The 143,794-nt window shown below is 47.3% G+C and overlaps 1 protein-coding gene across 1 annotated transcript; it reads left to right on the forward strand.

Moving 5' to 3' along the window:
* Positions 1-10,704: 10,704 nt before the first annotated feature.
* CST3 (cystatin C) lies at positions 10,705-13,187 on the forward strand. Its single transcript, XM_059832964.1, has 3 exons — positions 10,705-10,980; positions 11,533-11,646; positions 12,776-13,187. Exons 1-3 carry the CDS (start codon positions 10,705-10,707, stop codon positions 12,851-12,853), a joined length of 468 nt encoding a protein of 155 aa, XP_059688947.1. The 3' UTR covers positions 12,854-13,187.
* The last annotated feature ends 130,607 nt before the right edge of the window (positions 13,188-143,794 follow it).

A 143,794-nucleotide genomic window follows, 5' to 3' on the forward strand; every position in this document is an offset into this window, starting at 1 on the left:
CTTGGAATATTGGACGCTTTTACAGCTAAAATCCTTTGGGGTGGGGGAAGAAAGGCTGCATTCCTGACATTATTAAAGTGGACATTGTTAATTATGTGTGAGGATGGATTACTGCATGGTGTGCAATGAGTCATTAGTGTTAATCAATCAGAAGTACAAGGAGCATGCCTTTTTCTTTATTAACAATGACCTCCTGGAGGAACTTTCCCCTATGGTTGAAAGGAAATATGCTGAGAGAAGAAAGAAAGAAATAATAATGCAATTAAATGAGAGGTATTAAGGCATGTTTTCAGTCTCCCCCTCCTGATCCTGGGCCTTGATTCAAATCTCATTCAATGTATTCAGCTATGTTGTGTGTTCTTGAGCAATAACCTTGCTTGTGCTGGTTTTGCAACTAGAAGTTCAATTAATAGCCATATTGACAGCTCCCCGCATTCAGAGTTTACTTCTCCAGGAAAGATCTGATCTTCGAGAAAGATGCAGAAAGATCATACAGGACAGGTCTTCACCCAGTGCAAGCTGACTTCAGTCCGGTGAACTCCAAATGATTTGTGGTATTGTGGCATTTAAGCACTGAACTCCTTGCTTCTGCCTGCAGATGCAGGACCAGCGCAGGAGAAGGAAGCAGCTCTTACCACTCAGAGCTTCAAATTAGCGAGGGACATGAACAGCGAGATCTAGGCAGAGGGACACAGTGGCAAGCAGCAGAAAGACAGGGCTTTAACGCACTACCTTCCTGTCCACTGTTGTATTTTTTTTTTCTCATCAAAGCAAAGATTCATCCTGGAATTTGAAGGAAAAAGAGAAGGTGGCCTTGGGAGTAGTTTAGATTAATACTTTTGGAGGAGAATCGAATTTTTCCTTGGGAAGCCAACAAAGGGTTCAGGAGACATGAACTCATCTTTGCAAGTTAGAGATAGCCAAGGCGTTAGTCCTGCTTCTGCTGTTGGCATGAAGAAAGCATTACCCCACCTGGCAGAGTGACATTATTTGGTTGCCTGTGTGTTTTCAAGCCCAGAATTGGAGAGCTGGACTGTAAACCCTCCAGGCTTCTTGCTTTGTACGGACTCAGTGCAGTGGGACTGTGCTTGCTTTGTTCAGCACAGTGGGACTTCCAGGTAGATAATGCTTGATGCTGAAGTGGCCGTGGCATACTTGTACTGACTGCTGCATGCTCAGTTGCTCTCTATTTTCGTAGTGAAGTGCAGCCATGGTCAGTAAGGCCTTTTTGTTGTTGAGTGATTTCCTGCTAGGTAAAAACCTGTTCAGCTGGAGTCCTGAAGTTTAACGGCCAGCATCTAAGTGCCCGGTGGAATACTCTGAGCTGACATGAAATGATTCAGAATAACTGGAAAGAAAATATGAAGTGTCAGTGTGGTTAATTAATTCCGCATCCAGCTGCCTAACTTCTCTTTATTCTGTCCCCACTGATTTTAGAGGTCCCTGGCATTTGAAAAGAGGAAGGGTTGAATGCATAATGTCAGTGCATTCTCCAGACAAGACTGCTTGCCTGATCGGGTAGTACTGTTCAAACATCTGAGTGGCAATTTAGATTTTCAAAACAGTGATCCCTCAAGAATATAGGCTCATGCATCATTTTTATTTCCCTTGCTGCTCTCAGTTATTCAGGTAGCTATTTTTTTTATTGGATCAGTGTCTCTGTGTGTGTGTTTGTATGTGCGTGGTTTTATTGGTTTATTCTCAGTCTTGTAAGAGACATCTTTTGCCTAATAAATACCTCTGAGCACTATGTGTTGCTGCTGGGCTAGTGCAATGATGTCTCATCACAGTCTTGCTAACCCTTATGGATTTGGTTTCCTCTCAGAGATCTCACAATAATTTGCATATTTTTTTTTTCAAGTTCCAGGCCCTGGACTCACCTGAACATATGCGAACCCTGTTATTCATTGTACTGCATTTGGTTCTGGCTGCCAGTTTGACAGAGGAAAACTGGGAAATCTAACCCTGATTTATGATTGATGTATTTAAAAAAGGAATCAAAAAGCAGATAAAAAACACCTTCAGATTGTATTGGGTTTGAGATATTTCAGAGGTAATCTCCTACCTTTAGGAAGCATAATGACTCACTTTTCTACATCTGAGGTTTGCTATCTTGTTGCTTAGTGACGGCAAAAACTGTTGTCCCTCTTGTGGGTCCTGGTTTCTGTCCTGAGTGCCGTCCAGAGATTAGAGCTGTTTGCAGGCTGGCTTTCCAGCCCTGCAGGAACCAGCGCGGGGCTGTGCTAAATGTAATTATCTTCAGACAAATGCAGATAGCAGGCCTGGAGTGGAGGTACTTAGATAATGTGCAAGGGACTGCAATAACGGTGATTTTTCTGGGAAGTGCCGCCAAACTCTGAAACTCTGTGCCCAGAGAATAGCTCTACGTACATGTTAGGTATTGCCAAAGCTGAGAGCAGGTGACAAAATCTCCCACACTTAAATATATTATTTTCCAAAAGAACACATGCCCCCATGTGTATTTTCATACTAGGGAAGCAAACCTGGGAACGTGGCCCATGGCAGCACTACTTGTTGATGTGTGCCCTCATACTTTCACCTGCCATTTCTGTTGTCCATGTCTTTATGAGCTTGATCTTATGAATCTTACAGTGGAATTAAACTGGGGATTTTATCTTTCAGTCCCACTGAGATGGAGCTGCCCATAGAACTATCTAACTGGAAAATGGTCTGGCTGACTGTACTTCGCAGGATTCTCTATGCCTGTACAGATGGCAAGAGGCTTGGCTAAGGACATTTATTTGAAGGACTTTCTGCAAATATGAACATATTCTAACAGCTAGACTTGTAAAAGCAAAGCTTTCATGTTTGAGAAATGTATTTTTTGAGTGGTAGAGAATGAAGCAAATGTTATCTAATTTATTACTGAATGCTTGTGAAAGACTTAATACTCATAAACCCAGCAGCATGCCAGAGACAATGGAGGGGATCCTGCAGCGGGTCTCTGCACGTTTCCTTGCAAAGCTATGCCAAAGCTCCTTAATCTTGATCTTAATTATTTCAGTGGAAGGCATTTGCTGAACAAAGAACTGTGACTGTGTCAAGTCTGTGCATGAGGTTTGTGAGGAGGCCAGAATATCCAGCCAGGGTGGAACTGGGGTCCACCAACACCACAGCATTGTGGCTGAGCTCTGAAGATTTTAAGTGAAAGGCCTGCTCCACGCAGCTCTTCCTACAGGAGCCGGGCACTTGACCCCCCCAATACATTACAATGAAACTAAAGCTTCCTTGTCCTTGTCCTGCTGTCGTGTTCATAAAAGCCTAATTATTATCCAGCTGGCAATCTGAGAAGGGTATGTTCACACAATTTAATTCCTCCTGCTCAAATCAATCCTTGTAAGCCAGCCAGCCCATGCGTTCGGTCCCTTTTTTACAGAATTATGTTATGCAGATTGCTGGGAAAACATTGTGCAAGTTTTTATTTGTGAACAGCTTCACGCATAGGTGTTGGCCTCCTAGGTGCTGAGACTCGTATTTGCTATTCGCGGCACCTTTCTAAGGTTCCTCTTTAAGGTCTGCGCTGGTGGCGTTTTACAGCCCCCTGTCATCAGCTGCATTGTGTGCTGTGCTCCCGCTTTTTGTCTCCCTGCTTGGATGACTGAAACTTTTGAACTGGAGCGAACCGACTGCTAGCCACTGGATATGAAGCAGCTTTGCTCGCTCACAAATAACCATATTCTTGTTTGAGTAGAAGTACTGCTCTGAAAGTGAGTCTTTGCTTGTGCGCTTGAGCTTACTGAAACCCAAAGGATGGCTCGCTATAAATGTGGGATGCAGCATGGCCTAAGGATTAACTGCGGGAATTTTCTATGTATTAGTTTATTAATGATAATAGATGCAGTACTCTTATTTATGTGTAACAATATGTACTTTTCGGAAAGGCCCTTTGATGTTTTGGAGTGGGCGGGTCTTTTCCTTGAATGTACATGTGCAGGGCAGTGTGTGAACAGCTGGTTGGGTGAATTTTGGGGTTCTTCACAATTTCACTTTCCTCTTGAGGAAAAATCCTCAGTGGCCAAGTATCCCAGTTTGTCTGGTATGGGTGACTGGTTTTGCTTGCAAGCTACCTTGACTTCCTAAGGATTTCTCTCTTGCAATTGTTAAACGTAATAAACATCCCTGCCCCTTCCCAATGCTTCAAATCTAACAAGCACAATGTAGAAAAGAGCTTAAGTCCTTTCTAATGAGAAGCAGCCAGGAATCATGCTGGCAAGTCAACCCCTTGAGAACAGGCTGTTCCCTGCACTCATATTGTTTCATACACCAGAGTTTTGCTTCTCCATCCCACTCAGATGTTTCATAGACCAGAGTTTTGCTTCCCCATCCCAAAAAAAGCCTCAACCAGGCAGACTGCTGCTCTGAAATGCTGAGCAGACAGAAACCGTAACCACTTCAAAACCTAGCACAGAGGTTGTACATACATGGGGATTGTGAATACATCCAGGCTGTGCACCATTGGTTTGTCTTCCAACAAGAAATCAGTGCAATTACTTGACAACACAACAGTTGTCTCTTAAAAAAAACAACAACCAAGACCCAAAAAAACGGTTGTGACTGTTGTGCTTGTCTGCGCAGTGCCATGCAACCCAAAGCAGTCTGGCGTCTGGCTGCCAGCTGGCTTGCCTCTGCTGAGAACATAGCGGGGGAGCTCACTTCAAGCAACAAAAACTTGAGGTTCTGGATGGCCCTTTAATTGTGGCTTCTTGCAAGCCTTAGGGATTTGTAGTCTTGCTCCCCACAAAGGGCCTTCATCGTAAATATGTGTATGTATAGTTAAGGGGTGATATCATGCTTAGTGAACACCCAAATTTGTGCTGTATCCTAAAGCCCTTGGTCTTAGCAGTAGTGAAGTTATGGCTATGAGCTGTTGTCAAGGGAGGACAGGAGTGATTGGATTTCTAGAGAGGACAAAAGTGGTGTGGAGAGTGAGCCACTTTCCCCTGGGGAGCTTGGGGGAGCTCTGCACAGACGCCATGCTACTGTGGAGGAAATTCTTTCCCCTCTGGGCTTCCTGGGACCAGTGAAGCCTCAGAGCATGAGCTCTAGTCCTTGCAGGCTTCTCCGCCACACTTTGTTTTTCTGCTGTATGCAGGCTGTGACCCAAACTTGAAGAGATACTCTTTCTTTATGGCCTGGCTCATCTTCAGCAAACTTCTGTTGAAACACCTGACCATTTTTACTCCAACTTTAGAGCTTGCTGCTGGAAGAGACAGGAAGGGACAGTACCCCAGCAGGCTGCTGGAGGGCCAGTTTCAGCACAGCGCACATACGCTTAATTTTAGGCTTATTTTTAGCCGTGTGAAGTCACTGGTATTCTTCAGAAGCTAAGTATAAACATGCGCTTTGTGCTTCTGATTGGATTGGAGACCGAGGACAGAACTCATTTTCTTGTCAGCTCTGAACCAAACAATTCTTGGGGGAGAAAAAAACATCTAGTAAGAACTAACGAATACAAATCTTAAGCAGTAAAGCTATTTCTCCTGCAGGCTAAGTGGAACAAATACATAAGAAGAAGAATACAGAAGAAAAGGGAATGGCCAAATTATTCTTTGTAAATACAAGCTAATGCAGCAGTCAAAGGCACCAGATTGCATAAAATCTCTGGCGATAATTTTGAATATATGCTATCGCTGCGCCAGCATTTCTGTTTCTCAGAGTAAAAAAGGATGCTGGTGTAGGGTTTGTTTTTGCTAACATCCCAAGTGCACCAGTATTTAACTTAAATCAGCATTCACTATCAATACCGTGGCTTCATTGCTTCAGTTGCACAATCTGACCATAACTGATTGCTTGCAGTTATTTGAAATGCAGCTTTTCTGCTGGCAATTGCTTTATTTACTGCTTGCCTGTAAAACAATAACGCCTTCCCTTGTGGGCACGAAGGCAGATTAACATCAGTAATTACTAAAGCAGATGTTCGTACGCGAATGCCCATTTCTTAGGGGCAGATTATCTTCTGCATCGGAGTAAGGGAAAGGGATTCAAGGCAGGCAATGCTGTCATCGCACAAGTGATGTGAGCAGCATGGGACTCAGCGAGAGAGCTGCGTAGCTCCCCCCACCTCACCTCCATCTCATAGGAATCGCTCTCTGCAGGGTGATAATCGTTGACCTTACTGAGATTAGTCCTGCGAGTTGTCAGTGTTTAATTCCTAAAAGCGACTGCCAGTGACTGAACAGGGCTCAGTGCTACTTGCACTTGCTTCCTGTTGGTTTGTGGTTTTTTTTTCCTCAAGAAATCTAGGGCTGTTCTTTCAAGAGAGCTCAACACCTAGATTGAGGGCCTATGTTTCCTAATAGCTCTGTTCCCACTGAATTGCCTGAAAGGTGCATTCAGCACTAAGTGCTAAGCTTATTTAAAGTAGGCCGTCATTAGTTCCTTCCAGGCTACTGTGAACAGCAAAGGAAGCATGGTTGTGTCTCAGAGGGACTGGAGGGAGGGTCTTTACTAAGCCGGTTGTACTGCCAGGACTCAAGTATGTTCAGAGCAGCCCTTTGGTGCTCTTGAAGCCAGTCCTGGCCCATAGTGTTTTTCAGCTGAAGAATCACCTTGCAGTCTATCCAGAAAAGCCACCCCTGGCTGCGTGTGGTGAGAGCTTGCCAGCATGTGAAGGTGTGTGACCATGCAGAAAAGATGTGGTTGTGGTCCTGGTTCCCTGGGGACTTCCAAATCAGCTGCCTAGATTTCAGAGAACCCCTTTTGAAGCTGAGAGCGAAGATAGGGCCCTGATTTTCCTAGTGCGGATAAGTCATGGCATTGCCTCCATTCCTCTCCTGAAAAAAAATGCCTCTGCGTGCCAGCGCAGGGAGTGGACAGAGGTGGGCATGGGTCTCAAAGGAAGGCAGAGGCTCCCTACTTCTCCCACCATCACTGAATATAAGCTGGTACGGGATGGGTTCATTTCCATAAGCAGAGGGCACTCTTCAACAGAAGTGAAACAGCTTTGCCTTTGTTATTGAATCACTCTCAGCCTCGTCTCATAAACCGCTGACTGCCTTGCTCAAGAGGCTTTCAGCCTTCGAAAGCAATCCTTTTACGAAACGCCTCCCCTCCGTCACCTTGTATTAGTCACACAGCATGGTGGGAGGAGAAGGGGGAACCGTGTCAGCACCCCACCCTTCGCTGCTCTAGATTCCTGTAGCGGGATGCAAAGCACTGAGCCCAGCATAGATTTGGCCTGCTGTCCCTCGGCTAAGAGAAATTGAAACCAGATGTTTAGTGTTCGATCATGCTTTTCCCATTGTTCCTGCCTCTATCACAGTAATTACTCTCTTTTGAGGGTCATTCCGAGTTCAACTTGGTGGAGAAACTCTTATTCTTGATCAAAGCACTAGGTGCTTTTTCAAACATCCTTGTCTAATTGTACTTTGAAAGACATAGCACAGTATTCCAGAGCTTTTCAGTTAGCTACCAAGTAGAGACATCTATAATTGTTCCTTTGGACGTTAAAAGAGAGATGAGGGGTATCAACAGCAAGGGCAAGGAATGTCGCAGTTATCTGGAGAAACGAGTATGCCTGGTAGCATAAAAAGCTCACCAGTCCTGAGTGAAATTGAAACAGAGACAAAAAGGTAGGTGAAAATATACTGGATATTGCACAAATGCTGTTGAACCAACCACATAAGAAGATCCTAAAACTCTATTTTTCTGGCTATACTGATAGCACACAGTGTTACAAACTTTTGCAATGTTATCATCAGTCTCCTGCTGCTTGCTATGTTCCTTAAATTACCGGCTCCTTTGGTCATCTGGTTATTTGAGAATTTCTGGTTTATTTCTGTTAAAAAAAAGTGCCTCTGATAGAGAAAAATGGTTGCGCCCTTCAGAAACAAAAGGACAAAATGCAGTTTTATTTCATGAACCAGGTTCCCTTTATTCATTGATTGTAGAGCATCATTTTTTTTCCAAGCCTTCTTTTTCTCAAAATTGCTTTGGTTCGAGTCCTGATTTTGTGAAGTTTGGACTGGCAATAGTCAACAAATGCAGCTTGCTTCTCTTTTCATTGTGGGTCTGCAGGGACCGTCTGGCACTGCCCAAGCTAGAAAACCAGGAACTCCGAAGGGCAAGTTTTCCTTTGCAGCCATTCTGCACAGCAGAGTGAGGCATGGTCTATGTTGAAGAGGGACTCTGTCAGCCACCCTTCGCAGAATAAAAGTTCGTGCATCTGTTAGGAAAGACAAAGAGAAATCCTGGCACCAGAGAAACTCCATGGTCTGACACTGCTCAGCATAGTCCAGCTCTGCTCTCTGCAGTTATACGTGTTCAACTGAGTGGAGTGTTGATGACCAAGGAAGAGGACAACATGACATTGACCAACGTGCAACTCCTTTCAGATATTTAAAAAAGCTGTCAGGCATCCATCAGGTCTCAGATATGTCCCTGTTTTCTTTGGGAGGGAGCAGGAATGCAGAAGGATCAGGGGAGAGAATAGAGAATTTTCATATTCATGCTTGAGAACTTGCACTCCCAGGAGGCACTTCCCAGGAAGAGAAGAAACTCAGGCTGAAAGCTCTGCACATAAAACTCAAGACAGAAACTTCTCCACATCTGTGCCCAGGCTGTCACCTCTCTGGGGCAAGATGGTCCCTGTTTTGGAGAGGGTGGTCCCTCTCTGTGTTGAACCTCTTCCATACTGTGTGAATGATTATCTGCCTAAGGAGGGGGATGAACCTTTTCCTCCCAAAGGGTGTCACCACCCCTCACATTACTGAAGCAAGTCTCTTATGCTACCTCAGTCTTTTCTGCTGGAGTGGCTTTGTGGCATCATTTATTTATTAGGCCAGTGACAGACTGGCATGTGAGAAGAAACCAAAACCCTGGGTTTCTGAGCCAGAACAGGGCTGGCTGAATGGGCATGCTGTGGCGTCGAAGCAGAGGTGAGAGGGAACGCAGCTGTGTTGTCCTGTACCTCGCACGAAGTCCACTTGCAGAAATAACCGTGAGATCACCAGGACTGTAATGAGAACTGACTCACTGCCTGCCGATGTGAGTTTAAGCCACACTGGGTACCTTAACTCCAATGAGGCGACCCAAGCAGAGCTAAGGCTTTGCTTGCTTGTTTGCCTGCAAGGTCAAATCTCCCTGAATCCCAAAGGCACTGGTTTTCCCTCTCACGGTGCTTCCCTTGTGCGGTAGTGTGAGGCACAGATCCCTGCATGTGCCGCGTGAGGCTGGTGAGCATCTCCAGTGGCTGGGAGCCGGGGCACTGGTCGATGGAGGCCTGAGCTGGCAGGGTCAGCGCAGGGCGGTGGGAAGAGACCTGGCAGGTACGTTGGACATAGAGTGACTGATTTAGTTCAGAGCCGCCTGTTCCTGCTGGCAGCAGTGCAAAAGAGAGCCTTCGCCCTTAAAGACACTAGGCGAACTCTAACCTTGAGTTTTAAACTGATCCAGTCTGGATGTAAGGCCAATTAGGGAAAAGATAAATGGAGACAGACTTCTGCAGCCGCTAGCAGCTCTGGCTCACGTCCCAGTACCCATGTCCCGGTCCCCTCTCTGGTGCTTTCGGTGGTGTTCATGCCTTCCTCTAGCTGTAGAAACTACCCCAACACCCTGTCATTGTTGAATTAGTCGCACAGCTTGTTGCCAAACGCGGGGATTTTTCCAGTGGTAACTCTAATGCTGGATATTGCTAGCATGCAGGCAGCCTTTCCAGTCAGCGCACGAGCCCTTTCCTTTTCATTACAAGGCGTGCTGCAGATATTCAGGGGCAAAGCATGGCCCTCTCTTAGCCTAGCAGCTCGAGGCCTTAAATCTCACTGGAGCTAGCTCCCTCCTGCTATATTAAGTAAGTCCTGTCTTTCCAAATTTAGAATTCCTGATGGGATGGGGGAGAAAGTCTGGTGGTTATGAGAGGAGACTGGAAGCTAAGCGATCTGTCTGGGAAGCCAGCCCTGCCGCAGATGCCCCTCTGACCTTCAGCGGAGCAATTAGTGTAGATGAGATAACACCAATGCTGTAGAGGCAGATATAGGAAATGACACATGGTGTTTTGTGCTGGGAGCCACATTTGTAGCTTAAAATGCTCTGTGGTTTTTATTTTCCCCCCGCAGTAGAGGGAAATAAGTGCTAGAATAACCCGCGAGGAGGCAGAGCCTGGAAAAAGCCTTCAACTTCCCAGACCCGTGCGGGAAAACATCCTCCTCCACCCGTACCCCTGCGGAGGGCCGTGGGCAGCGTAACGCGGGTGCCACGTCCTCGTCCGCCTCCCGTCCCCTCCCCGAGGGACACCGGCTGTGCTTCCACAAGCAAGATGGCTTTAAGGCAGCGGCCTTTCCCCAGCGCGGGGAGATTTCGGGGGTTACTGAAACCCTCTCCTCCTCACAGCGTGGCCTTTCTGAGAAGAGAGCAGCACCGAGCGGGGCTGCGGAGGGGACCTTCTGCTCAGGCACCTCGCCTGACTGCGAGGCCTGTCCCGGGCGCCCCACGTCCCCTCACAGGGAGGCCTTGCCTCAGGCAGACCAGCCCCGCGCTCGGGCTGCTCCTCAGACAGCCTGAGGGGGCCCGCCTCGGCCCGCGGCCTGAAGGCCGCCGCTGCCCGCCCTCACGGCACGCTCCGGCCGGGGCGGGGGGGCCGCCACAGCGCTGCCGCCCCGGGCGGGCTCCGCGGCGGAGGGAGGGGGCGGGCCGCGGCGGTGCGCTGTGGGCAGAGGCCGCGGCCCGCCCCGCCCCGTCGGCCTTAAAATGGCGGCGGCGGCGGCGGGCGGAGCGGCAGAGCGCGCAGCCATGGCGGGAGCGAGGGGGTTGCTGGCGCTGCTGGCCGCCGCCCTGATGTTCGCCGGCGCCGTGCTGGGCGCCGAGGACCGCCCGCGGCTCGTGGGGGCCCCGATCGATGTCGACGACGCCGACAACGACGAGGGCCTGCAGCGGGCCCTGCAGTTCGCCGTGGCGGAGTACAACAAGGCCAGCAACGACATGTACTCCAGCCGGGTGGTGCGGGTCATCAGCGCCAAGAGGCAGGTGGGTGCCGGGGCGGCCCGGCCCCTCCCCGGGACGGGTCTGGGAATAGCGGCGGGCGGGTGGGCCCGGGGCCGGGGAGGGGGTCTTAGGGTCGGCCCTGGCCCCCTCCGGGGAGCAGCTGAAAATGAGGCCTGTGGGGTTTCTTTGGGGAAAGAGCAGGCCTCGCGCCTGAGGGGTTGTTCAGACTGTTTTTATTTTTCACAGAAGGTGAATAAAAGCCTTTTATAGCTTGGGTCTTGTCAATCTGAATGCTCTTGAGTGCTATTGAAGAAGTTAGTAACTTCCTTACGCTGCTGCTGAGTTAACACATGTCTCTGTTTACTAAGGAAGCTGCACTGTGAGACTTGTTTACTTGGATTTTGTTTCCTGTTTTTGAAAGGATGCCAAGTGCCTCTTCTGTGGAGGTTGCCACACACAATCCCCTCTGCTTCTGGAGTCTGGTTTCCATCATGTAGCCCGAAAACTGTCTGCCTTTCTGCTAGGCTTCTCTTACCAGAGAGCCCTTCATGTATGTGCTGCAAATAAAGCTGCTTCTGCCCACTTGTCTTGCAGATTGTGTCTGGAATCAAGTACATAATGAAAGTTGAGATTGCCCGGACAACTTGCCCGAAGCCAGCAACTGATCTCCAGAGCTGCGCTTTCCATGACGCGCCGCAGATGGCTAAGGTAGGCTCCAGAGCACAGCGTGCTGGCCCCTGGGTTTCCAACCCCTTCCCTCTGGCTGGCTTAGCACAGAGAGGTATGGGCTGAGTCCACTGTCTGCCCCAGCCAGGATCAGAGCCCTCATGCCTTTACGCTTAACAACATACTGCCCTTGCAGAACTTGTCTTGCCGGATGATGGTGACAGAAGGCAGGGCTTTTTAGTGTGTTTTCTAAGTGGGGATCTGAGGCTGTAGTGCATGGCGGACTGTGTGTGCCTCAGTCCTCTTAAAAAGTGCTGTGGTCTGGATCACAAGGATATGTGGAGGAAACTCTGCCAAGCCTGCAGGTCTCCTGGCTCTCAGTCCAGTGTTCTGAGACCCCATACTGTTCTCAGTTCCTCTTGCCCCATGCTGATGTAAACATGCTTGACTTGGCATGCGTTCCTGGGGCACTTGGATTGCTGTGAACAGAGCTTTGGGCTAAGCACCGATCACGAGAGGCAGATCAGCCCTGTTCTCTGTGCCCACCAGGCTGTTACGTGGGAGTTTTGTCTAATAGCAATGCTCTTTAAGGAGTACTTCAGCTTTTCAGATGAGAGCACCAGATACATCTGCCTTGATCTGGCCTGAATCTAGTTCTTCTGCAGTACTTCATTACTTCTGTTAATCACAGTGATAGGCTTAGCATCCCTGTGAACATGCCCTTTCTGTGTGCATGTATGAGAAGTGTAACTGCACACAAGTGATCCATTAAGCTTGTGTGTACCTTACAACAGCTGTAATTGTTTGACACATGCCCATACAGATTAGCTGTGCAGGTGTGCTTACCTGTGCCTGAGAGCTTATGTTGAGAGTATAACCTGTGCTGAAACCTTCCCTGTATGTGAATGGGTAAAGGATGTAACTTGACCTTCAGAAGTGCTGACTCCTTGGCTTCTCTGTAGTGTTTATTTGAGAGAAATGATTTGTCCTGAGCAGGTACTAACAAGAGTAGTGTTCCAAAATACTTGTCAGGAGAGTGCAAGTCTAGGGAGCCACGGAAGTGGCATACATCCTAGATCATGTCAAGTAGTAAATCAGCGTGGAACAATGGTTGACAACACTGTTTTATGCTCTTAATCTGATAACTGCTTTTTTTTCTTTCTCTCCTTAGCACACCATTTGCAACTTCGTAGTGTACACTATTCCTTGGCTAAACCAAATTAAACTACTGGACAGTAGCTGCCAATAAGCCTACCTTGGTTCCAGCAGAGACCAGTAACCAGTTGCTCAGATTTAAAAGGAAAAAAGCAATAACACAATTTGAGATAGGCTTTATCAATGCCTGTTAACTCAACTACTTATGTATGCTTGTGCTATGCAAGTTAAACTATGTAACTTTCCTCTTAAGCACAGTATGATCTCAACTTTGTTTTTCTTCTTTGTAATTACATTTTAGGACAGCTGTTTTGGTCTTCCTACAGCTTTCCCAATAAAGTAAATCCAACATCAGAATTCTGATTAAAAAAAATCCCTTTGTATCCCTGTTAAGTGACTACTGTAAACATAAAAACTTGATTAACCAAGTTTTTGTGATGTGTGGTTTTCTTTGAGCTTGTGCTGTCTTGGAGGGAGGGTTTGCTTTTATTTGTGACCTAGCCTATCATGCCCAAAGAAGGGGGTGAGGAGGAGTGTGGGGTCCTGATCACGGGGAGATAAACCCTGCTTCCTTGTCCCTTAACCTGGCCTCTGGTCTTGAGTAAGAGATGGAAGCCCTTAGCTGTTTGCACTGAAGAAGCACTCTGCTTTTGAAAACACAGCAGTGTGCCCCACTTGATCTTGGGAAAATGAGCCAAAGCTTGTGCTAAGGCTGCAATTGCTTCAGGTCCTGGCTGCTACACTGTTCTGTTGCAAGGCTGCATGTATTTATGCAGCTCTGTAAGAATTAACTGCCCTTGTATCTCCCTGTGCTGCCTTTGATGTGTTTTGGAACCCTTGCTTCCAAAACAAGGTTGGGGGGGGGGTGTGGGGGGAGAGGAGGCTGAGCCATACTCTGGCTGGGTGTTAACCAAGGGGAATTTGAATGGATGTCTGATCTGGATGAGTACCTTTAAATTGGCAGGCACAGAGGATCAGCAGGGAACTGGCTGAGGTGTTTCCTATTAAACTGTGAGGAATTTGTATTGCAGGCAAATGGGGTATACCCTGATACCCACAACCTATTTAGCCTGAGGACAGCCTAGTCCAAAAACAACTGGAAAGCTAGTAATTGGTGTTAAGTGAATAACTGATAAGAAAGAAATGGTGTTATTAGCTAGTGCAGTTTTATAGCAAACGGGTATTGTCCACAAAACCTGGCTTTGTTCTGCGTGCGTGAATTTTCCCCAGAAGAAACCCTCTAAATCCAGGTGCACGTACAAGCCTGGTGGGGTCTTTCGCTCAATCAAGTGCATGGCTGCTCGTTTCAGGAACGATGGCACCATGTTCGGGGTTGGTGTGGGCATCACAGGGAAAGACGGCTCCAGATCTAGGAAAAACAATGCAGCTTTTCAGTCTCTTGTGATGTGATGTCCCAGAACCCAAGCAAAAGAGACAAGGAAGCTTCCCTGAGCAGAAGGGAAGTGAGACTGGAGCTTGGGATCATGTGTAGGAGGGGTCTTTTGGTTTTTACTCCTGGGGGAAGACTGGAAGGAAGGAGCAGGATCCCCTTGGAAGAAATTTCATCTTCAGGTAATAGGGGAAGGTGCCAGGCCAAGAGGAGGAGTCTTGGGAGGGGGTGAAGGTGCTGAGGTGAACGACGGGGATGCTTCTTGTTTTGCATAGTCCTAATAGTGCATTTCTTACTTTATCTTGTGTCTTTGCTTTTCTGTGTTTTGAAGTTAACATGTTCCTTTTGGTGTAAATCTCAACCAGGGATAAAGTGAGTCCCGTGTTCTGCCATGCCCTACGTTAATGCTCAAGGCCAGGAGTCCTGTGTCCAGGTTTGGTGGTCCTGTGTTGAAAGGAAGGTGGGAGGTGTGCAGAGAAGAGCTGCAGAAGTGATTGTGATGGCTGGAGAAAGCAGCTTGAGGTGAGAAGTGTAAGGATGCTGCTATTCTTTGCCTAAAAAATGATGACGAGAGCTAACGCAACCACATCTTTGGGTATGGGGGGCTCGGATCGAAGGAAGGAGAGCAAAACAAGAGAGTAACCAGAAAACTAGCTTCTAGCAGGAAATACAGCTCCCTAGGAGTGCATCTTCTGTGGGTTGCTCCTTCTCCCAAGGGAAATGCTACTTCCCGTCATTGCTGGGGTTTGATGAGCTTGCAGTGAGCACAAGGCCAGATCTTGATTCACGTTGTCAGGGGGATGAGCTCGTTGCCCGACACTAAGGATCTCCCTCCAGGGTGTGCTCAGATCCAATAGGAATTATTCCCCCTGCTTCCCCACCGTCATTGCCCCATTCCCTCCGAGTGTCGTGCACGAAGACAGCCCGTTTCTCTTGCCAGCCAGGTCAGTGACTGTGCAGGGTCCCTCTGCCGCGTCGTTGGGTCGGTGACCGTGCTGACCGAGGAAATCCTGGTGCCAAGCCGCTCAGGTGCCCTCACTTGTCATTTTTCTAACTACTCCCTTCATTCGTACATGCCTATTCCCCGTTTTCCAGTCTACCCACACAAGCACTAGGTGGTGGTGAAGGGGCTCCATCATGCTTTTGGTGGGTTTGCCTGTGTTTCCCTTTTGTCATCTTGGCTTGAGGCCTGGATGGGTAATTGCGCTGGTCTCCTTGGTAAGGAGAATAGGCAAGAAACGAGGATGGAGATGGACGTAACCAGACATTACCACCACTTTAGCTGTATTTACTAGCCAGCAGCTCTGAACAGCATGCGGGAAAAAGAGTGGCCATGCCAGAGAAAATGAGAGTTTGAGTGCTATGAGCTCCTGAATTCAAGGGTATTGCATTTTCATGTTGAAGTGCCAGTGACTAAAGGCACAAATGAATGGCACAGATTATCCCATCCTCACAAGCTGCTGAGTGTCAGCCTTGGTGACTCTCCCTACGTGCTCTCCGCTTGGAGCAAATGCCAAAAAAGCCTGACCTAATTTAAGCACCTTCCACTGCGGGCTGTGTTACTTTGCATTTGCAACAGGCTAAGAGCATTAGTGGAAGTTCCCCTGCCAAGAGCATTTTGCTTGGCAGGTCTTTCTGCTTGGGCGGTAGCTCGGTCAGCTGAACACCGAGCCCTGCGTTCACTGCCTGACTTTTTCAAACGTAGGTGACAGACGTGAATGAGTGATGAGGGAAGTGCTTATTTCATGTTGTCTCTTGTTACACTTTGCTTGCATCTGACGGATCAATTCTGGGGTCAGGCTTCCTTAAACTTAGGGGGGTCAGAGCTTTGCTGCTGCTCCAGCTCATGAACCCAAAGCTTTTTCCTGGTTCTGGGACTCAGGGAGAGATTTAGGGCCAACCAGCTGAGAAGTGTAGCCCTCCTTAGCGGTGCCTGCACCTGCAGACCCGTACTCACATGGACTTGGAACTGCCAGCTCTGCACAGCACAGCTGAGACAACAAAGCTGTGAAAGTCATGATGTTTTTGGAGCCTGTGGGCATTACCGGTGCGCCACAGCTACGGCATGCTCAGTTGAAGACAACGGGGCTATATCCTCATTAGTGTGAACAAGCAGAAGTATTGACCCCACCTGAGCAGGCTGGCAGCATTCAGCACAGCTGGCTTTTTTGAAGGGCATCTTATATGTGGGAGAGCCTGTGGTAAAAAGCAGCTTTACCATGAGAATTGGAGAGCCCAGACAGTGCTGAGAAATGTGGTACGGGTTGCCTTTGGCTTTTTTACCTTATCTGGGACCCTCACCCACACACCTCCTCTGCCCATGGCCCAAGACCTCATTTAAGCTTAAGCCTGGGTCCCCTGTCCCTGTCTGAGCTGCTTTAGAGATGTCCTTATCTTCAGCCCTTGCTGCTGCGCTGACCTTGGACCTGCCTTGTAGCTTTGTCTCCAGCCGCTTCTCCTGCTCCAGATTGGGCTCCCCCGAGGGACCCTGGTCCTGGTTCATCCCCTCGCTGTGTCTGGGGCTGTTGATGGACCCTGTCCCACCCCTGGCTCTGCCGGCCACGCTGAGACCCCGCGGGACTGTGCCCTGTTGGGGAGGGCACGGCCAGCGCTGGAGTCCCCCCCAGCTCCTGGCTCATCCCCTGCTTGTCCTGCTCCCTGGGACATGGCCCTGCAGGGTCTTTCTGAGATCCTCAAAGCTGTATCAGCACTCCTGCCAGGTACGGACGCTTCCCTCTGCGCACAGCCCAAATTGCAGTTTCCTGCAATTATGAAAGCAAATGACCACGTGAGGATCCAGGTCACCCCGCAGCCCTAGGGCTGGGCCGTCCAGTGCTGTTGCCAATGTGCATTTGCTTGCGATGTACAACATATTCTCCCTTGTAACTAGAGATAGAACAAGAGGAAATGGCCTCAAGTTGCCGCAGGGGAGGTTCAGGCTGGATATTAGGAAAAATGTCTTTACTGAGAGGGCGGTGAAGCATTGGAAGAGGCTGCCCAGGGAGGTGGTGGAGTCACCATCCCTGGAGGTGTTCAAGGAACATGTGGACGTGGCACTGCAGGACATGGTTTAGTGGGCATGGTGGGGTTGGGTTGGTGGTTGGACTTGATGATCTTACAGGTCTTTTCCAGCCTTAATGATTCTGTGATTCTGTGATATCGCTTAGCTTGAGGCATGGAGACCTCTCAGTGAGTGTTTGAACATGCCAGGTTGTTTCTATTCATCATTAGCATGAGATGCCTTAGAATCACTGTAGTGTGGATCCTTCAGGAGATCAAATTTACTGATCAAACCCACATCTTGTTATGAATCTTGGTGCTTTTTCTCTGGAGGATGACACTGGAGAGGTAAGACTTCAGATCCCTTTCCTTGCGGGATGCAACGGTGATCTGGAGATCACTTCTGCAGGGTTGAGAAGGAAAGTGTCCTAAGTTAGGTCACTGCTGACGATGCTGGGCCCCTCCATGACTCTTGTCACCCAGCTTTAGTGGTGGCCCGCTGGTGAGAAGGTGGGAGGGCAGGTGGCTGGTTCTCCTCTCCAGGCAGCATGGTCCCAGGCTTGGCAAGGAGGGGTGAGGAGGACTCTTGGTACCCACCTGGCTCCAGTGAGAAGGGCAGCCAACCTGTAGGCTCCACAGTGCAAATCTCTCATGAGCATCTCCTTGCTGTCCCCCTCTGACACGGGGCATGGCTCAGTGTGGCAGGGGACCCTGGGGCAGGACAGGGGGCTCGAGGTGACACTTGCTAAACCCTGTCTTCTGTGTCGTCACTCACTTGCGTGGCATTGCTCAACCTCTATGAGCTGGTAGGCTCCTACTGTAGGATTTTGCAACAGGAAAGGCAAGGAGAAGCTCAGCTGCTCATCTCCATGATAAGCCGGTGCACGAGTGGTGTTGGGGTGTGTGGTGGGTGTTACTTCTGACCTTGCCAGAGACGGGTGTGGGTATGTGTGTGCGTAGGACTGACGATGGGGAAACCTTTCTCTACTTCCAGTTGGAGAAAATCCACCGCTGACTCACGATGCCCTCGTTGTTCCGTGCCTTGCTGGGAGGCACTGTCCCCTCTTCCCCACCAGCTGAGAAACGTCATACCTCGTGTCATGCCATCTCCACCCCTTTTCTTTTAAGCACCCCGGGGTGATCTGGCTGTAGCTGGGGTGAGGCCATCATCAGCAAGCGAAGGCATCTCCTCCCTGTACTTACCTCCTGGCCCATGTCCGCAGGCGGGTAGCGCTGGAGGTGGGTAGTGCTGGAGGTGGCTCTTGCCACTCGCCCTGCGAACAGGCGTCCTGACTTTGCAGCAACAGTCTGTAGGAGACACTGTGTGGCAACGTCACTGCATCCTCTCCCCCGAACCTGGAGAATGACGGGGGGGAAAAAACCAAAAGAAGCTTAAAATAAAATCTAGGTGTGTAAACATTATATCAATTAAAAAAAATTAACGTCGGCAGGTGATAGGAACCAATGTGAGTGCTAAAAAGTGAAACTCTCTCCCTAAGGGACTCTTCTGAAGGAAGCGTGTGCACGTACTCAGCTGCAAGACGATCCCGTAGGCAAGCCAAACCCAGCAGGACCCTCTCTGTCCTCCCATGGAGTACAGGTACCACCAAGGGTGCTCCCCCCAGCTGCAGAAGAAACTGGGACTCAGGCCTGGCCAGGGAATTGGTTTTGTATCCTGAATATAAAAGTTAGCAAGAAAAGAGTGGTTTCAGGTGAAGCAGTGATGTTTACACTAAGCGTACCCCTCTCCCTTGACCTAGGTTAGGTCCCCCCCTCTGTACAGGTGAGCAGTGATTTCCTTCCCTCCTTACGGGGCCAAGGAGGGAAGCCCTGACATCCCTGGAGAAAAGTTACCGTCTCCAAGTGCCAGAAGTGGCTAAGAACAGCTTAAAACCTGTGGCATTAACATCAGTGAAGCCTGAATCCTCCTCCTTCCCAGTAATGTTGCCCACCCTTGACTGTGGGGTGGGAGGTGAGGTTACTGCTGTCACCCTCAAGGCCTCCCGTGCAGAGACATCCTGCCCTCACTAGTGATGAGGGGAGCGTGGACCACTTCTCTCTGAACATCTGCAACCCTCTGTCGTCTCCTGATTGAAATCCTGCAGTGACAAGTTCTGCCAGGCTGCGAATTGCTACGTGACAGAGAGGAAAATGAAATGCCACCCTCCATCACACGGCAGCCGCGACGGCTGCGGGGCTGGTGACTGTCTCGCTTCACCCGCTGTTTGCTCCATCACTGTTGCAGTGGGTTGACCAAGACGAGCTGTGCCAGGACCCGTCCTAAGCTGCTGCACGGGGAAGTTCCTACCTCTGGGTACCAAAGGCCAAAAGCACAGTGATTTTCCCCCCCACAGGAGCGCCAGGAGACTTCTGTGGTGAGCGAGCCCGGCGTTAGCTTGTTGGTGGCCAACCAAGCTGGATGAAGCCAACCGTGCTGATGAGGAAGAGGCCAGAGAAAAGTTTGGCTGGGCTTTTTGGGTGACTTTGGTTTGCAAACGCAGCCATGCTAGTCTTCTAACCAGCACGTCTTCTCCGGAGGAGAGCGAGCACCAGAGCCATTCGAGAAGACGCTCTTTGCACACCGTGTTGCAGCTTGTCCGGGTGAAGCCGGATGGACCAAGCTCCGGTTGTGCAGAGGTGCGATTTGGTGAACTTGGGGGTCACAGGGCTGGTCCCAGAAGGGATGTCTGGGAACTGTTCGGGAACAGGCTGCCCTCAAGAAGAGCAGTAGCCTATAAAATGAAATTAGCTTTGGACCTCTGAGTGTGGCTTGGCTGGGCAGGTTGGCTAATTACACTGACCTTCCCTTGTTAAAACTCATGGGACTTGTTAAGATGACTACAGATTTTTGATTATCTATTTTTCCTGCCCAAATATTAGGTTTTTTCACAGCTATATTAGCCAGATAACATAGTTAGAGATGTTTTTCCTATTCAATCCAACACTTTGTCTCCTGCACACCCCAGGTGACCCAGTGAAAATTATTTCTTCTGCAAAATGTTGGGAGAAAAACGAAACGTAATGTTTCCACAGCTCTGACATGCTTTTTGCCCAGCTGGCTTGCTCAGAGGCTTTCGAACAAAACTGGCTCTGGGATGTCAGTTTGATAGGAAGTTGGAGAACTGGCAAGAGACTTTTTTGCTCTGTGCCGTTTGAAACTGCTCTCTCCCAAGTATAGCAAATGCTTCTTGCAGATGCTCGTGCCGGGAAAGCAAGAAACGGCGGAGTTCAGATATTAGAGGAAAAGGAGCACAGATACGCTTTCAGCAATCCAGCACAAATCAAGAGCTCTCAGAAAAATCTCATTTTGACCCCTTGATTGCCACCTCTAATGGGAATAAAGAAAGCCCAAAGCCTGCACTCGCTGGGGGAAGCAGCTGCCGTAGAGAAACACAGTCTGCAGCACAGGAGGGTAGAGCTAGATATTTAATCCCCCAAGCAGATGTCACTGGGGTCCGCTGTGCCTGGAGCTGCACGGGGCGGGGGGGCCAGCGTGGTTTGTGCACACTGTGGGACAGGCTGATGCGCGGGCAGGACTCACAGGGAAAAGGACTGACCTGTGCTTGGGTCTGGTGGGGGCGGATTTGCCAGGGAAGAGCCCTGGCTGCTGTAAACCAATTTTTTTCCACCTCGTCACAAAGATTGTCAGCTCCGTACTAACCACAGAGCTTCTTGGCTGATAGCGGGGGGGAAGGGGAGGGAGAAAAATGCCTGACAGGTTTTCAGACCCTCCGCTGAGTTTGCGGTGCTGGCAATCAGAAAAACCTCAGCATCCTCTGGCCATCAACAGAGCCAATTCGATTGGGAAGTAGTGAGAGTGAGTCGTGAGTAGTGAGTGAGAAATTAAACATTGGCCCCAGACTGACGTGTTTTGGTCACATTTCAGTTACCTACCACATTTTATACCAAGTGGACTGAAATTAGCCTGTTTGTCCTCAGAAGGGGAAAAGCGCTCAGAGCTTCACTGCGTCTGGGGCTAGGTGGGGAGAAAGGAAGACGACGAGGTTGCCGCCCCATATGTTGGTGATCTGGAGAGCTCCCACTCAGGACCGATGCTCGCTGCGCTGCGCAGGGACAGGACGGGGACCGCCGGGCTGGTGCAAAGCCGTGGCTCAGGGATGCGGTCCCCAGCATCCTTGCCCATCCTGGGGGCGATGCTCATGGCAGAGCCTGGCATGGAAGATGATTTTTGATCCAAAGCAATACTGTGCACTGAAGTGACTTGCTTGGAAGAGAGCCTGCCTCTGGGCCTGCGCTATAAGCTGCACGCCAGCCTTAATTTTTTTCTTCTTATTTTTTAAAGAGAAATCTTTAGCATTTCAATTGTCCTTCAAGCACTTTAAAGGGGAAGTGCTGCCTGGGTGCTGCTGCGGTCGTGGGGCTGGCGTCTGCTCCTTCACCCTGACGCTGCCCAAAGCACACGCAGCCAACACAAGAGCTGTGGCAGGACGCCTTGCTGTCTATGGGGGCTTCCAGTGCCTGGGACCATCAGTGCAGAAGCAAAGGGTCTCGCGCCGCGATGGGCTCCCAAATCCCCCTGAAGTCACAGAGAGTTTCTTGGCCTTTCATTGAATCTTGTGTTTGGTATCCACCACTGGGCCAGGCGATGCCCCGTACAAGGGGCTGTATGTCGCCTGATGTGATGCCTCTAAGCACTTTGGTTGCTCAAGCACCTTTGAAACTTTCACGTGGTGCCAAAGAACCTCCTGCGAGGGGAGCAGGGCTCTGCAAAAACCCTGCTTTAGCCAACAGAGAGGTACAGACTGGACCTTGGTCTGGAATACTGACACAGGCAAGCAGAGTTTATATATTTTTTTTTACTTTTTTAAATTTTATTTTTATTTTATAGGGAGTGTTGAGGGACTGTCTACCCTTGGGGAAGGTGCTGTGTGATGGGGTCTGAAATGAGCCCATAAGCTGCAGATGTGACCAGAACGTCCCTCTGCTGACATTTGGGCTGCTCCTTCCTGGGCTTGATCATCACCATCTGCATTTTTCTGGGGCATCTGCATTGTCTTGTAGAAGATGCCTTCTCACAAGCCCTCCTGAAAGACAGATGATGTCTGACCATCGCACTTGTGTCTCCCAAGACTGGAAGAGAAAAAAAGGCGCCGCTGCTGCACAAAGGCTGGAGGAAACCCCACTCGCTCCTTTTTGTGGTCCAGCCTGGGCTCTGCTCTGCACCGGGGCTGCAGGGCCCTCTGTGCTTCCTCCTGTTTTGGGGTGGAATCCTGCCTGTGAGCAGTCCCCTGTGCAGGCGCAGCATGGCAAGATCTCTCTTGCAGAGTTGTTTACCCTGAAGAGGCTCCCTTTGCTCATATCCTTTGGGAAACAACCCCAGTCTTTGTTTTCGGAGAGCGGGACCAGGATGGAGAGCTGCTCTTGGCTGCAAGCCCCTGGCTTGGGTGGTACGTGACTTTCCCCGTTGGTGATTGCTCGGATGTGCTTGACATCGGGGTGCTGAGGTTGCCAAATGCTGGGCGCACGGAGCCTGGGATGGGACTTGTTTGGTGGCTCTTGCCTCTGTATGGGGCAGGCGGTGAGCGGAAGGTGATGCTGTGGTCCTTTCCCACTCTTGTGCCTCTACTGATCTTCAGCAAGGTGACATGGCATGGTTAGCAAGGAGCAGCAGGGCAGGTGAAAGTAACAGATGAATTTCCAGCAGGGAAAAGTGGTCCCAGATACCTGGGGCTGAGTAAAGCCTTCCTTTCCCCAGTGCTGAGCGAACGCTCTCACCTCTTACAGCCTCGTACGTGTAACCTAAAAGCATTCCACAGGGGGTCACCATCTCACAGGGGATGCAGGACCGGGCTGGGGATGCAAGGCAGGCTGGTTTCTTATCCAGAGCACAAGCAAGGCAGAGCCAGGCATCTGCCACAGCCCTGGCCCTTATCCCACCAGGTACATGGCCACCTCCTTCCAGGAGGAAGGTCTGATACAACCTGCCTGGAGCCCCATTTTGCTTTGATCACCCAGGCAGAAGGACTGATGGTGCCTTAGTCAGGCCCTTAAAATCCTGGGTGTCCCAAACAGATCACAGAATCAGAGAATGACAGGGTTGGAAGGGACGTCTGGAGACCACCTAGTCCAACCCCCCCACCAGAGCAGGGTCACCTGGAGCAGGTTGCACAGGAACGCGTCCAGGCGTTTTTTGAATATCCCCAGAGAAGGAGACTCCACAACCTCTCTGGGCAGCTCGTTCCAGCGCTCTGCCACCCGCAAAGTAAAGAAGTTCCTCCTCATGTTTAGGTGGAACTTCCTACGACCAAGTTTGTGCCCGTTACCTCTCGTCCTGTCACTGGGCATCGCTGAAAAAAGACTGGCCCCATCCTCCTGGCACCCACCCCTGAAGTATTTACAAGCATTGATAAGATCCCCGCTCATTCTTCCCTTCTCCAGAGTAAAAAGACCCAAGTCCCTCAGCCTTTCCTCATAAAAAAGATGTTCCAGTCCCGAGTCATCTTCGTAGCCCTTTGCTGTACCCTCTCCAGCAGTTCCAAGATGCTCTCCTGCGGGATCAGCACTCATTTTTGCAGCTCATTGCCTGGATATTTCCATTGCCAACAGACACCTCTCAGCATCTTGTGTCCAGGTGGTCCATAAACGTAAGGAAATTATTCTAATTTCACCCCATCTTCTTGGCCTGCTTCTGAGGAAGCTGTTTGTGTAAATGCAAAGAGCAAAACCAAATGTATCTGCCCCTAGGTGGGGAAGAGCGTTTATTGTGTTCCTTGAGATCAAGATAAGGTAATTCCTCAGTCTTCAGTGCTTCTGAGTTTTCTCCCCGTCTTTTAAGGAACGCTGAACGTGCTTGTCCTCCACAGCTGATGCTATGTACACCCCAAAACATGTTATAATCTGGGGCTTAGCACCCAGCAGCCCTCAAAAACGCATGTTGTGTTGTAAGCACGTTCTTGTTCATCCACTCAGTCCGGAGCAAGGAGGAGACATCTCCCCACCTACGTTCCAGGCAGGCGCAATCAGCCACGCTTGCTGGTTCAGAGGCATGGTTTATCTGAGGGACATCAAATGCCAATGCAGCCAGCAAACTCCTCCTCTGGCGTGCATTAAGACTGCAGAAGCAGCCCAGGAGCAAACACAGGGCTTCCCTGTTCTGCTGAACATCCTCCAGCAGCTTCAGTGCCACCTACGGCTGTGACAGTGGCCCGAGCCCGCACTGGGCAAAGGTCTGCGTGCCATGAACCGCTGTTGTTATGCTTATGCTGTGGCTGGATCAGAGAGGTGGGACACGGAGCGGAGAAATGCCTTGTCCTGCACCGCCCCGCTGCTCAGTGGCAGAGGGGCTTGTGCACTCGTTTTCGGTGCTGGGTTGTTGAGTGATTGTATGTGGATTTGGTTATTTATTATTTATTTTACTTTGTGATTTCCGTTCGTTTTGCAATAGAAAATGTGTGTTTCTAGGGTGCCCAGGTGTGACGAAAATAGTTGCGGAGCTTCAGTTGTGCCTCTGCAATCACAGGTCCTGAGGCTGTGTAAGCAAGCGTGAGAACTGGGGTACTCAAATATGTGCATCCTCGACCACAGATCCTTCGCTGCCCTCGTACCTGGCAGGTGCTCAGAGAAGCAATCAAACACAAAGAGTGACAAATTGCGTTTGCGGCCGTTACAAATTTTATGCAGGTACCAACATAAATGTTTGTGGGGAAGGGCTATGGACTTCCCTGAGTTCTGCTGAAAACGCTACACTGGGGATAGCTCGTTGTCATTAGCTCCCCAGGAAAACCAGGCTCTGCATAAGAAAATTCCCTTCTGTCGTGAAATAATTGGCTGTTTTTCAATACGTTGCCATAAGAAAAGAGGCAAAAAACTAGTTGTTTCTCCAGCACGATCAATAAACTGCAGGAGTTATAATGTAGTAATGACAAATTAAACTAATTTAGTGATTCTTCAGATCTCTGGCCTAAATGAAATGCAGTCTATTATGCTTTTGTAGAACGTCGCATCGCTTTCCCAAGAACAGCCGCTGACACATGCCACCGCACTGCTTGTGCATATTGGAGCTGCTGAATACCAGCTTCTTGTACCGGCGGACCCTGCAACGGGGTGGGGGGGAGTAAACCACTGACTCTGCAGACACTGAAACCACCTTTTTTTGATACTGGTGGCATTTAATCCTGGCAAATAAGTGCCAGGTGGGAAACTGTCTTTATGCTGTCCCAAATATGTTTCAGGGCCACATGCAAAACCAGCAATAATTGTATGCACACTTCTGAAATTAGTGGTAAATGTCCCCCCCCGCCAGGAAATTACTGCCTGGAAATTAGATGAGATCTGCAGGATTCAATTTATGTAAATACCTGGGATTGTCCCATGGATTATTAAAACAGAACGACAAGAGCCTTACCCTAGTTGGCTCCTGGACCCCTTGGGCTATTAACTTGCATAAATCTTGTTTGCTTCAGAATTGAAATTAGCTCTCTTAACTGCATCAGCATAAAGCCTCTCGTTTTCTACAAGCCTTTTTTTAAAGGTAGGCTGAGATTAAATGGCTTGCAATTCAAGCAGATATAAGAGGCTGCGCTGTGGCAATGCAAATGATTTGATATATGGTATAATTGGGATCATTGTGCAGAAGAAATGGAAATCAGGATCATTTTTTGTTTGCTTGCTGCTTGCTTTCTTGCTCCTGGGATATTGTGCCATCAATTAAGAGCTTATTTCTTCCCTGTGAGGGCGACAGACCCCTGTTTGAGGCGAGACTCGGAAAACTCAATTGCCTTGTATCAAATGGGAGAGGTTGCGAAGGTACAAAAATTAATTGGGAGTGCTCGGCTCAGAGTCCTGGGGATGGTCCTGGCTGTGCCCAGGTCAGGCCTGGCTAAATTCCTTGTTTTCTGCTAACAGCCATCCAGAGTTTAACGAGGCGGTAGGTGAGCGAACGCAAGACATTGAGTAGGGGACAAGGGGGTCTTGGTAGCATGACACAGCGCCGGCTGTGCTGCTATGAGGGCAGTGTCTTGGAGAGCCAGGACGTGCCCTCCGAAACCTCCCGTGGTCATATGGGAAAAGTATTTGTGTTTTTGGCATCCCCAGAGAGTGCTGCCGCAAGGTCCTGCCCTCCTCAATACCTGCTTGGGGTGGTGGAAGGCCACATCACTCGCTTCCCTGGAAGCAAAATATCTACTAAACAGCTACTCAAAGTTTATAATGAGGGTTGTCTTGTCATCAGCTGCATCTCAACCCTAAGTTACTGGGTTTGGAAAGAAAGCTTCAGTAAGAGTAGACAGACCCATATTATTTTATCTACTCTTCAATTTAAGGAGAAAAACAATACAGTGAGATTGAAGGAAACCTTTTGGTTTCCGTGCTTACTAACTGAGTTCATTTTGTGCCTGACGTGAGCGACTTCTCTTGCTTAAGACCCACATGGCTCGACACTTGGTCAAAGCTAACGCTGCACTCTGAGGCCATCACCAGAGCAGAGGGAAAACACCTTTAGTGGGCATGGTGCTGTTGGGTTGATGGTTGGACTTGATGATCGTACAGGTGTTTTCCAACCTTAATGTTTCTGTGATTCTGTGTGTGTGATTTTTGCACCCACCTGGAGACCAAGACCGGAGCAGCAAACAGAGTCTTTTTGTCCCCTTTCGGATTTGATTACCTGCTGCCATTTTTTGGGGGGATTTGGAGATCTGGGACAACACTTAATTTACTAATTTGCGTTCATCTCAGAGTAACTTGACTTGAATTGTCTGTTTTGCTCTTCATGAGTTTAATGTTATCATAGGTCAGTCTTGCTGATACCTTCTATTTTTACTCTTATAAAGTACCATAAAAAGTGGGTAAGACCTCCAGACTGCACCAAAAAGAAATCATTCTGAGAATGAAGGATGTCTAAGGATGCTTTCTGGTTACTTGGTTCTCCTAAGCTCTTGACTTACCTTGCACAGCACAGCCCGACACAGGTACCAGTGGTTTCCAAGGCAGAAGCCCTCTGTGTATTAAAATAACACGTTATCTGGAGGGGGATCTCAGAGGGTACCTTACGTGAGGATTTGTTCTTGCAAACTGGGATGCTCCCAGCCGCCATGGATGACTAAAGCTCAGACCCTGCTGCCGATGCTGTGAGGGATGGAAAAGGAGGCAGCGGGGTTTTGGGGAGGTTTACACAAGTTTGGCAGAAGTTAGAACTGGGGTGGCAGTGCCACTTTTTCTCTCTGACCGCTTGCCGCCACTCCGGTAAGGCTGCAGAAGTCAGCGTTGCCTGAACTGTGCTTATTTGTAGTCCTTCATAAAACCCTAATAACCCAAATACTACAAAAAGTTGTTGTTGTTGTTGTTGTTGTTGTTGTTGTTGTTGTTGTTGTTGTTGTTGTTGTTGTTATTATTATTATTAATGCACTTCCACTTGTATTAATGGGCTTTGCCCTAACTCAATCAGAAAAGCCTCATCAATGAAATGGTTAATGTTGTATGCAAAAGCTTCCCAGGATCTATCCCTTTTCGTGGGTGTCACATTCACCCTTCCACCTCTGGGTCCTTGGATTGGGACTTCAGTCTGAGTCATGGGGAGAAACTGGGTGTTCACAGTGACTTCTCCCGAGATCTTGGCGTGGAGGAGTCTGCGAGTAATGGTGCGTTTACTTTTATATATTTTTCTTAACATTGCCTGCTTACGTGCTCTTACATGCTCAGTCCAGCAGTGACCACTCTTTGACCACTGTGTTTGTGGACTGGGACCTCAGGCATCACCCTTGCATGCAGTTGGCCTCCCATCTAGAGTGGCACCTGAAAGAAGTCAAAATTAGTTTGAGCCAAGGCATGCCCTGAGATCTTGCACTGTCAGGGCAGTAGAAAGCTCGTGGCCTTTTACTAACAATGGCACAAATCACATTTACTGGGCTGTGCTGGAGCTGGAGTGAAACCTCTTGAAACTCCCAGCCCTGCAGGCTTGAACAAAGTCTTTTGGCAGGAGGTGGGGGCTTCCAAGGGAAGATGAATGGCTGATCCTAGAGGGAAACTCCTTCCACATTAATCTGGCTGTTGCAGAGTAACTGGGACGCTGGGGCAGTGGATGAATCAGGAGAAAATGGATTGCACGCAGGGTAATGTTCATGGAGCAGGACGGATCCTGGCCTGCCCCTTTTGCACAGGGGAGGATTTTCGTCTTCTGGACATTTCTGTGGTGCTATGATATGGCCCCAGGTCACGCATACCGGTGAGGTGGTTAGGCTGGAGCACTTTCCCTGTGAGGTTCAGCCTGGGGAAGGGATGGTACAGGGGGACCTAAGAGCAGATCCCCAGTACTTCAAAGAGGTCATCTAGAAGATGGGGCTGGGCTCTTCACAGCAGTGCATGTCGGGAAGATGAGAGAGCGCGGGCATAGACTGAAACAAGAGAGGATCAGACTGGATTTCCTCATGAGGTCGGCCAAGCACTCCGCAGCCAACCAGAGCAACAGAGAGGCTGTGGGGTCTCTGTCCTTGGAGATGTTCAAAACCTGACCAGGCAGCTCCATGAGCAACCTGCTCGAGCTGGCCCCGCTTTGAGCATTGCATGGGACCAGAGATCTCCAGATGTCTCTGCCAGCCCGCATTAATCTGTGACTCCAGCTCTGAACGGCATGTTTCCAAGGATATGATCACAGAATCACAGACTGACTAAGGTTGGAAAAGACCTGTAAGATCATCAAGTCCAACCATCACCCCAACCCCACCATGCCCACTAAACCATGTCCCGCAGTGCCACGTCCACACATTCCTTGAACACCTCCAGGGATGGTGACTCCACCACCTCCCTGGGCAGCCTCTTCCAGTGCTTCACCACTAATCACTTGATCTTCAGTGCTGTGTTTTTTTCTGGCCTTCTTGCCGGGCAAGGGCTACGTTTTGTCCTATTTGTGAATGGTAGCAATACGTCCATACACCGTAAGTGTTGCATGGCTTCAGGCTGTTGTGTGACTGCCGTGCTCTTCTGCTCCCCCAGAGTCTTAGCGGGTGGAGGAAGCTCCGTTCGGAGTTTGTGACCTTCAGAATGATATTCTGGTCACTAATGTCCGACTTCTCCCCTATTTGCCTGAAAGTCAAGCATACAGGTCCATGTATCTCCATCTGCTGCAGGGAACAGGCAGGTCCACCGCAGTTTTTACGAGGTCGGTCACTGGTGCTGAGGTCTGCACGTTGTCCAGGTTGGCCGGTGGGTGGTTCTCAGCTTGGCAGAGAGCCTTGGTGGAGGTGACAGGGAGTCAAATTGCTTCCCAGGGGACTGTGTGTCCCAGAACCCAGGACTGGATCTTACGAGACTCAGTTTCACTTTCTGGCTCTGCTGCTGGCTTTTTGGGTGACCTTGGGCAAGTTGCTTCATCTTTCCGTGCCTCAGTTTCCCCAGTCTGTAAAATGGTGATAAGAGTGAGGTGCTTCCCCCGCCCCCCCAAAAAAAAAGGTCCAAACCCATTTGAGTAGATATAAGCATTCACTGCTGTGGTTACATAGGAGCTGAACTCTTATTTGTTGTGTCAATTTTTCTCAATATGGGGCAATTTTCTCAATATGTAATTTTTAATTTGTTCTGGCACCCACAGCATAAACAGCCTCCTAATAATACAAGCAATTTTCAGTTTTTGCAGAGGAACATTTTCTAACTCTCTCAATCTGACCCTCATGACACATGGGTCAGTTTACTACTTCGAGAAATGAATTGTGCTGTACAGCATCAGCGCCTTTCTGCTTATGCACTTTCATGCCAGTGTACAAAATGCTATGATTATGTATGAAGTTCTGGAAAGAAACATTGAAATATAATGATACTAAGTTTCCCTGAAGCGCACCCACCTGTAGAGTTGAAATTTTAGGATTATTTTCGTTAGATAGTGCTGCTGATGCCTGGACAATTTTCAATGAATATTTGACTATAAATTGCTGAGCTGCTTGCCTCATTTTCCTGTTCAAGCTTTCCCAACTCTCAGTGAATTAAAAAATGATTAGAAGATAGGCTTTATTAATTCTCCTTAAAGGAAAAGAATAGTTTCAGTCAGGGCAGGATCTTCATTTTCCATAAGCTGATGCAAGAATGTAAAATTGTTTTTTTGTATTGCAGTTTTGTTTTGTTTCAAAGTTTTGTGCTCAACAAGTTACCAACGTCTGCTGCGCACATGAAACCATGCAATTCATTACCCAAAGTAGGTCTGTGCTTCTGAAAACCTGCTCCAAATAGGTTTGAATAGTGAGGAAGCAATAAGAGCTAGCGAGGATTCACCTTCCTCCTGATCCTGACTAGGATGCCAGTACAATTTTGTGGGGGTCCCTCCGGTCAGGAGATGCTGTTGGAGGGGCTATAGGGATGGCCAAGCAAGGCTTGGCCGTACTGACTTTGCTCCGCACGCAGATGTTTTGGATCACGTATGCTTGGCGGCACCATCAAGGGGTGTTGGGTACACCCAGATCTCTGATAGACTGGCCAGAGCGGCCAGGGCACAGACGTGTCTTGAGAAGGGCAGACATACAGAAAATGTATGCAAAATACATACGTGCAAGTGTTTGGAGGCAGAGCAATGCGCGAGCCTCCGTGACACCGGGATGGATGTGGCTCAGGTGTTGCAAGAGCTGGGCTTGGATGTAGGTCTGCTCTCTGCTGCGCAGCGGAAGCTCAGCCAGGGGCTGGGAGCTGGGGGTTCGGGGTTTAAGGCTGCAGCCTAGCAAAGGGACCAGCGACGGTGGCAGCAAAGCCCACGAGCCTGGCTGCATCGGGGCTGGAAGAGCAGGAGCAAAGAACAGGGAAAGCCAAGAGCTGTGGTCTCCGGCCATATTCCCCACTGCTCGGTGGGGCTGGCTATCCCCTTACAGCAAAGTGAGTATCACTCTACCCCCATTTTTTTGGAGCCCCATGCAGGTAGGTAGAGAGGACAGGCTGCTGCCAGCACATCGCTTCCTCCCCAGCCGACTATCCTTTTCTGCCTCTCTTTTCAAAGAACGCATTATTAATTCCTTCTGTTGCCACCAAATGTTGGCAACCAAGGCAGGCTGGGAGCGACACCTCCCCGACAGCCTGCGGAAGCGTCGGGTGTTTAATTGGCTGCTTCACCCCAGGATAAATAAACCATCAGAGCCTCAGCCTCGAGTGTTTAATCAGAGAAGTTAAATGTTTAGGGGATTGGATCGCTTGATCTCTTTGCTTAGAAGTTTCCCTGCTTCTCCTTGACAAGCCAGACATGCTGACAGTTGGCAGAAATCTTAAAGATGCTCGCGCAGAGGCGAGCCGTAGTCAAAATGTTTTTTTTCTGGTTGATACTGGTGACTATCCAATGAAGAAGTTGTTGAAAAATGGCAGTGTGGTTCACCACTCTCTGACATTGGCTTTTCCCCCCGAACGTCTCCTTCTCGGCACAATGGCTGTGCTTCCTGCTTATGGGGAGACATGACCTTCCCATCAGGACTCCTGGAAAACACAGCGTGGCCATGCTCCTGCATCCTTGCAGGGTGGTGAACGGAGGCAGGAACTCGCGACCTGCCCACCTCTTGCTTTTCCCTCTCTGCTCCTTGTTTGGCTCCGTATCACTCCCGTTCAGGAGAGCAGCTCCAGCAGGAGAGATGCGATCATGGATCACTGGCTTGGGGAAAACCTAGCTGTTCCTCCTGTGTTGTTCAAGAAGGAAATTAGGCAACGCCATACCTGGGGAGACCCTGAGTCACCCGCATCCCAGAGGAGGGAGCTGTGGCAGAGGGCGGGTTGGTGCAAGCCCAGGAGCATCAGCAGTGCAGCGAAGGGAAAGTTCACTGCTCCTATGTATTTCCTTGTATCTCTCGGCGGGAAGGTTTTCTCTGTAGCTGCTGTTAGAAATGCCCCAGTACAGTTGAGCACAGGCGTGATTGAGGAGTGACCCCCAGCCAGCTGTAGGTTGGATCTGGCAGAAGTCTTCTCGGAGGCAGAATTTTGATGGTACGGTATTACAGAATCACAGAATCGCTAAGTTTGGAAAAGATCTGTAAGATCATCAAGTCCAACCGTCTACCCAACCCCACCATGCCCACTAAACCATGTCCTGCAATGTCACATCCACATGTTCCTTGAACACCTCCAGTGATGGTGACTCCACCACCTCCCTGGGTAGCCTGTTCCAGTGCTTCACCACTCTCTCAAGAAAGACATTTTTCCTAATATCCAGCCTGAACCTCCCCTGGCACAACTTGAGGCCATTCCCTCTTGTCCTGTCACTTGGGAGAAGAGACCAACACCCACCTCACCACAACCCCCTTTCAGGTAGCTGTAGAGAGCGATGAGGTCTCCCCTCAGCCTCCTCTTCTCCAGACTGAACAACCCCAGCTCTCTCAATTGCTCCTCATCAGACTTGTGCTCCAGACCCCTCACCAGCTTCGTCGCCCTTCTCTGGACACGCTCCAGCACCTCAATGTCCTTCTTGTAGTGATTTCATGTTATTTAATTTTCATCTTAATAAAAGTGATAGGCCTTTGGATTATGGTGTTCTTAAGTGTCTCCAATGCAGAGGGTAGTCAGGGTGTCAGCTGAGATGGGTTTGAAAGCATTGCTCCTTTCAGGCCTCGGGGAGTTATTTCCACAGTTTGCGAGTGGAAGGCAGATGGTTTGCAATTGCTTTCTGTTCTGAACTGAAGTGAGCCACAGAAATGAAAAATATCTTCAACATTTTAATTGCAAAAACATTATTTGCAATGATAAGTGTTTCCTCTTTAATTAGATTTTAAAATGAAATTGTGTTGTCCTTCAAAATACTGATTTCAGATGATCACAAACCTAAGGTACCACCTTTGTTACAAACTGATATCCCATAATTCATAAAGTTTTTTGCTTTGGGAAGGGGAGAAAGAAGCAGGAAGGAGTAAAACCACTTTTGGCCAGTTCTGTTTAATTAAGACAGAGAAAGCAATAACCTCTGCTGCTAATGGTTTCAGAGAACAGCTGCTGTAATTGTTCACTTCTGTTATTGTCACGGGCTGTAACTTTTCAGCCTTTATATTTGTATTTGCTGAGTATAGTGGAGGGGAAAAACTCCTTTGAAAACATGTCTAAGGAGGAGAGGGGAGGGAAAAGTGCCTCTGCTGAAAGGCTCAAAGTTATTCCATTCAAAAAGAAGAGCCCCATACAGAAGGCCAGGATTGCTCTCACTAGGTAGTACCCCCAGGAGCATGGACGTGAGGTGCAGTAGATGCTCAGTTTAATGCCATGCACTGCTTTGGGGAGGGCACGTGCGTGTGTGTGTGTGTGTGTGTGATTGCCAATTTGCAATTCAAATCCAGAGGATACGGAAGTACCGTATGGCTAATACACTCCTGGACAAATAATTGGCTTCGGTTAGGATATTTGGGAGCAAACTCAAAGGCACCTCAGTTTCAGCCCTCTCTGACTATAAATTATGCTCACAAAATAGGAGAACATTTTGCCAAAGCTGGTTTTGGACTTTCACACCTGAGTGCTGGGCTACAGGAAGGATATGAGGCTGGATACAACACAGCACTCCGCTCCCCGCGATGCCTTGGCTTTGCTGTCCTTCCCACTTTCTTTAATTATGACCTGAACCAGTGTTAGCTCATCAAAAATAGTCCTGTACCGATGAACAGGGAATGCGATTTTGCCCTGCCTCTGGCAGTCGTGCAACATTCATCCTTCCAGAGGACTTTTTGCTCTGTCTCTGCAAGCTTCGTGCATCAGTGCTTATGTTTTCTCATCACAAACCAGGAACTTTTTTGCAGCGCAGAGGCTATGTTCCATGTTGCTGTGGGGAACCTGGTGTGCTGGGGTCACTGCTGGGATTAAATAGGTGCTTTATGTTTTGAGCAACAATTTTGGCTTTTTGCGTCCCCCTGTGAAAACTCTGCCATCCTAAATGATGGTTTTCTGTTCATACTGCAGCATTTCAAGAGGACTTAACCACCTGAGGTCCTTCCTTTCTGGTGGAAAACACAATTTTCATCAGCTTTGCAGCCATGGTAGCTGTTCCATGAGGGCATGCAGTGTAGAAGAGACCATAGACCCATTTCCCTCAGCAGTGCTCTTATTCAGGCTCGTTATTTTTTTTCTCTTGTTAATAACAAGCTTTTGTCATTTGTAGGCATGCTGCTAACTTGACTCAGTTTGGTCCACAGAGTCCTGTAGAAGTCAGCTAAGGGTATCCTTGGCCAAACGATATCTGGGCTTGAAAGAGTGCCCATGTTCACAGATAAAATTAACAGCCGTAAGGAAAGAAAATCCTGCTCTTCTCTCTTTGCAACACCTGGCTTTTGATAGAATAGTTCATATAACTCTCAGGTTATTTAACTCTTTCTATTATTCCTTTAAAATACGGAAAGGAAATAAAAGTCTCCTTTCAAAAAGAAGAATGGAAGCATATGCATAAAGAAAAGGTGAAATGAAACATCTCAACTACTCTGAGTTACCCATTTCTATTGAACAAATTTAATGCAATTTGTGATTCATGTCAGCACCTTCAACACTGCATTATTTCCAGCAAATTTATTATGTGTCCTTTTCTCTTCCTACTTTTAATGAATTACATTCTCACTGCAAATTGTATCATCCAGCCTCCCACTAAGCAGGCCACGGATGTGTGTGTGCACAGGGACTTTCCACAGCTAAATGAAGGCATGAGTTGTTCTGCTCTTGCAACTCTCCATACAGCCCTGAGCTTCCTCCGACTCCCACAGCCAAGTGACTGCACCATGACTTTGCACACTCCCTTGCCCCTCTCCCGTTGCTTGCTAATGTCTCTCCCCTCGTGTCCCCCCCTCCAGCCCTGCCGTTTCCATCCCCCTGCAACGCTGCAGCTGGACGCTGCTTTGGCTTTTTGCGCCCCTCGCTTCCATGGGTACCTCCAGGGTGCATCCCTCCCGCAGCACTGGCAAATGGGGTGTGATGTGGCTTCTCTTGAGTTTGCCGTAAGGGAAAGTCCAAAAGTCAAGCCAGAAATGTCCATTTCCAGCTCTTCCCTGGGGGGAAATAAGGCAGGGACAATGACACTCATAACTGAGCTTTTCCTCCTGGAGAGCTCATCAGGAAAGCCCCAAGGCTGGAGAAGGAGGGGAAGGATGGACACAGATAGAAAAGCCGTGAGTAATGCAAGTCCTCTCCCGTGGGCATACAGCTTATCTCCCTCTTTCAGCCCCAGACTCAGTCTTGCAGCAGCCCCCTTGCTGTGCAGCCATCCTCTGTGAGGATAAAAACCCCTTTTTCCTTACTTGTTATTAACTTATTTCCTCAAGTTGTGCCAGGGGAGGTTCAGGCTGGATATTAGGAAAAATTACTTTCCTGAGAGAGCAGTGAAGCATTGGAAGAGGCTGCCCAGGGAGGTGGTGGAGTCACCATCCCTGGTGGTGTTCAAGGAATGTGTGGACGTGGCACTGCGGGACATGGTTTAGTGGGCACGGTGGGGTTGGGGTGATGGTTGGACCTGATGATCTTACAGGTCTTTTCCAACCTTAATGATGCTGTGATTCTGATAGCTGTGATTTTGGAGAGGACCCACAGAGCACGCCTAAAAAGGCGTTTAAGATTAGATACGGACCTTCACGTTAAAAAAAATGAACTCTGGGTATTATATAGCCTCAGCTATCTACGGCCTTTGAATCATAAACCCACCTCTCACATATGACTGTGCAACGTGCTCCTGACGTGTTCCTAATTTCATACACACGGCGTTACCCATCTTCACGCTGTCTAACGTGTGTTTGTAGCTCCGAAACCAGGAGCTGTAACTGGAATCAATATGCTACTTCCCATGGAGGTTAAAATCTTTCAGTAGCCACCAGCTTTGCATGGCAAAGGGTTGGGATTTGGTTGATTTTCCCCATCAGCAGGTGATGGGAAAAGTCTTGTTCCCCGTGGAAGGGTGAGTATTGCTGATCTCTGCTGTTATGGTCATTCCCATAGCTGCAGTTATGCAGAGCCACTTAGTCCTACCCCTGATGTTCTTTAATCACCAGGTCCCTTCCACACTGGACTGCAGGGACTGGATTCAGGTGTGCTGGAGTGCTCCCGAGTGACTCGGCCTCCTCCGCTTTCTTCCTGCAAATGTTCAAAGTGCAAAAGCTGAATTTCATTTGAACGCATCAGCAATCATTGTTTGCTCGCTTCCTGCAAAAGCCGCCAGCACGCTGGGCTGAATACTCACAAAAAGCCAATTTAAGCATGACTAATTCGCAGAAAGCCTGTTGCGAGTGATCTGTTTGATTGCAAGATTCACGGCGTACGCTGGGCTGGGAAATGGCACGTCACTGATCAGAGAGCGCAATCCGCTCTCGGAGCTGCACACAAGGAGGATGTTTACAGCAGACCATGCTGAAGCAGCCGGCTGCTGACGCGTGCGTCGCTAAAGATGCTCGCAGATAATTTGGGATGGAGACGCCTTCCCAGTGCTATTTCACTCTTGCTGCAAAGAGAGATGACTTTTATCAAGGGAAGTGTTCCCAGCAAGTGACTTTATTATGTTCCCTGTGACATTGCCAGCCCCAGGAAGCTTCTCCCGTGCCCTGCCTGCCTGTGAGGTGTGATGAGCACTGAGAAGCGTGGCTCTGGGGCTGCATCTCACTGCTGTCGGTGGCAGCAGGACCTCCATGCTGTGGTGGGGCGGTGCTTGGTGTGGGCTGTGGGGAGCCAGGTGAGAGCAGAGCTTTTTCTGCGGTGCCCAGGTGCCCTCCGAGGTCAACTTCTCCCCTCCTAGGTATGTCCTGGTCCCTGCAGAGCTCGGCTGAGCAGTCCCCCTGGGCACGCTACCTGCGACTGAGAGTGGCAAAGTCCCCTCACCTCAAAATACATGGGCATGTCTTTAACTTGGCACCTTCAGCCAAACCCACCCTGAACCTCTCTGGGACCATCCCCTCCTGGCAGACTATCATTAAGAGACCCCTTTTCCTACGTCTCCTCTTTGGTTTTATCCCAGTAGAATGCGCATTATTTTCCCTCTTTTCCAGTTACCTGGCTTCATGCAAGTCAAGCACTTTGGCCGAGCAGTGGTATACAGCTGCAAGTCATACCACTCTGGATGATGTGTAGGATGATGAGATGCCTGTGATGCACCTACTTAGTAAAAGCTGTCTCAATTTTATGAGCAGAATTCATCAAGTCATCAATCACAATTACTTTATTAGGGGGAAATAGGCAGTTACTGCTATGACTTTCGGGAGTGTTCCTATCTGGATTTACACCATAGTCCAACACAAATTCCCCCAACACTTTAAAATCAGTATTTTCTCTGTTTTACTTTGGAGTGGCGTCTTTTAAAATGATGAAACTTTTAAACAGCACTGTGCCCCCTAGCAGCAGGTAGCCGGAGGATTTGAATCCTGATGGTGCAAACCCGTTTGACAGCAACTTGCTCACCAGCTCGTAAGTTTATTTATCTGGTGCAGAATCCCCACTTCTTAAATTAGCAGAGAGATGAAGCATGTTCTCATGATTTCAGCTACAGCAACAATAAGCAAATATTTCTTCTTTCTGCACAGAGCGGTCAGCCCAGGTCTTGGCCTGTAATGTTGACCCTCTAGGAGCCAGACTATGGGCAGAGAGAAGAGCACAGACACAAACAAAGATGGGAAAAACCTTTCTATCCAGGAGACCAGTGAGGTTAGCATATTGCACAAGGTCAGAGGATCATTCAGACTGGCAGGGACCTCTGGAGGTCTGTAGTCCAGGCCAGGTCAACACTGAATTCAGACCAGGGTGCTTTGGGCTTTGTCCTGTTGGGTCTTGAAATTCTTCATGGATGGAGACTCAGTCACCACTCTGGGCTTAATTACAGTGCTTGACTATCCTTATAGTAAAGTCTTTTTTCCTTAAATCCAGCTGGAACCTATCATTTCAAATCATTCCTCTTGCCTCCATGGACCAGCATGAAGTTGGGTTCTGGCTCCTCAACAGCCTCCTTGTAGGTACTGGGGGCATGCTGCTAGGTACCCTTCAGCCAACTCTTCACCAGGTTGAACGAACCCAGCTCCTTCAGTGTCTCCTCATAGGTCAAGTTCTCCAGTCCCAGACAATCTTGATGGCTGGAGGAAAATACAGCCAAAACTAACTCCCTGCTGCAAATTCACTGCAGGCTTGGTTGGGGTTGAACTCCTTGATGCAGGTTTGCTTTGGCATACTCTCTTGCTGCTCTACTAGGTTTCCCTACTTCTTCCTTTCTAGGTCACTTATCTCTGACCTGTTTGGTGTCTCTGTGTCCTTTCTGTCTCGATGATGCCAGCAAGATTTTTTGTGGCACAGGATGAGCATTGATGGGAAGGCATGGAAAGCAGCAAACCGTTCCTTTTCGCCTGGTCCAGCTGCTGAATTATTGCATGGTTTTCGACAACTGGACACAGAGTTGGCAAGTAATCTACCATCCCTTCATTTCCCTCTCTAATATTATAATAGAGTGGACTATGCAACCAGATGCAGCCCCAGTGGGATGAGCCTGGATTCTGGATTTTTTTAAATTGTTTCGGGAAGAAATTAGATTTCATATGAATCACAGAATCATTAAAGCTGGAAAAGACCTGTAAGATCATCAAGTTCAACCATCAATCCAACACCACCATGCCGACTAAACCATGTCCCGCAGTGCCACGTCCACAAGTTTTTTGGACACCTCCAGTGATGGTGACTCCACCACTTCCCTGGGCAGCCTCTTCCAATGTTTGACCAATAATGACTCCCATATGGTGGGGGAGTTGAGGCAAAAACGTCTAAATTAAAGGTGGTGGCAAAACTTATTCAGTATAGCTCAACTTCAGATGGCTCAGTGATAAAGGAGGAAAAGACATCTCAACATAAGAAAGAAATTTTTTACAGTAAGAACAATCATTCCCTGGAACGACCTCCCCAGGGACGTGGTAGAGTCCCCATTGCTGGAGGTTTTCAAGATGCGATTGGACAGGGTGCTAGGTAATCTCATCTAGGCTGCTTTTCCCACAAGAGGTTGGACCTTCCAACCTGGACTGTTCTATGGTTCTATGATTTGTTTGGTGCTTTTTAGATAATACAAGATTTTCTAAGGGGAAGAAATATGAGGAAATGCTATGTCAATCAATAATTCATTTATTCCTGCTTTCCCTAAGGATTAGGCAAGAAGAGATTTTTTTTTTGCTAATTCTTAAACTCTATCGGAAGTGGATAAATTTCTTAAACTCCATTTAATTTAATCCTTCTGAAAAATATTTAATTTTCTGCAGTTCCCTTCTGAGCTTATTCCCTGGTAAATCCAGCCAGATTTTTCTCACCTCCATAGGTCAATAACAATGGCGTGCCAGCTGTTCATGAAAGATTTAAGAGCTGATTTGGGGGGAAAAAAACACCCGCCAACATGATTTACTTGTGCATGTGAGGACATTATGGCTGAAAGTCATTATGCAACATGGCTGATTTGTGACAAGTACGAATAAATGCATTTTGAAAAGGGCAGTATGGCGTGTCATTGCACACATGTGCATTGCAACCATGCTGTGTGTGGGTACTACCAGTATCCATACCAGTGGATTGGTAGGGCTTCTCTTCCTCCCGAGAGCTGGCACTAAATACATAAACAGAAACAGAGTCAGACAGAACTGGTGTTAGCATACGCTGAGGATTTTAAACATACAAATTGCCCTGTTTTCCTATTTCTCAGAAGTACTAGAAAATAGGAAAGGAAGCTGGCTGTCTTACATTTCTTTTTCAACTTTGCCCTAGGGAGAATGGCAATTTTTGGGTTTTTTCCCCCCCATGGTATTGGAGGCAAAGTCTTCCTTTTCAGCATGATAAATTCCCCAGGTGGTTGTGCACTGGCACCCAGAATGCTGATTGCACTCTCCAGAAAAATTGCTTAGTTTCAAAGCCAACAGATAAAGTAGGGCTACAAGCAACCTTGGCTTTCAGCACGATGCCCGCTCTGGGACGCCGCGCTGTCTGCATGATGGTTATTACACAGGAGTTACCTGCTGAGTCTCTCCTGCCTTTCTCCTGCACCCAAGTCAGGGGACTGATGAAGGCAGAATGGTGGACTTCCTAGTGCTTAGTTCTGGTGCAACTGAAAGCCCCCGTACCCCATCTCAGCTATTCCTAAACATTTCTTTTCCCCGTATTTTTTTTCTTTATAAACTCACATTAGTAATTTACAGACTAATTTCTGGACTCTGCACCTTCATCAGTCATCAGGCACAGTACACACAGCGCAGAGCTGGGCTCCGAAATATCTATTCAGTTATCACAGATATGGTGGCTTTTGGTGACCTTTCTTTTCACGACGCCTTTTTTGCTCTGGATGTGTTGGCTTGAGTGAAATTCAAGAATTTCATGCTTCAACACAGAAGCATGTATAAATGCATTTGTAAATTGTAAAAAGTAACAAAATCCAAGCAAAACTGTGAGCTACTAGGCTTATGAAGACCAATTTCCCATGGATTTTACACGTATTGTCTCTCTCCCTGGCAGTATCCCTAATGTTTGATGATAGGCAGAAGCTTCTCTGTTGGTGGGTGCAGTAATTCAGGTTTCTGTCTCCTCACCTCTGCCACCTCTCTCTATTCAATGTTTAGGAGTTCAGCATCGTGAGGACTGCTACTCCTCTGCTGACGTGAGCTCAAAGAGGTCAACAGGCAAGAAACACCCAAAAGACCTCTGAGATCCAGAGACAGAATTACTAACACAGCCCATTTCTTAAAGAATTGGGGCCAAACTTGACTGCGAATTGTCTACAGGTGACAAGGGAAACTGGGAAAAGGAGCTTGGAGGAAAGCGGGACGGAGAGCTGGAGGCTGGAGGAACAAGACCTATGGCGAGTGTTTGGCCTCTTTGCACCGACTTGTCGGAGTCAGTGGGAGTCTTTTAGCAACAAAAGCAAAGGCCACATGGGGTTTTCACCTCAACACTTAACAGCTCCCTCAGCTGGCACAGGCTTGGAAGTCAGTGTCTTGGTGGGTCGAGGATCTGCTCCTGAATGTCTTCAGCTTTCTCTCCTAGTACAGCTGCCTCTTTCTTCATGTTTTGCCACCCAGTTTGTAATTCAGAGTTGTTCCTCTAGAGTCTTAGTTTCCTCATTTACACCCCTAACTTACCTTATGTCAGAGGGAGACCGTAAGAAACAAAAAGGCATCATGGAACATGTGGACGAGGCATTGTGGGACATGGTTTAATGGGCATGGTGGTGTTGGGCTGATGGTTGGACTTGATGATCTTACAGGTCTTTTCCAGCCTTAGTGATTCTGTGATTCTGTGATGTTTTAAGAGAGGGCTTGGGAGGAGGTGCAACATTTCCAAGGCACAGGAGGACCACAGGATGGGACATCCGCTCCAGCCCTCTGCCGTGCAAGCAGCAATGGAAGACCATCCTTTTCGTGAGTATAAGCAAGCTGACCAAAGCTTGGCACGAGCCTCTGGACATGCTCCTCTCACACCCTCTGCCAGTACACACCGAAGAGGAGCCCAGACTCTTGCTCAGTGTTTGTTTCTTGGCAGCAACGACGTCTAATTTTAGAGACGAATGCCAAACATCCAAAATATTTTAAAAGTGATATTTAAGTGTGGCTGAGGGTGACCTCAGGAAGCCGATATCAGCTGCTGCTGCATGAGTGAGGTCCCCATGGCTTCTCCTCACAAGTGGTGCTGGTGTGGGACGCATCTCCAGCTGGAGTAAACCCTCAGTGAAATGGTACGCTCATCTCAGTATCTCCATGGTTGTCTTGAGGGCTGGGGCATGTTGGGCATCATAGTCTTGACCAAGACAGCTTGTGGGCTCAGGAGAAAGGTAATAGGATGAGGTGCCTCAGCCTGTGTTGTTCAGGGGATTGGACCGTGGTGACAGTCTAACTCTGCTCTGGCCTTAAATAGTACAAACGCAGGGTTTTTCTACTGCTCTTTCAGTCTCAAGGGCCCTTCTGCTGCTTTTCTCAATATGACTACCCTGAAAAGCAGAATTACCAGCAAACTTTGTCACCTCGCTGCCTATGTCCTTTCCAGGCCATTTCTGAATACGCTGACGAGCCCTCTTCTCAGCATACCTCTAGTCTGTCCTCACTCAGCTGTGATTGCCTTTTCTCCTCCATGTTGCTGAAAAAATAGTGCCCTAGCATCTCACCGTGCCACAATGGTTAGTGTTTTCCCACAGCTTCCCATGAGAAGCTTCTGTATGCCAGAGCACTCCTACCCACCCATCATCCTCTGGATGGGAGGGAGGAGGGCTGCTCAAGAGCTACCCAGAGGTTCTGCAACTCTCATTTACGGATTGGAAGGGTTATCCATCACCCTGGATGGGGAGGCTGTCTGGCCTGGTGCTACGGGGCAGGAAAGGAGGTCATCTACAGCGCTTGGGGACGTGTTCCTCCCCGCCTTTTGCTACGGTGTGTTTCCAGATGGGCTGAAGAGCTGCTCTGTGGAGAGGCAGGCTTAGATGTATGCTGGGAAAAGCTGCCTGTCTCCACACTGAGAGGGAAAAGAGCGAATATACTCTTTGAAGTGAAAGTGTGAATTGTAAGAATTATCCCCAGACTACCAATTTCACCCTCCTGCTCTGGACAACTGTAATTAATCTGACCCCAATGAGGCAGGGTTCATATTTTCCTCCTTAAATTGTCCAGAGGCTTTGCTGGGCTTTGCTGAGTTTTCCAACATCATTAAAGACCCAAGGAGCTGTTTCTGATAATTGAATCTGACCTGCCGCATCATGAGTCCCAACGACACCCAAGCCGTGATCATGGCAAGTAGGAGTTTGTCTCTGGGCCAGGGTCAGTATTCTGCCACTGACTTTTGGTGTGCTCCTGGTCACATCACTTCATCTTCCTCTATCTTCCTCTATCTCTAAATAATGATGTCACTTCATACAATATTCCTGGTTCAATGCCTTGTTTGCCTGTAAGGTCTTCAGAGCAGGAGACATCTGTCATAGCTTCACAACAACTAGCCACTCCAGGCTCTGAAGTAACACATGCAGTTGCTAACCGTGTCACTAAATTTTTAGCTGTGCTTCATTTGAAGAAAATCCCCAGCAACAGAGTTCATTTCAAGATTGTTATATATATACACACATACTGTTCTTTTACAATATATATGTATTGTTCTTTCTAATAGATCGTTGTTACCTTTCAAACCTTTGTGGTTACTGGGGACTGCATTCACCCAGAGAGATATAATTTCTTCTTTTGACTTAAACAGTAGGAAGGTGGCGACTTCCTACCTGGAGATCCGTGGAGCCGACAATAACTCCTGCCTGTCACAGGAGGGTTTCGCATGACTTTCTTGCATGTCAGCTGTGTTGCTCAGGGACTGCTCAAAAATTTCTTGTTTACCCTATCCACATAAAGTGATGAATTTTTTTTGTTTTAATGGAAACTGTCATAATGAAAATTGTCCAGAAATGGAAAATGTTGATAAAATTAAAATTTGTATTTTATTTTTGTGGTAGGATATGGAAATATAAATATTTGGTGAAACTGGCAGTGTATCACATGGGAGCTGTCTTTTGGAGAATACATCTCATTTCACACATAAGTCAGACTCCCTTGTCATATCATTTCTAATGGGAAACCATTGGCAAAAGTGTTTCTTTTGTAGTCCTAGTTTAATATAGTTCTACCTCCCACCATGAAACAACAACGAACTCCTTCAACAGAGCAGAGCAAATGAAGAACATTTCTTCGGTAAGTAGATCTTGGCAAAAGCCCCAAACCATTTAATAAGAAATTCAAGTCTTGAAAGACAGTCTAAAACCCAGCTAATTTACTTCCTGAAAGTTTTGTGTCCATTTGCTGAAACTTTAGGGGTAAAGGCTCTCGAGAGGGGCAGTTTTGTAGGAAAAAAAAAAAAAGCAGTTTCTGGGTGAGTATGGAGAAATGCTCTGCAATCTGCTCAAATGACCGAGTTTCACAGCTATGAAATATTTGTATCAAATCAGTTATGAACAATCTATAGATCCCAGCTTATTTCCCATGTTATTTCATTTCATTTGAAGCAAGAAATAAGTTTATGAATACGATGATCAATCAGTGCATCAGTGGGGAAGAGGACAAGCAACAAAACCTCACTCACTGCATTATGCCTTTGGAACAAATTGCACAGACAATCTAGATTTTTTTATGAAAAGAGGAGCTGATTTCACCCTGGGGGCAACTGAAGCACCTAATACAGTTGTATGAGGAAGGCATGCACTGAAACTTGGAAATGCTAAAAAAAAAAAAGGTAGGAGGGAGAGGAGGATTTTCTTCTCCGTATTCTATTGGCATCTTTCAGAAAATTTGGAAACGCATCCCCAGGCAGCAATGTATCACAGAATCACAGAATCATTAAGGTTGGAAAAGACCTTTAACATCATTGAGTCCAACCGTCTCCCCAACACCACCATGCCCATTAACCATGTCCCGCAGTGCCACGTCCACACGTTTTTTGAACACCTCCAGTAATTAAGCTTCACTGGAAAAACAGTAAGTCCAGGTGCTGAAAGAAGAAAAGAAGCACCCTGGCTTTATTGCAGCCTGTAATTCGGGCACCCGGTGGTTCTTACACCCTTCATAAATGACAACTGCCCTGTACTCAGAAATGGGAAACATGGAGGAGGGGACCCTGCCTCTGGGACCAGAGGTCCTTGTCCTTTGCATGGGTTGGGACTCTTGCTGCAGCAGACTTACCTTCCCATTCTCCCCCAGGTCTGAAAAAACAAAGAGTCTGTCTAAAGATGATGAACAGGTTCCTGATGGCTTGTGCTGTGGTGGGATGGTCAAAGGTGGTCTGGTTTCCTTTCATCACTAGCCTGAAAACACACTTTAAATGTGAGAAGTCAGGAGGCTGGAAGGCACGAGCTGTTCCCAGGGGACTTACTGTAGGAAATTTTAAATGTGTTCGGCTACCACCTTTGCTCCACATGGAAGAAGAGTTTCTGGGCAGGGAGGGTGCTCAGCTTCCATCACTGCAGCTGACTGATGGTGTTCCCGGACAGCCAGGACCAAACCAGCCCCGGGACAGAAACCAGCAGCTTGTGGTGGTTTTAACCCCCTCAGAGCTGCACCTCCCTGAGCCCTGCAAGCGTGACACCGAGCTACGTTGGCTACATGTAGAGAAGGGTAGCTGTGAGCTACCTTGGCAGTCCATGGGGACAGAGAAGCATCTCAGGAAGGAGACCAGGTCTACCTAAGGTCTGAGTCCTCCCTTTGGGCTGTGGATTGTCTCTTCCCATGCTCACACTCCCATCTGCCAAGGACACCCCTGGAAGGACTTTTCCTGGCAAACCCTTCTGTGCCCACGCTTGCAGAGGAGGTCAAAGAAAGACCCTGTGGCAATTTAACCACGACTTTTCTTTCCCTGCCTTTTTCCCCTGCATGTCCCTTTCACGCCCAGGTAGATCACTCATCATGCAGATGACCATTAATACTGGCACTGATCACCAGTAGCAGATAAATCACAGAGAGCAGGGCTGGCAGGAATCCAGGAGGTTACTCTCTCTCCACCTGCCTCCGGGCACCATCAGCTCACTTTCATCCATTCTGGCTAACTCCCAGCAGTAATGGGTACTAAGGACTGTCCCAGGGCACTTAAGTCTTCTTTACTCTTAGAAACCGCTCTGTAATGTAAGCTGCACAAATCTTGTGTTTATTTACCTTTTTAAAAACATGTATACAAAGGTCTTCAGGGATTTTGCAGATGTTTGTGCAGAAAAGGACACAGGGAGCTGGCTGAGGAACAATCCCAAAGTAAAGATGCGGAACTCCGGCTGCGGGGTGGGGATGCTTCGTCCCCCCCACGCAGTGGCAAGCAACCACTGGCTGTGCAAACCAGCTCCCTGAAAACTGAAGAAGATCAATACAGCTTTATCAGTTGAGAATCCAGCCTTGTCTCTTTGGCATTACTTATTTATAAAGGACTCTGCTGTTTAATAAGTTTTGGCTGCCAGTGAATTTATCAACTGGCTGATCCAGCAAAAAAAAAGAGTCTGTTGGCCCCACTGGTGCCGGTATGGGGGAGTCCAGCTTGCAAGCTCTGCAAAATTTGCAGAGGTAGCTACTCCATCACCACTGATTTCCAACCCCCCCCCCCCCCGCCCCCGCCAAGCAGTGCTCCAGCACAGGAATTTTTTTGTCTCTTTGGCTTGGCTGGACTGAAGCAAACCTCCAGAGCATGAATCCCCCCTCCTCCAGGCTCGTGGCCATGGGGAGGGAGAAGATAGCCCTGACCACAAAGAGGCCATAAGCCAAGTGATCTTTCTAGGCTGAGGAAAGAAGCTGTCGCTGCCAGGGACACTGCTTCTTCCTCGGACATCAGCAGGCGTCATACCCCATCTTCCCATGGGGGAGTGATTTACCGTTGGAGATGCAATGTGGGTGTAGGCAGGATTTGCTGCAGGAGGCAGAGGGTCTGGAGGACATGACAGAGAGAAGGGGGCACGGATGAGGGTCTGGGGGCATGTGACTTAACAGCTTTCCCTCTTCTCTCAGTGCTTTGTGGCGATACCAGGCTGGTCACCGTTTGCTGCTGAATAAGCAGCCCTACCGCTTGAAGGCAATTATTCCTTCAAGCAATTATTTTCTCAGGTTATTTTCCTCCACATCCCTGAGGCCACACTAATGTTTCTTTTTATGCTCAGCTAAGCAGCTGATTGATTCTTCCTGGAGTTTTTCCTCTATCGGCACTGGCAGGGGACTGAGCAGCACCCAACAACACAGTGAAAGTCAATTAGCTATATGAGACATTTGGTTGCCTATAGCCAGAAAATTTCCTTTCCCAGCTACTCTGCCTGAAACCCCATCACTCTGACACCAAGAGGATGTGCCTTGTTGCCTCTAAATTAGTAGCCCTGATAGAGGAGCAGATGGAGATCCTGGATCTAGCATCTCTTCTTCAATGCTCTTGTTCTTCTGTCCGTGCTCTGGGCAGCCCGAGAAGAATGTGTCCATCGTCCCATGGGTTCCAGTGGTTGATGGGATGGTTTAGGGAGCACTCATTTCAACGCTACTGCATGTTTGTACGTTAGAAAACATCTCCTGACCAATTACAGCATTTGTGGATATACCCGGCATTTATGCGCACATCGCCGTGTTTATGGAGCAGTGCACAGTTATAAAAGCAGATGGCGTGTTAAAAAAATAATAATACTTCATTCAGGCAGTCAAGCAGAAGTGACTGGACAGCACTACTGAATAGCCTTTAGGAAAACACAGTTTTAAAAAAGATGTTCTTCACAGGACACAGCAGAGCTACCCTGCCTTTGGCTGGGACATTAGACTTAATAATCTTCAGTGGGATTTTCAGAAGTGCCTCAGGTTTGTTAGAAGGACATTTCTTAATCCTTAATGACTTGTGCTCCTAAATTATTTAGGCATCTTTGACAATCTCACCACTGATCCTAATGAAGACCAAGGCAGGCTCTTTAATAAGCATGATGCTGCAGTCCGCACCATTTGTGTCCCTGGTAGAAGTTGTGCTGCTCAGTTGATGTGAGCTGATTAAATCTGTATAACCCACCTATCCAGAGATATCCTGAATGTTCCCGTTTTTCCTTCTGTCAAAAGATAAAAGAGCTATTTGGTGAATACCCGTCAATGAAGGACTAAAATTGTGTGCCTGGACGCACACAGAGGCAATTCTCACAGCAAATCCCACCAGTTTAGTAACACTTTGCACCAAGACGAATTGGGGTCCATATCAGCATATGCCCTGGGACTGCAGGTCTAGCATTTCAATGCACATCCCTTAATGCACAGTCTTGTCCCTTCAGGCCCAGCGAACACCTGCGTTGTCCACACCTGGGGGCAAATTCAGCTGGAAAGTAGCAAATGTGAATTTTTGGTTCAAACACAAGGGGAAATTGCGTATGGTCCGAGCAGTGGAGCGTGCACATTTCTTTGCAATACTTCTGCCCCTTAGGTCTGAGCAGAGAACTTGCTGGAGAAAAGCAGTATGTACTCCACCAACCTTTCCTGCAAAATATTGACTCTGCAACCTCGGCGTTACTGTGCCTGCTAAAACTGCTCAGCGGTATTGACTGTATTATCACATACCTCTTTTACTATTCTGACTGAATAGCTGAGGCCCCCTCCCTTACTTTGCAAAATCAATAAAAAATCAGGGCAGGAATCTGTGAAATTCTCTCCTAAATTATCCCACGGTTCTTGAAAGAGGTCAAACATGGATCATCATGCTATGTGCATGGGAGGAATGTAGCAGATACCAGGTTATTTTCCGTCAGCACTTCCAGAGCATGGCATCTCACAGTAAATTACAGCTATAGCAAAAGTAGGAAGCTTTCCAGACAGCAGATTTTGCCATCAGAAATTGCCATTTTTTTGGAAAGCAAATCCTTTTATGAGAATATGTTGATTTTTATTATATTTTTAATGGGAAAAAGAAGTTGCAGTGAGTCATTCTGAATTTGCTATTTTTCTTTAAAGAATGCAGGGTGCGCATACTGCACATTCTGGCCTTGACTTCACAGATGTTAAAAATGAAACAACTCTGTAACGTGTGGAAGATTGAGTAGGATTAAAATACACAACCATGAAAGCAAAGTTTTTTCCTCCTCTGGCCAAAGCAAAAGACATTTAACAATTAGATTAAACAAGAAATTTATTCAGAACTTTCCACATCGGGAAAGATACATTCAGAATTTCACTCTAATGTGGAATGCAAGCAAATTTCTAAAGATTTGGGCTTTCTTTCTGGCAGAGCGCTCCCGGTTTCCAGTCGGCAGCATCTCCTGGGGCAGGCTGAGGGTGGTTGTGCTCTGCAAGCATCGTGGTCTACTCATTCTTAGGTCTCAAGTCACCTTTCAAGGCTGCTCGCCTTCAGTAAGTCCATCTTGCCTTTGGCAGCAGGAGTGATCGCTGGGGTGTTGTTCACCACCTTGTCGCGTTATTAAATGAAGCGTGTCCTCAGAGCGGTGAGCACAGATAAAACACAGCCCAAGCTCCTGAGAGCAGACATTGTGTTATTGGCAGATGGCTGTTGGAGCCTGGAAGTGCTGATGAAGTTCATGCCAGTCACTCCCAGGCACCACCCTGGGCGTCACAGTTGTCTCAAAGTCACCTTTTTCCTGGAATCTGGTTCTTTAGGAGCAGTGACAAATAAAAATAAAGCTCTCTAATTCAGCCTCCCCTGCAGGGCAGGAGCAGCTCTGCCTTGGGGTGGAATGGGTGAGCTTAAAGGAATGTGGGAGATGGGAGACACAAAGGGAGGGAGGGCTTGTTTGGGAGTTAAGTACCTGTTTGTGGAGTGGAAGAAAGCTGAGCAAAGGAGAGGCGAGATTAGCAAGAGCGCTACGGTAGCAGGGAGACGGAAAAGCGGGGGAATCTGTTCAAATAAATTAACACGTGCCGATGTGCAGGGGGAGGGGTCATACATCAGGTATGTATGATTTTTGGGGGGGTTGTCAGGGTTTGTTTCACGGAACGTCTTGTTTTAGAGCAGCATCTCTCCTCTGCTGCGAGGGAAATGCCTGAGTGTTCCCAGGTACAATGTGGCTGCATAGATGTACAGAAGTCCTGAAGGAGCGGGGTTTCAAACGAGAGATGCTGATGCTTCTCTGCACCACGCATGGTTACAGTCTGGGACCTTCTGCCGCTTGGTGTGGTAGCCAACAGACGTGTGCTTGGGTTCAAAAAGAGCTTAGACAATTCGAGGGAAGAAAAGTTAATCGCAGGCTATTAAACGTAGAGATGCTCTTACCCAGAGCCAAAATCACCGGCAGTCAGGGAAGTGGCTTGGGGCAGGGAGCGTGAATACATTTGTCCTGATCTTGTAATCTTCTTTATGCATCTGAAGGTTATTGGGTTAGCTCAGTTTTTAGTTCCTTCTTTTGCTCTGGATGTTAGAGGTTAGGGGGCATGTGGCACACAAATTGCGAGCTCTCTCTGCCCTGTTCAGCTTGGGTTGGAAGCGGTATGTCTTATTTATGTATGTTGCCAGGGCTGAGCTAACAAGTGTGCTGGGGATAGAGATTAGGGGTATCTACACTGTGCTTTGGGGTGCTGTATAGACATGATTTTCCGAGCATCTTGAAGCTAAGCTCTGCCCTGCTTCCCACCTGGAAGGTCCTGTTAGCTCTCCATGCTGCCAGTCTGGCTTGCAAGGGGGTTACTGCCTGGAGAACCTTCCGTTGTGGGTATCTCAGCAGGCTGCACCCTAGCCTGAGGGTCTCTCAAGCCCCTGAGAAGTACCCTCTTAGGAAGGGTGCTTCTAAAACTGGGGTAGAAGAGAATTGTTGGGAGACAAGAGGTATCTGATGAGGAGACAGCTGCCTAAATTTTCCTGTTGCCACTTAAAATTCCAGTCACTTTCCTGCTGATGCTTCTGTCCATCATCAAAGTGGAATGGGATCAGAGAACCATGAAAAGTAAATTTATTATATTGATTTTTTCCTTTTTTTTTCCCTTTTTTTTTGTCCTATATATAGGCATGACCTGTAATGGAGAAGCTATCACGCACCTGCTTTGGCTCTCAGTGGTAGATGAGGATAGCTTTCTTCCAATTATACAGTCACTGTTTGGATTGCTCCTTGCTAAGATGACCCTGCACCCGTTAGGTCAGCAGGAGATTGCTTGTTCCTTTCCCAAGGCATCCATTTAGAGACCTGAACATCGGCCGGGTGTATATGATCTTGATGAAACTGTGATCACGCTTGTATGCCGCTCTCTTCCAAGGACAGAACTCAGCTCTAGTGTTTTAGATTTTTTGCTTAGTTTCCTGTGAAATGAGGTTTAGCTCATGATGATGTGTGTGTATACTTGCACAAGCAGAGCTGTGTGTCTCCACCCTGTAACTCTGAGCCTCATTTCAGCAGAATTTGACAAAATAGTAGGGTGTTTCAACGTGTTAGGGTAAAGAAGAGCAACCCTGCCAAAGGTATCTGAAGGAAAAGATGCAATGTGTGACTGGGGAATAGAGAAATTGCACAAGCGAGAGTTGTTACAGAAGCATTCGTGGGAAGGAGCTTCCAAACCAAAGCTGTTAATCCTCCATGATGGATTCTCCCACACAGCCTTTCCGATGCCGGTAGAAACAATACACAGAGCTGATGGAGATGAGGCAGCTGGTGCCCAGGCTGTCCTCTGTTTGTCAGTAGCTAGCAAGGGTGATCAGCCTTTGTCAGAGAATTTGAATCAGTCTTTCCCTGGGAGAAGGGCAGTGAGACTAGAAATGATGGGAGATGGCATACTCCCTGTTCATACGAGGGTATTTGGGCTCCAGGAATATTGGTTATGCCCTAATGCTCCAGCACACCTGATGTGGCACGAGGGCTGTCATCAGTCAAGTCATTCCTGCCCTTTCAGAGCACAGCGCTTGAGCATCAGCCCATCAGTACTGATGTGCCAAGCCCCATCGCTAGACTGTTAGTGTCTGAAGCCTTTCTCATGTCTCATCACCTGGTGATGGTGTCCCTTGAGGTCGGCATCTGTCATACAGCTTCCTCCACTGGAGCTATCTAACCCAGCATGCCTCCTTGATCCATGGAGGGAAACAGGCTATGTGGCGACATGGTTCATCTGCCCAATTTTAGCTCCTCATGGATAAAATTAATGGCGCTGTAGAAGTGCCTGGACAGCAATGCCTGCACAGAGCAGTCTCATTCCAGGTATAGTTACCAGTGGTGGTATCGATTGGTCCTGGAGATGTCTCTTGGAGTCACGGACACCAGATAGCACCGGTCCTGCGGAGAGGAACAAGAGCGCAACAAATCTTGAGCCAGAGGCAACACTGAGTGACTAAATGCAGAAGCATGAGTTGAATGACTCTGTCAGACTGAATCAGCACAGGGTCTTCCATGCAGCTGATTTCCACAGAAAGATTACACACTGAATGCCGGGGACTACCCTGGTTTGCTCCACCAGTGAAAAAAATGTGTCTCAAGATGGAGAAAGAGGTTCTCTAGATGCCCAAGCTCAGTGGAGATTTTGAGAGAGAGATTGTCTTTTGGGTCCTTGGTGCTCAGCTGTAGCTTGCTGTAGGTATGGTGTCATGCCCTCCATTGGGGGCAGAGTCTGCAGCATTGGAGAGGATGAGCGGGGGGGGGGCCATGGAGCAGCGTTACTTGAGGACTGGTGGGAATGGTGCACAGGGAGATCAACTGGTAGCTTGATTACAGTGTGTAATTACCTCCAGGAGAGACAATATCAGCTGCTAAAAGACTATTAAATCCACCTGAGAAAGACGATAATTTTTTTTTGGTCTTTCTCCATCTGTTAAAGTTGGAGACGTATATTCACTGATTTTAAAACACCTATCAGTAGTCTGTTCAAATGCTGGACTTGGCCCTGCAGCACAGGACTCAGCAGGTACCAGCTGGAAAGTAAAATATTGCTGATGGACAGGGAAGAGAATTGCAGCACGAAGTCTGTTTCCATCGCCCCCCAGCTAGAGAAGCATGGCTCTGTGCAGGGACTGAATCAGTCCTGGAGTGAACCTTCTGAAAGGATTGCAGCCAGCTTTGCATCCCCATCTTGTGACTGCAGCAAGCTGTAAGAACTGGGACTGGAGGCCAGGTAACGCCTACTCCTGTCTTCCCCTCCCTTGGCTGTGGTTTGGTACAGTGCAGTTCCTCTGATCTAGGTGGTCCTAGGGCTAGATTAGGGAGTTTGACACTTACCTACCACCTGGTGACAGACATGGGTGGGCAAACACAGGTCACTTGCTTCATCTCACATGTTCATGGGTTGATGTTCTGAGTAAGGTGTCTGTGTCTGCTCTACTCCCAGCAGTTCCAGGTGGACTCAAGAAAAGCAGAAGTGAACTAGAGGACTAAACATGCCTAAAACTCCTACAGAAGAGGTATCAGATTTAATAGGTTATGCATTCTCTGTGTGATCAGTTGCCACACTCAAACTGGTAGTGGAGCAATGTTACCTTGGAGTACAAGTCTATTGATGGCACTGCACTCCGGATTGAATTAAAACTCAGTGACAAGATCCTCATTGTTTTCCCCCCAGAAAGGTTCTGTCTTGTCCCCATTCCTCCCAGTACCTGTTTTTCAAATTTAGCAACATCACTTGAATTATTGAAAACCAAATTATTTCATGTCTCCCACTTTGCTGGCAGGAGCATGATGGCTATTGACAATGGGCCATCAATCATGTTTTAAAAAGAGCCGTCAGTATTAGGCAGGATAAAGAATGATTTGAGGCTTTCCAGCAAAAGCTGAAAATATCACTAATGAAAGGCCAAGTGAAATCTTTTCCTAATGAAAACCTCAAGTTGTAACCAGAAGCTGTGTGCTTTCAGAATGCCTTACCCTGGCATTGTTCTGATTGTCCCCAGCTAGAAGAAGATATGTCTTGGACTCACAATGCAATTTAATTGGTGTCTAGATGGTTTTGTGAACAATGTTGTAGAGGCTGCATTTGAATAAGCATTTTCCTCTTGCCTGAAAGTGCTTTAGATAAAGCACAAAGGCAATGCATAAAAATGACATTGGCTTCTGATCGCCCCATGCCATGTAAACTCATTAATTAAGTGTTCAACCGAGGTCAGAATCAACAAAAGGAGCAACATGCTGCCAGGGGTTCCTCTGAGATGTAGTAATTTTTAGGTGGTCCTGTCATTAGGGAGATATGCCAAATTATACAGACAGGTCCCATGTCAAAATCCTCTCTGGAAATGCATCTGTGTCTTATAAAACTTGTCCAGCCAGCCTTATTTTGTTCCTTTCAACACTGCATTGCCAAGACCTTCTGGCAAGAAAGTGCTTCTTGTTTTTGCAGGCGGAATGTGGCAGAGAAGTACATAAGAACAAGGGCAATATCAAAAACCAGCTGGTAAATGCCGAAGGGAGACCTTGAGTATCAGAACTGGTGCCAGGCAAAATTACAGAAGAGAATATTTACCTTCATTTAGAAAAGAAGTCTGATGCAGTTGTGGCAGAGAAGGTAGAATGACAGTTGGATATGCTTTGGATTTGATTGGGGATCTTCACTCCTGGTTTGCAAGTCAGCTATTGGAGGTGTTGGTATGCTGCTTCGAGCACTGTGATGCCGAAGTGGCATGGAGCGGGACCGCAAGATCCGCAGGAGCGTGTCTGTCTGCACTAGGAGTGCTGAGATACTTGATTTTGTATCTTCTCTGCAAGTCCCACCGCGGCGTTGCCCAACAGCACTGTTCTCACCCGTTGTTTTTTCCATCAGCCATAATTTGTCTGCCAGCAATAGATGAATGCATGCACTCTTGGCTGGGGCACTTTGCAGGGCTCTGCCCAGCGGCTCGTTAAATTGCGTTCAGTCCTCTGGCGCTTCCCCCGCCGTGCTGTGGCTCTGAAAAGCACCCATGTGTGACACCCTGCGCTGCCTGTGCGCTGGCTCAGCTGAGCCTGCGGGGCCTTTGAGATGAGAGGTGAGGATCCGTGCGGCTAAAGGAGCTGCTGGAAGGGGGACGGTGGGTTGGTCTTCCCTTGACGTCCTTTCCGGAGTGGAGCTTTGCCCCATTCCCTCGGCATGGCCCAATTCCGCTGCTTCCCCTGTCCCTCTGATGGTGGCAGCTGGGTGAAGAAGTGCCGGCCACCAGAATTCCTGCCAGGGCTTCAGCAGCCCCTCAGGTCTCAAGGGTTTCACAGCATCCTCTGACCCACATGGTGTTCAAGGAACGTGTGGACGAGGCATTGTGGGACATGGTTTAGTGGGCACGGTGGGATTGGGTTGATGGTTGGACTTGATGATCTTACAGGTCTTTTCCAACCTTAGCGATTCTGTGATTCTTCTGTGATTCTGTGATTCTGTGTACCATGTTCATTTTTAACCTTCATGAGAGGAACATGAATTGCCGGTTATTACCTTCAGCTCGAGTTTGCCCAGTCTAATGCTCAGAAGGTCAAATTCTTTGTCCCTTCTCAAAGCTGGCTGCACACATGGCTTGAAGGCATATATCCTGGTACCTGTTGTGCAGAGGTAAATATCTGCCTTTGGTTGGAAGTGAGACTTCCATAATGAAAAAGAAAAAACTAAACACCGGAGGCTCTTATTTCAGAGGCAGACAGGGTCTGAGGTTTGAAAGTTTCCAGCGGGGTGGAGGATCAGCTCTGGCTCCTACCCTGTCCCACAGAGCATGGGAGCAACAGGCAGAGAGCAAAAGCAGGAGATGGCAGATAGCAAATTAAATAATCCTTTTTTTTCCTCCTTAAAAAGCACAGCCAATTCATTGCTACAGGATCTGAATGAAACCACATATTTTTGTACTTTTTACTGTGTTTTTGACATATTTAAGAGTTAAGGGTAGGCAGATGGGGAGCCTGGGTTTCGGGAAGTCCAGGGCTGGGCTCAGGTCTGGAAGAAACTTTATCTGAAGACAGATTGTCGGACAGCTGCTTCCTAGAGGTTGTTACCGCTCTTGGCTTTCTTGTTCTGCAAAGCACAGGCGGTAGCCACTGTTTGAACTTTGCTTGCCAAAACACACACACGCAAATATGCATATATGAACGCACCATGTCTCCTTGCCCTTGGCTCATTCTTTGTACCTTCATTGCAGAACTGTTCCCAAAGCATCAGCTAATTACCCCTCCTTCTTCCCAGAGCACGGCTGGCAGCTGCCTTTGGACAAGGCTCATTGAAACAGAGCCAGGGCAAATCGAAGGCAATCAGCACGCAGGGGAAGAGTCCCGCTTCACTAACCCAGGTGGGCTGACTCCAGCAGAGACATTCATCTCAGTTTCCTGGCTCTCTGGGAAAAGGATGAGTGACAGATGCTGGAAAGAGCTGGTAGCATTGAATTTTTTAAATGTACTTTCTTTTACCGTAGCACTGCCAAGCTTATGAGTTCAAGGAACAGGAGACAATGCCCAAAATTTGTAAGATGGGCACAAAGCTCATTCTCTTGTAAAAGACAATAAATCAGGGGTACCTCTTATTTGCCCTCTGGGTTTTGGGGCTGAAAATGCAGTGTAACCAGCTCTGCTCCCAGCACAGATTTTTCACAGCTCAGTTGACATGAGCAGAACAGAGGTCACTGCTGCAGAGTGAATTGGTGCTCAGTGTCAGAATTTTGAACGTATGCAGGTATGATTTATGATTACTGTGGTCTACGAGTACTGTCTTGCTAGAGAGCAAATGCTCTCTAACAGTGGAAACCTTCCACAAGAACCAGTAAAGCTCTTAACATACCCCATTACAACATCCAGTCCAGCATGGGATGAGGTGAGAGAGGATTTTCCAAACACTAGTCCCCAAAACACGTTCCTCCTCTTGCCTGTCTATGGCTGAAGATCAAAACATAGTGATACCTGTCATGAAAGGACAGGAGTGGAGAAAAGTCTGAGCCAGTGAATCAAAGAGGGACAGCAGAGACTGGGGCTTGGCAGAGTCTCGCTCTGACTCAAAAAGCTTTGGCTGTGAGTGGGGACGGAGCCAGGACACCAGCTGTACGGCGTGCCCGTACTGCACGGACACCCACACCAGCATGTTGGCTGTCGAGCCAAGGAGGTTTGCAGTGTGGTGTTTGAGCAAGGGAACAAAACCTCACCAGCTGTCCCACCCCGAGCTTCATCTGCCCTTCGGCCTCAGCCCTTCGGAGCTTCATCAGGCTGAGCTGGTGTCCTTCAGGGATGGTCTGTAGCGTCAGTGGGCCTGATGCTAAATATCACTTGGGTGTATTTCTGAGCTCAAGCCTTTTGATGGAGAGAATCATGGGCTGGACTGAATTGATACTGCTGTAGGTATAACTAGGCTGTGTTTTTACAACGTTTTTACATTTGTGGGCTCCATGGGACCCGTAATCCTGCTGCCAGCTGGCCCCTGAGATGATGGTGGAGCAGCAAGGGGTTCTCTCTTCGCTGTTGCAGTAAGATGAGTCACGCATAGATGAGGGTTTTTTTCAATGTATATAACATCGGGAGCATCCATTCCGTTGTTGGGAAAAGTATCTGTAAGTGGATGCTCAGTCCTTTTTAGACAAGAGAACTCACTTGAGAGGGCGTAAGTGTCTGCTCCTGAATGAGGACTGTTTTCCAACAAAAAGCACACGTCCAGAAGAAACCAGGTGTGAAGACAATCCCCTTTGGTGTTCATAACCCTGTTTTTGTAGAACAACTGCTCCCTTATTGGAGTTCTGTTCTCCCTTCTGGAGTCAGTAATATCTTGCAAGGAGGTTGAAAGGTTAATTGCACCAAGAAGAACAAAACTACACCAAGGAGAACAAGTTATCCACGTGAAATGGGATGCTTTTTAGTTTCATGCGCACTTTAGCTCTGTGCATGCTTACGGATACACAGCCACTTCTTCGGGTTCCCTGCAGAGCCTGAAAGATGACCACTGCTCATTCACCTCCAGATATTTCTCTCTTAGAGCTTGGGAGAAGGAAATGTCATGTGCACGTAGCAAGTTGCTGTGCCTTGGGAATTGCCGCACACGGGAATTGCCGTGCCTTGGGAATTGCCGCACACGGGAATTGCTGTGGGAGTTTCTGCACGCGCAGCAGGAAACTCCTGCCGCTCTCCTCTTCGGGGGTCTGGAGGAAGCCCTGTGGTGGTTACAGCCTCTCCCCCCTCTCAGGACTGCTGGCAGCTGGAGCAGCCTGGATCCTCGGTGCTGCTCTGCAAGTGCATGAGAGGCAGGGCTGTAAGAGCCACTGTCATGCTCTTTGCATGGGCCTTGGCAAAGCAGAGACTGCGAAGGGGGAAGTAAAGCAAATAATAATCAGCACCATCTGCCTCTTTCTCCTCTATGTGTTAGCCAAGATCTAAAACCCACTAATAAATATTACAGTGAACAAGGAGACATAGCGTGAGCCCTAGGAACGCTCTGTTTTGCTCTTCAGAGTCTGAAGTTTTATCAATTGGTTTGCCATGACTATTTTTTTTTTTAATAACAGCTAAAACTCTCATAAGAGCAGCCAAGGAAGGTGCATGTATAGATGTGACCCTTAAGATTTTTTTAACAGTAGTCCTAATCCCTGAGTGATTCTGAGTGAACAGAAGCATGTTGGGAACTTGCATTATGCACACAAGATAGCAATGGCCAGCAGTCAATCTTGCTCTGATTAATCAGATTAATGGAGATCCGAAGGACCGCAGTAGCTGCTTTATTGTCTGGAAGTGTCTCAGTCCTTTCTGCCTGGCATGTTCACCTGCCACGTTGCAGCCATCCGTGGGACTTCTGATAGCCAGAATCTGGCCCATCAGCTGCAGGTCACCCCGCACAAAGTCAGGGTGCATTTAGCAAGTGCCAGGTTTGGGGCCTCTCAGGAGATTAATTTTCCAGCCTGCAGCTTTTATTTGCTAATCAAACACTATCTTCTGTGAGGCAGCCCGTATTTTAAGGGCAGAGAGCAGGGCTGAAATTATTTCCTGCTCTCTTATTTTTCAGAGCTGAGACCTTCCCCTTCCTTCCCTACCTTTCTTGCCCATTTATCAGTGATTTTACAGCTTATATTCCCAGCTGGCATGCAGTCTCCCTTTGCCCCTGGCAGGATTGATCCAGACCGCAGATGGGGTTTCAGTTTTCCCCTGAACTGCCCCGAGACAAATCAGCTTGTATTCATCGGGGTGTCAGATGCTGAGGGTCAGGGTCTCTTTGATCCTAATGATACACAGGGACTGGGCTGTAAACATTTTCTGTGTCACTGTCCGAAGCTGCAGATGCTGTGCTTGCAATAGCCTTGATTGACACCCCAGGAGCATGGGGAAAGTGAGTGATGCCCAACTTGACATCCCAGTCTTTGTGCCTTGAGGCCTTAAGCTGATGGGTTCAAAAGTCAGAGGGAGGTGGTGGCGATGTAGACAGCCACGCAAGAGCGACTACGTGAAGACAGGCTGCTTCAACCCTCCCTCCCTTTTCCGAAATCATCAGAGCATGTGGCTGTTGAGCATAAGAATTTTGATTTTGCTCTATTTCTATGCGGTATTTCAAGTGTGACGAGCCATATGGACAGATGGCTAGCGAGTAGGATTGTCCCACTGATTCTGACATGCTGACACCTGCCAGATGTGGATGTGGTGCAGCACAACTGAAAATCACAGCTTTTCACATGCAATCTGAATTCGTCTCTCTCTTTTGCAAAAGCACAGTCTTCACCAGGGATGTCTGGGGGGAATTAGTGAACAAACCGACTGTTCCCTGCTGCCTCTTTCTGAGGAGCCTGCAAGCCCCAGGAAAGTGGTAAAATACTGCAGCTAAATCAGTGACTCTCCAGCGTTCGAAAAGCAGAGTTCCCAGGGCTTGCACGGTGTCTTCTCACTCATTACTGTTGGATTTTAATAACTAGACATTGCCCAGTTACCTGGCAATGCCAAGCCAGTGCAGACTGGTTACGCACGGAGGATTGCGTTTCCGCTGAAGCAGTCAGAGCGTGCAGCGAGGGGAAGAGGCACGTACGTGCTCCAGGAGGAGACAGATTGATCTGGTGCAAAGCTCGCTAAAGTCACCCCTTCCCAATTTTTGATGAGGTTGGATGAAGCAGGGTGAGCGTGCAGAGGATCAAACTCATCCTCTGGTTGCAGTGAGCTTGAACTTAAGAACTGACTTAATGATTTTGTGCAACTGTGGCCTTGCACTTTCTGAAGTCAGCAATGTGCCTTTGTGGCCAAGAAGGTCAATGGCATCCTGGGGTGCATCAAGGAGAATGTGGCTAGCAGGTTGATGGAGGTTATCGTCCCCCTCTATTCTGCCCTGGTGAGGCCGCATCTGGAGTACTGTGTCCAGTTCTGGGCTCCCAGTTCAAGAAGGACAGGGAGCTGCTGGAGAGGGTACAGCAAAGGGCTACGAAGATGATTCAGGGACTGGAACATCTTTCTCATGAGGAAAGGCTGAGGGACTGGGGTCTTTTTAGTCTGGAGAAGGGAAGACTGAGGGGGGATCTTATCAATGCTCATAAATACTTCAGGGGTGGGTGCCAGGAGGATGGGGCCAGTCTTTTTTCAGCGGTACCCAGTGACAGAACCAGCGGTAACGGGCGCAAACTTGGTCGTAGGAAGTTCCACCTAAACATGAGGAGGAACTTCTTTACTTTGCAGGTGGCAGAGCACTGGAACGAGCTGCCCAGAGAGGTTGTGGAGTCTTCTTCTCTGGGGATATTAAAAACTCGCCTGGATGTGTTCCTGTGCAACCTGCTCCAGGTGAACCTGCTCTGGTGGGGGGCTTGGCCTAGATGATCTCCAGAGGTCCCTTCAAACCCCTGTCCTTCTGTGATTCTGTGAAGTCTAATGCCTATCATGAGTTGTGGCAAGAGCTTGGAGGGACACGGTGCAGACAGAGCCTACGAGGTGGAGGAACAGCCTGGCTGTTTTGTCACAAGCTGGCAAGCCCCGCTGAGGGCCAACGTGCATTAGCCAGGCGTGAATGCAGAGCCAGGCTAACATGTCTGGTTAGCAACCAGACCAGAGCAGGAACGTCCAAGCCACCCTGCCTGCATTTCCAGGCTGGGTCTTGTCTCAGGTCTCTGCTCTGCACCCTGCCTGCTGGTGTAGTCATGCTGACAGTCTCCTTGCCTTCCTGCAGCTGACTGGAGACCAGGCTTTGGGCAAGTCCGTCCTCTACAGGTCAAGGAATCACTCTGCAGCTCTGCCATCGCGCTACGAGGGAGAAACCCTCTTTCTTGCTCTCCTTTTTCACAGTCTGCTTCCAGGCACATCAGGGAGATGTTGCTGGGCTTAAGTCTGGAGTTATCTCCTTGCCCATCCTGGATGTAAGCATGCCTGAAATTTCATCCAGCTTTCTTCTCTCCTCTCTTCTCACCCAACTTAGGAGCCTATTGTGCCTCCACAGACAGTGCTGGCAGCAAGCAGAGCAAAGAGACCTGGGAGCAGCTGGTCTGCGGGATGCAGGCTGCAGCTGAAGGAGGGAGACCACTTCCCAGGGAGAGGCACGAGGCACATTCCCGCTCCCACTCCCATCACACACTCAGCAGTACCAGAGCACATTGCAAGCAGGCTACCTCTCTGAAGCACATCTCCTGTCCCAGCCGCTGTTTCAGAAGTCCTGATGACAGAGACTGGAAGTGGGCAGCATCTCTTTCCCACTAATGCCAGGAATCTCTGCTTTTTCATTGAAAAGCCCTGCAGCTCCTCTCCGCTCTGCTGAAGGTACGCAACGTCAGGCTGGACTGGGACCAGCACAATGGGAAGAAGAAACCTGCTTCACCATGTCAACAGTCCTCCTTGCAGAAGTGCCTTTCCCATGCGCAGTGTGGTGCATTACTCTGGCACCACTTCAGCGAAACGTACAGTCGGACTCGAGGAAGAAAGTTACAGTTTACTGCAGGGATGATCCCAGATGTTTCCTGAGAAACTTAAGAGTTGTAAAAAAGAGTTTTCTCATATGGGCCTCGCTCATGTGGGGCACATGAAGTCTATGTTTAAGCACTGAGATCCAGCTAGACTCTGTAAATGAACAGGGAGGGGGTGCGCAAGGGCTTTACTTTCTCAGGACTGTGGCTTTATTGGCGTCAGTGCCAGCTTTACAGGTGGTTAGAACTGGAGCCAGACTGCAGGAGGGGTGAGTTCAGAGGAGATAATCTGAAAGTAATGCATAAACCGAGGGAGGGACTATTGCCCAATAAATCTCCCGATACAAGAACTGGGCAGGGGAGAGGGGAAAACTGGCAGGAGATCAGCTTAAGCCTGACAAAAGAGAATACTTTTTTACACAGCAGGTAGCAAACATTGAAGTTTGTGGTACCAACAGGTTCAAAAAGGATGGACAACAGGTCTGTTAATGGATGCTGAAGGAACAGGCAGGACTCTTTCTCCAAGCATCCCCCAGCCTGTGCCTGGGGATGCCAGGGAAGTACTGGCAGTGAATCACAGGAAGGCCAGACACGTATGGTCTCCTGTTTTCAGTGCTGGAGACAACACCAGGCTGGCTGGACCACTGGTCTAGCCTGGAAGGACATCTCTTACATATGCCAGACACTGCACAAACATGGTCCAAGTGTTGCCTGCAGCATCTCTGTACAGGCAGCAGACGCCAAAGGATCAGTTCACATTTACCAGCCTGGACTTTTTACTGAGCTTACTCATCTCCAGAATTAGCAGCAAAACACCCAGTCCCCATTTCACAGGGTCTTTGTCAAGCTGTCTCCCCCCCACCTGTCCAGAAACCTCAGAAGTTTAATTACACTCATTACACTCAAGCAAAATTAGTTGCAAAAATTGGGTTAAACAAGTCAGGTTTAATTGTGGGTAGAGAGAGGAGAAATTCAGTCGTGTGCAATGGGAACCACAAACCACCTCCCCAGCAGTGAAATCTCCTCTTAGCCAAAGTCACCATGGCTGGGTCTGAGTAGCTAGCTAGTGTCCTTTTCCTGCTAGTCCTGTTGTCCCTTTCTTCCCTGCTAACCATGCTTGTCACCCGTGACGGCTACTAACCAGGGTCACCGTTGTGATAGCAGGATCTGGCCCTGTGAATGTCCCACTGTTCTCTCTGACTGTGCCATCCCTGCAGCAAGGTTGTCTTCTCCTGGTATCTGTGGAAGAAGTGATGCTTCATTAATTGAATGAAATCTCTGTGGGCCATTAGCTCCTCTTGAGACTAATTGTGCGTATTGGATAGTGCTGTCAGGGATCAGTGGGGGTGTCACAGCCCATGTGTTTTTGATCAAGTCAGGGAGGAAGAGCTGGTGGAATTTCAAGAGGTAGCACCTTTTTGCCCCTGCGTCAGCTCTGTGAGCAGGACAGCGCAGAAAGGGTTACAAACAAGAGAGAAAGAGCGAAAATGATACCTAGCTGTTTCCTAGAGGTCTGTAAGCCTCATAGCTGCTGGGAGGCATTCACCACTGTCCCGCTCACCTCCTCCACATGCCCCGAAGAACTGGCACTGAAATAAGCCGGTGAGCAAGAGTCTGGCAATGCGCATGAGGTGCACCAGGTGCCCTGCCACACATGGACGTGCACCATGGAGACAGAGGGAAGAGCCAGCCTGTTTTGTTTCTGGGGGATGAAGGAATCCCAGGGATGAACGCTGATGCCACCAGTTTGGAAACGCTTTCGCTTTGCCTGGCACAATCCAGCAGTTGTCTGGTAAATCACAGAATCACAGAATCATTAAGGTTGGAAAAGACCTGTAAGATCATCAAGTCCAACCCTCAACCCAACACCACCATGCCCACTAAACCATGTCCCAAAGTGCCACATCCACACGTTCCTTGAACACCTCCAGTGATGGTGACTCCACCACCTCCCTGGGCAGCCTCTTCCAGTGCTTCACCACTCTCTCAGTAAAGACATTTTTCCTAATATCCAGCCTGAACCTCCCCTGGCGCAACTTGAGGCCATTTCCTCTTGTCCTATCACTCATCTCTTGGGAGAAGAGACCAACACCCACCTCCCCACAACCCCCTTTCAGGTAGTTGTAGAGAGTGATGAGGTCTCCCCTCAGCCTCCTCTTCTCCAGACTGAACAACCCCAGCTCCCTCAGCCGCTCCTCATCAGACTTGTGCTCCAGACCCCTCACCAGCTCCGTCGCCCTTCTCTGGACATGCTCCAGCACCTCAATGTCCTTCTTGGAGTGAGGGGCCCAAAACTGAACACAGGATTCGATGCGCGGCCTCACCAGTGCCAACAATAAAGGCACGATCCCCTCCCTACTCCTGCTGGCCACCCTGTTTCTGATACAGGCCAGGATGCCGTTGGCCTTCTTGGCCACCTGGGCACACTGCTGGCTCATATTCAGCCGGCCGTCGATCAACACCATGAAATCCAACAGCTTGTTTTGTGGTCAGGGACGTGATGAAGAGAAAAACTTCTCCTGGGAAGAAGCTTGATGTGAGCCCTCACAAATCACCAGGAGCTGAGATCTGGATCTCAGAGAGGTCTCTGTGGATGGGGGAAAGCGGTGCAAGGGAACAGGTAGTGTCAAGGTAGGCACAAGGAATATCTGCAGAAGACAATCATGTTGCAGGTTTCATGGGGAGGAAAGGGACTATTTGTACACACAAAGCAAACCTTAGAAAACAAACAGGCATCCAGGCTGCTGTGTTTCTCTAAGTGCAGAAGCTGCCGGCACTGATGGACCTGCAAACACCAACCCTCTAAGAACAGGAGGAAAGGGCAAGCAAAGCCCCATGGTGAGAAAGGGTTCCTTTGTGGCTGCTTTTTCAGGAAAATGAGCCATTTCAGGCTGCAGCATCCTTTGCAAAAGGGAAATGCTGCCCTAGCTGTGCTTGTCTGCAGCAAAGCTGTTTCTCTGCCTTCTCTTTGCTTTGCCTGGCAATTGTTAGGCAGTGACTGGAAACGAGGAAGAGAACACTTTTCTCGCTTAGAAACAAATTAAATTGTGATTTTGCATCTATGAAAGCAAGTAATTTTCCTCAGAAGCTTATGTTCTTTTGAACGGCAAGTTACATTCCTGCACAGCCTGGCAAACATGACTTTCTCCAAGCTCAGCCTCTTGCTTTCAACGTCTGTTTTCCCCCAAATTGAAAAGGTGCTGTTGCAAAACTGCCCCTGTTTCTGTGCGCTGTACATACTGGGTTCCGGCTTTGTGTCAAAGTCCAGCTGTTTGCCATCGTCATACGGAGCTGAAAAACCCTCTTCTAGTCTCTCCTCGTTCCCTAGTCATTAGACAGCACAGTGGATGCTTCATTAGCGAAGCTGTCCAGATGTTTGGCTTTGTGGGGCATGTTGATTAACCGGATTTCCATTTAACTTCACTTTCAGGACTGCCTGCATGGCCACTAGCTGGGGGGAAAATGACGTGCACGTTCAGCTGAAATTTCTCCCTGACCCCTTAAACCAGTGCTGCGGGGGGAGAGAAGGGGAGGAAGCCTCTGGTTGCCATAGCAATAAGCCATCCTGCAAAACCCAGGCATTTTGTCTGCCTTGGGAAAAACATTTCACTCACCAGACATCTCTGAGCAAGGTGGGCATTACAGGGAAGCGTTTAACATCGCTGTTGCTTGTGCCCTCCCTGGGCTCATCGGCTGGAGTGATGAGGCTCAATTCCGGGAAGGGAATGCTAGAACAAGCATAGGCTTCATTTAAGCACGTGCCTAAATGCCCTGCAAATTTGGACCTCCGTAACAATTTCTTCTCACCTGGGTCCCTACAACTGTTCAGGAGTGGTAAACTCCAGGTTTCTCATCTGTATTCATAATTAAGATGTTTTTTTCCCCCTCTTGGGAAGTGAAGGGAAGGAAGAGGAAGGTGGAAATAGAGCAAGGAAAACAGTTCTCTGACACCAATTAACTCCAGCAGAGGATCTGCTGATTTTAAGTGGAACGTCAAATCTCATTGAGATAGAAATAACTCTTTTATGCCTGCCTCAGCCCTCAACACTTTATCAAATTCTGGGCCTGGACTCCTGCCAGGACTTTTCAGAAATAATGAAATGATTATTCTTAGCTCCAAGCTAGGAGGACTTTCTACTGCAAAAAAAGGAAAACGTACCCTGCATTGGTTACAGTTTTACCCCTTGTTTTCATTAACGACTTATTCCCCCTCTAGCCTGGCAAATATGTTTACGATTGTACAGTTAATTGAATTTTTTTTCACCTTGTATTTCTTTTTCTTCTATCCTACAGGGCTGAAAACTGGATGATGATGAAAGGAAAATTACTTGAAGGCAGGCCAAGGAGGATCAGAGGAACAAGGAAAGCGTGGTGGAGAAGGAGAGACCCACCGGCGCAGAGAACACCGAGAAGAAGGTGAAGCAGCAGCTGATTTATGACCACCTGATGAGAAGACAGATGGAAGGTGGTCTGGGAAGCTTTTGGAGGAGTGTCCTGTGGATTATAAATGAAGTAGAGGGAGACCGGGGAACAGGGCAGAAAGCGCAGGCAACAGAAGCCAGCGGGGCTTCTTGGAGTGAAGCTCTGCCACAGTTTTGCAGCTGGAACTTTTTTCCCCTAGGGTGAAAAGTAAATTCATCCGTGCCACAATACTTGGTAAGCTCCTCTTGGTTTTGCCAAGTTAATCCTATCAGAAGCAAAACAGGTAAGATAAGAAGAAAATTTCCCTCTTGGTATTTTGAAATAAAATATTCATTCCAAACATCTTCCCTGGGACACTCCCTTCCCTTGTGTATAAAAAATGAGAAAAATGATTGTGCAAAGCAAAACGTCTGTCCCCACTACTTCAGTGTTTTACCGAACTTAAAGAAACATTTTGGTATTTGTTGGAAATATTAAGACTATTCTGGTTAGGGAAGAGTCTAAATACTCTTCTTAATTTTGGGTGTAGGCATTGCCAGCAATGCAAGAGTAAATGTTAAGGCCCTTGGTTATTTGCATTGCTCGGGAAATCCCCCTCTAATCTGAGGATGAGCCTAAAAGCAAAACTTATGGGATGGGACTTTGGGGGCTGGTAGTGTTCTGGATAAAATGCGGTACACCTGGGTTCGAAATAGGCTGGATATTAGGAAAAATTTCTCTCCTGGGAGAGTGGTCAAGCATTGGAACAGGCTGCTCAGGGAGGTGGTGGAGTCACCGTCACTGGAGGTGTTCAAGGAACGTGTGGACGTGGCACTGTGGGACATGGTTTAATGGGCATGGTGGGGTTGGGTTTATGGTTGGACTTGATGATCTTACAGGTCTTTTCCAACCTTAGGGATTCTGTGATTCTGTGAAACACTGTTGGGTGGATGAAGGGAAGGACCCCTCCTTTGAGGGTGGTCAAGCACAAAGATGACACTTTTGGCTCTGGAGGCCAAGAGAGGTTTGTGGGAAGTATTGCCACATGTTTGTCCTGTTTTTATACTTTTCCTGAGTCATCTGTATTGCCGGTGCCAGAGAGGGTACTGGATCAGACGCACTTTTGGGCTGACCATGAGGTCATTCTTTCCATTCTTGTTTTAAACTTTTATGAAGACAGAGGGAAGAGGTTCCCCCTAGCTTTTAACAGCTGGGGAGAAGGTGGGGAATAACAAGTGATCCAGGCAGTGTTCCTACTAGTATTTTTCCATGCAGACACACAGTGTCCTGCCTTGAGCATCTTTCCAGTGAAGGCATTAAGCCAATTTATGGTGTGAGACTGGTGAGAATATGAGAATGGTGCAATTAGAGTTAATTAAACGTGCTGAGGTGAAGTAATGAGTTTGGATTTCCAACACCCACATAAGCACAGCAACGATGAAATGAAGAGGGAGTAATCCTGTAGGTCTTGTTTGTGACAGGAAGTTTTGAGAGGCATCATTAAGACACACCGACTACTGGGCCTTTTCAGGCAGAATAGATTTAATATGTAAAACAAGCAACTGAAGCACTGAATAATTTAGACTGGAAGGGACCTCTGGAGGACTCTGGCCTGCTCACCCTGCTCAAAGCAAGGCCAGGAGGAGCAGGTTGCTCATGGCTGTATCTGGTGAAGTTTTGAATATTTCCAAGGATGGAGTTTTCTCATGACTCTGAACCTCTGTTTTCATGTTTGACCACTGACTGGATGAAAAAAAAAAATCCTAACAAAAGAAGAAAATGAGACACGAACAAGATTTTGGTTCTGTGGTGTGAAGTGGTTGGCACTGAAGACCTCAAGTCCTTGACAGAATGAGGTCCCCTTTGCCACCATGAGCTACGTTCCTGGAGCAGTTTTGTATGAAAAACATCTGTCTTGCAGGCTCCAAAGCCACTCTGCAATGTGACCCAAAGTTTGGTGAGAGGAACAGCTGGAGGAGTTTTTCAGATGTGAACTCCTGCCTTGGATTATAATCCCTGTGTACAAGTTCAACATTGGCTGTACCATCTCTTCTCAGGGAGTGTTACAACACATGCTCTATAGTTGAGCAAATTCCTGAGTGCTTTTTAGGGCTGGGCCTGCAGGGGCTTGTAAATCATAGCTGGGACTCTCACGAGCCCTTCCCTCTCTGCACTTGCTTCATTCCCACGGGGGCCATCACAAGAAGACCATGTGAGATAAGCAGCATGAATGGGGAGACTTTGTTCTCCACATTTCCAACCGAGCAGCTCCACACAGGAGCACGCTGAATTTGATTGAAGACATAGAACGGTGTCTGAAGACTCTTTTTTTTGTTAATTATTATTTTTATTTCTCTGGCATTGCTGTTTCTCTTGGGAAGAGCAAGCCTCTGTGTGAGATTAGATTTGCTGATTTTTCTGAAGGATATTTTAATAATGCTTCAAAATAAACAAAAAAAAAGACTGAAAGGGCAGGAGGAAAAATCCCCAGACAGCCCACTGTTTTGCCCTTTTGAATCTATTTAGGCTAAATTTTTACTACCTTTAGCACTGAGTTTCCAAAGAAAAGTGCCTCCATTGCAGCAGAGACTGGAGGTGGTTTGGTTTCTCCTGGGGCGCAAGGAGATCCCACCAACTGTGCATAACGCTGGTCCTGTTTGCCTGGTGAGAGATATGCCCTGGAATCAGACTGTTTTGGGGATTTTGTTCTTGTTCTTCTAGCTGCAGGGACCAAGGAAGCTGTGAAGTTGAGCCAGCTCGTAGCAAGCAGGTGCATATCATGGGCGGCATGATGGAGTTTTCATTGATCATGTTGCAGGAACCAGCGTGTTTTTTTGCAAAAGCCTCAGTGTCCTGGGCCAGGGCAGCATCACTTGTGCCTTTGGACTTTGAAGCAGCCTAGAGAGATGACCCCAAGGTCTGATCTCTGTGTGCCACTCTTCTTCGTGAGCCGCAGCAGCTGAGGCTTACTTCATGACAGCCAAGTGCGTGAATTTTTATCTTGGCTGTGCAGGTGTGGCACTTAAGGATAGGTTGCTAGGAATGAAGCATTTTCAGAGCAGTACACACCATTAATCCCATCCTCCCCAGCGCAGAGATACTTCAGCATCTTAGTAAATGAAAGAAATGAAATCTATTTATTCACATGGTTTCCTATAGAAGCAAGGATATTGTGATTTTTCTTGGTGGTATCTGTCTCCCTTACTCTTCTCTCCATCACTTTTTTACTCTTTTAGCTAGTTTCCACCAGACTTAACAGTAAGGGGGAGATCTCAAAGGTTATATATTCAAAGAGGGTTTTCCCCCCTCAAAGAGGTGGCCATGTAGGGGAGGCATTGCAGGAGTGGTCGTCAGTGAAACAACTGAAATGTGAGGTTAAGCCTTATTAGCCATCAGAGAATCCTCAGATGAGAGATGAAACCTGTTAGCAAGGTATTCATACTCCTATATTAACGATCATCAGGGTTTCTTTTACCTTTCTTTACAATTTTTGGGGACATAACTCTGCCTTGTGCAGCTGAGAAGAGGTTGGAAAAGGAGCACCAGGGGACTCAGTAACTGGATTTTCCTGTAGATTGCTCAGCAGGTGGAACAGCAGTGGCAAACCACCGAAAACAGTGCATATAAACAACATTTGAAAATTAATCATTCCATTTCCTGCAAGTGATAAGAAAATTTGCCTTGTCTGTGAGTAATTTGCAGTCATTCATGGCAATTTCTGATATTTAAATACCAAGTAAATTAATTATCTGGCATTATTTTTAGTTAACTGATTTACTATAATTGCAATGACTAAATAAATCAATTACTTAAAAAAAAAGCCCCAGACAAACATGGTAAATCAATTACCTACTTTTTAATGGGAATTACTTGATGTTACAGAAGACAACAGAGGAACAAATCCTTTTATGACATCAGCAAAATTCAATCACTGTCTGAGGAAAGGGATTTCAGCACAACGTTACATCTTTATTTAACTCACAAGATAACGTAATGAAATAGTGAGAATGCATGGGAGCCACAAGCCCAGCTGAACCACCACGCACCGTGAAGTGAGCAGCTGGGACACGGTCTTCTGAACCACCTCAGAAGCAGGAAACACCGTATTTCGTGAACAGCACCTGTGCCAGGAAAGTTGTGGCAACAGATATCATTAGTGGATGCCTGGATAAATGCCTTCTGTGCTGGAAGAACAAGTCCGATGTTAAAAATCATTAGAGAAGGATTGAAGGAGGTATTGGAGAACATCACTGGTGTGGCTGTGGGTGGAGGTTACTGTTAGCCTACACCTTGGACGTGGTGTCTCCTGTCTGCTCATCTCGGGAGGGTCTGTTAGGAGACACTTGAACAAACGCCAGTGGGTATGGTCGGGGTCTGTCATGGTTTCTGTGCGAGGAAACTGTGGATGAGCAGGCTAGGACTGTTTGGCCTGGAAATAAGCGATGGAGAAAGTTTACGTGTGTGTAAGGGAGGACTGGAGAAGAGAGGGTTACATGGAGGGTTATTGAATGCACAAGATGAACTGTGTCTAGGATATCCCAGCTGAAAACAGCTGGAGGCTGGGGCAGTGCCCAGGGAAGTATCATCCAGCCTGGCAGAACCCCTTGGCCAGGACCGGCGTATCTCCTCCCCATCCCATGCAGCAGTGCAAGAAACAAAGCCTGGTTTCCCACCAGCTTGAGCATCACCGGGGCAATAACCTCATCAATAACCTCCTCTGCTGTCAAGAGGCTGGACCCGCACTCCACGTGCGCTGCTGGCCGTCGGCAACCCTTGTGCCCACGGACCCGCCAGCGATCCCGATAACTGCTGAGCTCTTCCTGGCAATTTCCCCTCAGAGGATGCGCTCAATTTGCATCTTTCTATCCAGCCAGAGACTTTCACACAACTTGGAGGAATTTAATTATCTTCCAGAGCTCAAATTATGTCTGATGAGATTTAAATTGGGCAGCAGTTTCAGCATTAGTCATGAGAAGGTAGACAGACAGATGAACAGTGCTGTGCAGTGTGCAAACCCTGTCTCATTAGGAAAGTGGGATTAGAGACCACCAGAGCTCGGTTAAATAGGCACATTATTATTTCTGGTCTCCTGTCCACTCTTCTCATTAGTGTTATAACCCACTTTTAAGTTTGTTTGCTTGAGGTGCTGAAAAAAACCAAGCTAGAATAAAAAATTATGAAACATTTTACCCGAGGTAAATGTGACTCCTGTATTTTTGGATATGTTACAAACTGGCTTAGCATGAAAATAACCCTCCTGGTGGTGCAGGAACCATCCCAAAACACTGAATGCGGAGGGTTACACACAGTCCAGCACAAAAATACCCAGAACATCATTATTTGTGTTGTGGCTACACGTTTAAAATAAAATTACTAACAGGAAAAAAAGGAACATTTTTCAGCGGGGCAGTCTCAGAAGGAATGCCCACGTCCTATCTGCATGTGTGGCATTAGGGTACCGCTCCTAGTGACGGTGTGAGTGCCTCTCGACCTGGCAATCCTGTTCAGGCAGCTTCTGCCTCCTCCAGCCCACCCAGGAGCTCAGTGGGAGTGAGACCAGCTCCCTGCTATCCTCCTCAGCATCCGCAGCTGGGGAGAGCCCGACCTGATGGGACTTGATGGGTTTCTTCCACACAGAAATCCATATGAGCTGCCTGAAGTGATGGCACAAAATGTGCCCAGTGGGGATCTGCTCTCCCCTGGATTTAATTCCAGCCCTAAATCGCCCCTGGCTGTACAGCCGGCAGGCTGTTTTCCCAATGTGGACTTCCTGACAAATGCAGGTGGCTTTTCATAGGGAAGTAGTTGCTGCTGCTCCTGACATGAAAGCTGGGTCTGCCAAACGTTGAGTCGCTCCTCCAAAGCACTGTGTGTAGGCATGAATCCCTAAAGGAAGAAGTAGGAGCCTTTAAAAAAAAAAAAAAAAATTGTTTCACCTTTTTATCCAAAGCAATTAAACCATTTTGGCTGAAGCCTTCTGCAAGGCAACTTTCTGAAGAAGGCAGCTAGCTGTGCAAAGCTTACCTAGGTTATAAAACATTGGGAAGAACCACAAATAACTGGAATATCTAGTCCCACAATGAGAAGCACCATGTTTCTTTACCAGTGGGTAGTGCTACCAGGGACACAGGTGTCATAATGACACACAACAGACATATGCACTTGTCCGGAGAGGGAACAGCTGATGCCGAGTCCTGCACCAGGAGATGTGTGCTGGAGCATCCGCTACAGGCAAGGCTGGGAAGAAATTTGGAGGCAGAGGTTGGAAGTGACACTGATGTAAGGAGATATGAGGCGCTCCCCCACATCCATCCTTGCACCTAGCCAGAAAGGGCAATGGCACTCCCCAGCCTCTGACTGCGGATGGATGGATAACTGTAGCCATTAGCAACTTGAACCTGGCTTTATTTTTAATGCAGCCTGACGGGAGCTCTCACAACGGGGGTGACAGGCTCCACCTGAGTGCAAGACCTTTCCCAGGAAGCAGGATTTGCTCTTGCCATCCTTACTGAAGTACTGTCAGAAATTACTGCATTACAATTGCTAAGCATTTAATGTGCCTCAGCTGTGTCCCTGATTGCATCAATTAACCACAAATCAACTGAGGAGTCAACTTAGGTTTTAAATAGAGAGACTTAATGAGATGTCTGTGTTGCCTTTTTTTTTTTTTAAAAAAAAGGTGACTTTTTAAAAAAAAGGTGGAGGTTAATGCAGAAGTTTATTGTTATTGTTTTGGTCTTTGTCTTACAGTCGCCTTCACGATGATGCTGGGTGCTGCCCATGCAGTTAGAGGCCCTGCTACAAAGAGCTTAACCTTGATAAGTGGCACTGGGATAATTCTTATTTTACAGAAATTAAAGCCCAGAGCCACCTACAGAAAACAGCATGCTGCAACATAAAAGCACCGAGGATGGGAAAGTTCTCCAACGTTATGGTAACAGGAATAGAAATTAGTACGTCATAAAATCTCTTTGGGCTGGTTAAACCACAAGCAGATTCAGCAGCAGCTTGTCCTGTCACTGGTGGTGGCGGGTCTTAGCTCTGAGCTCAGCCACGGCTCACTTGGAAGAGTCCCATACTTCAATGGTACGGATGTAAGTGATACCGCAGCTGGTGTCAGTTTAATAAGCTTTTTCTGTTTCTGACAAATACCACTGATCGTGAGATGCAAGCAGTGGTGCTGATGGAAGGAGTTCATCTCCCATCTCACCTGCTGAATGCCTTTGGAAGGCTTCATTACTATGCAAATGGAGATTGCACACAGCCTAATAAAAATACATCTGTCAGACTGCACACATTTATAACATCGAATGTTAGCATAACTAGGATTTATAGAGCAAATGAATTTCATCTGGGGCTGGTTAGACTTGGCCCGCCGCTGGAAACAATAAGGGTTAATTTCGCTTCAGTAATTCTGAAATCTTTCTGATGAGCAATTCATCCTGTATTGGACCCAAAGAGCTGCCATGATACTAGGAAACTTTTGACCTTGAAATGGTGGAGGAGCATTTTGACAAAGAAACTGCAAAACTGACAAACGAGAAGGCAATCTACATAGGTACCAAGGAGCAACGAATGCAGTCAAGTGAAGGGGGAAAATGATCATCAAATTCGGCCATAATTTTTCAAGGGATCAAGTTGTCGTCTGACTTATTTTGGAGCAAGCCTCCAAGGAGATGTGTCTGTGACGATGCATGTATTGAGATTAAAGACCGAAAAGGATGTTACTGCTGTGTCGTGCTATGGAAAAACAGCAGGGGACCCAGGGACACTCCTGACTGGGCCATTGGGTCCCAGGACCCCAGGTTGTAGAGTGTGATGATATGGGTACCAAGCTGGAAGCCCAGGAGCAAGACGCTACAGAGCTTGGGTTGCACAGTGGACTTTCTGCCTGGGAGAGTCAGGGGACCTCAGGATCCAGAGGAAGCAACTGCACTAAACATATGATATTGTGCTTTTCTTCCTCCATTTGGGGAGCCCACCTCTAGGCACAACTAGCCATGCCTTGGGCAGAGTCCCTGAAGAACGAAGTCATCCTGCTTTGCCAGAGCCACCTGATACAGAAGGTGGTCCAGCTAAAAATGGGTTGTCCTCTTTACAGCTGTGGTGCTACGTCAGCACCTCCCTAAAGTGACTTGCTCCATGCTGGGAGACAGAGCTAAAGAAAGTGGAGTGAATGTGACACCCATCTACAAGAAGGGCCAGAAGGAGGATCCAGGGAACTACAGGCCTGTCAGCCTGACCTTGGTGCCGGGGAAGGTTATGGAGAGGTTCGTCTTGAGAGCACTCACAGGGCACGTGCAGGACAACCAAGGGATCAGGCCCAGCCAGCACGGGTTCATGAAGGGCAGGTCCTGCTTGACCAACCTGATCTCCTTCTATGACCAGGTGACCCGCCGAGTGGATGAGGGAAAGGCTGTGGATGTTGTCTACCTGGACTTTGGTAAAGCCTTTGACACTGTCTCCTACAGCATTCTCTTGGAGAAACTGGTGACTCGTGGCTTAGACAGGGGCACTCTTTGCTGAGTAAAAAACTGTCTGGACGGCTGAGCCCAGAGAGTTGTGGTGAATGGAGTGAAATCCAGTTGGTGGCCGGTCACAAGCGGAGTCTCCCAGGGCTCAGTTTTGGGACCGGTCTTGTTTAATATATTTATTGATAATCTGGATGAGGGGATTGAGTGCACCCTCAGTAAGTTTGCAGATGACACCAAGTTGGGCGGGTGTGTTGATCTGCTTGAGGGTCAGAAGGCTCTGCAGAGGGATCTGGACAGGCTGGATTGATGGGCTGAGGCCAATTGTATGAGGTTCAATAAGGTCAAGTGCCGGGTCCTGCACTTGGGTCACAACAACCCCATGCAACACTACAGGCTTGGGGACGAGTGGCTGGAAAGCTGCCCCGCAGAAAAGGACCTGGGGGTGTTGATTGACAGGCAGCTGAATATGAGCCAGCAGTGTGCCCAGGTGGCCAAGAAGGCCAACGGCATCCTGGCCTGTATCAGAAATGGTGTGGCAGCAGGAGCAGGGAGGTGATCGTGCCCCTGTACTCAGCACTGGTGAGGCCGCACCTCAAATGTTGTGTTCGGTTTTGGGCCCCTCACTACAAGAAGGACATTGAGGTGCTGGAGCGTGTCCAGAGAAGGGCGACGGAGCTGGTGAGGGGTCTGGAGCACAAGTCTGATGAGGAGCAGCTGAAGGAACTGGGGTTGTTCAGTCTGGAGAAGAGGAGGCTGAGGGGAGACCTCATCGCTCTCTACAACGACCTGAAAGGGGGTTGTGGGGAGGTGGGTGTTGGTCTCTTCTCCCAAGTGACAAGCGACAGGACAAGAGGGAATGGCCTCAAGTTGCACCAGGGGAGGTTCAGGCTGGATATTAGGAAAAATGTCTTTCCTGAGAGAGTGGTGAAGCATTGGAAGAGGCTGCCCAGGGAGGTGGTGGAGTCACCATCCCTGGAGGTGTTCAAAAAACATGTAGATGTGACACTTTGGGACATGGTTTAGTGGGCATGGTGGGGTTGGGGTGATGGTTGGACTTGATGTTCTTACAGGTCTTTTCCAACCTTAATGATTCTGTGATTCTGTGAATCACCCTCCAGAGGTGTCTGCCTCTATTCATGATCTGCAAAAGGACTCTGGGTGAGAGAACTCCACTCAGGCATGGTACAATCAGGTGGAAAAAGTTACACAGGACAATTTTCTTCCTGAATGGTAAGTCTTCCCTAGGTAGCAGAGTACAAACAGCCCCCTTGAGCAACACCAGTGGGAAGGAGTGGAGACTCATGCCCAGAGTACATGAGGTCCATCCTAGGAACCAACGGGGTAGGGAAGCAACATAGAATTTTGTTTGCAAATGCCCATCCCAGAACATGCACCTGCCTTTGGTGTCACTTAAAACTAGATGGACAAAACTCATATATGTCCTGAATCTCAGTAGACACTACCCTGCTTTCTGAAATAGTCCTAAACCAGCAAGAGGACAGCTTTAGACCCAGTGTCGCATCTACATCAATCAGCTTCTGTTGAATGCATCTTAGATTGGTGATTACAGGCAAATAATTTATTGATATATTAAAATTGACATGTGCACAGTGCAAGGCATTTGCCAATGGCCATATATTGTATTTACTGAGGCAATATTGGCAAGAAGTCAGGGAAAATGAGCTTGGGCCTGATTAACTTTGCAAAGGCCCTCAAGGAAAAAAGGCAAAGGCCTTTTTTCAGAAAAAGGAAAAACTTCTTTACTGAGAGAGTGGTGAAGCATTGGAACAGGCTGCCCAGGGAGGTGGTGGAGTCACCATCCCTGGAGGTGTTCAAGGAACGTGTGGACGTGGCACTGTGGGACATGGTTTAGTGGGCATGGTGGGGTTGGGGTGATGGTTGGACTTGATGATCTTACAGGTCTTTTCCAACCCTAATGATTCTGTGATTCTGTGAATTTTTTGTACTAGAAATTGCAGGCAGAGCCCATGTGTTTAACCTGAGCTCCAGGATGTATGTTTCTTGGAAATATATGAATGTGCTCCTGGGTTTTATATCTAGACATGTTGTCTTGAAACACAACTTGATTATCACGCTTTTCAGAGTAAGTGTTTGTAAGTCGTTAGTGTAGAACGTCTCTGCCTTGCATTGCAAGGATTTTTTTACATTGCTGCACTACCAATTTTCATGGCTTTCACCTTCCCCGCAAAAGAAGAGCTAAGAACAGGTGGTAGTCCAGTGACCAAAAATTATAACTGCATTGGTTAACATTGAAATGAACCCTGCAGAGCTCACAGGAAAACTCCTTACTCAAGGCATTGGTACTTGTTTGAAGAATTAGTTGGTATTTTTTAGTGGAAAATGGCTTTTTGGCTTTTGACTTAATCAGGCTTTCTTATTTGTGTTTTTGGATTTTTTTGTGTCAAGGAAAGAGTGTGTACCGAACACCAACCGATGCATTTTCATGTTATTTGTTTTCCAGTCCTCTGTCTCCTCCCTCCTTCCTGCTCTGCTCAACATGTAGTGAAAAAATGTGAAGGTTTCCATCTAAATATTTCCTCAAAAAGTATAATTCTCCAATCAAGTCTATTTATTGTCTTCTATGTTTGTAAACAGCAGTCACGTATTTCTGTGTGAGTTATGTCACATATATTAGAAGTGAGGAAAAAGGACGGCTAGTGTAAATTTTGCATACAAGAGACACTTTATGATACCTGTATCACATGTGGCATATTCACAAGAGGCAGCTGGGTCTGCAAGCAGCAAACCCCAAATCCAGGTGCAGGGACCAGAGGAGACTCGCAGTTACAGAACGCAGTCCACCGCCTCATCTTCAGATGTGTCTGTAATCATCGTCCTCTGCTCCTGATGTCGGGCCCACTTCATGCTGTGGTGACTCTTGTTGTTGCAACAGGACGAGCAGGTCAGGAGGAACGTTTCAATTACTGACAACCAAATCTAGCATGTGCTGATAGTATCGGTCCAGGGGCAGGTTTCCAGTTAAACTTCCATATGGCTGAAATGCGTCTGTTCTTACTGGTCTCATGACAGCTTTTTGCTCTGATCTCCTTCTGCCATTTTCACTTCTTCACGGTAGGCAGGTTGGGAACATCTTTGAAAGCACAGGCGTGTCTATGTATCCCACACCTACAGCTCTATATGCAGAAAAATACAGGCTCTCCTTAGCTTTGTGTTCTTCTGGCATGTCCCCAGTATGTTAATAAATTAGAGACACATTTTCTTTTCTTTTCAGCTGCTGGTTTCTCCTCTTTATACAGTGCTAACCCAAATGTTGTAGAAATCACTTTATAGTTAATTATCTTCCAGGCAAATTAGCTGCTACAGGATTTAGTTTTTAACACATTTTTTTTGGTAGATATCCTAAGCTCTCATAGCATATTTTAATAAGAATTTATATAGCTTTGCTAGCAGCTCAGTCTTTTTGGTATTAAAAATCTTTGGCATATATTACTCAATCTAAGAAATTTGTTATTGGCTGATCTATTTATTTTTCACAGCATCCTTTCTTTCAGCAATACAGTCCAGCTGCATCCTTCCAAAAAGAATAGGGAAAAGGTAATATCAACAGCAATATAAAAATGAAGCATTTAACTCCACAGCACTGCACTTTTCTCCACTTTTCAACCAGAATTGGGGACTGCTAGCACTGAAGAGAGCCGTGGCTAATTAACAGATTACTTTGCAAGATTCATCCCAGCCCAACAGCCTTTCCTCTGCCACAAGAGACCTTGGTTTTGTTACTGAAGCTCTTTTCCATGAAGACTGTTTAGCTGAAAAATGACAGACCCAGAGGTTTGAAAACACCAGCTAGACGAACAATTTGGTGGTTAGTTAGGGGCTGGAATAATTGAGGAGAGGAGCAGACCTGCATGGACAATTTCAGCTTTTTCTGGAGAGACGAAGCCTGGAAGCTTTGTGCTTTCCCAGTGACCCTTTAAGGAAAGAAAGCAAACAATAATTCATTTTGACAAAGGCAAAACATTTTCTACAGAACTGCTACAGCAAAACCTCTCATCTTGTGGTGGCAGATACCCATGAAGAAATCATCCATTTCTGCCTGAATTCTGTTGCACTTATCTTTACTGAAGTTATCTATATTGATTTTCTACCACTTCTCCAACTAATCCTCTGCTAATCCTGTCCTCCAAAGCTCTTGGTACTGTTCTCAACAGAGTCATCCACAAGTTTTATGAGTGCACCCGCTGGGCCGTATTTCCCTCTTTGCTTAAGAGAATGTCATGCAAGACAATGTCATACTCTTAATAAATTCAAGATATATCACATCTGCTGCCTCCTCTTTATCCACTTGGCTAGTTACTCTGACAAGGAATGAAATTAGGAATGGTTTGAGAGAGTCGGTTCTTGAATAATCTATGCTGGCTGTTTTTAGCTTATTATTCCCTAGATGACTACAAAGAGATTGTTTAATAATTTTCTCTTCTGTCTTTCTGGGTATTAGATTACTCTAATTTCCTGGGTTCTTCTTTCTCTCCTGAAAGATGAATTACTCTGCTTGCCCTCCTCAATTCCCCAGATACAGGGAATTTGCAGAGATAACCCCTAAAGGTCTAGGGATCTCCTCACCTGACTGCTAAGTGCAGGAGGGAAAACTTCAAATGTTCCTCAGGATGTCATTACTTCTCTAAATATTCTTTAACCAGGTCTTTTCCTATTTTGGTCTGCAGTCCTACTTTTTTCTTTAGATGTGATGAAGTGGAGGTCACAGTTTACCTTTCACTATGAAGACTGAAAGAAACAAAGCTCTCCTTGCCACACTAGATATTTTTAGCTCTTATTTTTCATTAACTAACAAACCTATTCGCTCCTTTGTCTTCCTTCTGATTCTGACAGATTTTAAAAACTGTTCAAGTTCCCATTAATGTCCCTTTTCACCCATAGCCTGTCTATCTGTGTATTTTTGCATGCATGTGCTCTCCCTTCATTGTGTCTTTTTCTTTTTGTGTAATTTCTGGGAGATGCCCCCTCTGGTTTCCAGCCACATAAGAACTCTTTGCGTAGCCATCCTAGTTTTGCACTGTGCTGCAGCAGTGCAATTCCCACCCCATCCGGAAACTGCAGTGACATGTCTGGCTGGAGTTTGGCTCTGTATATCAGAGCGAGAGCAGTGGTTGAGGCTGGGGGCTCAGCAGCATATTGGCAGGAAGCTTGCCATGGGGAGGACCCTCTGTCAGCACCCTTCCTCCTCATCGTGTACCCCTGGGACTGACAATACAAGCTTCATCTTAACCTTTGCCAGGGCAAGTCCATTAAATTCCTCAGAATGGCTCCTCTACCTGCCTATGGGACTGGATTATCTGTAAGACAAGCTAAGTGATAGGTTGTGTGTTTGGACCCAGCTGGTGATGGCTGGGACTCAAGGAGTCCAAGACTCTGCTTACTGCTATGGACAAAGTTCTTTGGCTTCAAGGGTTTTCCTGGATTCACGGGGATGAGCATGGTCTCCCACACCATGAGGTCTGATACGTCCCTTTGGGCAGGACACAGTTTCCAAAACATGGATATCTAGGGATCTTCTGTGGTACATGTTCAGCTGCTGCTCCAGGAGAAAAGGGGTTGATAAATCCCATGTCCTATCTACGAACCACATGGGGATGTGCTGGTTACCCCAAGACATCTCAAATGGCACTGGGTACCTATGCTTAGGGATCTGAATCATTCCTTTCTATGCTTTCAACTTGTCCACTTGGAAAGGGCAGACTGGAGAAGACTGACCCATCACTGGCAAAGGGAGTGACCAGGGTGCTACAAATAGCTTCTCTATCTGCTAATGAATTAAGCATGAAGAGGCCCAAAATCCAAGATGAAACCAAGTCACATTTCCTTTTTAAGCATTCTATGGGTCCCTTAAAGATGTGATTGAAGGAGATATGGTAGAGGCAGGGAAGAGATGCCAGAACTGCTGACAGATATAGCTACAGAAAATTGGTTTATGTGAACCCAGAAAGTTGGCAGATAATGGCCCAGGAAGTGCTTTCCTGCTTACTTGCCAAACATAAGCAATGTCTACTATTTTAGAAGTGCTTGAGCTATCCTAGCAACACATACACATCTCTTTACAAAGGTCTGGAGCATCATCTCTACTTGGTTTCTGTCTTGTGGTTCCAACCATGTCGCATTAAACACAGAGATGCACACTGGTCAGAAGAGCATTTTAATGAGCTCCCAGAGCTATAATGCGAGCCCAGAGTTCTGCCACAAAATGGCTTGTGAGATTTTTTTAAAAACAGCATGTGTGCTAATTTTTGCCTGCCAGATGCCTTTTAAGTCTTTAGAGCTTGCCTTGTCAATTTTCAGCTGTGACCATAAGGCTAGAAAAGTAAAAAACTAGACCATAAAACTTGCTATTGCTTTTCAATATAACCAATATTTCCAAAGCAAGGGTTAGAAAGAAAAAAGCAAGTACATTGGAAGAACAAGTAGCTTCATTGATGCACTGCTGGTGGTACCCATGGAGCTACCCCACACATACAGATCTTTTTTATATCAACTAACATGAGCCAAAGGTCCTAGAAGTGACAGCCCCTGCAGCTCATCACCTCTCGCTCAGGGATGTGGCTGAGTTGTGTCAGTTCTGTATTTGCTACTGCACAACGAGCCCGGCCATGCTCTTCCAGACTAAGTGAGCAGGAGTGATTTTTGCCACAGGCAGTGAGAACAGCAAGCTGCAATGCTGGGGGCTGGTCTCAGCAGGTTCTGCAGGGGAACGAGATCTGCTGGGAGGTTCAGGAATAAATGTGAGGCACCAAAGAGGTCTGAATGGCAGACCATGCTCGCTGAGTGCTGGGTCTTCTGCTGTCAAGATGCTGTTTCCATGTTGCACAAGTCCGGAGTAACGTCGTGGTAGTTACTCAATTTCCCCCATGCAGAAGGTGGGAATCAGTTACTGAGAGGCCCTTGGTGCTTTGCTGGACACTCTCTCCTTGTCCTGAATGACTCTGCCTGTGGCGTCTTAATCTACATGTCGATTCACTGCCAATACTATGTATTCACTGACCGTTCACTATCCACTCCACCTCTGTTCACTGCCACTACTTTTGTGTTGTAAGCAGTGAAGAGCTCCTTAGAGGAAAGGGTTGTCTTTCCATACACATTGGGAAAAAGGAGAAAATTATTCCCAGTCATTAATGTCAATTCAAGACCATCTCTGGTCCACCTGATTTTACCAGGCCTTTTAAATTCACGTGCCGCAAATGCAACCGTGCTCATGACTTGCCAATATACATACCCGCCTTGAATTCCTGGGATGGATCTAGCATCAGCCACCCCAGCTCTGCTTGTGGGGATTTATGCAGGCCAGGGATCTGACTCTGACGCTTGAAGAGACCATGCCATGATGATTTTCCAAAGGCAGCCTGGATTACAAAATCTGCCATCCCTTCCCAGCTGGTTGTGTCATTCGTTCAAGAAAGAGAATTACCTCAAAGAACTTGTACAGGTGCTAACACGATATGATTTTTAGCATCCGTATTCTCTGGCAGTTGTAATCTTTGCTGGCTGTGTTATGAGACATGCCTAGCTTTGCTGATGGACCGTGCCAGATATTACCACAGCAATGCACGGGGAAAACTGGAAAGGTAAAGTACCCTGGGGGAATACATTAGAAATAAGGCAATTTTAGAAAGCCTGCATAAATGCTGTCTGGAAGTAAAAAAAAAGACCTAGATGAAGATTCTTGTCTATGTTTTCAAAGACCTTACAAACTTGCCAAACTTCTCTTTAATAATTCTGACTATTTCACACATCACAGACTTGAAACTTCAAGAGATATCCCATTCTTTTAATTACTGTGTCTCTTTCTCTCAAGGAGACATCACTATGGGAAAAAAACTAAAAAAAAAAGAAAAGGAAATAATGCATATCATTATGATAGGGAGGAAAAACAATAATGGGTAATACTCAAAAGGAAAATGAGGTTATTGTGATCTGAAAGTCAGGAAAGGAATAATTTCAGCACCAATAAAGTTGTCATCATAAAATCATTTTACAGAAAGGGCAAAGGGAAGACTGTGATACAAAGGTATTTATAAAATCTGATTTGAGAAATAAATATATATAGGAAGTCCAGCAAGTTCTGCATCCATCCATGAAATTCAGATGGATTTTCAGTGTGATGCCTTTGTGTGTTTTAAATATTTGTGGAAAATAATTTAGGCATTGTTTCATACTGTCTGCTAAATAGAACATGTTTCAAATTAGACACCAGTGCCAAGTTGTTTGATAGTAATTTGTGAGATGAAAGATTTTCTCAGTATTGACAACATCCCTTTCATGAGAAATAAACAAAGGCGGCTTTTATGGAAAGCTATCTTATGGGTTTGATAATAATCCTAACAATGATCTTTAATATCTGGTAGCCTCTTCCCACCTTCAGATTGCTTCATGTTAACTAATTAACTAATCACGTCCTTATTCTGAAGTGCTTCCCTCTTCCTGCCAAGAAGAGAGGATCTGCATGGGCAGCTGTAGGACAAGAGCAGTCAATGAGCAAATCACTGTTGTAAACAGCCATGGAGGTCCGAAAGTCTCCACACTTGGGGTCTGTGTTGGTGCCCACTGGGCTCAAGGGGAAAGACCCCAAAGACCTTCACTGAGTGCTGAACCAAACCCTCACAGGATGATGAACAGGGGCTCATCGACCTTTTCTGTAAAGAAGCCAGTCCCCAGGCAAGACCCTAGGACATTTCACAGAATCACAGAATCACTAAAGTTGGAAAAGACCTGTAAGAACATCAAGCCAACCATCAACCCAACCCCACCATGCCCACTAAACCATGTCCCGCAGTGCCACGTCCACACGTTCCTTGAACACCTCCGGTGATGGTGACTCCACCACCTCCCTGGGCAGCCTCTTCCAGTGTCTGACAACCCTTTCAGTGAAGAATTTTTTCCTAATTTCCAATCTAAACCTCCCCTGGCGCAACTTGTGGCCATTTCCTCTAGTCCTATCACTTGTCACTTGGGAGAAGAGACCAACACCCACCTCACCACAACCCCCTTTCAGGTAGCTGTAGAGAGCGATGAGGTCTCCCCTCAGCCTCCTCTTCTCCAGACTGAACAACCCCAGCTCCCTCAGCCGCTCCTCATCAGACTTGTGCTCCAGACCCCTCACCAGCTCCGTCGCCCTTCTCTGGACATGCTCCAGCACCTCAATGTCCTTCTTGTAGTGAGGCGCCCAAAACCGAACACAGAATTCAAGGTGCGGTCTCCGTGCAGGCTGGCACTGTTTCCCAGGGGTGCTTGTAAGCACACAGACGTGATTTCATGGATGGTGAGAGAGCACTAACACAGGTTTTGCAGCAGGGATGTGCCATGCTGGGTCACCCATCAGGAAAGTCACCATAGCAGGGTTGTGTGTGTTTTCATTCTCATGGACTACACACCAGGAACCTAGGGTTTTCTCTCCTCCTGTGCATTATTTTAAGTTAGTTGATTTATTCTTTGTGAGGGTTTTATTTATTTGTTTTATTTTGCAGACTAACTGTGAAAGCTGAGCGTACTGGAGAAGTCAGGCTGAACATGTGGCATTCCCGGTTCGATGTCGCTGGCCACCCAAACCGTATCACCCGGTCCATCTCCTTTCAGTTTTGATCAAAAAACTCTTAGAGAAAACAGGACTTTTCTCGGCTACATCTCCACAGACAGCCTTGAGACATGTAGGTTCAAGTACTGCATCTGGACACCAGGTTTTGTGTCCAGACCTGACATGTTTGTGTGCATGAAGGCCATCCCAGGCAGCTGGTAATATTCTAGAACTAAAACTTTGTTTCACTCGCTGTCTCTATGTGAAAGCATGATAAATATTCCCAGGGGCCTTTTGATAGCAGAAGAGGTAAAACAAATACAATATTTTACAAGGTAGGTACATTTATAAACCAGATAACTCCCCGCATGTAAGAATCACAGGCTATTTGCTTGCAGATATTTAAAATCAGCAAAACATGACCTGAAGATGTTTCTCCGCAGGACCTGGATCCTGACCGCTTTTTTACAACCACTCAGCCCTCGCTGAAAGTGCTGGGACACTGTTTTTGCTGGTTGGAACAATATTCTTGTGCTCAGGTTTTGAGACAAGGCAACTTAAGGCCCTTTTTGGAGTTCTGGAGCTGGGTAAGCTGTCCTGAAAACTTTTCATTTAAGATTTATCACCACATTCACATTTGAACTGCTTTCTTCACCTTCACAGAAAATAACCGTACATCCCTAATCCCACTGCACTGCATCCCCTCTCCCAGGGGTTTGGGGTATATGTGGGTACCCTGACACAGCAGATCATTGCGCTTCCATCTGCCAAAGGTCTGAGTCTGGAACAGCGGAGAATTACACTCAGCTTTCTCTGGTCCCAGTACTTCACCTATTATTTTAAGTTGTTCCCCGGAGGTATTAAATAACAACAAAGTGCTGCTGCAGCAGAGCTAAAGGTTTACTAATAATGTTAAACTAACACATCATTTTTTTGCAAGGCAGCATTGGCACAGAGCTCTGCTATGAACCATAAGTACATCTCAAGCCCTCGTAAAAGTAAAGCTAAGAACATTCCTAGTGCCAGACCCAACGTCAGCTGATGTCGATAGGTGTAGCCTGTTGATGCCAATGGAGACACAATGCTTAACAGACTGAGAATTGGCCTCATCTTACCTGACGTTTCTAAAAGCCTTTTTGGAATTTCCCAGATGCTCTAGCTGAACCTAGCAGCTCTCAGGTTGAGGAGGAAAAAGGTTTTTTAGCAACTCCCCAAAGTAGATTCAGTTTGTAGAAAATGTCGAACTGGGAATTCATGTGCCTGGTGCAAATGATGTCGGCACCTGGAGAGATACAAATCAATGAGGATTTTCCCTGATGTGCATTCAGCTGCCGTCCATGGGAACTGTGTGTGTTTCTGGCAAGGGGACAGAATTCGTCACCTGTGATTTGTGAAGGAACGTGACATTTCTTTCGTACTTTTCACATCTTCCTTTACAAGTGGGCAGCTGTGCGTCTGCCCGGCTCTGGGCAGCACTGCAGGTCATTCAAGGAGAGGAATAGGATGGAGTGAGTGAGGGATCGTGGGATCTCCAATGGAGAGGAGTCAGCACTTGCTGAGAAAAGCCAACGGGAGAACACACGTTTTCTTTGCTGAAATGACTGTAAGGTGGGAAGAAAAAAGAGAAATGAAATCTATTGGTCTTGCAAGCTAGAGAGCTCCCAGGTGGGTCCTATCTGAAAGAGGCTCTTAGAAGGAGCTTTTGAACTACTTCTGAAGTACAAGAAACCCCAGGAACATTATGTTCCTGTGCTACAATGTGAGCAAGCACAATGAGTAGGAGCGCAGTCATCACAAGGGCCAAATGGGCTGGACAGACCCCAAAAGCTGAAGGAGCAGAAAGCGGGACAGTTTCCTTGGAACATGGAGATCTCCTCTCCCAGTAATCTCTCCTTTCTTCCAGGGAGGAGAAGGCTGTTTATGAACCTGTCCTGAGCCTTTCCTGCCACTGCCAGGGCTTGCTGAGACTTTCCCTGTTGAGGAGGAGTCCCAGGATGAGAGAAACTGGCAGGAAAGGGGCTTCACTCAGCTCAGGGAACCTAGAACAATTCTTGGTGATGCCGTGGGTGATCCAAGTAACACTGAACCACCCAGACTGCTGTCAGCATCAAGCAATGCAGAAGGAGGAGGATGCAACATTGAGCTGATAAAAGTTAGATAAATAGTTACAGGATGCAAATAAGGTTAATGCTAGCCACTATGGCTTTATGGAAAATAGGTCTTGTCATAGAAATGCTGTTTCTTCCTCATATGGGCTTCTGAGTGAAGCAGAAGGAAGGAACCGCATGTGAACGAAGAAGTGCACTGTAAGCTGATGAACTGCCACATCTTAGAAGGATGTGGTGTTGGACGGTCATCAAATAGGAACTTAGAGGAGACCAGTCTGATGCTCAGGATGCTTTTATATTCTCACTAAAGCTTTTTAAGTAAATGTGAAATCACTGCTGATAACATTTGCCATGTTGGTGCTGGTGACAGGATGGTAAAGAACAAGAAAGGCAGGGAATGGATCTGCAACAATCCAGATGATGCAAAGAAAATATATTTGTAATGCAGGGTAATGTTATTCCTTCAGGGAAAAGGAACTTACATCTTGCCATCAGAAAAGCCCGTGTCCTGGAAAGCCATGAATTGGTTGAGGATGTGGTGTCAGGGTGGATCAGCAGCTGATGAGCTCACGGGACAAGGATGTGGTCTGTGAATTGTGTATAACTTAAATACATGCAATTTTTGCTTTATTTGATTTACATTGGGCACTTCTGAGTTGTTTTTCCCCTGAAGCAGCCAACATCAGCCTTCATCAGAGGCACTGGTAGGATCAACCAGCTGGTGTTTCCACCACCTGGGGTAATTACAGTGACGGAACAGCAAAATCAAGAAAGCTTGTTTTATATAAAAGTGCCCTCTCTGATGGGGACACTGTTGCCTCACAGAGGTTCAGCTGATCTTTTCAGCACTGTATTTTCTCCCCTCTACCCAGCTGCCTATATTGATGGTATTTGACTGAATTAAGCATTTTTATGTCTTTCATATCAAGCCAACCTGGGACACAACACCGGAAAAGTTTTAAGGGAGGGAAAATGACATGACAGCGGCTGCTGACAGACACACAAGTATTTCCTTGGGAAACCAGGACAAAAATCTGCCCTCGTGTGTTATATGTTATGTTCCTGATATACACAATAAAACATGAGAAGCTTTTTGGTATGACTGATTTTTCAGCCATGTTAATGAGATCCCAGCAGTAGTATGTAAAGCAATTAAAAGCAGTTAAGGTAATTATAAACACTGTAATTTGACAAGGTTGCAGTAGTAGCTTTTAAATGCTTGCCTGGTTATATTAGGATTTTAAAGTGGGGCCATGTTTTACAGGCAGGAAGGCAAGGAGATAGCATTATCAAAATGTCCTGGGAGGGATTAGGAGATGGTTATGGATGCAGGCATCCACAACATCACGGCAGGTCTGTGGAGCATTTCCTAGGGTGCTCCAAGGCTACCCTCTCTCCAGATACTGACCTTAGAAGTAGATGCAATTGAACACCTACTCATCTACTTCTGCTGCCTCAGGTATGCACTCCAGGTCCTGCCGAAGCCCTTGCTTCCCAGCCACACATTCTCTTGGAGTCTGTCTGAGAGCAACGTGTCTGTGCATGCCAGGAGCTATGTGTCAGAGCTCCTCTGGCCTGTGCAGATTCATCTCTCTCATTATGGCTGACAACTGTTTAAATTAAGACCGCAAAGGCTTTCTGATGCTACCTGTGGCAGCCAAGTGTTTTATGGCTTTACTTAGAGCTTTCAGTAAGTTACTGCCTGCAACATTGCTGGGGAGGCAGGGAGGTGCCAGTGAAAAAAAGTTCAATTTCCATCCAAGATGATTTTTCTTGGTGCCTACAGTTGTCCATACACTTTCCAAAGGACAGGCTCACACTGTTGTCACAGCTGTGGTCATTTGCTTTGGGGAGTGTTGGAAGCTTCTACATGGTTCACTTGCTATTCTGCTTCCAAAGATGTGGAAACGCTGCAAAAAAAGTGGGACCTTTAAAGATAAATTAATAAAAACCAAAACCCCTGCTTCTCTGCTCACTCAGCTTTGGTACCTTGACAGTGGCATTTAACCCAATGTGCTACTGAACTGACATTTTTCACAGTGCTGTTCTCACTCAGTCATCTTTAGTGGCAGGAAGCAAAGCCTGCTGCTCTTTGAGGTCTTCCACATCCTTAGACTCCATCGTTAGTCACACGTTTTGTACCCAGAAAAGCACTGTGGCAGAAGTCTTGTGTTGTTTTCCCCTTCCTGCCCTCTCCTTGCTCTCCCATGAAATGCTAGCAAGTGCTGAGTACTTCTCCGGCCTGTCTGACTCCTGGGTCTTTGCTTATGGCTTACCCCAAGCATGCTGGTAGCTAGTGATGATGGGTTTTGCCCTGGCCCAGCCTCTCTGGGTAGAGCTGGACATCTCAAACAGGTGCTTACCCCTTTCATTCCTGTGCTCTACACCGTTACATTTTTCTTATCTGAAAACAGCCAGCAATGAATCCTCAGGTCTATCATTCCAGTTAATGTGTGTCTCCTTTTACTCCTCTGAGATGTTTCCAAGTCAAAGGGAATGGGTATTGAGGAGGTGAGAAGACACTCAGGCATGCTGTCGTCTGGATGTGTCCCTTGGCTGTAGCATGCTTCGAAACCTCTTATTCTCCTATGGAAAACAGGAAAAACGAGCACTGAAATGACGACTATCCACCACAGGGATGAACAACCCCCTGTGCAGAGCCTGTCTCCATATTAAGGCTAGCTGCCTTCTCCTGGCAAGCCACATTCTACTTTAGCCCCACCTGCAATCCACCTGCAGATGCTTCCTCTGTGGCATCACCACAAAGCAATGGGATGGAAGTCGTCACCATTAACACAGCTGGCTAAACACCATGCATCTGATCTAAACCAACCTTCTAGGTCTGCCCAGAGTCCAACCAAGAGAAAGAGGTGTGCCCAAGAGTGGTTTGGCCTAGTCTTGGATGTATTTTTTCTCTGTTTTTTTTTTTTTTTTTGAAAGGATGCTTTTCAGTAAGGCTGTACTAGACCTTGCAAATTCTACCCTGGATGATGACACTCGCTATGAAGGATGGGAGTGTGAGAGGGAGAGATTCACCTCCCAGGTTACCAGGAGTTGGGCATAACGTACATTAAAGAGGAAATTCTGGTGTGTCTGGTGCAAGACAAGATGGATGTCTTGAGAAAGGGGTTGGAGAATTTCTGTTAGACCCTCCGTTACTGCCTGAGTTGTAGATTACAGCGCTTTCTCCACCTCCATCTCAAGAAGAGAAAGCAAAATCTCTATAGCTGCTCTTCTCCTGGGTGTGGAGGTTGAGCCTGTTTTCACAGGACGTGTTTCAGATGTTTGCACCTACTACAGTAGATGTGTCAGTCGTAGAGCAGAGGTGGGCCCTAAAGGAGAGAACATGGGCACCTGCCTCCTTCAGGATGCTTGCCCCATGAGTCAGTGCATTGGGGATCAACCAGGAGAGGCATTACTATTTTCTTCCGCATCACAAGCACCAGTGATGCCGACAGCACAGCTCACCTGCTGAGGAAACGGACAGGGAAAACCATGCGTAGGTCTGATCTCAACAGCAACCTCCTTCCCTCCAGCCCCAAAACCTGCTACCTGGGAGCAAATCCCCTGTACCAGGCAGTTGCACGGAAGCTGCGGAGCATCCCGTGCTCCATGAAACAGCCGACAGCTCTTTCTTGTCGTACAAACACATGTGAGGGCAGACATGCAGGTTGCAGCCTGCGGTCTCTGCCCCAAGGTGCTTGGTGGTGTACAGGCAGAGTGAAACCTCACAAAGAGGCAGAGGAGGAGAGCCTGAGTAAAGGAGATAAAAACAGGGCTGGCGGGAGGTTGCAGCCTTTCAGCTACAAGCCCCAGACTAAGCCAGCTTTGTCAGAAATTCGTCTTAGCAGCCGTTTCCACCAGCGGGTTAGCTGTGAAGGACATTGCTCGTCAACTGCCACCACTTTTTCGCCGTTCTCTTTGCCTTAAGTCAGAGCTGAATGTGGCAGGCAGCTCAGGGAAGGAAGGCCGAGCCTGGTTTATTTATTCCAGACTTGCCAGCCCCATGGCTGAAGGCCCTCCCTGAGTAACAAGATTAGCAGTTTCAGGTCACTGCCACCGTCACAAGCATCTGCTCTGACTAATAGCATAATGGTATGGCCCTTTCAGCTCTGGGTTTGCTCAGGGCTGCAACACTTTTTGTATTCAGTCTGTTACTAGTCATATCGTTTGCAGCATCTGTCAGAGGAAATGATGCTGAGACATTCACCTAACCGGCCCGCGGGCTGGAGCATGCTCATCTGCCCTTGCCTTGCAGAGTCCGTAGCCCTTACGCACCCCTCCAGCAGCCTGGGGGCTAGCGTGGACCCAGGAGCGGACTGACCGCTACAGCAGGGACACAAAGAGAAACGTGAGTCTTGCTACTGGGCGCTTGCCTGCCTTGTTTCCCCTTCCTCACTGTGCTCGTGCATCCCAGATCAGCTCTGCAAATTCCCTAGGTCCCGCGTGCCGGGTCGGCCACCTCCGCTGCGGCATTTCACAGTCAGGTTCCCAGAGCAGGAGAGGTGCATCAGCAGCGTGCTCCGGCTGGAGAGCTATATGTCTCTCCATTTCTGCTAGCCCCATGCCACACCATTTACTGTGGTGGGGTCAGGAGCAGAGTCTGCACGGCACAGAGTTCATGTCCTGCATGGCACACTGGTGAGTGTACAAGACAAAAAACAATGCTGTGTTGATTCAGCTCCTTTAGAATGCTTCTTATCTGAGGAATGATCTCCATCAGCAGGGAAGCTTGGATGCTGAGAGAGCTTTCTGAAAACTTGCTGGGGAGCTGGATTCCTTGGCTGGACCACTTTGCAGCCAGCTTTTTCCCCAGCTGCTGCTGGTGGTTCCCTCGGTCTCTAGGAGATGCTTGTGGCAGAGATGAAAGCTGGGCATTTCATCTGAAAACTAAGCTCCTCGGGGTGAGGGCACCAGCAAGAAGAGGCAAGTCAAGTCAGAAAGTGTGGTGTATTCACCTCTCTGTCTCCCTGTTGTGTCTCACACCTGGGGTGCTCTGCAGCCGGGCACTGTTGTTCAACTAGTGTAGGCATTACTTCATAAAAAAGAGGCAACAAAAAGGATCTGAGATCGTAGCCTCTTTCTCTGGTTGTTTTTACAGATTATTCTTGCAGTAGCAAGCACCAGGCCAAGCCAAGCCCATTTTCCGCTAGATTTGCATCTCAAAGCGGATTGACTTTGGTGTACTAGAAGACATGAACTTCACTTGATGCTTTTTGCTATGGTTGGGGTATGTATAAGGTGCCTCTCCCACTTGCCTTCTTTCCCCAATAGACTTGTCAGCATCTAGTTAGTGTTTCAGTGCTGCTGCAGCCTTTCTCCATGTAGAGCCATCTCAAGCACTTTGGCCTGCGTGGTTTCCTACTTGCACAAAGCATGGTAGGAGCATAATAACCTCAGAGACACCTATTACTCTGTCACTTGGGGTGCAAGCTGGTAGGGAATAGAGACTCAGCTAAATGGTGGCAACACAGAAAGCAATTAAATATTCTTATTTTGTCAGGAAAGCAGGTTAAAAGGAGATGTTATGAGTTACCTAGTTTTTCAGACAACCGAGATAGCCTGAAGAAACCTGATATATAAGAAAAGCTGAAAATTCCCTACCTGAAAATCAGACCCTTTAAAGCACGTCAAAATGCAAACCCCAAGAGTGTTATCTGTATCACAAAACATTCTGGGAAGTTTTAACTGAGGGCCTTCTTCATAGGACCTCCTGCAGGAGCTAGGGCAGCCCTTGGCATTCTGCAAAAGGCTGAAGAGTAGAAGGGTAATTTCAAACACCAGATCTCCCGCCTGGCTGATTTCTCTACATGCAGCAGTGAGAAATACTTGCTAAATTAATAGACCAAGTACTTTCCTGTCATGTAAGTTCAGTCTACCTTATTAATGATGGTGTCATACATTTGCTGCATGACTCTTGCTGGTCACTAGATGTCACTAATAACGAATGAGAAAGAGGAAAAGCGGGGGAACTTCTTGGGGAGGCAAATTCTTATAGGAAATAGTGACCGGGAGTGCCTCAGCCCAGTTAGAAAAGGAGCGAGTGGCACTCAAGCACATGCATAGCTTAAAGCAAAGCTTCAATTGGAGTTAAGAAGGTGTGTAGTGGCATCACACTCATCTGGAGCACAAGTCTTATGAGGAGCGCCTGAGGGAACTGGGGTTGTTCAGTCTGGAGAAGAGGAGGCTAAGGGGAGACCTCATCGCTCTCTACAATTACCTGAAAGGGGGTTGTGGTGAGGTGGGTGTTGGTCTCTTCTCCCACGTGACAAGTGACAGGACAAGAGGGAATGGCCTGAAGTTGCGCCAGGGGAGGTTCAGGCTGGATATTAGGAAAAATGTCTTTCCTGAGAGAGTGGTGAAACACTGGAAGAGGCTGCCCAGGGAGGAGGTGGTGGAATTACCATCGCTGGAGGTGTTCAAGGAACGTGTGGATGTGGCATTGGGGGACATGGTTTAATGGGCATGGTGGTGTTGGGTTGATGGTTGGACCTGATGATTTTACAGATCTTTTCCAACCTTAATGATTCTGTGATTCTGTGATCAAATGCACTCCAGTTTCAATGAACTGGGAGGCCTGGCTGGGATGCACTTCTAAAGGAGAGGTACCATCGCTCATCCACTTCTGTAAACAGGAGTGTTATTCTCAAGAGCAAAGAGCAGTGAAGGTCGTAGCTCTGATGTTTTGGTCTTTGTTGCCCGCCCTAGACACTCTTCACACAAAACAGGTCTGGAGCCAAGGAGCTCTTTGCGGCACTGAGAACAGGACATGTATGAATATGCTTTTTTGTCTCCCAGGCCATCAAATTAGTCCCCACCAGGACAGATCAGGCAATTGTCATAGCAAGAGCCTTCCCAAAATGACAGGGTGCCACACATCACTGACCCATTTTTTCCAGTGCATGGAAACCTTTTTTCCCTATTTCTCACCACTGGAGAGAAAGGAGTGGACTTGCTCAGGCCAATGTAAAATGCTAATCCCCAGGTGCCAAGTTGTTCCACAGAGGTCTGCTCAGGAGTCCCTGCAGCATGGGAACAGACAGCACCCTGCCTGTGCTCTCAAGGAGACCAGGACAGTGCTATGTCATATGGGATCTGCTGAGGAGCAGGGAGTCATCACACGTCTGAGACTTTGGCATGCATTTACTCAGGCACAGGCCAGCGTTGAGTAAACCTTTGATCTGACTTCTTCAAGGTACATAAAAAAGTCTTTATGACACTTTATGGTGCATCTTCTGACACAGTGCCCATTGCTTTTGGAGGAGCAGCCAGCAGACATCATATATTTCAGGGACTTCGGGGAACTCGCTGCTTGTTAGCATAAGCCCATGCCTCAGTGCTGATTTAATCCAATAAGCTCAACTACCATCACACCATTAGTTTGATGAATAGATACAGCCAAAGCCTTAGCTATGTTTAGCTCAGGAGTGACTCCATTAGGGAGTGAAGGTCATCCAGCCCCCCTCATCCATATGTCAACTGCATCCAGCTCTGCTGTTTAGGGTAATTCAAGTTACATTTCTTCCAGCCCTAGGCTTTGTCTTCACTGGGAAGGCAGGTGAGTCGTGCCAGAAAAATAGACAACACAGGAGTTAACTTTCCCTGGGATGTAACTAGTCAAGCATAATCTTAGGTCCTGTGGTTAGATATTTACAGATCTCCATGAACATAGCCTCAGGTCTGCTCAGTTCCAGCCCGTTGGCTCAGTCCTATACGCCCATTCGATTTGGCTGCTTATGGGGACATAAGGACAGGATGCTGGAGAAGGCCATCCTTCACCCTGACCTGCTCAGCGATGTGCAAAACATTGGGGAGCTTCTAGCAAGAGGGAAGGAGAGGAGACTCTCCCACTCCCACTCTCTCGGGGCAGCAAGAGGAACTCAAGCAATGCTATCAGCAGAGGGAGAGATTAAAAAATGACAATAAGAGGTTGAGAGATGAAGCTGAGACTTTTAATTTGTAGAGCTGAGTACACTGATTTTCTGACAGTCTTCCCTGCAGTAGGTCTGCTATATCTATAGGCTGGCAAGGTAAGCTCTGCAGTCCCAGACAGGACAATCTGCAGCCAGCCATCTCCTTGTTCCTTTTCATTTCGCGCCTAATTTTCTTGTTTTCTTTGTTTCTTGGCAGAAATACCTGCCAGATACCAGTGTTTTTAGCCAGTGATAAAATCCCTACATTTCAGAAGTCATTTTTGTTTTAAAGCAAATTTCAACGTAAAATGCTCTTCCCTCTCCCTTCTCCAGAAATATCTAATGAGAACAATCAAATTGGATGGTCTTGACTACATCAAATCATTTTGTTTCAACAATACCTAAATGCTCCATTTCCATAAGGTACATGTTTTGCTTCTATATTAACAAAACATTATACCAGCAAATATTAAAAACATCACTGAAATATAATATTAAAACTAATATTTGAAATTAGCCTAAAAGTTGAAGTGAAATTAATGGAATGGGTCAGTTGAAAGAGGAATTTATTTACTTTACCTCTGCAGGATGAGATGATTCTGTATTATCAAGAGAAATTTAGCAAGAGTTTTTTCCAGTACTTTCCTTGTGCTAGCCTGTAATTTTATCAATACTTACATACTTTGGAGAAAATCAAAGGAAGTGCCCTGTTCTGGAGGAAAACTGTTGTGCTGGAAAAGCTGCAACCAGTCTTGTTTCTAAAACCTTCCTCAAAACCACCTGCCCCGAGCCTTCCGCACTCTCTGCTGCAGCTGGTATTTGCAATACATAAAAAGCCCAGCATCTAATCCAGGGTGACAGTGGGCCTTTGACCTCATGGCTTTCCTGGGCCTGTGAGTAGCTCTAGGAGACATCTATCCCCCCTTGCCCCTCATCCACATGGCAGAGGTAAACCCTCTTTTCCTTTGCTCCACTGAAGCATTATTCCTTCTGCAGCAATCTGAGCAGTCATATCTGTGTCCTCTTGTGGTCCATGCACCAGACCTTTGCAAGCCAGGATATGTTCACCCTGTTCCTCTATGTGAGACTTCCCATAACCTCCAATGAGGAGAGGAATATTGAATTTCAGTAATTATGAAGCTATTTAAGCAGAAAACCCATGTCTCCAAAACATACAAAGACACTCACTAGGCTTCTCAATAATCCATGGACCAGTAAGGGGCTGACAAGCAATGCATCATTCTTCCTACCTGGAATGAATTGATTCTGTCACCAGCAAACTGAATGCAATCAGGCTCTTGACTTGAATCATAAATCGTACTTAAGTCACAGTTAGCAGTAAAGTGAAGTGCAGCAGATAAAAGAAGAGTCTGGCAAAAGGATGGACCAGCAAATAATCTTCGATAAGGGAGGGAAATTTAAATATTTTATTTCAATATGTGGAATACTTTCTAGTTTTCAGAACTCCATGCAGTAGGGAAGTAGCGAGTTGTAGCATTTTAGTACAATATATTCTGTCATCCTGTATCCATATATGCCCATATATGCCCATATATCCATATCCATATATGCCATCCATTTCCCATATAACCAGAGTGCCTGACCAAGTGATTATAGATGTCTAGGTCCTGGGGGCCTGTTATGCCTAATCCACTAAGAAAAAGTGTCTTTTTTTTTAATAGACCAATTTGCTGGGTAGACAGACATTGAGACAAATGCCCTTGCAAAAAAACCTCCATGTGGGGGAAATCTACAGAGCAAGGAACCTCCCGTACGGGGAGAGACGGACTGCATTCATGCAGCAGTTCACCTTACATGGATCTAATTGTCCCTCCTCCTGAAAACTGTGTCTGAAAAGATGTTATCAGGTAGCTTGGCCTGGAAAGCTGTGCAGAGAAGGGGCACAGTGTGGTAAAGGTTCTCTACCACACGGGCAGCAGCCAGGCAGCAATGTAGTCCTCCGGCTGGGAGACGGTCCTCTCTATCTGTGAAATGGGATTTATGAAGATGGTCTTTGCAATGGGTCAAAGGATGGGAAACACTGAGTGACAGGCGAGCAGGTTGGTAGAGAGAGCTGGACACTCTCAGGTGCACTCGAAAACTGCTTCAAGGCTTCCTCTGCTGGGAACTGGAGCAGAAGGGTGGGAAGCAGATGGGCTGGTTTGCTTTTAAATAAAACTAGTCTTTCCCTGAGATTCAGGCTAGGGACAAAGGATGTACAGTGTGAAGCCATCCTTTGGCTAGAAGGAACCAAAAGGAAAGCAAGAATGCAAAGCTACATGCCAAGGCCGATGGCATTTCACACATCTCTGGTTCCCAAGGCAGCCAGCCGAGCCCCTACAAACCAACCCAGCAATTCAGTCCTTCCTCAGGGAGGTGGCATGGGGCACATCCTCTGCCAGGGATTAATTTCCGTGCTGTGAGTTCCCCATGAGCATTTCAATGCCTGGACTCTAAACCCAATTTCTTAGGTGTTGAAGCAAGTCACCTTTTAGACTGAATAAGGCTTTTTTCCCCTTTGCTATGAATGGGTATGCCGACACTGAGTTTGCTCTTTATTGCTTGGCAGAGGCAGCCCTGGTGCAGACCTTGCTTGTGACTTGCAGCCTGCTGAGTGCATCTCTGCTGCACTAGCTCAGCTGTGAGCTGAGGAGGTCACCTGGCAAGCAAGGATGCTCTGGGGAATCTCTGATAACAGGAGATACCTAAAGTCAGGGGACTCAACCATGGTCCTTCGGAGTATACTCAGTCAAGGAGCAATCCATGGAGACCTGCAGGGCAGCCAAGTCCTCCTCTGCTCCCTGCTCTGTCACTCTCTGGCCTCCCCCCTGCCAGCTGTAGACTGACTTTTTATTCAGGTGCTCATCCTACATCCTTGGGCACCAGGACAGTTCGTCTGGTCTTTGGTCTCCTTCATCTGCTTTCTTGAGAGTTTGTTGACCCGAGTCAGTCTGCAGGCTGAGGAGAAGATGAATTTCTTTGATCGTGGCATGCCATCTTCCCTCTTTCCATCACCTCCAGCTCTTTCTCTGCCTCTCCCTTTCTCTCTCTCTACTTGCAAAGAAAATCTGTAGTCATCGCCCATCAATTTCCCACCAACAGCCAAGTGCTTTGGTCTTGTAAAAACTTCCAGGGACCTACACAGCCCTGATCCACGGGCAGGCAAACACTTCACTTGACTGAAGATCCGATTAGTCTCCCAGAGATCACTAGCAAGAGAATTTGGATGATAAACACCAGCAAGGTGTCGATTAACACAAGCTGAGCATTGACCTAAAGGCTGCCATTTAACGAGAACTTTGTAAATTAAACATCTCATACCCAGACCTTGGAAGGCGGCAGGACAGCTGAGACTTTCTGTGACCAATCAGGCATTCAGATTTTATCACCAAGCATTGAAAGGTTCTTGATTCACTTAATTTGTGCCAAGTTTGAACATTTTCCAGTCTAACTCTGCCCTCAGCAAAGACAATGATGAAATCAGCCAAGTTTAGTTCCAACCAAGATCAGTCAAGATTCCTGTTTTAAGTATTTTAAGATTCATTGAGACCAAACTCTTTGACAGCCAGAGAATAGCACTTCATCATACCAGACATCATGAATGGGGGAAATACAAACAATCTTCTTCACCTAAGCAATACAGAAAGAAATACCAAACAATACAGAAAGAAAAATATTGCATTATTCCTCGAATGAGTTAGGGGTAGAGCTGATTAAAAAGTGTGTGACAGAACATATTTCTCCTTGAAAATGCTATTTCATCAAAACAGGCTACTTCTGAATGCATTAATCTCAAAGGAAGTTTGTTTTTGAAACAAGGCTGGAAGAAAAAAAGAATTCAAGTGTTCCTTTCTGAACCTGTTATCTCTGAGACCTCCTGGGGCATGGCTGCAAGCCCACAGAGCTGGAGATGGTGCTTGTTTTGAAAGGAAGGAGGTAGAGACTCCTAAACCCATCAGCCTAGCTACGATACCCAGAATGACGCTGACATCCACTCATTTCTTACACAAGTCCTTAATGAAGACTAATTGGAGGGGTAAAAGCAGTCAACTTGCATTCATCAAGAACAAGTCATGCCAGAACAAAGTGATGGTATTTCTTCGCCTGGCTGAACTGTTTGAAGGGTAAGGGGAAAGCAGTGGATATCTTGGAGGATATCAGCTGACGTGAGTGAGGTCTTCTGATGCTGCCACCAGCAAAGCAGTTTAATACGTAGTGTGGGTGAAGTCACCAGGAAGCACTAGCAATGGTTGATTCTAATTAATAGGTTTATTAAATAGAGGAATGATTAACTGACATGGCCCAGGCGAAGTTTGAGAGATTGGGGGTGACACTGAGGGGACAGGATTTGGTCAGGCTGGCCTGAGTGAGTCAGGAAAATGGTCTGCAGTCCCTCAGGTGACATTTGTTAAAGACGCACTGGGTATGATGTGCAGGGGAGGAGAATTCAGCAGCCTAAAAACGAGGGTATAGATATGACACTGAGAAGCAGCAAGATGTTGGGTGTGGGGACGCAGAGGGCAGACCATTGGGTGTGGGGGATGCTCTAGCAAAAAGGCAGAGCTGATCTGAAGAGGTACAAATAGGAGTGCAACTTGAAAGACATTGCTTTTGCTCCGGTCACCTCGGGGCTGGCAAGGTCTTGACTCAAGTGTTGTGCCCGATTTTGAAGCTATGCTTCAAGAACTATGCAGAGGCACTGGAAAGAAGCCAGTGCAGGAGAGCAAGAAAGAAGGGACATCCGTAATACGCAGCATGTGAGGAAAGAACTGGTTATCCCAGGAAGTAAGAGACTGAGCAGAGACTTGCAATGTTTTTTTAGTAGGTGAAAAATGGTAGTAAAGAGAAAAGAGGATAATTACTCTCTGGTTGTTGGGGCTAGGAGGAGAAAAACAGAAAAATCAGCAGAAACTTCTCATTTTCATAAACACTTCTTCTTGCGCTTTCTCACAGCCTAACCACTTGACCTCAAAGAGGGGTTTTGATTCCGCCAAAGTAGGATACCTCTATCAAACAGCAGTGACGCATTTCTGGTTTTGTTCCAGTTGACGTTTCTGATGGGATGGTGTCAGAGCTGAGTGTGTTTCAGAGTGCCAGATTTCCTCACCACCTGGAGACAGTGAGTTTGGCTTGGTCTGACAGAAGGCATGGGTGCTCTGTAATGGATGTGCATCGCCCCTCTCATGAATTAGGGAGGTGCTGTGATGTACGAGCGAGGTTAGGATGCCTCAGAGGGCTCAGGTTTTGTGGAACTCTGTTTCTTATTGCAAGAAGTGGTAAAACGCCCTTGAAGAGAAAGCTGCATACACAGCTCCATGAGTGAGTAGTCTTTTCTCAATGTCAGATGCAAATACATCTCACCGCATAACGCTGGTGGGAACCTTAATTTGTCCTTGATATTTGAGAAAGGAAACTATCTGAATTAACACTGTCTTGTTTTGCATTTCTCAGTATAACACCAATTAATTTCCAATTAGAAGATTTATTCCAAATTTCATGGCATGCTTTGGTGGAAACAGGGCTTTGATTTTCAGTGCCTAAGACATCCATGCCAACTCATCTGTGTGAGCCTCAGACCCACCATGACCTAGACCAGTTGGCAATTTCCCACAGTCAAAGGCCAATTTTCCAAAATACGTAACTGTGAAAGATCTTTCTTCCACATTACACACACTTCCACATTACAGTAACATTACATCAATTCCAGGTATTCAGAAGCATGTCAGATTCTTGTGTCTGGCACACTTGCCTTTAAGATGTGCATCTAATGAATTGTCCACAGCTTCAATCTTCTCTCAAATTACATTCTTTTTTGGAGAGGCCTATTGAATACAAATCATCTTAACATTTCAGCTCTGACACCTCTAACCAGTCACCTAACTAACGTGTGGTACCTGGTGGCAGTCTAGGTAGCGCCTGCAACTCCTGTACATATGGCAAGGAGAAGTAAAGAAGTAATGAAATGAGAAAGAATACAGAAGTGGGAAGAAGGTAATTCACTTCTCTCGGGTGTTGGAAGCTTACCTTGAAGTGGAGCAGCACCACTGGGGCATCAGGACAGCAGGAGGAAAAGAGAGTTTCTGGCTTTCAGTAAGAGTTTGGCATATAACAGGTCCTTCAGCTTTAAAAAATACTCTTTGCATAGGTGGGGGTAAGAAGGAGGGACATCAAGAAACCATGTTTCTGCTGTCTTCCCACACAGCATGTGCTTGCACCATGGAGCTCCTTGCCACTGGCAATTGTGAAGACTGAAAGTATCAGAGCATTAGAAAAAGAAAGGTGAGGACAGGTCCTCCTGGTGCTCTCTGTCGTAATGGGCTGGGAACAACCCCTGGCGCAGGTAGCACCTGGACACCTTGCTGCCAGAGGAGAGGTGAAGCAGAACCAATCACTCTATGCACAGCCTCTTTCTTGCAGTCCTCCCAGAGCATCTGTGTTCAGCTACCGCCCCAGAGGAGATCAGCCCAGGAGACCCCAGCCACAATTAGAATATTACCTTAAGATTCTAAGCCATATTGCCAAAAAAGGGTTGTGGTGGGCATATTAAACACTGTTCCTTCTCAGCTAAAATTAATATTTCCCTCAAAGTTAAAACACTTTATTTTCTGCCAGACATTATGTGTGATATATAGCCGTGTGAATGAACAAAGAACTACCTCCCTCTAACTTAGCTTTTCCTGTTGATTCTGATAATGAAATTCATTCTTCTTTGATATCCTCAATTAAAGCAAGTGAAGAACTGAGAGTGTAACTTCAATTATTCTTTGGACCGCATGTATTTCTTTTGTGCTACAGTGACCCTGTTTCACCTTGATCTCTAGAACCACGCCAGTGTGCCAGGAATAGAGAAGAGAAGTGAATCAGCATGGACCAAAGCTTGCTGGAACCAGCAAGGACCTTTCCATGGGTGTCAGCATGCTTTCATTCAGCTCCTTTCACAGCAGATTTTCTGAAAGAGCCGAGTTCCCCTTTAGGGACCAGATTTGCAAAAGAGCTGAGCCGGTGGGAGGCTGCCTGGGAAAATCTGTTGGCAAAAGCCGAGCAGCAGCAGCAGGGATCGGAGCTCTCTGGAGGAGCTGAGAGGAGATTTCCTGAGGCGTGCTTTCAGAGATCGGTTCCCCTCTGCTTTCCTACCGAGCAGGCTGCCAAGCTGTAATGGTCCCTGAGAGATGCTCTGCAGACTTGCCTTGGAGAATGGGTTCAGCAGAGAATTGTCTACCCTCAGCTCTGCTGAGACGCTCCACTTGCAGTCTCACTTCATTAATTACCCCAGCTCTAAACCACACAGGCTTTACTTACTGCACTTTTTACTTATTTACTTTCAGGCTCTACTTATTGCACGTGCGTAGTCCGGAGCCCAGGGCAATATTGAAGCCCAGCAGGCAGCACCGGTGTCCACAGGACTCCTTGTGTGCTTCCCCGGCTCTGCAGAGTCTGAGGATGAGACACAAAACTGCTTTTCTCTTCTCCATCAGTGCAGTGGTGACAGTGGTCCTGACCTTCTCCAGGGCGAGGAGCACAGTGCAGGAGTAAGGCTGTTGTAACACTGGAAGAGTAAACTCTGTGTGTGCATGTGTGGACCAACTCTGAAAGTCCCTGCCACATTATCTAGGCTTAAAGCCACAGATGGACTGGTTTCTCCCATGGTGGAGTACACGGGATTTTAGGAGTTTTTTTAAAGGAAAAAGCATATCAACAGCTCCAAGTAGGTGCAAGGCTCTGAGACCCAGGAGTTATGGTCCACCTTCCTGCAGAAGAGGGTCAGTTCATCACCTGCACATCCCAGACCAATTACAACAACCTGGTTCATGCCTCACCACCGCGCAAGGCTGAAAGACTCATCAACCTGAAGACTTCTTGCAAATTGCAGAACTTACCTTGCCCACTTGAAGAATATGTATTTCATCATTTGCCCGAGCTCACCCCTAGGTTTTTTTCTCTGCCATTCTCTTCTTGAGTATCCCTTACTCCTCTTCATTTACACCAAAAGACAGACGTTCATCTCCCCCTGCTCTCCGGCTGCCTTTTTTTTCCATTTGCCAGCCATCTCTGAGGGCAGTGACCATACATCTGCAGCTAGAGGACGTGACCTGCCTCACACAGCTCACTGGTGACCACTGCTCTCCCGGGAGAGGGAAAAGGAGATTTATCCGGCGCTGCCCTGCTCGCAGACGCCAGGTTTGAACCCGCATTTCCCTGCTCCGAGAGCAGCAGCTCGCATGACCACTTTGTGCAGAACTACTCATCAGTGCCTTGGGAGGCACTGCTTTCCTTGACCTGTGGCTGTAGCACTGGTAACGATTGTCTGTGTGGGAGTCCAGCCCAACGCTGTAATTAGCAAAGCTATTAATAATTAGAGAACTTAGCAGCAGGCAGAGGATGGGAAACTGCACATACCATTGTTGGAAGATTCACCTCCTGTGGAAAAAGATGTGATTTGTGCAATGTTTTGCGAAGGGAGTTGCTTATCTGTTTTAAATCATAGATTTCTTGGTCTGCAGCTGCATCTTGGATCTCTCTTGGCCTGTGAAATCTCCAAAATTTAAGGAAAACCCCCAAAAAACTGAAAGCCAACGAGGCTCATAATCAAATGGAAAGAACTATCAATAATACCAGTGTTGCTGCCAGAGACAGAAGAGTAGTGGAGGCTCAGCAGCTCAGGGCTTGCTCTAGTGCCCTTTACTGGTCTTTCTTGCTGGCTCATTAAGTAGAACCATCAGAAAAAGGTCAAAAACGGTTTCCCCTCAGAAAATCCGTTCAGCAAAATTATCCACCCACGAATAAGTGTCAAGACAAATCTTTTCACCTTGCCCAACTTGTTCTGATAATGTCAATCCAGTGCATTTCAGTCCTCCTGACTATTTGTTCCAGCAACAGAAAATGCTGCTTCACAACTTTCTCTGTTAAATTCCATTTTGGCTTTACACAAACCTATTAACATTCATTTTCATTTTAATGGACCTTGCCATTTGCAGCATTAGTGTTTTGGCTTCAACGTTTTTAAAGCCCAATGTGTGCTGCCTACTTTGCTGTGGGTTGCTTTGGCATTACTGGGTGTAAACCTCAATCAACATTATCACAAAGATTGGATTATGTGTTCGTCCAGCACTAGGCTGGGCTGAGAGTTTGGGAAAGAGGGTTTTTGCAGTAAAATCTCAACCTTTTTGACTGTTTGCCCTATTTATGAATTAAAGCAGAGTTTGGAAACACCAGAGCCTGCAGCGTGGTGGAAGATCTATTTTTATTTCCCTTCCGTTGCAAACACAGACACATGCTAATGGTTTTGCATTCAAAAGTCTCCGATCAATTAGCATATTGACACTGACTTAACAAGGATTTCTGGCATGCACCTGTTCTGCTGTCCAAGCCTTCCTTTACCTCCTTCAGCCTGATCACCTCCTTAGCTCACTGCTGGTCCCTGCTGAGTAGATTGTTTTGTGCTGTCAGAGCAGAGGGGCAACGGTGCTGTCATGATGAGAAACCCAAGAATGAGGAGTTGCTTTTAGGGGTTTTTTGGGGGCTAGGTAGGGCTCAGCATGAACGGGACATATTTCCTTGGGGGGTCTCCAGAATACGGGACCATGCAAGAAGTCATCTCCCAGCTGAGCGCTAGTCCCAGAGGCATGGTTTCCTCACGTGCTTCAGCATGGTGGGGTCACCTCCCTTCCTCCCAACTCCCTGGACCCAGGCGCTCTTTATACACGTCCTCTGCCCAGCTGGGAAGTGGTACATGGGAGATGTATGCCTCGTCCTGCTCCATGTCCTGGGTGGTAGGCTGTATGAGGGTATCCAGCTCAGTGAGTCACTTAGGTGAGAGCATTTTTCCTTTCTTCCTTTTCTTCCCTTTCCCAAGTCCTTTCCTCCTGCACTGGGTCACCTGCTAGGCATTATAAGAAATGTTCCTCATAACTGAAGCTTCAGATGCAAAGCTCTTCTGGATCACCAATTAAGGAGACGCCAGCCAGCAAGTACCGAAGGAAAGTTGTAATCTCACCCTTAGCCTTTTTAAGTCCCTGCATCGGAAAATATCTCCTGTCCTTGTGGACTAGTTGGAAGAGAGGATTTCAGCCTTTCTCAATTTGCAGCCATTAATCCTCTCCCAGGGGATCCGCAGTCCCGTGTACATAAGTGTCTTGAAACAAGGCCAGCATCTTCTACTTACCTCTCCTGCGCCCTCATGAAATCCCCACTCTCAGACAGGGAGGGGGGCACAACTCTGGCTGGGTATGTCTATAAATAACACCACCAGTGAAATATTTCCCCAAAAAGGAGGTCGACAGAGGCACAGCCCTTCACACAGCACTAATAAGAGGTCTGTTTCTCAAAACCGATGCTCTTGGGAAGCAGGGAAGTTAATGCCTGTGTTTCAGACATTCACTTCTGGTAAGTACGTGTGGGAAATATTAGATATCAATGCAAATTCTCTCTAGCAAGCAGCAATGTGGTCTTAATTAGCAAGATTTAACTCTGTAAAAAATGAAGAAATTTATCTTCCCTGCCCAGCGCTTACTGCACGGCTGGCTATGATAAGTTGCCTGCTTTTTAAAGACTGTAGCAAATCAACTTCTCTATGCAAGCCCCACTTGTAAATTGTCTGTGCTGATGGCAGCGAGCCGCTTCTTTCCCATGAAAGCACCTGCTCCGCTCCTGCTGAGGGGTGGGCGCAAAGGTCCAGACAAATAGGTTATTTTTGCACTTTCTGTGCACAAAAAAAAAGTAGCTCTGAGCTTGAAAAGAAGACGTTCTCGGAAGGCAAAACTCTCTTTTGCCAAACCAAAAGCCAGAGGCACATGCTGAAAACCCAGCCTCGAGGTGTCTGTATGCTTGGTCAGCCCCTCTGACTTGATGTCCCACCAATGGCTCCCTCCTGGCCAGAGAGCGGACCATTCCTCTTGCTTCTTGACCACCTGGGACAGCAAGAGATATGGTTGGACATACTATGGTAGTCACGCGGGTGCAAGGTGTGGGGTGAGGAGGGGAGGCATATGAATCACATCCTTCCAGGAACTGCAGGTTTCCTTCTGGCCCCTTGAAAAAGAGAGGAGCAGGGAAAGTAGTTTACATCAAAACCCATCTCTGGGACTTGCAGCCTCTGCTGGGGACAGCTTTGAAGGTGAATTAATTCCTGATTTGCTCCAGGCTATGATGAAAACCGTCATGTAAACTCCAGGGTTTCAAGCTATTGCGTTTTCTTTCTCGGGGAGTACTGCTGGGTTTCTCCCTGGAACGAGTCGATGTTTGTCTTACACAAACATTTTCTGCAGAGGTTAATGCAGAGTGCGGCTGACTTGGTAATGCTGCTTTTGCTCCGATGCTTTGGTAAGACTTTTCTGAAGGTAGAATGTTAGATTAGTGAATATTTGAATATGTAAATCAGGAGATTTTAATCGAGAAACAATTTTCTCTTGCGTTCACATAAATAAATAAGTTTTCCCACATGGGTTCCTATTCACGTACCAATATATTTCCCCCTGGAAAAATCCAGTACTGGTTTTATGAGGCATGTCCTTTTGCTAAGCAAGCTAATTTTTCTCAGTATTTAACTTGGTGTTTTTTTAATGTAAATGCCTACTTACAGTTTTCAGCCTTCTCTGTATGTTTATTTTAAGAAATCTCAAATGAACAAACTTGTTGTGACATTCCCTACACTCATAATGAAAAGCACACCCACTGAACTAGACGCAAGCGAGCTGGTGGAGGGGCTTTTGTTTTCCTTTTAAAAAACAATAAGTTTGCAGGAAAAAATGGAGCTTTGGGAGAAAAAAAAAAGTATTTATGAATTGACTTTAGCAGAAAATATGGGAAAACATTTTAAATTGTGAAAATATTTTCATTTAACTGTAGCACTTCAACTGCGTCAAATGCTGATCGTTTGTGAATTGCATTTGTAGTTTAGAATTGTCTGTGAGGGGAAAAAAAAAAGAACAGAGAAGAAATAAGCTGGGTTGAAAAGCTGTTAAGTAAGCCCAGAGCCAAGTCAAACCTTCCATTTGAGATTAAGCAAAATAAATTCACGATAAGCTTAATTATTTTATGTGTCTTTTGTTTCACTCACTAAGCTGAATGTCTGTTATTCATCAAGGACAGCTTCTTTGTTTAATTAAGCATAAGAAATCAGTCTGTATGCAAGTTAGTGAATTTTTGCTTGCCTTCAGCCTCCTGTTCTCTGCAGCTGGTTCCTGTTGGTTTGTGTTGGAGTTGGGCAACAGGAGTGAGACGCAGAGCTACGGAAATCATAGAAACCGTGTCTGGAGAGGGGGATGAGCAGGATGAGCTCTGCCTCGTGCCCAGCTGGACGCAGAGGGGATTCAGGCTGTCTGCTGATGCTGCCCCGCACTACCTCTGCAGCGCTGGGGGAGCTGCTGGTGGACGCACTCAGCCTCACCCCCCAAATCATCCCAAGACATATCGTTAGCAATCCCACATGGTGCCGGCAATGCCAGAAGGGGGAGGATTGTAATGCAAGAATGTGTTGGATGCATAGTTAGTGATGTGACATGACAGGCTCTGGCTTCACCATACCATGTCTGAAGCCATATCCCAGCAATGCCTAGGAGACTCAGGCGGAGGGAAAAAAGCAGCGGGAAGAAGCCGTACCATGTGCCAGGCGTGCCCTGTGCACTGTGATTTTGGGTGCTTCTGCTTTCTGCCTCCCCAGCTGTGGTAGCTCTCGGTGAACCCAGCAAGAATGGGAAAACTGGTGAGGCGCAGGGCAGATCTATGGGACGCAGCACGGCACCACGCCAGGAGGTTCTGGGACTGCAGGGAGAGCTTGGTACTGCTCCCAGGAGGTGAAGGAAGGGGGTGACCGCACCACACCTCCCCACAGGGCTGATCGGTCCTGGCAGAGCTCTGCATGCTCAATTTACCTCTTCCAGGCTGCAGTGGGATCTCAGCGGAGCTCTGAGGAGTGCAGGAATGACCTGCATTTTTGAGACCTGCAGCATGGGGTTTCTTCCTCTGGGCAGCAAGAAGTGTAACCTGGGGGTCTTTTGAAGACAGGCTAAGGATACAGTGGTGTTACTGCTGGTAAGCACTGTCCTGCAAGTCCCGTTTGGGTCCCACTGGGAGATGCCTCCTTTTCCCGAGTCACCTTGCAGTATAAACCATTTTGCTTTCCAGGCTGGTAGCACAGGCAAAGTGCAAAGGCATCAGCCAGCAGCCACTGGCGCCGGTCCTGCTGTCACGGTGTGCTGCTGTCACATTGCATGGCTGAGGGCCAATCCAACAAGAGCTGGTAGGCTCATGCCATACTGCCAGGGCCATCTTATTGCATGGGCATCAAGGTGAGGGAAGCATCACAGTGAAAGTTAGGGAGAGGGATTCAGGGCACAGAGCTCTGTCAAGGGCTGTCCATCTTGTCTCCATGTTCGCACCTTCCAGAAGAATGCTTTCTGATGGTCACAACCACATTTGGGAATGAACCCTTGGGGCTGCCTTGATTACCCCAGCTGAGTTCCCTGTCTGAGTGGGGCTTTCCCTGTGCAGGTGAATCCCTCAGATTTAATGCCTTTGATATCTCAGCTTCTGGCTTCTGCTTTTTCTCTTTCTGACCCTTGCTTCACTTGAATACATATGGCAGGTAAGGCACACAGCGGGACAGTGGCAGCAGGATATGCAGGGATTTGAAGATATGAGTCCCATTAGCACTAACAGCATTAATTACACTGCAAAATAAAGTATCCATGAAAATATATCCCACAGGATCTAAAGCAAAGATTCATTTGTTCAGGCCAAATAACCGACCTGAAAACTGCCTGCCAGGGAGAGCATTCTGTGAATGGCAGCTGAAGAAAAAGGTATTTATCCTGGCCATGAGGGGCCATTAGTCCTCTCAGAGTTACCTGCCGAGGAGGGACAAAGAGACTGGAACTGCTCAAAGCATTAGCACCAGCGAGAGTATTAGGAAAGGTACTGGAAACATAAATGATCTTTGGTTTTGCATAACGTACCTGTTTGACCAAACAGGAATTTTAGCATAATACCAGACGATTAAGCAGTATGAGTCCCCAGGACATTGGTGACTGCAGTTGGAAATCAGTGTAGGGTATGAAATGCTAATAAAAGCAGAATTGCCGGACAGGATTGAATAACTGCTCATAACCTTTTTGCTACTGGGAAGGCATAAGACCCCCTAGGAAATAGCAATCTGTCCAAAACAAAATTATTTCCTGACTTCCACCAACTAGCAGCTGCTCTAAGGCTGGGAGATGTAGATTTCTAACCTTTCCAAAAAGCTGCTTTCCAAATTTTCACTGCTGCAACTCAGGACCTTCTCCTCAGCCATAAAAGCAGCTAATGTGGGCTTGTCTCCTATTACACTCTTGGCATTAATAATATCTCCTGGTGCCTAGTTTCACAGCCTTTTTTTGATGGGGGAGGGAGCGGGGAGAAAATTAAATTTCTTGGTTTTGTAAATTTGGGGCTGTTCTGCTTTGGCTCTGATTGTCCAGTGACCAAATAGCTGAAGGTCTGGACTGGTCTTCTACAAAAAGGTCTCCTAGAGCTCCAGAAAACCCCCAGTTATGAACTCTTATGGCATCAAGGAGCTGTCTGCAGCAAGCATCAGTCCTACAGGCAGGAGAAGCATCTCCATGCCAAACACCAGAAACACCTGGGTCAGGATGCAGCCGTGGGGCTCAGGGAGCGGTTCCTCTGTTGCTCGATGGAGCGTTCCGGCATCGGTGCCAACGGCTGAGCCCTCCCTCCTGGCCATGTCACTCACAGCATCCTGCAAGTACCACCAACCTCCGCAGCTTCCAGTCTAAGTGCGAATCTGCCTTCGCTGCGTGCAAGGGCCTGGCTCAGAGTGCAGGGAAAAAGAAATCCAGGGTGCAGTTGTCTTCTCTGAAAGAAAAGCAGCAGTGGTGTCAGTCTCCGTTGCAAAGTCTGAAGACATTGGAGACAGGGCTCAGCCTGGGGCTCGAGCAGAGAACTCTGAACACTTTCTACAGTGCTTGGGATTAGGTAGTTGGTTGGAGAAGTCAGGTCTTTCCATAGCTCCATGGGCAACGGAACCAATGCAGGAACTTTCTTCTTCCAAAAAAGAGAGAACTTTCTTCTTCCAAAAGAAGCTTGGCATTAGATAAAGTCAGTTTTCCTTGGCCCACGTACAGAAGGCAGTGAAGCTGAAGGTGAAACATGAACTAGAGCTTGGGTGGAGTGGAGTGGGCAGGGAGAGCTCTTCCAAAGCTATTTTTACTGCTTTGGCACCCACCTTTTCTTGGAATGCCATTACTGTGAGTGCGGTTCTCCGCTCATCTTTCTTAGAGAAGGAAGAAGCACGAGGATGCTGGATATTCGCAAAGGGCTTGGAACAGCACCTCACTCCAAAAATACCCAAGCAGGGTCCAGCTGAACAAGAGCCAGAGACAAATCCCTTGGCAAGTGAGGCAATGGGGTGGGAAATGTCACTTGGTAATGTTGCTTTTTAAATGATGCTGTCTATTTTCCAATCACCTGGTAGGATGGCTGTGGTTTAGGACCCTTATGTACCTGACACATACGTTATAACAGATCCTGCTCAACAGCATAGGGGGATAAGCAAGGACATGGATGGATAGGTGGATGGGCAAAGACACGCTAACCTCAAAGCTAGCGCACGTGTTTCACCGATGGAAACTGTTGTCATCAGTGTGTCAGAAAAGCAGTGAGTGGGAGTGTTGATGGAAAACGGGTGGATGTGGACCATAAGACAGGGCATGGATAGAGTGAAGATATTCCTTCACCCACAACTGTGTGGGCTTAGTCCCCAAGAAGTAACTTTAATCTACAGCCCTAAACAGCAGCAAAACCAGGGAACGATATACCTCTGTCTGGGCAGGGCAGGAGGCCAGTGGTTCCCATGCTAGCAGGGAGGGTGATGCCAGGCTCATGATGCAGAGGGTTGGTCTGTCAATGCCTAGGTTTCATCTTGCTGTTGAAATGGAAAGGAGCTGGCCATCTTCCATCCATCACTGGATACCAGTCCAACTCCTTGCTCTGCGACAAAGCCTTCGTGCACGGTCCAGCACGCTGAAAGGTCACCTGGCAGCCTGCAGAAGCTGGATGTCAAGGGTGCAAATACTGTGGTGGAGCTGGGCCATGATTCAGGGCTGAAGACACTGCCAGACCTAAAATCCACCAAGCCCCTGTGCCTCTCATTACCTCGGACTGGGCACTTGTCATCGCCTAGAAACAGACAGGAGAAAATCCAATGCCTGTCACCCTGGTGGAAATTCGATGGCCTGAATCTGGGCCATCCATAAGTTGAGGTTGCTTACGCTGCCACCCCTTGAAAGGATGTCTGAGAGGAGATTTGTAGGAGGTTGTGAGCTGCTCAGACACTTGGGGAATGAGATGTATAAATGCATGAGACTGTTGGCTCAAGTCAAGTGAAAAACAAAAAAATAGCCCAGAGTCTTTACAAAACAAGCAGCCTTCGCTCAAGCGCACCGCGTCACACGGAAACCAGAACATATTTTTCTATGGCTGTGTTTACAGCTTGTGAACTCATTGGAAAGACGGTGACTGCTGGCCCTTACATCCCGGTCAAAGTCTGCAATATAGTTGAACGCACACTTACACTAGTTTATTTCCAAAGGCGTTCACAGTGAGAAGGCAGCCTGCCTTCTCTTAGCTAAAAGCCAATCGCCTGCTTTTTTGGTCTTAAGGCTGGGGGAAATTTGCCAAGAGACTGGAAGCCTTCCCATAGGGATAAACTGCTGATGGGATCATTAGATGACCTGGGGGAATACTCAGCAAACTGAGCCTCAGTTTCCTTATTCTGAAGAGTTTCAAGCCTCGTTGGAGGCGCTATGGAAGGTAAAATTGCATCTGTCCTTTGTGTCAGCAATTCACTGTGTGGGAGCACAGACGCAGAGAAGCTTGTCTATCTAGGAAACCTGAAGTGCTGTGACAACAACTTACACTAATCAGGTTCTCTGACACAATTTTGAACATGCACTCTGGGTAGATTATTCCAGCTTCCCTTACTTAGCAACAATAACTAACGTGAGGTTTAGGCGATCTTTAAAACAAGGCTTTCGTATTGCTGTCCATGGCACTGAAGCCACGGAGATTGATTGCAGATGCAGCAAGCAGCTTTGACAGATGAATGTTCCAAGTGTAAACATTTGGAAAGTCAATAAAGGTAATAAATCTGTGCAGTGTATGGGAAAAAAATAGCTGAATAAAGGCTTTTGGGGGTGTTTGGCCTGGACACTGCAGAGCCCTGACAGTTCTGGAAACAGCTATCATTATTATACATCGCATTTGATTGCTTTATTTCATCACACAGACCCGTAGGCAAAGCACGATGTGCTGCAGTGTGCATTTAACTAGGAGATGGGAAGAATGTGAGGGGTTTTTGTTCTTCTGCTGCTTGGTTTATCCTGGAGAGACTGCAAGATTTTTGAAGTGGGATATTAGAGGTCCAAGTCCCATTTTCAGAACCGATCTACGAACAAACTTGCAAAGGTTTTGTAAATGCCTAAAGGTGCAGGTAGATCTACATCTTTAGGCATTTGGGATGCCTGGAAGGACCAGACATAGCAATTGGTATCTAATCTATGTGTGCCTTTTGGATATCTCAAGAAGCTTTCCTGCATCTTAGAGCATTCTCAATGATCCAAAAATCAGCTGTCTAGAACCTTAGCTAATTACTGAAAAGAGAGGTTTGGCCAGTCAGACTCTTTGGACCTGAGGGTAAAGTTGCTCTGCAAACCAGGATTTCTACACAAAAAGCAGAGATTCAAAAATGTGTATTTACAGTGCCAGGCCCTAGCACCCTTCCTCAGGAAAAGAAGTGCTCAGCTTCACAAATGTTCCCAACAGAGTCAAGGAAAGTGAAGTGATGTTGCGCTTGGTAGCAGACTCCATCCCAGAATTTTAATAATATTTATTCTTATGGGCATGTCAGAAATTATAGGCTCCAGTCTGGTGCTCCTGAAGTCACTGGAGCGAGGACAACTAGCACGAAGCGGTCTCTACGAAGTACCTCATGAGTCCAACATCATATTATTAAAGTCGCCTTTGCCGCAGGATTTAGGGAGACTGCCTTACAGTCATGGGTGAGACAGCCCTCGGTGAGATATGAAAATCTTTAAAGACAAGTGGCAACAAAAGGTATAGAATTATCCTACTTGTTCTAGTTTTTATTTTGCTGCTCCCTGTTCCTCCCATGCCCCCCCCATGTGAAATGCATTAGTTCCCATAGAAACAAGATGTGCAGGATGGGTTCCTCCGTATCCTCGAGTGGCATCCAGCCAGCAGAAGATATTCTCTTCTTAGATACATTGTTGTAAAAAAAAAAAAAGCCACCTTTGTCAAAATCAATACATTTCACCTGAGAAAAATACAAGCAATCTGCCGCCCTGTTGATGAAACAGTTTGTGTTTTCTACCACAGCTTGAGGTGCCTTCTCTTTCTTGTAAAACTAGGTAATGTGGGTATACACGCTTACTAACCCGCACCTGTCCGTCCCAGGTAACGCTGTGTCGGGATGCACAGCCCAGCGTGAAACAGCCGTGCTTGCCTTGGCCGGGGGCTGAACACAGACACCCCCGGAGCAGCCGGGAGCCAGCCCGGACACCTCGCGCTGGCGGGGCCGTGCTGCGAAAACTCAGCAGAGATGGGGTGAGAGAGTCCCATTTCCCTAGAAATCCATGCAGGGACTCGTCTGGTGTTGCAGTGCTTGCAAGATTTCACCTCCCATCTCTTCATATAGCTCTTAACTGACACATTTCTGAGTAGTTTGAGACAATGCATCAATTTTTCTTTTTATTAAATTACGATAACTGCATTTGAGCAGGCGTCTTAACCAAGAAACAAGCCCTTAATATTTTAAGTCTTTGTGGAATAATTTAAAAAAATAATTTAATAATAGGATCTTTTTCATATATGGATGACCCTTGCCAAGAAATGAGTTTTATGTTTAATGTCCACACGTCCAAAGAACTGAGGCCAATAGCTACGCTCCCAAATTCTTTGCTGCCTCTTTTCAAAGCCAACAAAGACTACACGGTGATTTTAAAAGCAGTTTTGATCAAGTTCAATTAATTCTGCTGTTTTATGATAAGGGGTATTCTAAGTAATTCTAAGTAACTTCCATTTCTTCCACCTCCATTTCCATTTTCTTAGATAATTACCTTTTAAAATCATCAGTTAATTGCAGTGCATTGTGACATTAACCTCTGCAGACTTGAAGGCACCAGTTCACAGGTTGCAGTACCTACAAAGCACAAAGGATTCCACTAAACGAAATTAATCATGTCATTCTGCCAATTAGAGCCCATTCAAAGCTAGAAACTACAGCTTTCTGAGCAATGTCAAGAATACTTACAGGGGCTGGATTCTTCACCAGTTATCAGTTACTGTGATTTTCATATTTTTTGCTTGGTGCAGAAGTAAGCCTGGTCTCTTAGCAGAAGATTTACGTACATGATAAATGGAAAGGGGAGGAAAAAGCAATTAATTGTGATTTGTCACTATACCTGGAGGTCATGAGCTTACCAAAAGCCATCTAATAGCATTGCAAAAAAATAACCAACTCTTGAGATGCAGTCTCTCCAGAGTCCTGACCCCGCCTTTTGATTTTCTTTTCTGAAATCTGATATATCCATTCCCAATTGACAGTCATCCTCTCAGGGAATGACCCTGTGATCTCAGGGAAGCCCCAGGCATAAGGAATTCTAGAAGACAGCCAAATTATCTGCTGGAGCTTGATGGTTTCTTTGCAAAAGGATGAATAGTTCACTCACAGAGCTGCAATTCCCACTCCAGCTGCCTCCAGCTCTCTGCACGGCACCATCCCTGACCGGGTAACGTCACCCAGCTATAAGAGTCTCATGACATGCTGAAGCAGTACTGCGACGTTCTTCAGCCACGGCTCCATGATGGCAGCAGCTCCTTCTCCTCTAAGGGCAGAAACCTCAACCGTTACCACCTGCATTACTCAGAATCCAGGCACAGCTGACTCTCAGCAGTTTTTCTCCATTCCCCCCCAGCGCTGTGTCTAGATGCAGACTACTGCTTCTTTCTTAGACAATCCGCTATTTGGAGATCTTAATTTTGTAAACCACCTGTGCTTATGAACTGTAGGTAACTCTTCCTCTGTACCTGAGGGTTGTAATATTCGGTTGCCAGCATTTTGGTCTGGATTGACTGCTGCCTGTTTAGCTAAAACGCAGCTGCAGATGAGAGATCTGTTCCGCATTTCCATCATCTCTGGGCCTTGCTGTGTGCCTGCCAGGCTACCTCCTTTGTCTGAGGAACGGTTCCTCATGGCTCCAAGACGTGCAGATCACCCCTTCTGCTCGCAGATCACCCTCCAGCCCGACAGTTTAGCCCGTGACCCTTCAACCCTTGTGCCTTGCTTTCCACAATGATTTCAGCTGTAAAGGTTTTCTCTCCTGAATATCCACTCTAATTTCAAATTTAATCTGCTGCAAATTTGCCAGGACAGCTCATCCCCTTATAACATAATGATCTGGTAAAGCTGTGACAGGCATATTTATCCAGAAGGAGCATCCGATTCCCAGGGAAGTGAATGAGCACTTCCACTTTTGCCACAGCAGCGTAATGAAAAGTACACATCCCGCTGTTAAACGAACTGAGATATCACCACCCTGATCAGCGAATGCTATAGTGGTGTTCAGCTCTCCTCAGTGATATCATAGCTAATGATCCGGTTCTTTATGTGGCTGGATTGATATGGGAACATTCAAGACATCACCGTTTTTATTTACTTGAAACTGGACTTACCTCCATCCTTTGCCAAGCGATTTGTATTCCAGTGGAGCTTTAAAATCAGGCACATCTTTTATTTCCTATAACTGCTCCTGTTGGCTAGTGAATACCTAATTAAAGACCATGAATACCTTGTTCCAGTGCTGTATGAAAGCCTTAAGCTTTTATTTTACTGAGAAAACAGTATGCCAAGTTTCTTTTTCCAAGTAAGTCACCTACTCTCGTTTCCTGTTTAAACGACAAAAAAACAGCTCAGCCTTTGCAGAGCTCCCAGCTTCGCCTTTGCTTTCCCCGTGCTGGAGGGACTGCTGTTCTCTTCTCCATCTTCCCTGCGCACCGTCACCAGCAGCGCGGCTCTTTGCGCTCACACCTGAGAGCACATTCACAAATGCCACCATCGCCAGACCTCGTGCACATTTTACACTCTGCGGTTGTCCCATTCGAGGTGCCTCCTGTTGTCATCGCTGCTTCCCATGCCTGTGCGGCCAGTGCTTTTAATGTGCCAAGCCGCGATTTTGCACCTCTCACTGGATCAGTGCTGGTTTGCCTTTAGCTCCCATGTCATGTCCTTCAATGGATTTCCTTTAAGGATGATCTTTGCTTTGCGAGGAAGTCCAGCATCGCTCTGGCCTCCGTTGTGTGTTCATTTTATTTCCCAAGGCAGTGTTTCCTCCCCATACAGAGATTGTTTCTCTGCCTCATCAATAACAGATTTTAATTTCTTTCCTTTTTTTTTTTTTTTTAATAGGAAAATCAGATTATATTGTAGGCAGATTCAGTTTCTTTTGAAGTAAGTACTACTTTCTGGCCCGAATCAAGAACTTTGGGCAGAAAACTGGTGCTTGTGCTCTTCTGGAGAACCGATGCCAGCATTTGGCTGTATGTCTACTGAAACAAAGGCCTTAAGATGTATCTTGTCATCAACAAATGCATGTCGGTTTTCCCCTCTTTAAGTAACGCCCAAGGTTCAGTCTGAGAAGCACTGCTTGGCTTACAGCTTGCATAAAGCCTGCCTTTGGTTTGAACCAAGCTGTCAAACCTGCTCAGCTGGCAGGGTCTCCCTGCCCTGTCACTTTTAAAGCACCATCAAAACCCTTCTGCTTTCCAAGCTAGCACAACAGCTTGTTCACAGCACTTTGGGTTTTAATTTCAACCAAGATTCCTTGAAACTAATTAAAGCAAATGTAATCATCCGTGCTGCTCTTTGGATTGTCACTACTGATAGTTTATTCTCTGTCGGCGAGCAATGAAATACAGCCTGAGCTTCTAACTCCAGCAGTCTAGGCAATCCCCATTCTTATCTATTTACTCTACACAATTAATACCATTTCTTGTAATTTGATTAAAGCACAGGAGATTTGTGGGGGTGGTTTGTTTTCTGTTATGGTGGTGTTAAAATCTGTTCCAGAAACACAGTGTCAGAAAGGTACTTTTTTTCTGGTGTTTGTCTTTTTTTTTTTTTAAAACCTTTATCTTTAATCTGTTATAAAAGTTCCCCCAACTCCAGGTGCAAGTTCTTAACTCTCTACCAGCAGTGCTGCTTGCACACAATTAAATTTTCCTTAGCTAATATACTTCAGGGCTTTTAGAGGTTAGATATAAAAAGGTCTTCTGTCGTTCTCTTCTAAACTGATTGCATTTCCTCTCTCATATAACAGAGGATTTACTTTTTTTTTACAAAATCCCTATTTGCTTTCATTACTTTCTGGCAGCTTTCCTGGAACAGTCAGCTGTAGTGTCTACAGTAAGTTAATTTCTTGGACAGGTTAAATCACAGCAGTTCAGTCCTCTCTCCCACTAGCCTAACTATTGCATTCCCAGTATATTTTACTGTTAAATTTTTCCTATGGTCTAACAGCCACAAAAGGCTTGTCTGAAGCCAGTGTTGGTATGTCTTCCAGGAACCACACATTTTACAGTGTGCTTTTCCCATCTCCTGGCAGGTGAGCCCTATATCAGTAGAGAACACCCAAAGATTTCCTTCCATTATATTCCAATCTGTTACAGTTTTATTAAGGCTCCATCTCAGGCCCATCCTTAAGATGGGCTTCTGGCCTATACATTGTTTCTGCGTATTTATTTACCCTGAAAGGATTTCTTTTCCATCCACTTGAATGGTCAAACAGGCTGCCCAGGGAGGTGGTGGAGTCACCATCCCTGGAGATGTTCAAAAAACGTGTAGACGCGGCACTGCGAGACATGGTTTAGTGGGCATGGTGGGGTTGGGGTGATGGTTGGACTTGATGATCTGACAGGTCTTTTCCAACCTTAGTGATTCTGTGATTCCGTGAAACCATGGAAGCACATGGCTTTTGCAACATCCTGCAGCTGTCCCCAGCTCTGCAACTCTCACCCTTTGCATCCTTAGGGAGAAAAAAATCTCAGAGAAATCTTCATACACTCTCAAATACTTTAAGCTGCTATGGAGTGTGCATAGCCGAATCTGGAAAACACAGCAGGTACATTATCTGAATTTCAAAGCGATGCTGCTTTGTTATCAATCTTCTTTCAAGAACTGACAGGGCAGTTCAACTTTCTTAAACCAGAAATAAATTTCCATCCTTCTGTGGATGAAGAGGAAAGCTCGAAACCAGAATTTCTGAAGGCTCAAATCCTACAAGACAAGAAGACAGGCTCTACAGGTTGTCCATGAAAAACAAACAAAAACACTCCCCCTCCCTGCTCTCCCCCCCGAACTAGCAGGTTTTAGGCCAATCCTACAAGCTTGAGATCTGATACATGACTTTGAAACGTCTGTGAATATTTTAAGAGATCTCTGTACCCAGCACTATGCAGGATAGCCTGGAGGACGCAGGCAAGAAAAGGGGGTGTTATGCCCAGCAGATCTCCCTGGTGCTGCAGAAGGACGAAGGCTCAGACAGAGATCGGATAGTTGAGTGACCATAGGAAGGTGCAGTCCCAGACTGGAGTGCAGAAGAGGTCTTCTGATCAGTCCACACCCACGAGCAGCAGTTTACACAACTGTGTCTTCTCTGAGGATCTATCAGGGCAGAAGGGTACCATGGACACCTTGGGAAACTTTGCTCAGCTGTCAGTCCTTCGGTGGGGTACTCTCACCTGGAAATAAACAGTGGTAAATCTGTACCTAAACCAAGGTGGAGAATGGGGCTTAGACCTTCTGAGACCTGCAACAGGCTTTAGGACAGAGCTGGCATAGTGGTTCGAGAAGGAGAAGGCTGGGGATCAGGTCTCCTGGCTTCTCATCCGGAGTCTGGGAGACAAGGCACACTTTTTAAGATCTGCAATTACACGACAATTACTTAGCAGGCATGCGTTGCAAACCGTGAACCCTATTCCACAGGGTGGTAGAAGAAGAAAACAGAAATTCCAGTGGTCATCAGGTCAGGTCCTGTTCTCTGGTCTGTATATCTGGGTTGAACTCCTCAAGGTGAATACTGTCAGGAAAGGAATCAGGAAAGGGTCTCATGAACAACCATAAACACACAGAATAATTCAGGTTAGAAGGGCCCTCCGGAGGTCTCTAGCCCAACCACAGCTCAAAGCGGGGCCAGTTTAGAGCAGGTTGGTCTGGGCCTTGCCCAGATGCATTTTGAATATCTACAAGGATGAGGATCCTACTCACCCCTTTACTCCACTGCCCTAGTATTAGACTACCATCATGGTGAAATTTTCCCCCCTCGTATTTAGTTGGACTTTCCCATGTTCCAGCTTGTGTCTGTGCATCTCCAGGAAGAGTCTGGCTCCATCCTCTCTGTAACCTCCCATTAGGCAGTGGTAGCCAACAACAAAGTCCCCCCCTTTGTCTCCCCTTCTCAAGCCCACCTCCCTCAGCCTCTCTGCTCCTGACCAGCTGGGCACCTCTGCCCCACTCGCTCCGGTGTGTCCATGCCTGTCTTGTACTGGGGAGCCCAGACTGGACACAGTGTCCAGATGTGGTCTCACCAGTGCCAAGTTGAGGGGAGGATTCCCATCCCTTGCCTGCTGTCTGCACCCATGCTAATACAGCCCGGGATGTGGCTGCCTTGCTTTGCTGCTGGCACACAAACTCACAGAACCACAGAATCACTAAGGTTGGAAAAGACCTGTAAGATCATCAAGTCCAACCATCAACTAACACCACCATGCCCACTAAACCATGCCCCACAATCATGAACTGATGCGAGTTCATCGTGTTATCCACCAGGACCTGCAGGGATTTTTCAGCAAAGCTGCTTTCTGACCAGTCAGTCCCAGCCTGTCCTGTTGCCTGTGGTTAGTCCATTGTGAGTGCGGGACTTTGCATTTGCCTCTGCTGACCTCAGTGAGGCTCCTGTCAGGCCACTTCTGCAGCCTGTCGAGCTCCCTGTAAGATGGTATTTATGGCAGGTTTGGGCTGTAAGTCACAGCTTTGTTTCCTCTGTGAAAAACGGAATAGCAGAAAGAGAGCGCTGAGGTCCTAACTCCTTGTCACCTCTTCTCAAACCACCATGTCTCACACTCTGTTCCAAAAACAAAGAAAAACCCTCCAGTGCCTGTAGTCCTATTGTTATTTCAGGAGAAAGAAGCGGAGTAGCAAGTCCCTGTTGTACAGAGGTACAGCCCTAAGTTCACTTTTACGGATGAGGATGTGGAAAATCGGTAGTGTATGCCCGGCTGAATGCAGATGGGAGATGCCAAGTGTTGTGGACAGTCCAAAAAGCGAGCACAGTTGTGAACTGCAGTGGGTATGCCCACTTTTGTGGAGAAGGGGTTATGCCTAGGGGCAAGGGACAAAGAAGAGGGATCACTGATCAGCAGAGAAAGGTCTGTGATGTGCGGGATAGAGAAAGAGAAGGAAGGTCAGATGAAACAGCAAATGCGATGGAATGCTAGGGAACTGGAAGAAATTCCTGGGCCAGTACCTGCGAGAGGAGAACAGGAGGACAGGGGAACAGGGGACAATGGGAACAGCCTAACCCACAGGGACGAGTGACCTGAAATCTCAGAGGAGGTGACTGTAAGACACTGAAGTGGCTACCAGCCTGGACTGAAAAACACTCTTTGAGAAGCTTGTGATGGATCTCCTAGCATCTCTGCATTAACAGAGCTGCAAAGTGTCCCTTTCCCCAGGTTGCTTCTCGTGGGTCATGGCACAGATCAAAACCTGGTCCTCTGACCTTCCTTGACTAATATACCCCCACATCCTACTGCTGTCTCTGAACAGGATCACACATTTCTTCATTCCTTCCAAAAACCTCTCTCTGTATTTTTCCCAGGATGAGAGCGCACTGCATGTAGAGCCCTGGGTTTAGGGAGGAGGAGTAAGACAGCCTCCCCTGCACAGAGCACCCTGGTGAGCTTCCAGCTCCTCACACGGAGCTTACATTATGGAAATCCTCTGTAAGCCTCTGCAATTTTTCACTCTGCAAATGAAGATAAAGAAACAGCCTTCCGTGTTGCCTGGATTCCCACAGCACGTCTCCTCTTTTAGTGGACTAGCTTGTTCTCTCTACCAGCCCAGATGCCCAGGAACAAGGCGGCGGGGTGAGGATGGTGTCGACACCCCAAAGCCTTTCCATCCCCTTCAAGAGGGATGCTTGAAACCTCATTTCTTGGTATATTTGCTGGGGAGTTGCCTGATCTGGCAGCCTGATAGAGGCGAGGCTGCTGCAGCTGTGAACACCCAGGTCCAGCTGTTGGTGAGGCTGAGCATCTATCTCCAGCAGGCACACACATGTGTACAGCACACATACACGTATATACTTGGCTGACCACACAGACAGAGATACTCAGCACCCATGCAAACACAAACAGCACCAACAGCCTGGACTTACCCCTCTCCAGCTCATCAGGATGAAGGTCTGTTAGTGGGAAATACGTATATATAAAGAGAGATGGAGAGACAGACAGATACGTACGACATGGAGCCCCTAGCAGCTGGGCTTAGACATGCAGTCCATCAGTAGCCAGCAATGGATCCTCACTCTGCCCTGTTGCCTCACGTGCGTGCACACACAGGCAGGTCTCCTAACCAACCCCTGGTCCCCACAGTCTCTCCAGCAGTTGGCCAGGACCCTCTGGTCCCTCTGTGGCCAGCCTCTCCCGTGGTCTCACCCCGGTGACACAGACCCACAGCGGGCTCCCAGGCCACCTCACCTACTCACTGGCTGGTCTGGTTCCAGCTTCGCTAGGGATGACTCACTTGCACACCCACACTCGATCCGGTTGCCGCACCACGGACACACGGATCCTCCGACCCATGGTCTGACTCCAGTTGCTGCACTCAGACACCCATACGCACACGTGTACACAGAATAGGGAGCAGCCCCTCCTCCCCGAAAGTAGCTATAAATGGAGTTTAATGCCCATAGTGTGTCCCATAACCCTGCTCAGTCCAAAGGGTGCTCCGGAGAGCTGCTGCCGTGGACTCCCCAGGATGGGGCTGAGGGTCTGCCAGGACAGCCCTGGGACGAGCCTGGACAGGGTGTTGCCTTCTCTGAGCCTGTAATTTGGACTTCCCCCTGTCTTTGGGCCACTCTGTTCTGCTGGGCTTGTGCAGGTGGCCCTTTGATAGTCTGGTGGCCCCTGTGATGCGAGGAGCCAGGATGGGGTACTACTTGGGCTCCCCCTCCTGCCATTGCTCCCCTGTGCTCCCTTGTGGGTGTGAAGACACAAAGCGTCTTATCACATAACCTAACAGTATCCACACAGGGATGAAAGTTTAGCCAACTATTCCTGTTGCTTTTTTAACAGGAAGCACCTCTGGTTCCTAGGTCATATACCCACAGGTCAATCAGGTGTGCTGGTTTTTCTTTTTGGGGACCTTTTGATTCAGGATAAACCTCAATGGTACATGCAAAGGTGTCAGACGCAGCGGATGCTTTTTCTGGGTGGTGTCTGGAGCTACTACCCAGCACTGTGCTCAGGACTGAAATGACCGTGCTGAAGTCCCTGCATGAATTTGACCAGCCTTGGGATGCTCTGAGGTCCCACCTACAATGAACAGTAGGGAAGGGTCCTGCTAAAGTCCCCTCACTCCTGTCATTTTGTCCTTCAGCTACTTGTCCCGCCTCTCTCTTACTTTCCCTCCAGTTGCTTAGCCTCTTCCTCTCTTATCAAAAAGACTTGAACAAAAGAGAAAGAGATCATTTACCTTGGACTGACTTCCAGCACATGTGAAATTTCATGGACTGCAGATGGACTTACTGTTTCAATTTTACCAGATACCTTCAAGCCATGACCTGCCAATTCTCAAAGCTGTTAATGATTTCTCTGTTGTCCCCTTTAGGATGAATATAAGGCCAGAGCTTTCCACTCTTCTGGAAAAAAAGTTATGAGATATTTTTTCCTGAGGACAATTTGGCAGAGGGAGTATAACCATTTCAGTGCCCACCTGATTCCTCCTGGGAATTTTCCTTTTGAGCTTCCCATCTCCCTGCCACCTCACATCAGTAACACACCAGTCCCATATTACCAGGCAGGGGCTGATCCTGCTGAGCCCAACAAAATCCTGGACCAAGGGCACGGCAACTTCCTGAATTTCCAATCCGTGCTCCTTCACTCATTCCTTCAGGTTATCTGGCAACACGGACGGCAACTACCTCTCCATCCAAGCAGTGCAGACCCAAAGCCTAGATCAACGCCAGAGGACAAAGTTCTTGAGGAGCTATAGGTGTTTTGACCCATGCCATGGGTCCCGAAGAGGTGCTTTAGAGGAGGAGATGGAGTCATTCAGGCTGAGCGCTCCCCCAGGCTTAGTGCCTTGAAGTAATTCTTGTACCATCTTTGGAGAACATTTTTTGCATGGGGAAGTTTCTCTGACTCCTTGCAGATGTCCCATTTGGCTCCTGTGTCCATGGAAATGCAGCAACTGGGAAGGAAACAGGCCAGACAAGGTCTTCTTCCCCAGGTAGGGCCTCCTATCTCATCGTTCCCAGCAGGGTCATAGGTGGTCGCAATGCTAAAACAGGGGTCTGCAACACTGTGCCAGGGGAAGTGTGTATGGGCAGTATTCTCCCATCTTCCCTGGAGCCTCAGGGGACCCAGGGATGTGCAAGAAAGGACGGTGAGACTCCAAAACATCATCATATTACATTTGTTTACTGACACAGAACCAGACTGATGGCATCGTTCACGTTTACGGCATGTCTATTTCTCATTCTGGGAAGCACAGCAAACAAATTAATTGAATTTCGCTGCATCACTGGCATGTAATAAACTCATCTGATTGTTTGCCTCTCTCATAAGGACCCAGTCCCTAGAGTCAAGATATGACAGAACTAATTCAGCTTTTGTTAACCAAATACTGTCTTTCCAGACTTTGGCTAGGCAATCAGGCATGAAAAGGAGGTTCCTTGGATGCCACAAATCCAGAAGATGCATAAAAGACCTCAGCTTTTCTATGTATTTATTTTGCAATTAATAACTGGTTAAGTTAATCTCACTAGTTGGGAGGCTGACTTATTCTTATTGGGGTTACGAGTACTCAGGGAAGCTTAGGAGAGGTCTATGCTTATTTGGAGGGACCCATAAACAAACTGAAGCCATAAACAGAGTATATGTTGACACTAAAACCTGCCCAAAGCTCTGACATAACCTGAAGGGTCTGGCCAAAACCAGAAGCTGCAATGGCTCTTGAATTGAGACCTTCTGAGTCAGGATCTCAGGAAATATCCCAGAAAGCACTGTATACTTCAACTCCATGTTGCTTATTATTCTCCTTCCCAAAGGAGATGCTGTTACATGTATGTAGATTTGTAATATAGCAGGGAATTCCTGAAGAGGAAAAAAGGAAGGGGCATTAGGTCAAATTGCAGTTTCCACCAGTCACAGTCCCACAGTCCTAGGACAAAATAATCTGGATTTTTTTTTTTTACCAAAAGTTTTTCATTACAGTTATTTTAAAAGGGAACAGATACTCTTTATGAAAACATAAAAGAGAAAAGAATGGGATACTAGAAGAAAATCACAGCTCCTGGGAGGCATTGCATTTGTCAGTGGTCTTAGCCAAAAATGTCATGCAGATTTATCCCCTTAGAAAAGAAGTACATGTGCTATCTCAATAAAACATTTTAAACAGAAGTCTTGCAACCAGCCTTAAAGGAATGAAAAAAAACCCCTAGCCTTTTGAGATTTCTGTGTCTAACAGAAAGCAGTAGCATAAGACCCCTCTCCCTCCATCCCTAAATCCACTCTTTACCACTCAACATTTCTCCAGCTAAGCAGCAATCCAAAAGTAACAGAGCTCACCATGGGCAGCATGACCTGGGAGCCAGGATATATGAGTTCATCTCTTCTCTCATGGAAAAGCTGACTTGCAAAGATTGTGAGACCACAGTTCCCTACACCGGTGCATAAGAGGGGAAGGACTGGGGGTCAGGATGCCTCGGTTCTCTGCCAGGCCCTGGCAAGGAAGGAGTGTGAAATGAGCAGGAAATATGTCTACGCTTGCAACCACTTGCTAAAATCACTGTGAAAGAAATATGCCATGCGCACTGGAGCCCGCTCCCCACAGTGCCAGCAGTCCAGACTGAGGAGACGGAGAGGGCTGAGGGAGATGCTGATCACGTAAGAGGACCACAAGGCTCTAAGAGGGCTGTGACTTGGAGCCACGGATCCTCAGCACAGGATGGCCATTGTGGCACCCGAACCCCAAGAGTCTGCTGGGACTCATCAGTCGCAAACTGCGGCTGCACTGCCGTCCTGCAGGCTCTGCCCCAAACCAGAGCATCGAAGTCCCTGGAGAAGTGCGTGCACCACATGCCCTACCAGAAGTCCTGGTAGCCAAGCTCTGGGGCACAAGGAGGTAGATTTGGGCGAGTTGGGGCTGCAGAGACAGGCTGGGGCAAGAGAGAGGGCCAGGGAGTCTCTCCACAGCACCGAAGCAAAGGGAGGGGGTGAAGAGCAGGATCTGCTCACATCCAGGCTGTCAATTAACCTTTTCTGGTCCTCATCACAAACGCAGCACTGTCTTCTAACTGCCCCCATGGAAGAAGGATTGTTTCCAAGAGTCTTTGTCCCTGTTACCCAGACCTCCATCACCTCCTACCTCTCTACCGCCCCATGTTTGACTTTGTTGATGGTGACAAAGGACAAGTACTGCTGTCCTGGCAGCATCAGTATGGATGCAGCCTTCAGCACCTTTGCTGGGGTGGCTGTGGTAAGCAAGCGGAGGGCAGAGCTGTGGGTGACATCCCTGGGGTATCATGGGTGGGAAGGGGGGGCAGCGTGAAAAACCAGCTGTCTTGGCTGGTAGAACTGAGCTTAACAGTGGACCCAGGCAAATGGAGACAATGTCAACAGCAGCTAAATGTCAGCTGGTACCTGCACCTTCACATCCTGCTGCTTGCTCCAGCGTAGCTGAGTACCCTGTGTTGCACCAGGGGAGGTTTAGACTGGATATTAGGAAAAATTTCTTTACTGAGAGAGTGGTAAGACACTGGAATAAGCTGCCCAGGGAAGTGGTGGAGTCGCCATCACCAGAGGTGTTCAAGGAACGTGTGGACGAGGCATTGTGGGACATGGTTTAATGGGCACGGTGGTGTTAGTTGATGGTTGGACTTGATGATCTTACAGGTCTTTTCCAACCTTAGTGATTCTGTGATTCTGTTTGGAAAACACGTGCTTGCATCTGTGTCTAGTCCCCCCATTCATAGTCCCTCTTCCGATTCGTTCCAGATGTGCGTAGCACCGAGTCACAGTAGGGTGGCAGGGGGGACGTACCTCCGTCCAGCCCTGGGGTTTCGCTACTGGTTTCAGCTGCAGTGCACCCTTTCTGAGGCTGCGTGGGAAACCAGAATCCAGGCAAGGGGCAGGCAGGAGGGGTGAAAAAGAGAGACGAGGAGCCTCTTGTTAATCCAAATGTGGAAGGACATGAGAGTTCAAAGCAGGACCTGAATTGTCCCTCTGTTTGCTTATCTACTGGCCTGCTAGAGGGACTGGGCCAGAGGCTGAAAATATCTGTTTACCCAGAGGGATCAGCAGAGAGACTGAAATTATTTATCTAGCTGGCTAGGTGATGAAGGTCTGCAGAGATCAGCACTGAACGTGAAATTGTCTGTCAGCCCATCTGTGCATCACCGGGACAAGGACCCAAAGGGATCAGTAGAGAATTCAAAATTACGCGTCTATTCACGCTTCGGTCTATTTAATTTCCCAGGTCTAAGACATGAAGCAGGCCAGCAGAAACATGAAGTACATCTCTCAGACTGGGGTCAGCCTGCTCTTGAGTGGTATAAAGTGCTACAAATTGTCAGAGCATCACCGCAGTTGTTGGAGACTTCACGATTTACAAGGGAATTGCTAAATCATACTGTTACAACAATGTTCAGGACTGCTGTGTATTAAAAATGTACCACATGGGCGCATTCCCTCAACTGCGTAAAGTGTTTGTCCATTTACACAGTGTGCCCAGCCACTCCCTCCGTCTGATCCTATCATTATTTCCTCGCGTGTCTCCCCATCTGGATTGCACAGAGGGAGTGGGGAGGAAGAGGGATTGGGTCTAGTGGTGAGGTCTTTAGTGTAAATGAGAGATCCTCTTTTCCCATGGGATATCAGTGGCTAAATCCTCAGGGCTCCTCAACTACAAATGCAGCACCTCATCTTCTTGGTGTTAGAGAGGACAGGAGTCAGGGCCACAGCCCTGCAAGGGATGCAATGAACCGCTGTGAGCCTGTAGTTTTCTGGGTGCATCTTTGTGAGAGAAGGGTTTAAAGGTGCTCAGTGTCACAAAATGTCTTATCGACCAGGTGCCTTACAATAGTAATGTGGCTGACAGGTGAAAAGGATGGATCAGGAGGATTTGTGAGTTGCTCACACGGGACGTGCTGACGGCCACCTCCGTCGTTTTGTTGCCTTAGTTTCACTGCATTTCCGAGGTGGCGGGACATCTCTCTTGGAGGAGAGCTAAGGCTTATTGTAGTCACCCTCTATCAATCATGTCCAGAAAATAAAGCTGTATTTTCTTTGCAAAGTACTTATTGATGCCTATGTTCAACAATCTCAAGGAAAACTACGCATTCCTGCTCCTGTAAGCGTTTAAGCGGCAGATTACTTGACAGCAAGCAGGGAATTTGCTCTCCCGACAAGGTCCCAGGGACACTGAAGTGTGGAAGGAGCTGGCAATGCTCTTTCATGCCAGCCAAAAATGTTTTGTCTAGTCAGTGCTGAAAACAAAAGCCATGATAATGTGTTGCTCTCCATGACAACTCTCTGCTCTCTCTCTGCTCTCCGTGACAACGGGCTGCCAGTCCCTAAAAAATGTGGAATTATGCACATGCAGGGATATCACTGAGATCAGGGCCAGAAAGGAGTGCAGGGCTTTAAGACACTTTTCTTTCTTAATGGAGAAAACTCTGATTGTGAGAAATGGTCGAACCCTGGGCAGCATGGAGCAGCTCTTTCAAGGCAAATTCAAATGCAATTTAAGGAGAATAGAAATGACTTCAGAACAGTTCAGCTTTTGTAAGATTCACAGTGAATCAAATCTTTAACAGCAGGCAGCTGCAACATCTATTGATCAATGTTTTGAGAAAAAAAATAGGAAGGAATGACTGTATTGATTGGCCATTTATCATATGAAATGCGTTTTAAAGAAAGCAGAGGAGACAAGCGTAGCCTTAGCGCTGGTGTATGGGAAACGGACGCCTGTTTCTCTGATGAACCCCAGTGCCTGCAGGCAGAACGACTGGCGGCATGGACAGCTGTGCCAACAGCTGGGCAGAGCACTTCCATCCACGTTTCTGGAATTCAACCTTTTGATTCCTCTCCCCCCACCCCAATCACATTCTGCAGCAGTTGCTGTTTTTTCCCGTTATGGTTACGTTGCATTAGTGCTTCCGAAGAGCCATAATTTGGTTTCCTCACAGGCTCCCCCTGATCCAGGCTCTCCTTGGTCCAGGATCCCCAGTCCGTGTGCACTGTGCTCCTCTGAGAGATTCCCTGCTGCTCCTTTTGCAGTGGCGAAAAGAAGGTGCAGCAGAGGACCTGTAACCATGGCAGAGAGAACAGAAGCACAGGCCATGTTTCCAAGTAGGAACACGTCAGTTATTAACCAAAACATTGCAATTTTCAGCCAAAATGCTATCAGTATTCAAATTTGCACCCTGCTTTTATTCCCCCCTCCTTTCTTCCAGACCCCCAGACAGTACATCACCAATAAAATATTTAGGAATGAGAGTAAGAAGCATGGAAAACAATGGGGTGAATATGGAAAAGCAACACTGTTATTTTTGTTTAATATTAATATGCCACTGAGACCTGGAAGCAAATTACTTCAGCCCCTACCACAGCAGGCATGGTACAGAGAAAAAGTAAATGACTCTTACGTCACGAAGCGGCATGCAGAAGCCCTGCCCCAATGGAAGGGAATACATGCCTATTCAAAGCCATTTACCAAAGTAATGAAGAAAAGAGAAGCAATACTTTCCTTTGACTTGGAATTCCCACTTCTGCTCAGCTGGGAATAGAGGCATAATTAATCAAAGTGCTTAAATAAGTTTCTCTCTGCCTTAATCAGAGCTGTGCAAATAAATCATTTTTCAGTTCAGTAGCTGAACCAAAATAATAATAATTGTAGAAATACTTTTAAGTTGTCTGAAATGAAATTTCAGGCTTCCTCAAACATTTTCAGTAAGCAGAAATATTTGATTTAACTGAAATGAGATGGTGACTCTTCACTGTAATTGTTCTTTATTTATTTTAAACACACAGAGCTAACTTTGTCCTTAAAAGATTGATTTGAAGGGAAAAATCAAAACAGATCTTTTAAAAGAGGTGTTCAAATCAACAGTTCCGGCTGTCCTATTTCTTTCCCCATTTTCTGGCTTAATCTTTTCACCAAATTCACACTTAATACTACCACCCCTGACCGGCGTCCCCTGGCAGCCGAATGAGCTTGTCCAAAACAACTGCCATCCAGCTGTGGCTGACATCTCCCTGAAACACTTTTGTGACGGTATTCCAGAACTGGCCTCAACCAGAAGCTGTGCAGAGCAAGGGGTAAGAGGGATGGGAAGAGAAATGGACTGATGTGGAGGGACTGCTTGAAACCATGACGTGTTGTTCCTCCAGAGGTCTTTCCTGGCAGAGCAACCACCTCTACTGTTTTAACGGGATGCAGGAATCACGTCACAAAAATGCTTTCTCAAAACTCCCCCCGTTGTCCTTAGCTTATACTCGCCACATTTGGCAAAACAGGTATTACCAGGGCCAAAAAAAACACAGAGGCAAGCCCCTCCTTTGGCTGAAGCCAGCTCATGGCTATGGACCTCGTGGAAAGTAGAGTCGTGGACGTACTGGGAGACACGCTGGGTGCTGCCCATGGGCTCGTATCAGTATCATGAGACGTAGCAATGGTCGTACGGCCGCCCAACCCCTCTTGGCCCCCCAAAAGTTCATCTTCATTGTTTAATATGATTCATTTCTATCTGCTCTTCTCACCCATCCTCTGTCCCCCCCGAGGGAGTCCATGGAGTCAGAGGTCTGGCAGGGTCATCGCCTCGTCCAGCCTTGGTAGCGAGGTGACCAACTCTGACAGAGCCACCCAGGGAGCCAGGCACCCACCGCAGCGGCTGCTCAGCACCCGCAGCCCGCGAGGCTTCTGCAAAAGCCCCAGAGGCGTGTCGTGTCTGGGGTATTTGAAAGCATTTGCAAATGCTGGGTCACGTTTTGCTGCTGTAGCTTGTGAAAGCTGCATCCTCACAAGGAGCGGGAGGCATCCTGCGATGCCCGGCTGGGCTGGGGGGCTGCTGGCTATGGCTGGAGGCTGGGACACATCGCTGTTGCTGTGCCTTTGATGGAAAAGGCTTCAACAATCCCCTAGCATTCACTTGCCTATGTAGCCAGCCCTATTTTTAGTAATTGTGAGGCCCAGATTCACACTATTTAAACTCTAGACGCCTAATGAAGAGAAAGAGATCCTTCCAGACAGGCTGGGGGCTGGCTCGGACCCGAGCCTCCCTCTGCCATTCCCAAGCCCATCAGTGGGAAGAGACGAGGGATGCTCTGCGTTTCACTTGCCTGCGCCCAGTGACTAAGCCCCTGAAGCGATAATGGGGTGGATGACGCAGCGGATGTTAAATTTTGCTGTTCAGAGTGCCCAAGTTTGGGAACGAGCCCCCATGCACGTGCCATTGGCAACGCAGGACTCGCCCACAGCCACCTGGGGGTTAGAGGAATCGCTCTTACCGAAAGTCCACAGCCCAAACGTCGTACAGCATCTCTGTACACCACAAAAAGCTCCCGATACGACTGCCAATTCACCATACCAGCAGGAATCACGCCTGCTTTATTTGGTGGCACCAAATCAATTCAAGCACAGTACCTTTTGTTAAAGCAATCGATGTATTCGGCGTGAAACAAGCTGCTTTTGGGTCTGGGATAGACATGCGAGCTGCAGCGCTAAATACAAACTGAGAACAACTGCTCAGGGTTTAATTTGATTGATTAACTTGGTGACACCTTGGGTGAGAAAAGGTAGTTGGTACCCAGTAAGTGGGGGAGGGATGTTTTTAGCACCAGGAGAGGTAAAAAAGTCATTCAGTCCTCTGGGAAAGAGAGAGGGAGAGAGAAAACGAGAGCGGCAGGTAATTTATTGCTGGTGGAACAAGAAGCTGTTAGCTGAGAGGAGGGGATAAGAACTATAAAGTGCCATAAACCCAATATCTCTATAGAGCCCGTGATGTTTAGTGTCCAGAGTTATGAATTTCAGTTCCCTGTCTTGTCTCTTGCTGCTCCTATTTCAGATGTGAAGAAGGACCTGGGAGCTCTAAAGCTTGTCTCTTTTATCCACCTCTGTGAATTGCTCCCATAAAAAAATATTACCTCTCCTGACAAATCTTGCCTCCAGCACCTCCTCGGAGCCCAGCTACTCCCAGCACAGCAGCGCAGAGCTCAGGGCTCGATCCTGCCCTGGCTCACGCCTTCAGGCATCCACCTGCCCCAGGGACTTTTCAAACCGAACTTCTAATGGGAGGACAGTCTTTCTCCCCTCTAGAGCATCCCTGCATCCAAGCCCTGGCCCTCCGGCTTGTCTCGGAGGAGAGGAAAGCTGCAGCGCACACGGGAACCACCCCCTGAGCGCACACAACAGAAGAGGACTTCTCTTTGGATGGGGAAGGCTCTTCCCACCTACTTCCCACCATATGGCCTCGCGTGAGAGCCAAGAGCAGCGCTTACCCGCCAGCGGCACAGCCTAAGGGATCTGCCACAGCAGGGAAAACAGCATTCACGTCCCTTCCCCGGCTTGCCCTTGGCCTGTCTCCAGCCTGCTCAGAGTGACTCACTTTCTGCGAGTTACTGGCAAAAACGGTACAAAGTCAAAGCAGAAAATATCCTATATGAAGCAATTATAAGAGAGGGAGGGAGGTGTGGGTTGGTTTGGTTTTTTTCTTTTCCAGAGAGAATGAGAGAGAAAGGCTGCAAGTGAAAAAGTCTGATGCTGACGGCAGGTGAAACCATCTGCCCTTACTAAACTGCTGACAAGTACAGAGGTCTGCCGCCTTCTGCGGTCTGCAACTTAACACCAAGCCCGTGCTGACCTTGCAGTGCCTTATCTGGGTATCTCTGGTCACTGCGTGAAATCCCTTTCTCCCAAGACCTTTCCTCAATGAGAAAAGTGGCTTCCAGGATGCTTTGAGGCTTGGAGTCAGGCTGTCCCTCGGCGCTGCTTTTCATCACTCTACCTTGGAGGGAGCTCTACTGAAGGACATGGGCTGACAAACAAGCCACAGAGACTTTCATGAAGTTACTGCCCTCAGGAGCTGAAAACCTGGAATTCAGCTCTCCAAAATTCAATTAGCTGAAAAACAGGAGTTTGAAAGACAGAACAAATGTTGGTATCTTCTCATTTTCCTCAGGGCTTTCGTGTCAAATCGTTGCCTGCGGCCAAGCAAGCTAGAAACGTAATGCTGAAAAGAGATAAAATCTGTGGCTCTCATTCAACTCTATGACTCCTTGTGCTCAGACTAACAGGTGGGGATATGACCGCAGTCACTGGAGCCTGCCACAGGTAGGATCAGGGAGGTAACAAAGCGCAAGCCAGTTTTTCACCAGTGGGGCAAGGGGGTTCCCCAAATCAGAGACGATACACAAGGACAGGGGCAGAGCCTTTGTAGCACTTGACCATCTAGCTGAGGGGCTTCTTGCAAACAGCAGCAACAACCAGTTGCGAGCAAGTCTCCGCTCCTGCCTAAATGTAGCCTGAAGGTCAACATGCATTACAGCCCTCCTACCTAGGAGGCAGGAGGTGCTCATGGCTCATTTGACAGGCTGCCACGGCTGATCTTAGGCTGGATATCAGGAAAAATTTCTTTACTGAGAGAGCGGTGAAGCATTGGAGCAGGCTGCCCAGGGAGGTGGTGGAGTCACCATCACTGGAGGTGTTCAAGGGATGTGTGGACGTGGCACTGAGGGACATGGTTTAGTGGGCACGGTGGTGTTGGGTTGATGGTTGGACTTGATGATCTTACAGGTCTTTTCCAACCTGAGTGATTCGGTGATCTGCAAGTGCTTCAAGCCATCAGCTCAGATGGTGTCCTGGTGCATGCTGTTATCAGCCTATAAATGTGGCCCAGGTTTTCTATGCTGCTTTTGGTCACAACTGGGTTTTCAAGCATGCTGGCCTGTGGGGTTTTCCACCTATTTAGAAAGAAGTTGGTACATCACATGGAGATGTCATTGTACGTTTCAAAAACATTCGTTTTCTCCTGGAAGCCGCAATTTCCCTACGGACTTTGTCTCAGTGATCCACTAAAGGCAGATGGGTGTGGGGCAGGGATCCTGATTGAAGACAAGGTGTGTCCAATGCATTTGGAGCATCTCCAGATTAGGTTTTTGGGACTGGGAATAAATTTTTTTTGTTCTTAAGATATTTGAGGTCTCATCATTAAATATCATCTCAGGATTCTACTTTTGCATACCAAAACTGTCACAAAGGACATCTTTATGGGACTGGATGTTCTTGCCTGTTTCCTAAGCTGAGATACACCGAGTCCCAGCCTACAGCAAGACTCTTTCCAGTTCAGGCATCTTCCTCAGGCAGTCCTGGGCCTGTCCCCTGAGTGATGGTCCCTGTTCCCCGGAGGTGAGAGCCTTTCTCATATGAAGGAGAGGAGAGAGGAGATCAGATCCATGGCAACAGGCGTGAAGGTCCCAAAGCCCATGTGAGATGGGTTGAGGGACAGAAGCACAGCCCTTGTGCAGCCCAGATTGTGCCTGGAGACCACTGGGGCCTGCAGAGCGTGAAGGACACCAGATCAGCTTTGGGGGGAGGAAGCTCTGTTGAGGATGAGGAAGGATGCTACAATAGTTAGCTAAGAAACAGAATCTCAGAAAAATGGAAATGTCAGGCTCCAGGAGACCCCAAGAAGTGGTCTACTCCTTCTCCCTGCTCTGAGGGAAAATCCAATCTGTCTGGACCATCCCATGAGAACTTTGTCCTGCCAGCTCCATTGAAGTGCCCTGGGAGCCCCTCTTTTGATGAATTCTCATGTCCCCGTATACTCTATATCTGGCTTAAATACCCCCTGATACAACAGGACCACTTTCTCCCAGTCTACCTTCAGCAGACATGGAGAAAAGTCACTGCCTCCTATGCCCTGAAGGAGTCTTAGGACTCTAGAAACCTCGACTCCCCTTCCTAGTCACTGATCTGGGGTTGAAGTGTTTTGGGGGTCTTCCTTCCAACCTCAGATGTGAAAAGAACAACACCACACACCCTTAAGAAAATGAAGTTGTAAGTAAGTGAATGAAATTCTTAGTTCGCACAAGTGTCCTCTGATATCTATGGGGACACACTGGACCTATTCTTGTTCACATGAAGAGCTGTTTATGCTGCTGCAGTAAAATAATTGCTAGCTAGGCTTTGTTGTAAATCCAAATTAGGCTCCTAATGTTGCTGCTGGGGAAAGGATTAAATTTATCACTAGCAGTAGGTATATAATATTTTGTATTCACCAAGCAAATCCTTCCAGAGCAGAATGAAAGACTAGACATTGTGTCTGTGATCCAAATGGAAGGGCTTTTTTTCTTCATGTTAGGCAAACTAGCAAAAAAAAAATAATCCGGACTCCTTTCCAACTTTCCTGTATTGACAGATGATTTACAATTTCTTTTCCTGGGGAATAGATGCCAAAACAAAACAAACAAAAACTAGTAAAAATAATTACCAAGGCTTCCCATGGGTCCAGAGTCTTATTTATTCATTATACTGACAAATATAATAAAGCTGAAGGAAGTCTACACAGAATGTGAAGTCAGTAAAACGTTCAACAAATCTTGGTCCTGCGTTCAGGCAGGGAGGAGACGTGCCAAAGTTGCTCAAGCTAGAGGAATGGAAGAAGGCAAGAGTAAAGATTTTCAGCTTGCTTTCTGAAGCCAAAGCTTAGTGCGAAGTCATCACTGACATGATGATGGGCTCTCCAGGTGTTCACTCATGCAGGCTTGAGCAGTGGCCAAGCTACTGCACTTTTCTGCTTAGCAAGGTTGGTGACCATCAGAAGCCCTGGAAAGACTGCAGTGGATGTTTGCAAGAGGAGCCACCAGCAAGACATGGCTGTGCCATGTAGGCTATCAATCGGGTCGGCAGGGCTCTTTGGGCACCGAACACCTGACATCAGGCTCCACCCAAACCGTGACTGCAGACTCACTGTCTACCAAGGAGGCAAGCCCTGTCCTGAGGATGGCTCCAGAAGCACCCTCAGTAAGAACAAAGAAAAATATATTTACAAGGAAATGGTGAACTCAGGAGAGCTAAGCTGGGATGGCCTAGGTAATTTCTCAGGGGCAAGGGTCTCCCTTCCTCTTTGTTCCCCTCTTACCTTAATGCACAACTTGTACTGAGCAAGGATAACTGAGCGTGGTGTGAGGCCACCATGGTTGGACATACTTGGGGGCTGCTCAGCTCCGCATCCCCATCAGGCCAACCCCCCAAGTGTATCAGTGTTCTCCGAAAGATTGAGACTATATGCATGATTTGCAAGGATATCTGCTAGGCCACTTGCTCGGTGACCTGCTAACAGGTCCGGTGACAAGGTCCGGCGCACTCTTCACTGAGTCCTCAGCCCGTCTGTATCCATGCAGAGCTCACAGCCCAGCTTGGCTCCCTTCCTCCCTCCTTCTCTCCCGTCTAAGCAAGTCAAAATAACTTGTTAGCAGTCCTATTGCATTCCACTGCTTATCATTTATTCATTCTGATTTCTGAACCAGACATAACAAATACACCCACCATTAGCTCTGAATACCCCCTTCCAGGATGTAGAGCACACTGTAATCAATAAATATGCAGAGCCTGTTGCTTCCATTGCCAGAGGCTGGTAAAACCCACATTCACTTCCCTTCAATTCACTCAGTTCTACTTCAGTTCACCCCTCTCTGAAACCACCCAGGCTATTGGGAGGGAGGTGTGCTAGAAGACTCTGCTATGCAAAAGATGGGCTAAACATTTTTTTTTTCTTTTCTTTTTTTTTCTTCTTTTCTTCCTCTTGCTTCTGGGTTTGATCCTGCACATATCAAAGTCAAAGCAAACATTGCCACAGGGGTTAAGACCAGCTCTGAGGGTAAAGGGTGAAAATCACACTCCAGAAACCACTCCATGCTCCAGTTTTGGAAATCTAGGCTCTATTTTGAAGGCAGTAGCTCAAAGAGTATCTGGCTATCGCTCTGAGAAACCACATGTAGTGCAAGCCTAGAGTGAATGTAATGTGCTCTTCAGTACACGGTGCTATTGCTGTAATGCAAAGAGCCACATGCTTAATGCACCTATTTATTCATGAACTCAGACAGCTCACAAGCTTTGCAGCAGGACTACCCCTACTATTTCACTATCAAACCTGGGAAACAGCAATCATACATGAAATGACACAAACTGACAATCCCAGAAATTCAGCCATCAGCATTTATAACACACATAGTGATTGCAAGCTGCAACATACTACCCAATGGAAATCCCTAGCTATGCCAACAGAAAGCAATTAGAAAACAAAGCAAAACCCAGGTAAACAATAAATAAAACACACAAGCAGAAAAAGGAAAACCCACCAGAATAATTGCTGCTTTTCAAAACCCTCACTGCAATTGCAGAGGTGTTCTCCACTTTGTTACTGGATTTATGCTCTGCAAGAGCTGAATGGTTTAGCTGGTTTCACCCCTGAGTTGAGGAAAAGTCAGAATCAAGCCAAATTTGGAAAGCCTGGAGGACTGATCTGGGCTGGAACAACTGTTCTCCTGCTCAGTTTGTCTAACTTGGTCCTGGGTGCTACACAGCTAAAGGCATTGAGCAAAGCACTCTTGTTTGCCATTGCAGAGTTAGGGTCTGAAAAATACGCCATCTGATTCATGTAGACTGCGCTCAGCTTCAGTTTGAGCTTCAGTGGTTATTAGAGTCAGACGAGCACTAGAAACTAATATATATCATCACTATAAGATGCACCTGGGCTTGGACAACCACTTCATCTTCTGTTGTTCTTGCAGAACCCAATTTTGGGATAAGGCAAAAGCATTTATATCCAATCCAAAGGGCTTTTAGGCTTAAAGCTCAGGTCACTGGAGACATCTATAGATCTGTGGGGTTTCGTTTGCTTGTACCATAGTCGTGGTTGCCTGTAAAAGCCAAGAAACAGAACAAGTTCTGAAAGAGGGAGCTTTCAGAAACGTCAAAGCAGGTTTCATTTTCAGAAAGAATTCAGTACCTTTACAAATGTCTAGCAGAGAACAAAGGAAGAAAAACGAGAAGCCTGCTTCAAATCATGAACAAACATGTGAATTACAGATTCCCTGATCTTTTTTATCTACCCGTTCATCCATCCATCCCCTCCCCGAGGAGTTCTGTACTGTGGTACGTGTCCTCAGATGTGTCAGGAATACCAGGTGACAGCTGAGCGCTGCATTGATATTCTTCCCTATCGCCAAATGAGTTGCAGAAGTTTGGCGGGGAGGGAGCAAAGTTTTTGGCCTTTCAATATGCATCTAGTGCGCACTACCATGTGCACAACAAAGCTCAGCCACGGAGATTCACACCACGATTAATTCATATGCAGACAATCCTGCTTCATATAGCTCCTTTGGCAGAGAGCATGCGAGGTGGGAGGCTCCCATATAAGTCAGCCCACGTATAATTATTAATGGTATTGTTAAAACTTTTGTGGTGTTGTCTGTCTGATGAAGACAGTCAGGTCATTCATGCAAGTGCTAACAGCTTTCATTACCGACACCGTCATTTTGCAACGTTGAGAAGGAAATGAAGAGAAGGAACCTCACACCCCCAAAACCTCCTTTATCTCAGGTCTTGCCCAAAGCTGTTTGGCACTTTGAAGTCAGGAGGCACTTGCTGTAATAAATTTGGGAGAGGTTGTCTCAAATGCTGCAATAAAGACTGTCTTCTGAGTCTTACCATCTTTATGGTCCCGGCAGCCCATAGGGCTACATGGTCACTGTAAATAAGCAGGGGCCATGCCCGCAGGGTAAGTGGCATGGCGCAGTCCCTGTCCGTACTGATAAATTCTCTTTTCCTCCCTCATGCTGCCGCTTGGGAATATGTCAAAGCCATGACAGGGGAAGTGCTAATGCTGATGACTAGTGTACAGTGCTTGAGCCTCCTTTCTAGCCTCATTCATTTAGACTTAACTGGTATCTCCACCCCATCACCCTGGACTTGCCTCCCCGCTAGAGGAGGGGAGCCAGGCCATGTGTTCAGCCTCCTAAATTTCAAGCCCATCATCTTAAGTTCAAGGCTATTAGTGACACAGGCAGTGACAGCAGGGTCCTAAGCATGCCCCATACCTGCAGCCTATCTGGGGAGAAGGGACATGGAAATTAAGCTGGCAGGAGGAGGAGGTATTCCTCCTGCTCCTCCTGTTCCTGTTTCTGTTCCTCCTATTCCCTTATTTTCCTGTTCCTGTTCCCCCTCCATCTCCTCCTCCAGCCCTGTTTCCCAAACACCTCTTCTCCCACTGCAACCTTTTATACACAGACCTTCAGAAATGTGTTATATAAAATTAATGCATTGGGCAAGTATAGCTCTATATTTGCCCCGTCTATACCCTCTCAAGAAAACCAAACATTGGCACAGTCGGAGGCAGGGTACAGAGCTGGATGTTTTGTGGTGACCCCCTACAGCTGATTGTTCTGTGGAGGAGCACCTGGAGGTGGAATTTCCTCAGTCTGCTCCTTCCCTGCCTCCATACAGCCCCTCCAATACGGGAACCCATGGAGCTGGGCATCCGGAGGTTTGGGGGCACAGCGCTCAGCGCACTTTTTCAACCCGAAGGTTGCTTCAATAGAAAGCCAAAACAGTTTAAGAACTTTCACCCAAATTGATAGTATTAAAAAGCTGGGAAAACTATCTCAGAAAGCTTGTGCCTTTCTTTATGGTGGGGATCCGAGAGCTCTGCCTTGCCACAATCACAAAAAGTTCGTTTCCCAGACAGCCTTTGTTCTAATTATAGCACAGATAGCTTTCGGCTGGGATCTTTTAGCTATTTCCATGCCAGGTCCCAAGTGAGAGTGTGTCTGCATCTACATTTGTGCCTCTTCTCCACCAGACAGGCATATGTTCTGTGATAGGGGATAGGAAATGGGACTCGTGTCGACCTGTATCCAGTCTGACTACAGGCAGGTCCGTTCCCCTCCACTGCCTCCGTCCAGAGTATTGAGGGTAGGGTCTCTTCCCTCTATATCTGTACTGCTCCTTGCACCAAGAAGCCTTCATCTCATTTGGGGACTGAATGATTAGTGGCTGCCTACAGAGTACCAAAACCTGGACCCGGTAATGAAGTGAAAATGAAAATGTTAATTAGGATTTCCTAACAAGGAAAAAGACAGGCTCAAAGGAACTGAACATAAAAAGAAAATAACAAAAGCTCTGTCAAAATGTACTACACTATTTTTAGCCTTTCTTTATTTTCCAGGGATAATAACATTGCATTAATACAGTGTCTTCCATATATTAATCAATTACGCCCTCCACTACCAGCCGGGAGTATTATCACCATTCTACAGATGTGAAAAGCAGCATCTTGGCCAGAGAATACCTCCCCAACCAGGGGCAGAGCCCAGGTTTTGGAAACTCACTCCACATCCTAAGGTTTCCCTACCCTGGCGTCCTTCCCTTTCTTCCACTCCCCGTCAAAGAAATATTACAATACAAGACAGTAAACCCAAACAGCATTACCGCAGTAACCTCCCAGAAGAGTTACTGGGGGCAGAACAGGCTGGGGACCTTCCTGAATGTCCACTATCATAGAATCATAGAATCATTTAGGTTGGAAAAAACCCTTAAGATCATCAACTCCAACTGTAAACCTAACCCTGCCAAGTCCACCACTAAATCATGTCCCTAAGTGCCACGTCTACATGTCTTTTAAATACCTCCAAGGATGGTGACTCAACCGCTTCCCTGGGAAGACTGTTCCAATGCTCGACAGCCCTTTCGGTGAAGAAATTTTTCTAATATCCACCTAAACTCACCAGTCTCACAAGCATGCCTTGTGTGCTGTCCATACAGCTCTCCGGCCCTCCTGTTAGGATGGGATGGTGTCCCGCTTCCCTCCCAGGCTGTCTGTAGCTCAGTGCCTTTTCTCCTCCTGCTCCTACAATGTAAAGACTTCCTTGGCCTGTTCTGTAGGTGGGTGATGCGTTGCAGAGGGAGGATGAGGCCAGGATGTGGGGAGGCATGGAGCTACCAAACTCTTGCTGACAGAAGGACCAGGAGATCCTGGTCCGATGCCCATCTCTCTGAGAGCCAGGGAGCTTCCACCTGCACATCTGCCCTCTAACCCCCAAGCTTAGAAATCACTCTTCATCCATATTTCATGTTTTATTGCTTACACTTTGTTTTATTGCTTACACTTGTAGGCCTGTTGATGCTGCTTTCACGTCTGCCCTGGGTGCCAGCCCAGGGTTATATGGTTATATTACCATCTAAGGCTCAAAAGCATGCTCCTTTATGCCACAGTGACCCATCCATGCTTCTATAGGATGGCTCAGTATAGACCATCTCCCAAATGAATAAAGCAGAAAGAAAACGATGTAATCAATCAGTATTAATGAGCACAGCCCGATTGTTTACAAGCCGCTTCTGTGTTTCAGCCACTGCCTTTGATCTCCTATGCAGATGAGTGTTGGCACTATGTCAAAATGCAAACTGTATCCTGCTCACTGGGGTCAGTGCTGTTCCTCTGCTGACAGTGGATCCAGCAAAATGAGTGCGTGACTTCAACTTGCTGACTTACTGCGCAGCACCGGCCAGCGGTGGCTGGCTGGGAGTAAACGCATTTCCAAGGTGAAGATCTGATCTCAGGACCAAAATGTTGATAAAACCAAAAGCAGTCCAGCAGGGCCCTTTTTTTGTGCAGGGGGTGGACCAGATGACTGTACAACTATGAAATGAAGGATAGGTTTCTCAAAAAGCTGGGAACCCGTATGTTGTTATTGCAGTACTTAATACACGGCTGGATTCCCCAGGGCACATAGGAAAACTCTGGCAAGCGAAGTCTTGTGGGGATTCACCTGCTGTGGTTGCAATGGGGTCACTAAAACTAGCTGGAAAGTGAGGTGGTGAGGAAGAGCTCATACAAAATAGTCAACTCTGTCAAAAAACTGGAGGGCTGAAACATCGCATTTGGTCGTAGCTTTCCGATGGGTAAAAATGAATATTTTAAAGGGAGAGTAGGATACTCACAGGAACGATTTCAGAATTATTTTGAACAATGCTAGAGCTTTTTCTTCGTGTCGGGGATTGTCTGTGTTTGTACAATGCCTAAAGCTGCTTCTCTCTTCTGGCCCCAGCCATTATGGCAATAATGAGAACAACAACAGCAGCAGCCGTGCTGTGTGTGCTAATGACCATGTACTCAAGCGAGAGCAGACTACATATTGCTGGGAAAGATGAAGAGAAAAAACCAGCAAGGTTAAGATATGACAGGAACATTTAATGATAACTATATAAACAGTAGAGGACTGACAGGCCAAAACTTTGGTGAAGAAGCATAATCCTGCTGGAGGGATACATGAGAAAGACAACAAATGAGGTACATAGTGAAGAACTGTCGGAAAAAGAGAATGTCATAAGGAGAATTTGTATTTTATTTTTCTTTCCTTTTTTCTTTAGTTCTTAAGAAGATGTAAAACCATGACTAAATTCTCAAAGGAAAGATGGAGAGTGCTTTTATTAGTACCACAAGAAACAGGCTGTGACTATGAGATTCTTTAGGGCAAAGATGATTGGCATAGTGTGAGATACGTGAGCAGGCCATACTGACAAAACTGATGAACTTGGGATGCTCTGCAAGAAGTAAGGACCAGAAATAAACGAGAAGCTGTAGGATCACAAGTAAATTAAATGAAAAAAAAAAAAAAGCCAAACTGCAAGATGGGATGTTCCATTTGTCACTGTTCATGAGCTGTATATGAGGCCTCCACATAAAAGAACGGTTTTGATAAAAGGCAGGATGCTGCCTGACCCTGCGCTTTTCTTTGCCTTTTGAAGAACCTGTTCCATGGGACACATGGGATTGTAAGAAACGATGGGCAAATCTGAACAATTTTAGCAGGTGCAAAGATGTCCATAAAGGCAAGACTGCAGTGTCCTGGGATTTTGTGCTGCGGAGTCAAAACATTGCGTAAATTGGAATTTGGCTTAATTGTAAGAACACAGGTCTTTCCAAATCCAAGACTGATGGACAGGGCGGACATCTGATGTTGAGGAAGGTAGTAGCACTTTCAGGTCATTGTTGTCTTGGTGTAAGTTAGCTATGTCTTAGCCATTGTGTTTCCTCTGAGGCCCTGGATGCTGAAGAGAAGGGAGTTGGAAATCAGCAGAAGACATCAGAGCAGCAAGAGGAAGCAAAGCAATTTCTTAATTAATTTTTGGTCCTCCTTTCTAATGCTCAAACTTTATCTCTTCTTGGCTCAACTTCTCGAAACCAAGTGTCATTCAGTGTGCGGTGTTACGGAAAAAACATGCTTCTCATGCTGGGCACCTCCCTGTTTTGAAAGGCTTCTTCCTTCATAATGTACCAAAAATCAAGCCAAGAACTTGCAAAACTAAAACATACGGGGTGACAGCTCAGGCTGAAGAGGTGAAGTCTCAGCATTGGAAGGATGAGATAGCTTATATTCTCCATGGATTGGTGCAGAAGAGGGATGTAGTGGGCCCCCACCACTGAATAGCACAGGAGCAGGACAGCTGATAAAATCCCTACTGAAAGTGGAGAGGCAGAGAGAAGCAAAGGAGCAAAGCAAAGATGTGCAGTCTGTTCCACTGTTCTCATCTTCCCCACAATAGACTGAGTTGGTTCATCATCTCGGGTGCAAAAAAAAAAGCCAAACACATGAACAATAACCTGTACACCTCTCTCCCCAGCTAGAGCAGAGTGTGCAAATTTGAGCACACCTCCCTGCTCCCAGACCCTGGTACAGATCCCACCACCCATATCTGTGGCTGAAGCAGACTAAAGTACACTAATCCAGGTCATGGAGAAAGCAATGCAGATGTATCCATGTACTTCTCCTGTATTTTCAGATAATCATACTATTCAGAGTAACTCTAAATCTGCATTGTGAGTGTTAATGGCTAGTGCACCATTAAAGCCAGTAAGCATACATTGTGAGGATTACTTCCCCACGTTAACATTTCTTTCCAGCTGACATCGAATTTCCTTTGCCATTTTGCAAACCACTTACTCAAGAGACCCTTCTGCCACTCTTCACTTAATCGCAATCACCATCCTAGGTAATTCTGTATCATCTGCAGTCTTGGCAATTCCCCTACTCATGTTATTCCTCATGTCCCTTATAAATATGATGGGTAGCACAGGTCAATGTGAAGAAGGGGAGACATCTTCAGTAATCCCCTTGCACTGTGAAAACAGACCCTTACTCCCTACCTTGAGCTGTGTTGTGAATCTGCAACATGCTTGTCCCAGTTTTTCCTTGATGGGTTTTATGAGGGATCTTTGTAGACCTTGCCTACCACATTTTTTAAGAAACATGGACCAGGTAAGACTCCCTGTTATCCCGACTCCTCCCACGAACATTAATAGATTTGATGACGTGATGTTTTGTTGACTTTTCTCTGACATATCCCACTTGTTCTTGTGTTTACTAGTTCCACTCTGCACTATAGCCAACATATTTTGCCCCTTCCATTCCTCTGGGATGAGGCTGGTTCATGGAGTCAGAGTACACTAGAGTGAATAGTTCAGCACTTTCAGTACTTTTAGAACTTTTGGGTGTATTCCAGGTGGTTCTGGTGATATCATAAATAATAAAAATAGAGTAATAAAATTATGTTCTCAATAAAATCAGAAATATCCCATTCTGGGTTCTTTCTTTGGATATAAAAAAAGGTTCTTATTGTCTCAGATGATGTGAGTGACCAGTTCGGCAGGGCTGATAGGGTCAGTTTATTCATGCAAGCAGCCTCCCAGCTAGGTCACCCCAGTTGCATCCCTCCAGAGTGGGTCATGTCACTCAGCCAAGATAACCCTTGGTTGTCTCCCCCTGACTCAGGTCAGGCAGGGGAATCAATCAGACGCCGCAGCCGCTGCGTGAGCGAGCTGCCTCCATCAGGGACCTCAGGGTTTTGTTCCAGTCGGGCACATCTGTTTTCTCCTTCCATTAGGTATGTCGAGCACTCACCCACTCGTGTGCGCCGGCGGCTTGCTGATGCACAGGGTGGACTGGGCGCTTACCAGGAGTGTTGCACACAGGCTACCTCTTCATATTCAGTGAAAATAGTTAATCTATAAAAGTGTGCAAGGGACCATTTCAGACGACACTGCTTACCCCAGGGCTCTGGCTCGCTTCCGTTTCCAGCTTTGTTCTCATGGGCTCCCTGCTCAGCCAAAGCCTTCAGCAGGTAGCTGCCACTCAGGTTGGACACTCGGTCACTCACGTCAACCTCACCCGCCACCTCTGTGCCTCACCTGCCAGCCATGCCAGGGCCTGCGGCCGCCTCGGCCCGTGGCTCGGCTCAGCTCGGCATGCCGGGCAGGTGCCGCGGCCAGCCAGCGCCGGCAGTCGCAGCACTCTCTCCAGCTCTCCTGGTCGCTCCTGTCAGTCAGGTAGCTCTGGCTCCAGGCATCTCCCTGGGGCGGTCGCTGCTGGAGGCGACGCCAGCCAGGTCCTGTGGCTAAGTATGAACTCCACTGTCTTTGTGGAAAGCACACAAAAGGCAACCTTTGCAGACGTTTTTATTCCAGATGCTTTCTTTTGTCTGAACAGCTTTTCAATATACTTTTAATCTTTAATACTAAGATAACCGATACTGCCATCTAAAAAAACTGAATGTGAAGGGAGCAGTTCACAGGTATAAGCTAATGGTTTTCCCTACTCCTCCTCCAAGTCTCTCCAAAGGTTGGGAGGACCAGGAGTCAGAGCACAGCTGGAAGAGCCTTACTAGGGTGGTACTGAGGCAGCCAAGCCAAACCCACCTTGGAGCCTGAAGGATAATTCACAGCAGGTTTTGGGCT

The sequence above is a fragment of the Gavia stellata genome, chromosome 37 (genome assembly GCF_030936135.1).
Source record: "Gavia stellata isolate bGavSte3 chromosome 37, bGavSte3.hap2, whole genome shotgun sequence".
Taxonomy (NCBI): Eukaryota; Metazoa; Chordata; class Aves; order Gaviiformes; family Gaviidae; genus Gavia; species Gavia stellata.

What these genes read in the sequence shown, in the direction of transcription:
- CST3 (XM_059832964.1), top strand. Translation starts at nt 10,705, where the DNA reads ATGGCGGCGGCGGCGGCGGGCGGAGCGGCAGAGCGCGCAGCCATGGCG. An exon ending in TCATCAGCGCCAAGAGGCAG is followed by an intron (nt 10,981 to 11,532) that starts GTGGGTGCCGGG and finishes CTTGTCTTGCAG; the next exon opens with ATTGTGTCTGGAATCAAGTA. An exon ending in ACGCGCCGCAGATGGCTAAG is followed by an intron (nt 11,647 to 12,775) that starts GTAGGCTCCAGA and finishes TTCTCTCCTTAG; the next exon opens with CACACCATTTGCAACTTCGT.